We start from the raw sequence: 133772 nt of genomic DNA, 5'->3' as shown, positions 1-133772 counted from the left end.
TGTGTATTTACGTCATTATTCTTACATAGCTAAAAATTTACACTTCTTTTCATTCTTTCTCCAAATTTTGTTGACCCAGTTGGACCAAACTTACTATCTGAAAGTGAACACCTATGTCCTGTTTAAAATTGCAGTGTTACAGGAAGCATAGGACATGGTAAATGTCATCCAGGCTCCAATCCATGCTATGTATTATTGTTATTGAATACTCTGCTTAGAATTCCTGATGGCTCTATAGGCAAAACCAGAGGAACTCTTTCCAAAGCAAGGACATTCCTTACAGAAAAGAGTTTATGAAATTCAAATGTCTATTTAATGGAAAGAAGAAAGACATGCATTCAAATTCCATTTTCACCACAGATAATGCCTAAAAACATTAGTGTATGGTCTCAGTAAGTCACTGTAGTTCCTATCTCACTTCAAATCTGTATGATAAGAATATGGATAATTAAAAGGGCTGTGATGGTAATTTAATTAATATCCACAGGGTATGAAATCTCAGTGCCAAATGATACTACTATCAGCTTGATAACAGTAGAGGTGAATTTGTCTATCAATAATTCACTTAAAGCAGAATCCATCTGCCAAATATCCAGCAAATATATAGCTCAGCTTCCTAAGTTGGGGGATTTTCAGTGAACTGTGGTGACCTAGCTGGTGGAATTTCAGACTTCATTTAATCTGGTTTTTTTAGAATCTTAAAATCATTAAGGTTGGAAAAGACCTTTAAGATCATCTAGTCCAACCATCAGCCACAACTTGCATCACCCCAGATCATTATTCTTTTCTGACATAGCTGAACATAAGCTTCACTTTGTTAATGTCATTGCAGTCAGTCCTGACTCACATGATTGTAGGCTAACAGACACCTGCCTACCCTTTTCCTTTTTTGGTTTATTTTTGAGCCTTTAACACATCTAACTTCAGAATAACTGAAAAAAGTGAAAGGAAGTGTGAATTTGAGTTATAAGATTAATATATTCCACTTCCTGTTTCCATTCACAGAGAATGACGCTACTGAAAGCACTCTGGTAAGTCTGGTGACAGTCTTCAGCAGTGTCACTCTTGGGCCTCTTTCCATATTAATTACCAATTTCATCAATGTCACTATCAGTCGAGTTCTCTAAAGTGGTAAGGGACCAAACTATTTGTTTTCTCACACCTCCACACAGCACAGAGGGAGAACATGGGTGGGAGTATAAGGGGGCTTGGAACTGGCACAGCCTCAGAGGCAGAAAATCTGCTTGCACAGAGCAAGGCTGCAGAGAAGGAAAGTGAAGAAGGGCTTTGAGCTCAGCGGGAGCTGGGACAGCCTGTGTACCCATAGGCCAGTGCTGACAGTTGCCAGGGTTTTCCTTCTGCATGAGACAGCAGCTCCTGGTGGTCCCTGAGCCCTGCAAGATGTCAGCTTGCCCCTGCCCAAGGCCACCAACTCCTTTGCACCTACAGGGTCCCCAGTGCTGGTGATCCAAGGTAGTGTCTGATAAGTGATCCTCTGATAAGGGGAAAGAGAGTGAAACACATTGTACATATCATAAAAGTTTTTCTTTTTGACTGTGTTACTGTCAAATTGCTAGCCTAAGCTGACTCAGGGAAGTTTTGGCTGTTCAGCTATAATTAAAAGTAACAAAGTTAATTCACATGAATTCCATTCTGGACTGTGACTTTGGGGAAAAAAAACCAACAAACCAAACAAAAAAAAAACCCAAACCCAAAAAACAAAAACAAACAAAAACCAAAACAAACAAATAAAAAACCACAACAACAAAAGCCAAACAGAAAACACTAAGGAAAAAACTGTATCAAATGATATGTAAAAAGCCTGATCCAAGTGAATTACAAAGACATGGCATAAGATAGAGTCATATTCTCATCTATGCCAACCCAGAGGCATTGTCAGCAGTGTATCACCTACAGCCTCTATCCAGCTTGTGTACAGTAGAATGTGTATCCCATAGCATCTCTCACTGAACATCAAAGTGTACACATCATATCACTAATGTAGAATGGGAATGCTCAAACAGTGGGAGGTGCAAAAAAAAGTAGGAAAATAGGTCAATCCCTTTTTTGTTCTGTTTTCCAAATTAACTTTGAATATTTTGGTGGTGGAGTAGAGACTTACAGTTTCTTAAATGGAGTGTAAGAGAAATTGAAACAAAAAAATGTCTCACAGGAGCGGAGGTAGCTCTGAGGAGCTGTTACTTTAGTATTTTGAGAAATTATAATGCTATAGCAACTGCTTGGTTAAAAATTCAATACTGGGACTAAAGATTCTTTTCTTTTCTTTTCCGTTGTTTTATTTTCTTGGTAAAGTGAAGATCTGTTGCAGGATGAACAATGGAGGTGCTGACAGACTGTGTGAAAGCACACCCAGATACTGTACTAGTGTCCAATCATGTGTAACCTTTATGGGGTACTGGTGGATGAGAGGCTGGACATGAGCTGGCCATGTGTGCTCACAGCCCAGAAAGCCAGACGTGTCCTGGGCTGCTCAAAAGCAGCATGGGCAGCAGGTCGAGGGAGGGGATTCTGCCCCTCTACTCTGCTCTGGTGAGACCCCACCTGGAGTGCTGCATCCAGCTCTGGAATCCCCAGCATAGGAAGGACATGGACCTACTGGAGTCAGTGCAGAGGAAGGACACCAAGTTGATTAGAGGGATAGAGAACCTCTCCTATGAGGAAAGGCTGAGAGAGTTGGTTTTGTTCAGCTTGAAAAAGAGAAGGCTTCAGAGTGACTTAGTTGCATCCTCCAGTACCTGAAGAGAGCCTACAGGAAAGATGGAGAGGGACTTCCTACAAGGGCATGTGGTGACAGGACAAGGGACAAAGACTTCAAATGGAAAGAGAGTAGGTTTAGATTAGATATAGGGAAGAAATTCTTTATTGTGAGGATGGTGACGCACTGGAACAGGTTGCCCAAAGAAGCAGTGGATGCCCCATCTCTGAAAGTGTTCAAGGCCAGTTTGGATGGAGCTCTGAGCCTAATGGAAGATGTCCCTGCCCATGGCAGGGAGGTTGGAACTGGATGATCTCTAAGGGCCCTTCCAACCCAAGCCATTCAGTGATTCTATGATGATTCTTCAGATCATCTAGTTGTGGCTCATTGCCCTTCAGATGACATAGTGAAGTTTATTTAACATAAACAACAACTTTCACAAGCTTTTCTTGAGAGCTGGTCTTAATATCCCCAAATTTGTACTATATTCCATCTTAGCTGTAGGTATATTTTGATTTCTTGTAGAATCTTGGCCTTACCTTTAATTTCTCCCAGTTTAAAGTCTTCTTCCCTTTTAACAAGAGGGACAACATGGCTATTTTTCTAACCCCACGTGAAAAACTACACCCAGGAATAATTTTGTTTCAAATTTCTAGCATTTTAGCACAGAGTTTATTTGCTGCTCAATTCCAGTCATATCTTAGGGATATATTCAGCCATTGGAAAGATTGTCACCTCAGTTTCCTTCATCTCGTAGCTGTTATTTTAGCAGATGTCATGACAAGTTCTAAATCCAGAAAGCTACAGTCTAAAAGAGAGATCTGTACATTGTCTTCTGTTTCACATACTTATTATATGTGTGAGTAAACACTGTGAGCAAATGCAGTTGATCCTCTCAATGCAGTGTGGGCAGAATTCCTTAGGCTCACATCCCTAAATAAAACGAACTGCTGAGACTGAGGCATGACTGGGGAAGTTGCAGAGATTAGCAGATCCACTCCAGTGGGTGCAGAGGAAGAGGGAAAGGTTGTAAAAGGCAGCTACAATGAAAATACATCCTCCCCTTGTATTTCCTTGAACAACTGCTTCTAGATGCCAGATAGAAAACTCAGCCAAAGTGGTACAGCATTCACAACTGGTCACCCTCTTGGTTCCATAGCTCCTACAGTCTCTTCCATTTCAGCTTTCCACAGTCCATCCAGACACACAACAGATGGTTACTGGGTAGGAGAGTGGGCATCCAGTGGCTTCAGGACATAGCTCATCCCCACTGTTTTCCTCTCCTTCCCTCTAACTTGTTCCCTGTAACTCCTTTCCCCACTGTTCCTAATAGTATCCTAATTTGAGGCACCAACTCTCACATGTGATAATTCCTGTGTCTACCACAGTGGGCTTTTAACCTTAGGAGACCCAAGGACTCTTAAACAGGAAGGAAGGTAAAAAGCCCTAATTTTTAGAGGGTAAAAGGAACTATAACTGTGCCAACTATCTGTGAAGCAATTCCTGAGATTCATTGTATTCCCAGAATGAGAATATAAACACATGGCTTCACCATCTTCTTTGCTTATCCTCATGCAGTGCAACCCAATAGATAAGCCACAGTAAACCAGAGTTTCTGCTTGTCCTTGGAATGCATTGCAGCAGAAAAAAAGAAATCCAGAAAAGGTCAAACTATGACTATGACTGCTGATGTATTCTTGGTAACCCCATGCAGGCAGAAGTGAACTCTCCTTCCTGGCATACAGAAAATGAGCACATGTCACTATCTGGCAGCTCAGTGAGCATACATGAACATAGTACAGGTTCTGTGGAGCACCACCAACCTAAGAAAAAGCTTCATACTGAGGTGGTGCACAGGGAAACAATGCTGCATTCACATTTGTTACAGAGCTAGTGCTGGAAATGTGTGAAATACAAAATGTAATTTCTTGGACACCTGTTTTGATGTGATCAGTGGCAGTCTTCCTTCCACATCTGATGGCTGTTTGTTCAAAATGCAGTATCTCAGTCCTGTTCACATATCTTTGGGACCTCATAGCAGAAGGGATAAGATATTACAGTGTATTGTGAATGCCTTGCCAGTGACTCCACATTCAACCTCGCATTGAATTTTGCAGCCATGATAATCCCCCATGCTCTGTCTGAGTAGCACATTTCATCATTAAATCTAGTAATCACACTTAGAGGATGATTTATTTATGTGGAAAGCAGGAAATAAATGTAGGCAGTAGCATTTAGCAGTTTAAAATTAGCCCTGTTTGGAAAGGAAAAAAAATAAATCCTGAAGTTTTTTTGGATCCCTATGATATCGCTAGTAGATTCAAAATTTGGTTTTAAATAAGCCTGGCATGCACAGTTTCAAAAAGATCTAGAAATATTCATCAGCAGTAAGCACCACAACTGTATGTCGACCAAGGCAAGACAAGGAAAATAACTTTATCTGAGAAAAAAACCAACTGATACTTCCTGTTTCACTATTATTTTTACTCAAGATTTCTTCAGAATTCTTTTATGTGGTTATTTGAAAGTCACAGCTCTTGTATCTCGAGGTTCTTGTGTATTTTCCCTTACTTTTTCTTATGGTTTAGGTTCATAACTGCACAGAGTCTTTACAATGTAAATTTTAAAACACTAAATGTAGGATAGGAAAAAAAAGAATCTAAAATATAGTATATTTAACTTTAATTATTTTTAAAATAAAATCTTAACAGTTATTTACTATGCATTTTTTAAACCTTAATAGTCAGTTTATTTCTTCACTGTAACAGAAAGCAACTTACATAGGGTGTCAGGGTAGAAATAATAGAAAGCGGAAACTTGAAGAATTATTTGATAGCTATGAAGAAGTCTGCAGTTCCAAATGCCTGTTCAGCCACTCAGATCAAGCCAAAGGAACCTGCAAAATGGATTTAGCTGGAAGCCTTTTCAAAAACTTGCTAAAATGGTACATATTGGTTTATCTTTTCTTTGTTGTGCATTCACTTCAATTCACTATGGACATAGTTCAAGTGAAACGACTTCTGGATACTTCTTTGGGTTTTAGCCAATTATGTAGTTTGTTTATTTTTAGCAGTTCATTCAGAGAAACCAGGATCAAGAACTTGGAGACCTTTTGAAACATTATCCATGCAGGAGGCTTAACACACCCAATGCAGACAGTAAATCAGGCTCTTCACTCAAGATACCTGTAAATACACTCAGAAGACATTAAAGCAAGCACCTTAGTGATTGCAGTGAGAGGTGGTAGGAATCTCTATATTTGGATACATGTTATTTTATGGAAAATGCCTCTGTTCCTGTCACATTTTTCCTTAAATGCTTGATTTTTTTTTCCTGCAAAATGTTTATAGCATTTACACTCAAATTCAGTGGAATATTACAAATATTCAGTTGTATTTACAGACTTGTGTGAAATGAGTGAGCTGAGAGACTGTCCTCACTAGGTGGCGATTTTGATCTGTTTAGCCAGGCTTTATAGAAAAGCATAAAAAGATCCCTAGCAGGTATCTATACTGCTAAAAAAGCCTGATGAGCTACTCCTCCCCAAACTCATCCAACTCACAGTTTTCTTCTCGCGTATTAGCCTAACTCTGTTCTTGGGATGGGCACCTATTCCAGAGTATCACCAGTTCTCAGTCAGAGCTGCTGTAATGTTACCCTGTGCTTGCCAAAATACATTTGATATATTACACCTGCAGAGGTATGGCACATTTCATCAAGAGCTCAAACTCCTCAGCTCAGTCAGCTCCTCTCCTCTGACATTTATAGCTAATGAGTTTGCAAGGCTACAGATTTCTTACTATTAGTCCCCAAATACAGCAGAATATGCTTTGTACTGCTGAATAACTCCTCCAAAGAGATGTATGCTTTACCTTTTTATTTCATTGCAGACATTCACTTCTGTGAATTACTGTCATTTTCATCTGCATGTTTTCTCAATGATCAGACATTTCAGTTGTTGCACTGTAGTCTTGTTCTTTGACATCACTAGAAGTCAAAATATTCATTAATTAGCTAGCTTTTTGGACAATTTTGGTCTCCATGTCAAAGTGATTTATGTGTTCCAGGAAGCAATATGAAATTAATTAATTCTCAGCATTTATTAATTTTCCTTTCATGTGCTCAGATTTTATTCTAAGCTATATTATCCATACAAAAAAATGACAGTTCAATAATGTGATACTCTGAGATAATTCCAAATGTCTGCAAATAAAACAAGGAATTAAAGCTAATAAACCCTGCATTGAACTATATGTACTTCTTTTTTTGACACTGAAGTAGAAATAATGTCCTGTAGTACACCATCAACTCTCATTTTGCTGGTTCAATCATATATATTTAAATATTAACTTTAGCAAAGGAAAAAAAGTTCAGTGTTATATTGCACGGGTCCATTCAACAGGAAGCCTCAGGCTTCTCTTCCTCCTTTTCCTTCTGCCTCCATTTCACTAGTCCTTGACATTCATTCCCTTCTTTTTTCATTTTCCAAAGTTCATTCCTCTATATTGTTTCACCTTGCTCTCTTATATGTCCTGAAGAATATTTATTAAAAAATCCCTGTTCATCTCCTCACATCTTTATTGCCAAAATAAGGAATGCTGAGCCACAGCAGAGTACATGGAAGTATCATGTTTTGTGGGGAAGAGAAAAAAAAATGCTCACTAGGTACCAGTATTTTGGCTGGGTCAAAAGCAGGATTTGGGAATATTTTCTCAGAGCTTGAATGAACTTCAGGGCCAACCATCATGAAGTCTCATATACATGTGATGACAAAATAAACTGATGTCATGTAACCTAGATTCCTTTTTACTGCAACCTTCTGTGCTTTTCCTCCTTTTTTGTTTTTCCTGTTACTTAGTTTATTTTTCTTCTCTGAAGAACTCCTTCGTATGCAACTGAAGTAACTTAGAAAATGTAGGTTTAAAATTAAAAGTTGTTTATTGCAATAAACATCACATCTTTACTTTTACCTTAGAATACTATAACCATGATCTAAATTCACATTGACTTTCAAGAAATTACTACAGCCAGATAAATTAGCTTTTCTCAGAAAACTACAAGTGTAGTCATAATACTGATTTGACTGAGTGGTTTCTGAGAAACCTGTGATCCTTTCATGTTTGGGATGTCCCAAAGTCCTGGAGCCAAATTCACCTCTACTTATCTTCAGAAAGTCAGTGGGTTCAACTCTGTATTCCGGCAGTTCCAGTTAGTAGCAGTTTGGTTACAAGGATTCCAGTTTGGTCCATCTGCCTTTCCCCAAAACGTGGCAGGAGCACTTTGCACTTCTGGGCAGCTTGGTTCTTGCCTTTGTAAGCACACTAGCCATTATCAGCAGTGCCACTGTAGACATCCCACCACACTGTGCATGCCCAGAACTGCATACCAAGAAAAGATGCCCTTTTATCAACCTTCAAATCAAAATCATAATGCCAAAATCAACGACCAACTCTTGCTCCAGGTGGACATTCAGAGGACTACATATTTTTAAGATGTGGAGGCCCTGAGGCCATGATGGGCTGCAGAGGCATGTCCTTTGCACACAGGTCTTTCCTCTATTTCCTTGCATGTACCTAAGCCTCATACCTGGATGTCTCTGGGATAATATAAAATTTCAAATGATGGGCCAGTCTGAATTCACCAGTTGTTTGAAGCCCCCAACCTTCAGATAAAAGAGAAGTATTGTGGAGAATATCTTATAGCATAAATGCGCATATGGACAAAAAAAAAATCATTTAAACTGTCTAAAGTTCCTTGAGATGGGTTGTCTATACATACATAAATTCCTATTTTTGAGGCTTTCTTTTTTTGTTTTTGAGCGATATAACTGTTGGTGTTTCTTACATGTTTCCAGGACAAATAATTTTGAAGACAATTTTTGTAAAAATAGTACTGCTTTCTTTTGGCATTTTTCTAAAACAAGCATGACATTATTTGGAAGAGTGTTCTCTCTAGAATTTGCCCAATATTTTTGAGATGTTACCATTTTCAAACTCAAAACCAAAATGAAGCATTCCCATTTGAGACAAAACTTTAAAGCCAATTTTTTGCTTCTCTGTTTACCTAGAAGAAAAATTATTCAATTCATTTTTGTTGTCTGTCAGGAAACCCACCTAAAGCTCTCAATCTGCTTTTATATTTCAATTTAAATAAAGAAACTTGGGCATAAGGAGAAGATATTTTCAGTGGAGTGAGGCAGCTTTACATCTGTTAGGAAGCTAGCCTTTGGACAGTGAAGCCTCCTGTTGCTGCTGTGAGGAGCTCTGGCTCTTTCCATCAGCTCATGTCAGACTTTTATTTCAGGAAAGCTTCCAACTTGCAAATGCAAGGTGTCACTCAGCACTCTGCTTGGTGCACACTCACTGGAAAATTGGCATATGCATCCTCAGAGGGCCAGCAGGACAAATCCTTAACTTTTTAGCACCATACTGTTCTCCCACATACTGCTTTAGCTCTTGGTAGCTCACTGCTAGTTCATTTTGCTCTCATTTATGAAGGATAATGAGAAGAATCTTGCTGAGCTCTTACATCATATTAATAATTATATGTGAATAAACACAGAATAACTGTAGGGTGATGTATTGTGCAGGAATAAAAACTACCTATTTAAAACAGGATGCTTTTTCCTCTTGCAATGAAAGGCAGGGAAATTGCCAGAGAATGAGTTTGTGTTAGTTAAAATAAAAATCAATAAATTTCTTTGTCCTACACCATCTACTGGAGTTTTTTTGGGGGACTGAGAGTCTTCCACTAGTCCTGTTGACTCAGCAAAGACTGATACATAGTTCACAAGCTGTTTTTAGGAATGCCCTAATTGCAGTGAGAGTTAAGGTAAAAGACACTTAATAAAAAATAGGGTACCAAATTAAATGTTTTAGAAGTTCAGCCATGAATCATGCTGTGGGGATATCAGTGTAAGTTAGTTATGCATGAGCTAAATTCCCTGGTAAAAGAAATCATTAATTCATTAAAAACCTAATTAAGGAGTCAATAATGCTTTTCTAACATGTAAGTATGAAATCTACATCTAGAATCTTAAAAATAAAAGTAAATATCCACATATCCATATGACTCCACTTCTACTGCAGAATTGTTCCCTGCTGTCTTTTCATTAGTCTCATTTCAAAAGTCCTGTGTGAAGAAATTTCTATCAAGTTGGATAATGTGTAATCAGCTTTCATTGTTGAGAAATTTTCTCCATATTCTCAGATGTGAGTAGCAGTGAGAAAATATTAAATGTACTTATTTGCTTTGATATGTTTTTATAGATATGTAAGCATTGCAATGAGGTGCTCAAATAATTATATGAGCTATACACATTTAAAAATTCTCTGAGCTATTGACCATATTGATACAAGATAGATACACAAAAAGCCTTTCCAGGTCCCTCAGGAGCCAGCATGTCATTGCTTTCTTATCCTCTAAGTACAGCTTGCCAAGGAAGAACAGGTGCAAGGACATACAGGCTGCTGTGGGATGGACATGTGGACAGCACCGGACGCACAGCTGAAAACCTTCCCAGGGTGAGTAGTGAGGACATTCAGAGGAAGCTTTGGAAAGAGTTAGTAGCTGCCGTTTCTGAAGGTGCTTCATCTGTTGACTCATCAGTGATATCAGCCACTAACCTGTTCCACTTCCACACTGTGATTTCAGACATCGAGCCATGACCGAAGTTGTCCCTTGATGACGGAAGAGAACGCAGGTAGTGAAGATGAAAGAAGTGTTGGCTCTAGCTCTAAATCCTACTGCTAGTAATGTAGCCTACAGTTTTTGTCAAAGCATCATCAGAAACAGAAATAGTTTTCCAGAACTGGTTTGTATACACGTAGTCTGCTACTGGTCTTATCTAAAGCTTTCTTTAATTAAAGTTACCAAAGTCTTCTGAGGATAAAAACTTGGAACTCAGTATTTCCCCTAGCCAGTACAATAAACAAGAGAAAGAGGAGACAATAATCCAGTAATAATCGCTAGTTCAGAACCTCACACATTTGTGTGTCCAAAGACTGTTTTAATGTATCTGTTCCTTGTAGAGTTTTGTGCTTTCTGCAAAGTGTGCCATTGCTTTGAAAATACACACACTGTTTTGTTTTATTTTTTGTCATTCCTACCCACAGACTAAACCCATTTTCCCATTATCAAACAAAGTAAAGAAATTAAAGAATTAAAATAAGGAAATGGAGGCTTTTTGAGTACTTCTATTTATATTCCCTTTCAAGAATCTTGAAAAATGTCTTTCATCCTTCCCTTTTTCAATCTAGGAATAGTAATTGGGTGCAGAGCTGAATGCAGGGAGGATGCATGCTCTCACCTCAATCAGTATTGACTCTGGTCTGTAGTTGTCAACAATGCCAACAGTGCTTATCAGCAGCAAAAATAGAAGTAATCAATAATGTGTCAGGAGGACCAGTGCTATATTCAGATGCTGAGAATATAAATCCTTTTCAAGAAAACATGATTTCAGCTTCAGACTCTGTAACTACAAGAATCTTTGAAGTGTTGGAACCTGGCTTAGTTTTTAATCTCAGAACATATTTCAGTAATGCTCTTAATAACTCCCACCAACACAAGTATTATTATTACTTTTATTATCATAATTTCCCACTAACACAATCTTTTTTCGAGCATAAGAGGTTGTGTAATTTATCAAAGGAAAAACACATCCCAACAATTTTCATTCTATGGCATTCAAGACAGAACAAGAAAATACATGCTGGGAAGTTTTATCAACAAAGGAGGTATCTGTTTCCTTATGGAAACATAATCATATGAAACAGATACTAAAGGAACAGAGAGACCTGATCCTGTGTAGAGTGTCTGTTTATGGCTGTTGGGCTAGAGTCACTATGCCTGGGTGCTAAGATTGCTGGAAAATGGCTTTGCAGAGAATCATTGCAGCCAAGAAAATTCCCTTTCCTGAATTATGGTAAACCATGACAAGATGGATCCTGTATCACATGGTCACCCCTACCTAATCAGCATTATGTTATCTTAAACACAGGGCACCAGCACAGTCTCTATTTTCTAATGAATATAGAAGTATAGATTTTAATGGCCATTATTTTCCAAATACCCATTTTTCTTCTATATTCATTATTATCAAACTGCTGCTGCCAATAGCATTTGCATTACCAGTGACTATACCAGACAGTGAAAAAAGGTTATGGCTGAGCTGGTCAGTCACCACATCTGGATATAAACTTCCCAAAGCATAGATATAAATAAGATCACAGCTGAATACAGTGCAGCAAGTAGTCCAATTATATAGGTGTTATATATGTCATGCTCATATCAAGTATTAGAAAACTGGTGCCAAGCAGACAATACAGAAATCTAAAAATAACTTCTTTGTCCTGAGACAATTGTATTTCTTTCTTGCTGTCAGCCATTTGTATAAAAGTATTAAGTTTTATATGAGGTGCTAAACCACAAAGATTCTTATAAAAAGGATATTAAAGAAGTAATCATCTCAGTACAGAATGGGAGAACCCCATTGTCTTCAACATGCCTTTCATTTTTCTATCTATGGCACTGGAGAATTCACATAAAAGCTGCAGCTATTAGAAAATATGTGTACATAGTGACCTTTAACTATAGCGTGCACCAATTCAATAAATTAATTCAGCTAAGTGTAAAAATAAAATTGTGTTTCCCTTGGGTATTGCAACAGTGCTTGCCTTGCAGGGATTCATCTATCTGTAATAACATTGTTCAAAGCTTCATATGAATACACTATCTTAAAAAAAAAAAAACAAAACACAAAACCAGCACATTCTTATTCTAAAAAGACCCTAACTCCCTTGGTGATGCCTTCATCTTGTGAAAAAAAATACCAGAGTGCTTCATCAAGTCATAAATTATTGGATGAGAGGAAATTAATATTTTATTAGAAGTACAAGGCTTACTATGATGAACCTTGCAGACATGTGCCTTTCTGTTTACAGGTAAATCATTAGATTTCCTAAAATAGACAAGGCTGTTAGACAGCTGATTTCTTCAGCTCAGGGCAATTGGAATTGTAATATAGGCATAAAGGAAGAAGGTACAGAATGGGAAATGCAGCTATAAAAATCCTCCTGAAGGAGAGGGCAGAAGGCACAAAATGAGACTATACAAACAATGTGCATCTACCTTCTGCTTTTAGAGCGTCTCTTGAATCTCATACAACTTTTGGCAGTGTGCAAAGTTATTAAAAAGCCTATTTTACAAGGCTGTTTTTCATTATAAGCCAATTCTGAGTGGTTGTGAGCATCTGAGACTCCAGATGAAGTCCAGTAGCTGAGATTCTCAGAGCTCCTCAAAATCTTGTTAAGTCGTTAATTATGGCTTATCCAGAAGCTTTGAAGAGCAGGATCTGAGACAACATGGTGATAATGGGAAGAGAGGCTGCAGAGATCCCGACAGACACTTGAGACTTGGCAGAAGCTGTCACTTGCTACCTGCACTGAGGGGAGCAATTTGAGCTATTTCTGTGCACGTTATTGAGAGAGATGTCGAGCATGCACAACTCCATGCCAAACATGCCTCTTAAATCACAGTTTACCCTTGGGCCCCAACACAGGCTTCTGCGGACATCCTTTGGGCACAGGTATCTTTTTGGCATATTTCAAATACATTTCTCTCTTCCCTCAAGCTGTCTCTTTACGGACAGATATTGTGGTGAAGAAATAACCTCACAGTGCTCCAGAGGCTGTCAAAATGACCATTCATATACTTGTACTGCCAAACCTCACTATTGATTAAAATATACTTGATGAATCCTAATAGTTACCACCTGCAGATCAAAGGAAAGCAAAAACATGTAGTGCTCATTTGGAAGACTCAATTAAGTGGGCTTAATGAAAACTTACACTGTTATCCAGAACAGAATTTTGCCTGAAACCACCTGCAGAGGGTACATCGGGAATATTTCCTTCTCAAATACATACTTAGTGTAATTTGTGAATTGAACAGAAACCAAGTTAGAAAAGTGATTAATGACAGCTATGATGATGAGGTATATTGCTTATTTCTCTGTCTCAGCTTGTAATTTTTTTTTTTTATGGAGCAACTTCCTTCCCAAAATCAATATGTATACAAAAGGCATAATCTAGCTCCTATCAGACTATGAGGAAAGAGTCCTAGTGAGTTTGGTGAGATCTAGGCTACATCCTATTTCATAAAATGAATAGCACGTGTGGTATTAGAAATGGCAAGTTCAAATTTTAAATAGAAAATAGTATTTAGTCAGTGTGATTCACTTTTTCAAAGCAGTGTCATTGCTAAATGTTTCTTTTGGTTAGGCTGGGGTTTTTTGGAGTATCACAAGTATTAATATATTCTTTAAAAACACTGTATTGCAATCAAACTACAATCTCTAACATTTCCAAGAACTGCCTTCTTCATTCAAACTCTGGCATTCCTGTACTAATCACCGTTTCAGTAGATTATATGCTCCAGTACATTCTGCTGTCAATGTGCTTGTCATCTCACCGTCACTGACTAGTAATTGTGGGCATCTGGGAAGCTCTATCGGTCAGTCCAGAATAAACCTAGAAACCATCCACAGTCATACCTGAATGTGTTATGTGGTTTGTCACTCTGGCATACCATTCTGGAAGTAAAATATTCCACTTGGCTATTCCTGTGCAGCTGCACTGCCAGTGGTCGCGCTGGGATAAGTAGCACTGTGAGCATGCCTGCCTTCTCAGCTGAATTATTTTGATATTTGCTGGTGATGGCTACAAGTGCACATTGCAGGCTGTTCCTGCTGGCGAGAAATTAGCCTTAGTGCTCTGTCACGGTGTAAGCCAGCATGTGCGACATGAACCACACCCAGATCCATCTGCTTGGATCCATCTTTTTCCATCTGCTATCATGCTCTATATTTTCCATAGGACATTGCCTCAGAATTATGAATCATCCTCTCTAGGCTCTCAATATCCTACTGTAACAGATGGTATAACATATATTCCATAATAACCATTCTGGATATAGCTACCCTTTGTTATATTAATGAGCTAACAAGAAAAGAGCCAACTAGCTGGCATTACTAAATTACTGACCTTTCAGGTAAAAAAGGCTAAAGTCTGAGTCTGCATTAGTAACGCCAGAGAAGGCATACCTATGAAATAATGTATTTCCTCTTTGTTTGACTGGAAATCGATACGTGAGGTATAATCCAAATCTTTGTTAGTACCACTATATATGGCAGAGTAATTCCCAGAAAGAACAAGTCTTATGAATGACACTAAGGCTAAATAAATGAGATGTTCAACAGCTATGACATTTTGGCAATACCTCAGTGAACAAAGAAATTTAAATTTATTAGTAGTGAAGCACAGATGAGCCCACTCAGAAGTATGTCTCTGCTGCTTGTTTTTTATGACAAAATCTTAACTGTGTGTCAAGTTTTAAAAGATGTGAATTCCTTTCTGCTGCACAGTCTAAATTTCACAAAAAAATTATCCAGGGGCTAGAAAACCATATTGCATGTCACAAGGATTCAAGGTGTTTGTTTACCCAAGAAGAAAGCTGAGGAGCAATTTGATCACTTTCTTGTGTGTTTAGACAGTGAAGAGGTGTGTGTGAGAGGAGGCAACTTCTCTGCCTGGCTACCCAGGAAGGCAACACAGGTCAGAGCGCTTAGAAGGTGCAGTTTGACAGTCACATATGGAAAAGGTCAAGTTTCCTTGTGACAATGCCACTTAAACATCAGTAAGTTCCTGAGGCAGCAGCACTGTCACTTGGAGTCTCTAAAATGAGGCAAGATGGTTTCAGAAAATCTATAATCCATTTTTTCCAGTAAATATTCTACATACAAAGATGCAGACTAGACCATGCTGGCCTGTGAGTCAGTGAATCCTTGCCACTTATCCTGAATGCAAGTAGAGATTTTCTAGGGTGGCTGTTGGAGCTAAAGCTGCCCCTTCTGCACAGCTAGCACAGGAGTGTGTTTTATCTGCTCTATTCAACATGAAGGGGAGATGTTGGAGAAGTTTCATTCCTGATGTTCCCTTAATATCACAGCTACAACCACTACTGCTGAAATTCAGTAACTCAATACCAAGGACAGGGGGAAAAAAAGAACACGAGGCTCGGTACATGCACAGAGCTATGAGTATTTATAATAGAAGATAGCAGAAGAAACATTATTTTATGGCTACAGGGTCTTTTTGTAACACATTATAGGCTAATCTACAGGACAGCCGAGGCATTTCATAATCAAAGAACATGGGGGATCTCTAGGCCTCTCACTTATTCTCTGAGTTCCCATTTGCCCAGCAACAATAGCAGGGGCTGGTTCCTATTGGGCTTCCAGGTTTTCTCTTAGACTCAGTTTCCACCAGATATGAGGAGTGGGGTGTGTGGTGGTATCCAGATAGGTCACCTGAATATAGTAAATGGTTTCCAGTTCTGTTGAGGATGAACATTTCTTCAGTTATTTTGCTGATCTCTTCATTGGTAATGGAATTTTTCTCATCAACACCCCAAAACTTTCAAAGAAAATAGTTACTGTATACTTAATTCATGGTGTATATGACACTTTTGTGCTGAAAGTGGCAAAGCCAGGCTTCATTTTACATAAGCAAATTATTTTTGATGGCACTTGCCCATCTAACTTCATAGGATGTAGGACATTGCCAAATGTATAGCTTTCTTGGCTTATATATATTGATGGCATCTCCATAAAAATCTGCATTCCTAGGTCCTCGCTTCCACATAAATACAAAGCCAACTTTCTCTGAATATTGAAAACCAGAACTAAAATGTTCTTTTGTACTATGGCTGTGGTAAGACCTAAAGCCAATAAATTACTATTCTTGATAAGTGACAGAATTCATTTTCATAATTTAACAGATTTTATCTAAACCTTTTATTTTGTTTTTGGTAATCTCTTATTTGCTTTCAATTCCACAGTGGCTAATTAAGACTTATAAACAAATCCTGAAATGGGACAAATTCAGCAGAATTAACTGATATAACAATCATAATGTATATTATTATAATGCAGCTTTCTAGTTATGAATATCCCTTAGACTGTGTAATTCTAGGCTATAAAAAAGTCCTTGCCCTGCATTTGTTTAAGATTTGTACTAATGACTCTAAGCATGGTATCATCATTAATAACAATAATAATTAGATTCATAAATCATTAAAGGAGTTACTTCTGCAGCATTTCATGCTGTTCCTTCACCTGTAAAAATAATTTCTTCTCTTGCAGCGCTGAAGGGAGGGCTTGGAGTCTCCCCATGGTTTGCTACTGCTGGCAATTAGCAGTGTTTGCTGATTAAGCAAACCCAAGACACAGCTTTCAGCTGAGCCATCAGAGAAAGTCTACCCTGTATTAGGAACTAGCTTGTAAGAGACCTACTTTGCTTCGAGATTGCTCTTGGTGGCACATGGCACAGAGAAAGATCTACCTTTTGTAAAGATACTTTAACATCATATACAAAAGGGACATATGGTGGCAAGCCAACATCTCTCCTTGTATTCAAAGCACTTTCTCCTCTTAATTCCTCTCTTAGGACACATAATGAAGCAGCTGATTCCTATGACTGATATACTACAGCGGAAAAAACTATCTTTGCCACTATTTCCATTGCATGCAGTTGCCATTCGTTAGGTGCACTGCACTTGTGCAGGAGATAATTGATCTTTGTTTTGCTTCTAGGTAATAACTTTCTAAGTTTCTCTGGAAGCAGCACTATCATGATGAATTCATTTACTGATCAACTGTAAGACACCCAACATTTCAATTAAAAAAATTCCTCCCTCAATTCCTCCCTCAAAAATTCCTCCCTGCACTTCTCCATTCCTCTTGAAAAATGCAATTAAATACCTTTTGATAGAAATTGTATAGTTTCATACACATATACCTGTGTGCATACATCTATTCAACATTTGATTTAAGATCACCATTACTTAAAATATATTGGACATTAAAAAAATATAAGTGCCAGTTTCAGACTTGTTGTAATGAGATGTAAATCCAGATCCTGTTTTTAGTGATCTAAATTTGTCTTGAGTAGGTCAAGGTTTAGTACTGGCTTTTTGTAGGATTTATTTGGAGATAACCCACTAGTGGAAAAGTGTTTTAATGACTGTTATATCTCACTAAATTTAGGTTTATAGAAGGAAAAAATATAGTTGATATTACCCTTAAAATGTCGAAAAGGATAGAGTTGTTTAAAGTTGTGATCTGGAGGCCAGAGAAGTTTTAGCACAGTAGTGTGCAATTCTAACAGACCTGAGGATAAAGGCAACCTGACACCATGTGCAAAATTCAGCTGCAGTTTGAAGACAACTCTCACAGCAACAAACACTACAAGACATTGTTACGAGTTTAAAAAGGAAATTCAGTCTAATAAAAAATCATTACTATTTCCATACATCCACATTGACAGACATGAGCCAAGTTCAGCTTTTTTTGCCCAGACTCCAACATGAATGAATCAAAATGCTTTATGAAAAACAATTAAACACTTACCACACATTAAATCTTATGCACTATGGCCAGACAGATTAAGATTTCAGAAATTGAAAGATAGAACCAAAGTAATTTGGGATCCCTCATTCATTACCCATATTCAGAAATTTTATCCATGCCTCAGATAGATGGACTTGCCCTGATGCTCTCAGGCAATGGCAGAGAATGGAGACCACCCCATCCCCTCCCCAGGCTCGATGCTGCTGTAACCTCTTCAGTTGCACAGCTGTCTCCCTATATCCTTGAAGAGGCAATGAATTGGTAACATGGTTATGGGTCCATTGCAAAGTTTGTACAAAATCTGTAAATGAAATCAAAGCTGACTATTCTGAAAAGGAAATAATTGCCAGGTTGAATTGAAAAACAGATTGTCATAATTAATTCACTTGGATGACACTTTAGTCTCTATGAACATGTCACAATGACTCTTCATTCAGGAACACAGATGTGACTGTGTCTTTCAATTCTTTATCTATTCCACCATAATTGAGCATGAATAATGTGCACTAAAAGCCAAATGTCACCCAAACTAATGCCATTAAGAGTGAACGAACATCTATCTGTGTGGCTGAACTGTTGCTGAACCTGAAGACTTATGCGATTCTTGTCACTAAGCATACCATCAGCATTGTATAATGACATGTAAATGAGTAAGAATTGATCTGAATGAGAAATATTAGGCAAAAAAAAATGCTCTACATTCCAAAATATATATTTAAAAAGCTTTTCTATTTCTGATGAGGGTTCTCAACCATATCGTTATGCAATTCACATCAGGTACATATACCTCTATCCCTACTCCCTTCTTTTTCTCTTTAGGGAAGTAATTCCCATATGTAACTTAATAAAAAAGATATACTTAACTAATGTTTTAATAATTATTATATAATAATGCCTCTTAAGATGAACAAGACTAACTTAAATACACTGGAATTGGTCAAAACAAATCTTTACATTTTTATATCTACAGAAGAAAATAATAGAAGGTAGCAAGACTCCCTGTTCTGTCTGTCCCTCTTTGCCTGGAACATGTATTTAAAGACCTCAAAATACTCCACGGAATTAATTCATCATTTCCATTTTGACGAAGGAAAATCTGAAGACACACTATTCAATTCATATAAATTCATATGGTAAATCATATCTTTCAATTGTTTTGTTCAAGCATTATACACTTTTTAATTTTCAACTAAGCCCTGTACACAGCCCCATGGCTCACATTGCCTTTTAATCCACAGCGAATCTTGTACATATGCTGTTTTGTATTCACACACAAATGTATATTTATACTTCATTTTCTTTCTCTGCCACGTGTGCATACAGATAATATTCAGGATTGCTCAGGAAACTACTATTTTATCGTAGGAAATGTTTTGAACTTTCAAATATATAGACAGAAAATTATTCATAACCCTAAATGCTCCTGACCATTTTTGGTTATTGAAATGTAGAGTTACAGTAATGTCACTATATAACCTAGACAACAAAAATATTAGCTATGAATAATCCTTCCAAATCCTTTTAAACCTTTACTACTTATCCTCCTTATCAATAGGTGTTGATTATTAATTTTAACTACAGCAGTAAAAGGGAAAGTGCAGAGTCGAGACAGCTGGCTATCAGCCTCCTTACACTAATGGTTCAGAAGATACTGTTAGTATGCTGATACCCCTTTGCTGAAGAATCAAATTATTTCAGCTTTCATACAGACAGCATTCAAGTAAATTACAGGAGGTGCCCTTTGCCACTTAGTGCATCACCAATTACCAAATGCCATCACTTTCAAATACAATGAAATGTTTTGGTACCACAGGGTTAAAGAGAAAGCCTATTTGGAATGAATGAAAGGGCAGAAAATGTCACATACAGAAACAGAAAGACAGATTGAATAGTTACAGCAGAAGTCAGAGGTCCAAAGCATAGATGAGCTGGTTTCCCCAGCCAGACTGCTGGCTGTGAATGAAAAGGGATTCACCTGAGATTCAGGAGAATCTGCACAGTAAAGGATGTTGAAGCAGATGCTAAATGCTTTATGCAGGCTTCTGTGAAGGAGGCAAAAGGTTTGCACTTTTATGTGCAATTGTGTTTAAAACATGTCATAGAAAAATCTTTCACTTGAAAGAGATCTGCTGTGTCAGTTCAGTCTTTCCCTATTTCAATAATAGTCTTTAAATGTATGGATATTGTTGGGTTTGGGATTGTTCATTTGTTGTTTTTTTTTTTCTTTTTCTTTTTTTTTTTTATGAAACAACTGTGACAGATTTACACATTTACAGATTTATATTCTGTAGTGTCAATACTGCAGTCTGTAGGTAAGAATTACCTTCAAGAAGTCTGCCTTCTGTTGTGTCACATTTCCCTTTCACAGAAGGCATTTTGCAATCTAAACTGAAATCATTTCAGATTAAAAACAGTTAAAAAGCCTAGAATCCAGTTTCCATGAAAAAGAGTTTCAGCTTGAAGAAGAGATATAAGGCTGGAGCACACAACAATCAAATTGACTACAAAACAGCCACTATCTTCAAAACAATGAAATTATTAGATATATAGGAAGTACTGGTTTGATGTAGGTATACACATTGCCTATCAAATCCTAGAAACTTCATTGACATCAGAAGATAATTTCCAAATATGTTCTCCATGATCTGTCCACAATTGTGAGTAATCACTAGCAAAATAAAAGTAGCAAGCATGTAGGCAGAAATCAACTGTCCAAATTATTAAAAATAAGTAAGCCAGGATATTTTGTTTTTCTCCACCCACAAATCTGGCTCTGTAAAATAGCTATAGATTTTATGTTTTGTTGTTATGGTTGTCATTTTAAGCTGTACTAGTGTGTATTCCCCAGCACTGCCATCTATTTGTCATTTCATTTCCCTCCAGCTAGTGATTTATGCTTTCCCTTCTGGCTAATGGTGTCTCATTTCAATTACTTCACTTCCTAAGTCCGGTTGCTACAATGAATTGAAAATGGATGTTTTCTTTATTACCCTGGGCAGTTTATTTTAACACAGCATTCCCTGTATCATGGCATCTCAGAAAGCCTTGTACCTACTATCTAAAATTGTCTTATCTGTATATTTTACCATTCACATTCCCTTTTCTGTTTGTTTTCTCCCTCTCAGACTCTTTTGAAACCTCTTTAAATACTCTGCTTTCAAAAACAGCTTTCTATGGTACATTAACATGTGAAAACCTTTCCAGGTCAATTAAAAAGATACTGGGACAGTAGAAATTTAAGACCAGAAGAGATCTTATAACCTGCAAAAATTTGACTGTGCAGTGGTAGGCACAGCCATATCCATGGAGTATCTATCCCCTCTTACTCCTACACACCATAAAACATTTCTGCAAACTTCCCTAACAACCTTAAACATCTAATAAAATACACACAGGCACAACTCAAAAAAAAAAAAAAAAAAAACAAGATTGAGAGAGCAGGTGAACTCAAAGACATTGTTAATGCTCCAGGTTCTTTCCTTAGCAGAGAAATTGTATGACAAACAAGATCCAAGGCTGTGATCTCATCCCACACAGCCGTGCAGAAAACCAAGAAGACATGAAGCATAGACTGGCCACTCTGAGCAGGAGAAAGAAGTTCCCATCAAGCTCCAGCCACACAAAGGATTTGTTTAATTAGTTTCTTTTTCAAGTTCACGTTATACTTCCAATCGTGTGTATGAAATTTACTAATTAGAAAACTAGTTTATGCACTGTATCATATAAAGTCTAATTACCCTGCAGGTAGTGCTGGGCATTATTTATCCCTGTTGCTGAAGGTGTATTTTACTAACATACAGTTAAATAGGAGCCTTCCCTGGAAAAAAAAAAAAATAATCCCTTGGTATATATGTGGAAACCTGTGACACAGGCTAATTTAGTTGACTGAAGGAGTATATTCAAGCAATGCTGCAGTGCTACTTACCTACAGAGCAAACAGGACTACATTCAGAACTAGTCCAGCTGGCAGAGATGATGAAGGTAAGCTAACTTTGAAGTCCTTTCACTGTCCATACCCTGGATTCTCCTGAAAGATAGTTTTTCCACCAAGTAACACAACTGGCTATGGGAGAATATTTTAGCATGGAGAAGCAGATAGAAATATAGATATGGTAACTGAGGGATCTGCATGGGAGGCATTCAAAGAAGAATGATGAGAGGCCAGTGCAACTTTTCTGTCCAGTTAAACATGTAATGAGGCTATATCTTATCAAGTAAATCCTGCTTACCAATACATCACTTAAAACAGTAGCTAAGAGCTTATTTTTAAAACCTTACACCCATGACAGTGGCCCTCATAGCTGAAGAAGGAAGAAGTCAAGGAAGGTATTCAATGACATGAGTGATTCAAGGGGTGTAAAAAGATTAATATTGGAAAGATCTGGGATGGGTCTCAGTTTCAAACACACTAACAAGTCTGCTGTATGTGCCTTCCGAAAGCTGACTGACAGCTCTCTCAGTGGCCAGCCTGCCAAGCTGTGAAGAAACGGAAACAAAAGTACTGCCTTGTATAACACCATCAGATCTATAGCTAAAAAGGATTAAAACCAGGAATGAAAGGTTTCAAAAGCCCAATAATTTGTGTTCCTAATTCCTTTATGTGCTTTTGATAATCTTCCCCAAAAGACATTTCACATTTCTAGAAGTAGTATATGTATATGTCTAGGTTTCATCAAGCTTTTAAAAGTGTAGGGCAGCTAATAATTTGAAAACGTAACTGAAGCAAAATAAAATTAAAAAATAAAATTACTGACATCATCCTTTCCTTACTAGAAGGAAAAAGAAAGGTACTGCTGGAGAAGGCTGGGCTTCATCCCTCTTAAATAGAAGTCACTGCTTGCTGTGTTAAATATTTACATGCTAAAGAAAGGCTCTGTGTGATCAGGACTGAAGTCCAGAATCAAACATTAAATGAAGACTGCCAGTGAGATGCAGAGCTGTTGTTGTTAATGGCTCCTGAGCTGCCAACCATACCATCAAACCCCCTGCTGTCATTTCCAGCCACTCTTCTTTCCCCAGTGATGAAAATTGGGAATACTCTCCTAAAACCAAATAAACAGCAGGAAAGTGAATGCTAGAGTAATGACATGGCACATCAGGCCTGTCTTTCAAAGGGCTGTTCCAGAGAGACAGCAGCTCTGAACTGTAGCATGTAAGGTGAAAAAGAACAAAACCTTTAAAAAGAGTAGAGGGAACAAAGTAAACCACAGGCAAAGCGTATTTCTCTCTTTGTAAAATTACCAATTTTTTAAACTTGCTCTAATATGAAAAAGATCTTTTGAAGCTTGAATTAAAAAAATATATTAAAAACAGAGCGACAGTTTTTGCGCTTTTTTGCCAATTATTTGCTCCAACTTGATTTAAGCTTGTTTCACAGTGTTCTCTACAAAATAATCCAAAAGGATAGGAAAAGTACCTGTAACTGAATCCGAGCTTTGAACCAAAAACCAAAACCAGAAAGATATAACAGTTTCCTTATGCATACAGCAATCATTAAAGGAAAATGAGCATTTGATCACAGAAAGACAGCTAATTTTGGTTTTACAAAGAATTAATTTTTTCAAAGAATAAGAACCTGTCCTGTTTGCTAGATCAAAAGATACATCCTGATACATCAGGATAAAAAGATACATGCTAGATACATGCTATAATGCATCTTCTCTGTAACTATTCCAAACCTAAAATCCATTGGAGCCAGTGCATGTTTAAGAACTATATTCAGTCTGAGTCTTTTCTTTCCATACTCACTGCTGATATTGCTGGTCATTGTATATAGCAATCTTCTCTAACCCTTGCACAGTTTTTAAACAATTTCAGGAGTGTATCCCTGCCTCTGTTTTTAATGGGGAAAGACAGATCATCGTGGATCGGGAAACATCACTTTAAGTAACCAGGAGAAAATAACGCACCTAGCTAGCTTTTAGTTAATCAGTGGGAATATAATCTGTAATAGTTGCACAGAAATTCTAATAATTTCCCTTGTTTCTTTCTATCCTTTATGAGAATGGTAGCTGAACAATTTGACAAGCCCTGAGTATATTAACTGATACCCTTGGAAACTGAAGGGTGTAATGGCCAGGGTGCGGACAGCTGGAACCATTAGGCCTAATTTTTATACTGTATCACATAAACCTACAGCGGTCCTAGTGCTAGCTCACTTCATCTCCCTGTGCATTTATATATACATTAATTATGGGAGCAAAATGGGAGTAAAATATCTCATAAGGGTGCATTGAAACTTAATTCATTGGTGTTTATAGAACCATTTGAGACATGCAGATGACAGCTTATACATTAAGTGTATAAATAGTTATTATTTTCGTAACCACTTTAAAAGGCTGACTTCCCACTGCCTCTTCTATTACATTTGTATTTCAGCTGCTTTCCTAATGGTCCTCAGCAGATGCAGTCTCAACCTGGTTGCCAGGTTCCCATGTGTGCCAGGACAGACACTCAAACAGTGGGTATTTTTCCATGGCCACTATGTCCTTTTCTTGATGTATCATATTGCTGCCATAGAATTAGATGTTCTGTCAACCACAGATTGACAGCAACAAGGGTTGGGTTCAAATTTAAAGCAATCACTAGTAAAATACTAGCTGGAACATCTCAGAAACCTCTGGAAAACAAAACTCAATTTTCTACCTTGACTTTCTCTTAGGCAAGCAAATCAATTGACTTGACAATATTGTCTTATTACCTTAAAGGGAGGAAAGAAAGGGGTAAAAATAAAGGAGATAAGGAGAGCCATGCACAACATCTAATTCCTGAAGTACAACAGTATCAGGTAATATCAGGCAGTGCTTCCTGACAAGGCACCTGTTTGGCCAGTCTACAGCTTTCTTCCTGCAGCAACACTGCCACTCCAGCCATCTACATTCACAGCTCTTTTCTTTCTGTAGGTCTCAAAGTTTTGGAGAGCTCAAGGTGAAAGCATTTTTGGGTGCACACAGTAAGACTGTATTCTGTTCTGCCCACCTCCCAGGACAAGCACAGGCTAAGGGCAGCTTTAACTCACAACCTTCCTGCTAAAGTAGCTAATAAAACCACCTAAATCTATTTTTACTCAGTAAAACACTATCATTTGCAAAGTGGGGGGAAATCCTGGTGTATATTTATTTGATGGTGAGTTGCATGTCACCGAGCACATTAATGCATTCAGTTAAAGAATAGATGAGAGAAAATGATGGACAGAGATAGGTATACATAATCCTTCCTCATATTGTTTTATCTACTTTAGCTTAATTTTTAGCCTGTCCTGAGGTTGTTAGCTCTTTTCTCATTCTTCCACACATTCTCATGGAGTGCCACAATAGTCAAAATAATACAACTAAGCTTATTCCATAAGGTACCCCAAAAATTAGTTGAGCCTGATTTCTGGTCCATCATGGATCAATCTGCATTTGAACCAGAACTAATTTGAACCAGTGAACTGGCAGACAAAGACTTGTTTTCTAGGCATTACTAGTCTTTTGAGTCATCTGCCTCCTGGTTTATCATGGAAAATATTTATTCATTGTCACTATAATTTTTCTGATCCATAATCAAGGAAAAGCAATCCTGGCAGATGGTCTGGGACTGTCTAGGTACAGATAAACACCACACACAAGACTGTGAAACTCCCTGTGCTGTAACCTTTAGTATTATAAAAGGATTATTCAAAATTGTATAACAGTTCAATAAATAAGAAAATGGGACTCCCCTGCATGTTACCTGCTACCAAAAGAACATGTTAAAGATACTGAAGAGCTCAAACAATCTGAAGTTACTGAAAAATACTATGCCTTTCTGGACAAGTATTCTTCAGAGTAAAAAGGGTAAGAAATCATTTCTTAACACAGCAAAAGCTCATTGAGAAAAAAATAATGTTTGAACAAAGGTTATCTGGTGCCAGTAGAAGAATTTAGAGTTTAAAATTGTGTTTTGTGCACATGCTAACACTTTTTCAGGGTCTTCTTTCTAGAAAGTAGCCAGAACACATCTTGTCACACTCAACTACAGTCTTCCCTAAGATAGGTCTGAGACAGAAAATCACCAAGAAAAATTGCTGAAGACCAGGATCCTATCAAAAGAAAAATTTAATTCATGAGCTGTTGAAATTCTAGCCTGCTTTTTCAGTTCTTTACAAAGTGGCATTTTTGCTTAATATGCCTGGGTTTGGTTTGTGATTGATCTTTCAGCAGAAAAATTCTGATTTTCAGGAGTGTCCAGAACTCCAGCTGGGCTCCAACAGAGGTGCACTATTCATCCTTCTTAGAAAATAAGTGCTTATTTGAACCAATTGTGTGTCATTACTTCTTTCATTTCAGCATTCTGAACAACCTAACCTATGTGGTTAAACTCTGATGCCCTGAAGGTTGTACCAATATTTTACTGGAAAGGTAATTTACCCTGGATTAGGAAAAAAAAGGTCTCCTTTTTCTCCCGTGACCTTTCCACCACAACATCTTAGCCCTGGCTGTGCAGGGTAAGTTACTGTGTGGGGCTGGGGGCTGAGCAGGTGAATCGCAGCTGCTCCAGACCCCAGCCCATGCCAATGGGCAGCAACATGCCTGACTTTACATAAGCAAAGAAGCCTTGGCATATTAAATGTTTTAGCTTTCTCCCTGCCTTTGTGCTAAAAACTCATTTCCTAATTTTCTGTTTCTGTGGAAAAATTATAGAGTAGGCAGGGGAAACAGAAGGGAAATCAGATACCCTTTTAACACACTCCAGTGGAAACTCACAGGCTAGTGTTTCAGATTTGAATTGTGTAATGAAATTAAATGGTAATGACAAAATAGCAGCCTGAAACACAACAAAACACAAAGAAAATTATATTTATGTAGCCGTTTCTTTTCTCCACAATCACTGGTGCCTGACTTGGATTTAGATAATATGATCAAATATTGCAGTGAGGAACATGAGGGGAAATCCATAATAGATGGGGGAAAAATGGATTGCAGCGCTCCCAAAAAATGCACAGGCAACTCCTGCTTCAAGCAATAGAAGGTTTTATGGATAATGAGAGATGGATAAGGAGATTTCAGTCCATCTTCTAGAAGTCAAATATCCTCATGACAGAGCTCATGGCATCATTCAGAACTATTAGGACCAAACCGAAAGGACAAACTTTTTATTACTGCAAGTATTTCTTCTGCTTCAAGTGTAAGGCCAGTTGAAGAAAGCAGATGTCTGTGCTGTTCACCATCTTTACCTGTATGTGTCCTGCCTGTACTACAGGTAGCCAGGAGAACTAGTATTAGGTCTCAGGTCTGTTGACTTCCGTGTCACCTCCCAAGAAAAATATCTCTAAAGTTTTTCAGATACAAGTGGTCACACAGGTCTCCTAGCTCACTTCCCAAGGACTGAATACTTGCAGCTCTTACTGAAACCAAGCCTTCAACAGTCAAGTATTTCCATTTGGATTGATTTTAGCCTTAATCTAATTACATATCACTTCCTAGTTTTGCATCTCAAGGATGTGGCACTTTGCAAAATGGAGACCTTGAGGAATTTTCAACTCTTTTAAAAGGCACATACTTTGTCCTGCAAGAAATATAGAACTATTGAAATAATTTGAGCTACATTGATTTAATATAGCTCCTTAGGCCAAATAATAAATTTTACCCTTCACTTTCACCCAAGCCTATGGACTGTTTTTCAATAAACATGAAATTGATATTGTCTTGCTAAAACATTATGAAGTAAATTTCATCCAAAAGCTCCTTTCATGATGGATGTTTCACCCAGCTCTCCTTTCATAAAACCTATGCATAGCTAAAAAAGTATCTAAGGTGACCGAGGAAAGGGGTGGATTTTGTTCCTCTTAAAAATAGAGGTAGTGGGGTAAAAAACTTTTACAAAGTGTTGATACTTCTGCATTCAATCATTTTTGACAGGATCATTTTTATTGTTTCTTATCCTCAGTGGATTAAGTGACTTCCCATATTTCTTATATTTATTTTCAACTTACGCAATTTCTAAATAATGATGCTATGGTTACTAATAATGCCATGAAAACAATTACTATTTTGATAATCTATATAGGAACCTGAAAATCTAATTAGCAAATAAATGAAATTATTTAGCAAAGTCATCTGATAGGTTTTTCAGTTTTAGCTTAAAACCATGTCTTTTCCTCTCTGATAGGAGGAGAACTTTAAATATTTTTCCTCTTTTATTCTGAAGTGACATCTTCAAAAGGTACCTATATTGTATCATGTACCATTAAAGTCTTGATCTCATGCTTGTTAAAGTTCATACGTCTTACTACTGAATTCAATGAGATTTATCTCTATTAATCTATAATGGTTGTTACTAGCTTATTTTTTACCAGTTCATTTAATGTAATAAAGCATAGTGGAACATTGCTAAAAATATCATAAAATGCAAAAGTATTTGATTTTCCTATGAAACCCTCCCCTGTAAGCTAGCAGTCATGACAAACAAATCATTGATACATTCTTCTCTGTTTATCACATTCATTGCTTTTAAACAGGGAGACAGAGAGAAGAAATGACAGGGTGATGTCTATGATGATCTTTAGGCTTTCTGCAAAATCCCTGCTTCCAACACTTCAGTAACTGAGCTCTGTGCCCCAGACTTCATGAAAATCTACTGTTACAATCCATTGGACATTTTGCCGTGGATGTAAAACATCATCTGCAACTACAGAGCTGTAGGTGAGGATGCTGTTGTTCAATTGTCTTCAACTGCGTCCAGAGGAGCTGAAGTCACTGGGAAATTTGCTATCAAATTCAAGTGGGCAGCTTTGCCTCAATGGTTACACAGATTTCCTTGCAGAAGTAGGACCTATTACAGCTTAACAAGAGTAATTTACATGCAACTAATTTGCAATCATGTGACAATCTATCTTCTAGTCTATCAGACACTTCCTCCCCTAACAGGATTTTCTCCTCAATTTAAATAGAGGCAAATTGAATATTTCATTACTTTTTTTTTTTTTTTAATGATTGCTATTTTTAGGCAAAGAAAACTGAATTTTAGTCTCTGGTGCTCAGACAATTGAGTCATCTGACAATTTCAGGAGAAAAAACTGCTGAAATAATGTAATGCTGCAGATTATTCAGCTGACTGCTTATGCATTTGCAAGTGCCAGTACCACAGAACGTATTGTGCAGCATTCAGATCTAAGACCTATTCTTCTCTTTAGAACTTTACTATAAGAGGGTTGGTTGTCTGTTTACTACCAGGAATGTGTCTGTGAGTAGTGCCCATTTGCATCTTCCTTGAAACCTGTCTTGCTGGCTCATTGCACTGTCAGGAGACAAATATATTCAGAACTTGAATATAAGAAGGGGTAGAAAGAGAGCATTCACATCCATTCCCTGTGGATGGAATTTTCATAGGAGAAATAATTACTTTCATGTATCTACCAAAATATATTTCTGCTCTTGCTCACACTACTTAGTTCCTTGTCATCTGAGCTTTAAATTAAAAACATTTCAGCTTTGCCTGATGTATTTCACCATAAACAAACACTTGGTCACCATGACAACCATGTTACTTATTGCAAGGCTTTAACTTTCAGAGTTGGCCAGGAAAAGCTTCATTTGCATTCCAGAATTTATTTAATCCTTTTGTTATTCAGTTTTGCAGTGTACCAAATTTTTGAGGCCATTTCCATTTTATTCCAACTCCACTGCAACAACCCTGGTTCTACCAGAAATTATACTTTATCCTTTGTTTTCAATATGCAAAAACAAAGCAAAGATATTACAAAGCAGGAAACACACAGTAGATGCATTTAGCTACTATTAACATCTTTTGTTACTCTATATTAGTAGTCTGGATCCTCCAGCTTTAAGCAGTACCGTGGTGCCATGGCTGTGACTCAGACACAGCTCACACGGTGAGCAGCCTTGGGATGGGTCACTCTTTGATGGAGCTCCAAGAAACACCTACATGCTGCAGGAAATGGTGAGTCAGGTGTCAGTGGCTTCCTTCTAAAACACCACAAAACAAATACCTTAGTATGGTGCAAGGGTGATGGATTGAAAATTAAATTAAAGCTTGAGCTAGATCATTTCAGACCCCGTTGCAGCCCAAGGTGATAAGCTGCCTATGCTGTAGGCTGTTATACAGCACCTGGATCAGTAAGAAGTCACTTCTAGCCAGTGATGTCTCTAAAGCCCTTTGGCTGATGAAGTATTGTGGGGGTACAGTGTGCTTGGGTGTCTTGGTGTGAGTTACTAGGTAGTAGCCTGTGTGTCATCACCACATAGCACATGAGAGAAGCAAGAATTCAAGATTTTAAACCTGAGGTTTATGAAGCTCTGGTGATGGTGGGTATAAGATGATACTGAGGTATGAGGGCCTTGGTTTTGACCACAGATATTTTCACCTAGTATCTCCTGCATTTTTTGCACAAATGTAGGTGCACCCATGCACATGCCTGTCCATTCCATAAGCAGGAATAACAAGTTTGATGCCTGGAGCAAGCTCCCACTCTAATTCCTCAGATTTCCCCTTACAGTTGCAAACTCTTGTATCCTTGCTCACACCCTGCCAGGTGTTAGGCCATGTGTCTCTTCATCCTAATTCCAAAAAGTCTGAAAATGGGTCCAGAACGAGATTCAGTTGCAGAGGTTTGAGAGACCACGTTTCACAGCATCACCTGCCATTACAGACATGGAAGAACCATCAAGCTTGATTTCTGTCATGACCTTCACAGACTCCAAAAGTGAGGGTGGCAAGAAATGATACTCATTTATCTGAGAGATAAAGAGGCCCTGATTTCAAGGGTCTTTGACACTAAGGGTCTAGGAGTGTCTGGGCTCCATCCCTCACATGTTTCTGCTCACATACCCTCCACACTGCAGCTATGTTTACTGTATTGATTTTTTTTTTGATCTCTGAGACAGAACATTTCCCTGCTCTACTGTAGTTAGGATGAGAGAAAACAAGAGAAAAGACCACATTTAAGTATTTGTATCAAATAATCCAACTGTTTTAATCTGCTGGTTTAAGTATACTTACTATTACCTAGAGACTTTTTGGTGACAAACCCTCCTTTTAGCAGGCTGTGGTCTTGACCTGTAGTAGCATTTATAATGTGTGAAAAGATCACTGTTAGCCCAACTGTTCTCCAAGGATATACTTCATATATTGTTGCTTTTGCTTGCACTCTATGGCAAGATATACTATAAATCTCATGTTATGTATGTAAGGACAGAACATGACTCCCATACATCACCTCACTCACTCAGCTGCTTATTTATTGCATTACACATCAACTGCAGCCTTAGAATTATTCAGTAAGTAAATTCACAAATCTAATAGTTAACAGATCCAAAACTTTGCAATCTGTCAGTCAACAATTCAGGAAAAGTGGAAATCCTCAAATTACTATTCAGTGAAAATCCTGTTTCCTCCATTGCATACAGGAATGTTTTAGTGTCACACAGCTTGTATGGAATAGTAGCCACTTTTATTCCTTACACATGTACCCATTCCTTCTCATGTACCGATTCACTGTGTACCTGTGCAAGCCAGTCTCCAAATGACTGCAGGGAAAGTGTTTCCTCAATATCAATGTTTTGCTCTAAGACTGTGCAAAAATGATGTGGAGGTGACAGTGAGAGGGGTAGATTAGGGCTAATACTGAGGAAAACAACATGTAAAAAATATGCAAGTGCCTAATCTTTGTAAACAGGAATTATCCTAAGTAACTCTTTTTCCATTGGTCTCTTCTATCAAGAATAGATGTTTAAAAAAAAAAAATCTATAAACAAAAGTATCACCTAACCACTGGCTATGCTTTTTTTTTTCCTCTAGTGAGAACATGCACGAACAGTTTAATGTGTCTGTCACAGAATATTTGTGTTTAATGTACTGTTGAAACATATTGCAAGATTCATTCATAAAGTCAACGTATTCATGTGGACTGTCTTTTGGGTCTTTCATTACCTGAATTTGGTACATCTTGTCTAAACACAATGTTGTGTGACACTTCTGTTTAGAACTGCAGGTGAAACTCCCGATTGCTGTGCCAAACTCAACTTGAAATAAACATAGCTTTAAAATAAACGTAAATAAAGATAGCCTTAAAATAAACATAGCTTTCAGTTCACTTCCTTCTGACTTCAAGCATGTTTGCTTCATGATTTCAGGATACTGGAGTCTCAGTTTTGGTCTTGGTCTTTACGGAATGCCTGTCTATAACTGCTTGTGCAGTAGAAGCCAGTAAAGGGATTTCCTGCATGGTTACTGTTCTTTAATTAGCTTTAATTTTCTTTAAATTAATTTTCATCAGAATACCTCTCTGCCTCATGGACCATGCCATAAGGATTGCTCATCTTGACCATTCTGTCCGAAGTTCAATCTCTGAACACCAAGAGAGCACCAAATCTGCTAAGTCCTATACAAAAAGGGAGAAAGCCAAAAGCATCTAAAACTCTCATTAAGGAAAAAAATGAAATTATGGAAGCCAGAATTCAGGTTTGATTCCTTGAAGTGAGCAAGGGAAAAAGTGCTTTCTCAAGATATCCATTTGTAGATCTCAAAGACTCTCAGTTTCCCTTGGATTGATTCTCCAATTCTCCATTTGCCCATCACCCAGGAGGTTTTCAAGAGACTACTTTCAGTCTGGCAGAAGCAGGCATGTATGGGCTGTCTCCACAGCCATCTCCTATAAAATAAATTCTCACAATAATCTTCTTCTTACTCCAGATTTTGTTGTCTCAGAAGTCATGCAGAACCGTTGTCATTCCAGACACCAGACGGGTTACTGTTGACAGGGGATGTGAGTGGGAGGGATCAGGACAAAACAGCTAAAATAAAACAGAGTGAACTTTGTAAGCCAGCCATATTTGGTAACTGCACATTTGTGGTTTTAATATTTGTTAGGAACACAGTTCAGCCTTCTACTAAATGCTAGCAGTTTAGTATGTGGAGTCTCATAACAGCTTTAATCATGACCCAACTGCTTTAGTCATACAGGAAGTTTCAATCCATGACTTTTACTGCTCATTTTGCTTTCTTTTGAAAGCAACGTCAAGAAGACATACAGCTGCAAAGACATCCTTCTCCTCCCACTGCCTTTATGATTTCCTTTGTCTGGAAAGCCCAAGAACTGCTGTGATTCATCAGGTTTTGAGTACTTATTGTGTGTGTGCATCCTTCAAATCACTGTAACGTTTACACTTGACAGGGAATTAGGTGGTACAAGGTTGGCTATCAGTTAGAGGTCCTGTTAGGTTCCTGTCACAGAACCCTTGTCTGCTAAAATCCCTTTTGACCAACATCATTACCATAAGTAGTTCTTTTCCTCTGAACAATTTAAATAACTGTCCCTTGTCTGCCATATATTTTTGCACCCTAGGAAGCCATCAAAATGATTCCAATTTTCTCAGAGTAGAAGCAGGAAAACAGTTCAGATGGGCAATGGAAGCTGGACAAGCATTCCACTAAATCAAAAATGCTTCCACTACATGATGTTGAAAAGCAGAAACAGGTTAATTATGATTGTATTTTCCCTTAGTGAAGAAGAATTACGATAATTCACATAGACAATTTCAGGACAAAGCTTACTTTTATGTCCATAATTTAGAGAAGAGGAGGGAAGAAAAATAGAAAACTAAGACAAAAGCTTTGATCTTATATTATTGATTGAAAACAGATGAATAAGTGTCTCAGTATAAGGCTGGATATTGAAAAAAACAATTTATTCAAAACAAAAAACAAGTGCTTTGTGATAACAGTTCATGGAGTGATTATTCGATTCTATTAAAAAGGCATTAATCATAAGCACTTCAGATATCACACAGCCTTCACAGCACATAAAGTAGTAAAATAGTCACATAGTAAATTAAGAGGTAGCCTGATTTAATAGCCAAATAACAATGCAATACGTAATTGACAGTAAAGTCTGTGGACAAGATATACAATTGACTGTTTCTGAAAAAAGATGACCTTCCAGACTCAAGCTAGTCAACAAACGCCAATAAACTCAGAACTTCACGCTCCCTGTCTGGCAGGCCTACCATCATTTTCAGACTGAACACAGCTGTGGAAAGTGTGCTCAAAACAGTCAAGTGTTTTTTTGGAATTTGGTTGTCCCCCCTATCAATTGTTTTGGATTCCTTCTTTCTGTAGGAACCCACAATTGAGGCCACACACGAAAAATGCTGTATCTGCAGGGCAGATACCGGACATTGAGCATGACCTACCTCATCCAGACTTTTTCTGTCTGTGTCACTGGATGCTCAAGTGGAAAAGAGGGCCCTTTCAGTGGCTATTGACAGACTGTCTCCAAAATCAAAACTTTCTAGAGGAGAGACTGGACGCAGTCAAAGCTCAGGCAGCTACTGGCAGATGAAAGAAATTGCATCCAGTAGATGAAAGAAATTGCATCCCGGGAAGATATTTGCCCTACCTCCTGGAAGGAAAGGTGGGGTAGAAGTTGAGGAGCTGCTCCCCATGAGGCCTCCTGGTTCACACAGGCCCCTGAGATGGGCTTTACCATCTGTGTGAGAGGCTGTACCCACCTGTCAGTAGTGGCTGCAGTGCAGAGGGGACACGACCTAGAACTGACATGGTTGATAGCCTGTTTTATCAGGTCTGTTGGAGAGAGACAGACAGCAACCAGCTTCATTCAAAGCATGACCAAGTCTCAAAAAGGGCACGCTATTAGAAATGCAAGGTTCAGTGGAAAAGGCAGCACTAGAATGAATGGTGGATACAACGCTTGTGCACGGTTTGCAAATCCAAGTACAGGCACAGGCAGCAATTCCTAAGGCAGTGTAGATACAGCTTCCAGCATCATCTAGAGTTCAAAGAGTACCCAATCCAAATTATTTTTATTCTAAATAAATTTTATTCTATAGTGGCATTATAGTTTTTCAAAGCTGTAATTTTATGATTCATCTAAATAGACTGTTACAATAGCAATTTTTTTAATTAGTACAGTATATTTGCACTAAAGAAGTGGGAACCATCGTGTGAAGTAACTTACTAGCACAGTATGGCATTTTTCCTACATTCATGCCAATTCAAACAGATGTATCAATCCCATTAACATTTTAAGTGACAGAAGATATCATTTGCTGACATAGAGGGAATATATAATTAAACAGCTGGCTAGTAAAAGAAACAGCTCACTGAAGAACATATTGAAAATAAACTGCTAATAAATACATTTGGAAGCATACAGTAGTATATTAACTCATTTATATGATCCAGAGGGAACTCTGATTTGCCATAATGGCAAATAACCTTTTGGGAGTTTTTGTTTGTTTTAATTTACCTGCCACACTACTGCAATCAAATGGCATTAAGGAGGACTTCAGAATACAAATTCCTGACCAACTGAACAGTGTTTTAATCATGAACTTGACCACACATTTATTAAAGTTTCATCCCACCACTGCAAGCTGGCAAGGCAAAACTGTCTTCCCTCTTTTATGGTTTCTGTTGGGAGACTTTGAATATGATTATTAGGGATTGTGGGGAGGCATGAAATCCAGCAGTATATTATGAGCAGAGAAATGAAGATCATTCATCAAATATCTTGGAATAACTTCATGAAATAGCTGTTCCATTTGCAGTGTTTTCCATTAGAAAGTCAGTATTTCCCCTAAAATATTCCCCTGCACCTACAGGAGATGCTGACAGATATTGTAAGGGCATATCATATAGGTAAGAATAATTTACATTCTGGATAGCAGGGAAAAATTACTGTATTATTTAATTCTGCAAAATATTAAGAATGTATACTACATTTAGAATTTGTAAACATGTGAAAAGCCCTCTGTTCAGCAATGTACTAATTCTTAAGTACTGTTGAAAGTTGGTCTCCACTACACGAGTTCTCCAGCAATAGGCCAGGCCCCACCTTACAGAAAGAGCAAATATCCCCTGCCAATATAAACCAGCTTTGATACTGAAGAGGAAAGCCCTCAAGAGACAACAAAAATTAAACATTATTTCCTGCTACAAGTGCAGAATACTAATGGAAATCATGGCTGAGTATTGCTGCAATGCACAGCCCAGAGCAGAACAGCACTATATACCTGCAGTAGCCACTGAAACCTGAAACACTGTTTATTTCTCAATGATCTTTCAACCAAAACTATAGGAGTGAGTCTGTTGGAACGTCCCATTTTCCATCTTTATCTATCATGGAAGCACCTGTAATTTCCATTAAAGTTTTACTAATATGCTTTTCCTATGTTCAGTCTATGTTTAAGAATCTGTCTATATCAGCTGGTATTTCTAAATCTTAGTGATGCTTTCTAACAAGCAGTGTATTGGATTTCATAACCTGTTTCAACATGAAATATCACAAAAATATCCTTGTTCTTTTGTCTTTTTTCTGCTAGCTATAGATATTTAGGAATACTCTGCTGTCTTTTCTTCTGCTTGTCACAGAATTAAATCCTTCAAACAAAACCAGCATGACTTACACAACAATTATTATTATTCACAAGAAAATTGGCCCACACGGTATGTATTCATTTTGATGTGTAAATGGGGAGTTTTTGAGGTCTGAACATCACTGTAGAAAGACAGAATCCTAAGCATCTCTGAACTCAGTGTACTCAAAACTTCTGCAACTTGGCCCTTGCAGAAGTATTTGCATACATTCAAACCAACAGCAAACCTTTTAAATCTGGTTTGCCTGGTGGTCTCCAGGCAGAGCTTTGAAGGGTGAGGTAGTGAATAACCATGCTGTACATGTCTGCCACATCAACATTGTGGCCTGCTGAAATAGCCATCTTTGGATAGGGTTGGAACCAAGTGAGAAAAGGTGAAGCGTAGGAGAAAATGTCTGAAGCCTTCACTGAAAAACTAAATACACTGAAGATTGCAAATAAAAATGGCACTAATAAAAAGTGGGATTCAAATATGTCCAGCATCAGAGGACATTTGCAATCGCTGCTACACTATAAAATACATAGCTCAAGTTCACCTCACTTTGAAACATAGCTTCTCCTGAGCATCCAACCATTGCTGTAAATTTTATTCCTTATACAGGAGATTGTGCTGATCTGAAGAAACCAGAAAGTATCTTGGAATAAGTGGTCATAGCAAAAGAAATTTGCCACATGTAAGCAGACATCTAAAAAAGATTTTAAGGCATGTTTTCTCTTCTCCTTTCCTGTACAGTCTCAGCTAAAGTTACAACCATGACAAGAAAGTAAGGAGAAGAGTGAGCAGTATTTGTTTTCAGAAAAGGCTGTTGAATGCAAAGGTGTAATCCTTTGTTTGGAGAAAGAGAAAATTTAGGAACAATCTAGGCATCACTGCAGTGTTTATTATTAAACCATCCATCTGAAACATGGAGATATTATAAAGTAATGCAGAAAAATGGGGTTACTGCAGGAACAACAGTGGCCCAACTGTCACTGTTCAGTGATGGATGAGGGATGCCTCTCAAGAAGCTGATCAAGAGCTAGCTATTGCCATAGACAGATGAATTATTTTTCAAACAGAACTTAGGGCAAAAAGAAGCCTTGAAATACCTACTGCGCATTTGTTAAACTGTTGACTTTACCTAATTCTAGAATTGTTCTTATCAACAGAACAAACTATTTGTTAAGGATTGCAGCTGGAAGAACCTGGTAAAATATGTCTCCACAATCCACAGGCATCAGTGGTTAATAGGGCTGAGCAACTTCATTTTTCATCTGCTGCTTCTGGCTAGGAGAAAAGAAAAAATCAGTCAAGAAACCTCATAACCTTCATTTATATCAAACTTCCATTAAAGGCACTATTACCTGCCAGTAGATATGCAAGACTATTACACTGATATTTATCTTTAATGCTTTCCACATTTCTGACATTGTTCCAGTCCTGTATTTTTTTAGTTGTAGGCAGGTGCTCCTTCTCAGCTAGAACTTGAAGTTGAAAACTCTGACTACATATGCGAGCAACATCAGCTGAGAACATAGTTCTAAATAAATTCATATATCATTATGTGCATACAAATTATAAGACATGTCCATTTTAGGATTCACATATATCAGCACAAATAAGCAGACAACTAGGGAGAACTGCACTTTGGAGAGCAGAGGATCCTTTATTTCCAGTCTTAAGAGAGTGAGAATTCTTGGTTTCTGCTTCCAATCCAGATGAAAAAGGCAGTTCAAGAAGGCTGTTAAAAATTAGACCAACTGAATTGTTGGTCTGAACTTTGGGAAAATTTACCCTGAATTTACCTTTTAATTTCATTAGATTTTAAAATATTTGTTGTAAGACAGCAGCATTCCTTATTGATGCTTAAGGGGATTTTTTAACCTCTTTCAGTGTTGACTTAGATTCACTTGAAATAGTTTCTAAAGGTTAAAATTTAGCAAGGCTTGTTAAAGAGCCTCTGATTACTCAGATCTGTTTGAACAACCCTGACAACCTTGCCTGCTACACTTATGCTCCTTTTGGGACCTTGATGATTGAAAGCCAGCAACTACTGGTGGGTGGAGAAAGAAGATAAGCAACCTGCTCCTTTACCTGGAGAAGTGGCTGTGCTGGAAAGGCAATCCTTCCGTGTGGCTAAATGTAAAATTTCTTAGGGAAGGAAGCAACAGATCCTGTTCTCAAAAATAAAGCAATTTGTGACCCAAGCAAGTCAATACTAGCAGGGATTTCACTAGTCTCTGTGGTAGTTTTTCAGTTGGCTCCTTTTCTCTTCCTGTTCAGAGAGAAATATCTGTAGTTCTTGTAGTGCCCTTCTGAATCAATCTTTGTCAGCACACTGGTGGTCCAGAACTGAAATGGGATTAATCTCTTTTCTGCAACAATATCCCTCTGTTCCACAGGAGGAGAGGCACGAGCAATTTTTTGTCTGTGTTGTGAACAACTTAACATCATATAATGAGGAGAAAATAAGAGATTATATAAAGAGCAATGGGCTATGATCTATGCTTTTTTTGGGGAGGGGTTGGGGGAAGAAACTGTACAAGCAAAAAAGAACACACTTTTTGAAGGAGGGAGAAAGAATAAATAGGCATTCTACATCTAGAAACTTTCTTTCCAAAGATGAGCAAAATAGGCTTCATGGAGAAAAAAAAAGACATGTATCTATAAAAACTACACCCACTTCAGAGGCAGTTTTCAAGTTCTATGTAACATCCACTAATTAAGACAGAAACTCCTTTACCATATCACCTCAAAATATAAATTTAATATGATGCTTTTGATACCTCTAAAAAGCAGCGCATGACACAGAGGAGCATTAGCAAGGTCAGTTCCTGTTGGTTGAGTTAAACAAGCGTAACCTGTATTTGAGATCTTACATCATTCTAAAAATTACTATTTTCCCTAAGCTGGTAAATTTATGAAAATGTCAGCCACAACAACAAATCTGTGCTTTGCAGGTATGCCAGGAGCACGTGCTCATAACAGAACTTTCCAAATGAATCTTTGGAATGCAGTTCAGCTGGACTTGAGCTAAGGGTAGCATATTCCCACAGTCACTCATGTTGAACTAGGTTTCTCAAAGTAATTTAAATTTAAATTTTATATGACTACTGTTTAAGTACCATGGATCCACTTCCTGGGAATTAATTACCAGTTTAGATGAATGGACAAATCATTATCTCCACAAAATAATTAATTCCCCCCAAAAATCTTCTTTTCCTGGTCACGATTAAAAGCAGGATACATGCTCATCAAAGTAAATATAGCAATTAATCACCATTCAGGAAAGATTTGGGGACTGTGGTTTTTTGTTTGTTTTTTGACTGATCTTTCAAACCCTTGTTTCATAAGAGTTTGGTCAAAACTGCTGTTAGTTTTGCAATGTAATGGTCTTTTATGCAACCAGTTGATGAAATTGAGAGGGAAATTATACCAAGGCCTTATTTTGGACATTCCTACACACACATTAAAGAAAAAAAATCATAAATTGGTTTTAATGTAATTTATTAGGCACATAAGAAACATTAGTTCTGCGTATATATCTAATCTTGTTGGCAGCCTAACGCTTCTTTGGGTCTGAGGAATAGCTTGGAAAAAGGATGGGGAGAAATAGACTGCTTCCATCATGGAAATCCATTAAGGAAATATATTTCTGCGCACTTCTCTCAGGGCTCCTCAGTTCTGATTTGTATGTCAGTTTTTCCAAGAGCACAGGACTAGGAATCATACCCAGACTGAGGCCCTCTTAGGCTACTATGTGCTACATACAAATCTACTTGGAGTCAAGGGAAAGTCTACGACATATTTCACTGAACAGCACAAGCCATTTCCCAACACCTTCAACAAAATTAAAATCTCTGGTAAAGACCAAAAAATTCACAGCTATGACGTACCATAGGAAATGGTAAGGAGACATCAATATGACAGCTGATGCCCCAGGTCTCCAAATTAAATTTTTGCTATTATAAATCAAGCTGTATTTTAAAGACCCCAAGAATCAAGAGGCAAAAAACACACATATAGTTCTCAGGTCAGAAACATTAGTGCTCTAAGAGAAGTTCACACAAAGAAACTGACTCTAAAAAATAACTCCTCTCACATATTTTTCCCCCATCAGATTTATCATCTGTGTCACAACTAAAATGCTTCTCTTGCTTTAAATATTATTCTTCTTCCATCAACTCGTCTTGTCCCTGAAATACCTTTACAACAACTCATTCTAGCCCTCTCTCTGGCTAATTAGGCTAAATAAAATGGGCTATCCTTCAAATACAAAGTTCCCCAAATCACCCTAGTGGACTTATCTGCATCTATTCTAATTTAAATCCATTTTTCACATAGTATGCAGCATTCCAAGTCAAAGCTTACTGCACAGTAAAAGCAGGTACATATCAGCTAAAATTCCTTTTCAGAGATGAACCAGCTGAACAATTCTTAATCTTACCACAGAATCACAGAATATGCTGAGCTGGAAGGAACACACAAGGATCATCACGTCCAACCCTTAGCCCTGCACAGGACAATCCCCAAGAGTCACACCATGTTCTTGAGAGTATCATCCAAATGTTTCTTCAACTCTGTCAGCCTTGGTGCCACGACCTGAGGAGCCTGTTCCAGTACCCAACCACCCTCTGGGTGGTTTTAATGGTTCCCTCTTCCTATAAAGCAAGAGTTTATTACGTTTCCACAATTCTCTTGGGAGAAATATGGAAGTTTTTTTCTTTTATAATACAGCTGTACCTTCTTCTAATAACTTGCAAAACAGCTAAACTCTATCTACATCGGAGTCACATGAGTTTTCTCAGATTGCGTCATTACTCTCCTGGGAGAGTCAGGTGGGTGTATCCAAAATAATTATTGTTTACAATGAGTTTCTACATTTCATAAAAAATAAAATCTTATTTTCTGTTTATGCAAAAAGTTTCAGTTACATGAAAAAGGTGGAGATAAACAGTGTTTAGGAATAACAGGATTAACTGGTTTCCTCAAAAGCATCTGCATCCTTAAATGTTTTTTGAAAAATAAAAAAGATGATGGGACTATTGTCTCCCAAATCCTTCATCTTCATATTCTCATCTTTTGAAAAGTCCCTGAATTATATATTGTGAGGTTTTGCATTTCAGCCATCAGCCCTGTCTAGACTCCAGTTGTAATATTATCTCCCTTTTTGAAATAGGTTCTCATATTTTTCCTCCATCACCTCCGTGGAGGATGAACATGATAGTATTTACCATTCCAAAGTGATCACCCTTTTATCTCTGCTCACAGCATTGGAAAGTGAATTGCTCATAGCTTCTAGCCTCTTGTGCACAGGGCAGGGCAGAAGACAGTTATGAAATCACCATCCACTCTGAAAAAAACACTCCACCAAAAACACCCACACCCTACATATAGTCTGACTACTTTGTACAGTAGTACCTTCTCAGATGTCACCTTTTCCATCAGACAAGGTATAGCTGTCTTGCAGCCTTACCAGCATTGTCCTTCCTTGCTCATCTGAGATGCCACATTAACTGACTCCTGGGTGCCTTTCCCTCCTTCCTGCCACTGCCGCCAGCTCGTGGCTCTGATTTCCCCACGACCATATGCTCTTTCTACTCTGCACCACCCACACACAAGAAACATTTGAGAACTGCCATAAAGAGCTCCTGAATGTTTTCAGGAGAAAATAAAAACAAAAATGGAGAGAGAGAGCAGGGAAAGACATGTCTTCAACTCACACCAGGGGAGCAAAGAACTGCCCTTGACTTCTTGCCTTCCCCCGGACCGGCAGGCAGCCCCGTGCACCGTCGCAGGGGAGGGAAGGACGTCAGCCAGCGCTGTCAGAGCTATAAGTGCAGGAGGTCTCTCCCCGTCCGCCCCAGGGGCAGCGCCAGCACCGGGGGATGAGTGGGCTGCAGCCACGCTGCCTCTGCAGCCCTGCCCTTGCCAGCCCGTAAGTGCAGACAGGCAGCTCACCGAGGCAAAGCAGCCCTGTCTCACTTCTCCCTTTGCACGTGTGAGCACCCCTGGTTTTGGAGAGCACATGGGGAGCTGCCTGGTGTGAAAGTTCACCGCAGCTGGTGAGAGAGGCTGCCTGCCGAGCCAGCCTTGATGGTATGTGATGCCTCAGCCAGCAGGTCCCCATCGAGACACCTACCTTTAGTTGTCTGCTGAAGCACTAAATATGCTATGGCCATTGGATACCCAGCACACACAAGCAACGGAGTAGTTTATATCACCAAGACCTAAGCAAACACTCAGAGCCCCTGGAGCATGAAACACGATCTGTGTGTCTAAACTCTTACCTAATGAAGGGTTCTAAACACTGCTGTCCCAAACTTAAAATGAATCCCCCATCTCACTTCCCTACCTTTCAGCCATCTAATGCTCTTACAGTGCCCCTTACCTCTTAGCATCTTGCTATTCATAACACTCCAAGGGATGTCAGAGGCATGAAAAAGTAAAGCAAAGTTGTGGCAAGGCACAAAATTGCACACAGATTTACCCAGTGGCATGGTCAACGCACGGCTCCAAGGACTATTGGGCCACTGCAGGCTTTCCAGGCTGGACTATTAGCAGAGCAGACAGCTCCTTCAGAGTCTGGGCAAGACCTAACATAAAGAATAAAATCAGAATGTTTAGATATTTATGACAGTCCAGATTGATGGAGGCTGATATTTCAGGTGCATTTTATGTTTTTCATAATATCTGGCTTCAGATGGGATCATCACAAGCAGAGACAACTTCCCACATGGAAGACAATTTCCACAGAGCAGCATATTTATCTGTTCTCATAATTTTTTTCCCTTCCCAAGGAACCAGATGCATCTATCTGTAATAAAATTTTGGCTGAGGAAAAAGAAAAATGTGTATTAAAATTGATTCCATATGTCATTATAATAAAGGATAAGGGAATGTATCTTTATAACAAGCTTGTGCAAGACACATGGAGACTTAGGCCTGCCTGAAAATGTCCACACACACGACTATAGGTGCATGGCAGCAGAAATATGTGTCCCGCTGCTCTCACCTTGCAGCACAGGTAAGAGCAGGCATCAAGGACAGTGCAGACACATGCACTCCCACACAGCTTTGCAAGCCAAGCAGAGTGCAGAATTCCAGAGTTGGAGTTGTTTTCCTTGGCACCAGTTAGCTGATGTATACATTGAAGTCTTCTGTAACAGAGCCCTCACCTTCATTTTCTAGGTCTGCTCCTATTTACTTGTGCTAGCTATTATGAAGCTGCTACAGGGATGCCTAGCTCTTTTGGAATTGCTTCTGCTATATTGTTTTAGTAATAAAGTTGCACTATCACTGTGTTATCTTCCAAAGTTCCAGCTCCTGCTACTTGCGGTATTAGAATAAAAATGCTTCTTTGTTAAATCTAGCAAGGAACTAATTTGTTTTAAATTCTTTAACATTGTATTTTACACTCCTGCCCTGAGCCATCTGGATGATAAGCAATAATATAGATGATTGCTTCAAGTATTAACAGTGGTGACCTTTGCTAAAACGCAGCACAGAGTAGAAAATTATAGTCAGGCTGCTTTGCTAATAGTAATAATCAGCCAGGAGGTCTCAGTGGGAAAGGGAAAACGTGAAGCTATATTGTCTAGTTGTTTGAAGAGGGAGGCAGGAGAGAAGCAGAAAGCAGGAGGAGGATTTGATGCATGTTTCACTTCTACCTCTGTATCCTGTGGTACTGTCATGTAAAATGTTACAGTGAGTTTAGTGAGACATTATGCCACAAGAGAGACACTTGGTCTGGCCCAGCACAACAATATTCTTACTTGGTATGGAGAGCTAAAGCACATTTCTAAAATGCTCTAAATGCTATAAATCCCAAATTGACAACTAGCTTCTGCAGTATTTATTTTCCTTGAATTGAACCTCTGAGGACTACACACCTTTACAAACCACTGGAGTGAAGATTATTTCAAGGGTTTGGATTTATGACAATGCTCAGCCAAGGGACTGAATAGTTAAATGATCTTCTCCCTCCGGGAATGATGGCCTTGGTTTGTGCAATGCGCAGTGTTCCCTCTTTTCTTCTTCTGATTTTAAACTCCATGCTGAGTGGTAGGTGGGGGAGATAATGCAAAGGAGAGAACAGCAGGTTTCCCTCCCATATCCAGCTACATTCACTCCACTTTGGGGTGAATGCTGTAACTCTATCTTAATCTCAGTCAGAGAACAGCCTGAAAAACACCAGAGAGTGAAGATTAATAAAATAGGAGCCCAATATGGCAGGCTGCTCAGGCAGAGTAGCTGCTCGGCTCCTTAGAGAACTTTGTAATTTACCATCTGGTTGTTCTCCAGTTCTCAGTCAGTTTCAAACACATGATTTCCCCAAGGAATATCACAGCAATTAATGGTGATTTTCTCAAGTGTGGATATTGCTACAGTGTTATCACTCATGGGTGAAGTCCTGAGTGCTAGCTGGAGCAGCAGTGACTTGGCTGAGCTCTATGCACTGGCCCTAAGCAGTAGGGTGAAAGCACAGCTTTGCTTCCCTGTGCATGGAGCCGTGGTAGCTCAAACACAGAATAATGTGAGACTACTTGGATTTTCAAACTATCTCCAGTGAATATTCTGGTGAAATACAGTAAAGAGGTAGATTAGGGGTTTTTTACTGAATTGTGAAAAAATCTCTCTTCTCCTGTTGAGAAGCTTTGGTTTTGTTGCTACCAGAGACATCATTGCTATAAATAGCTGTGCTAGAAACAGTGCCCAGGGCACTTGAGCCTCTTACCACTCGCAGCTAGAGCCATCTCACATTCTCGGTTTCTTCCCCTGGCTCATCCAATTCCCTGGCACACAGCTCTTCCTAACCCAGGAGATGGGGAGATTCTCCTCATGGCCATTCTCCTCTTCCACTCTAAACTGAAGGAGAAGCACCCCAATGACTAGTATGGAGTGTATCAGGTGGACCATCCAAGCTGATCCAAGCACAGCAACTTTGGGGAGAGCAAATATAACAGCACACTCAGCTGGTATGGATGCTCTGTGCTGCTGCAGTGGCTCTGAGGTACTTGGTAGCAGTGGAATCTCCTCAGCTGAACATTGTGGGTTGGATTTCCCAGATAAGAGTTTTTATTAATTCAGTCTTCCTAGTTTTTAGCAGGCAAAACATGAGACTTGATTTGAAGTGCTAATCCTGCTCTCCCCAGTATTAGTTTTCTTCTTTGATGGGATAGCTTAAACTGCACTTAGGGCCTTTGAGACTGGGGCAAATAAGTTGTGCTGGGCTCTAGCAAGAATTCACATGAACAGAGAAGGAATTTCATCTCTATCTCATCTGAGAAAACAAACAGTAAAGGGTGGTAATAAGAAGTTCCCAGTGGCTTCTTTTAAAATAATTTTATCATGAACAACATGAAATAACATCAAAAACTTGTTAGAAAAACCCACACAATCAACCTACATGTGCATTGACTAGAGACTTTCCTCTGATAACACAACAGTGGAAAAGCTATATTAGAAGGAATTAAGTACTCTAAAAGGTAAGATCCAAGGAAAAATTACTTCATTGCTATGCTTCTAATGAGTTCAGACAATGACTGTGGTTTTCCCCACATTGAAAAATGAGGCATTTTTCAAATGACTGGAAGAGCATCTGCTATCCTCTCCCTCCTCATTGTTGGAGTCATGAGGACACAGCATGGGAAGTGCAGGTGAGGATGAGCTGCAGTGCGGAGGAGCAGCCACCCCAAGGAGGGTCAGGGGAGAGACACCAAGCAGCCACACAGGATCACCCTCGCCAAGGTTGGCAATAAAGCCCAGAACCACCCCAGTACCTGCAAGGGCATATTCATGCAAAAATTGTCATTGAATCTTGGTGAGTAGATTCTGCTTTCCTTCCATCTGTTTGTTCTGTATTTACTGTACGGTGATGACTGAAATGTATTAGAATAAGTAAACAAACGACCAAGCCATATGGGTCCTTTGAATTATCTACAGGCTCATCAGGAATCACTCAACCATCTAGCTGAACACTGAGACCTCAAGGAGCCAGTGACACTTCTGCAGAGACAATTCCATCTCTCTCCCTCTCTCCTTTGGTTGCCCAGAGCCTAGAAGGAAGCCAGTTTATTTCTTTGGTGTTGGGGAATCTCATGCATCAGAGCCACAACTAATCACCACTGCAGAGCGGAGGGGGTACCAGACAGGCATGTACAGCACTAAGCAATGGAGAGCAGAACAGCTTTCTCATCTCCTTGTTTGCATAAAACCACTTTACCACAAAGCATCTGGCATGGCACAGAGGACAGCATGTCCCAGGTGATATGCCAGGTTCATGGTCAAATGGAGAGCTCATCCCCTCTCCTGCTTTTTACTGCCTTCAGACCTCACTTTCTGGACACTTTGGTCCTCATGACAGACAGTCAACACCTGCCAGGCACAGTGACAGTAAAACCCTCTGGATGAAACAGAACAAGCCCTTTTTGAAGTTAATCTTCAGTAAAAATGTATGAAATCCCAAGAGGGGGAGGGAGACAGGCAGCCTCCTGGGTCTGGTTGAAAGAGGCAGATGTGAACACCTCTAAGTGACATATTTGAATTTGGTTCCTTTCATTAACCAAAGCTCTTTGTTGCCTTTATACCTGCTTAGGAGACAACAGAAAGGAAGCATTGTTGTCAAGCCATTCTGTGCAGCAGGAATCCACATTAATCACTCCATACTGGCTGCGGACAATCTCAGACAAAAAGGGCACACCCCACTTTGAACTAGCATAATGGTTAGAAACCACTTGTTAATTAGCACAGATAACCTCAGATGACTGTGGCTGGCTAACACAAATTCGGTGAGTCCAAAAATGAAAAAATAAAAGAAAAATGTAATAAACAATTCAGAAGATTTCCTGAATGAGATATGATGCAGTGAATTCCAAACCCTCAACTCTCATCTATTCTCTTTCTGCTTACAGCTCACTGAAGCAAGTTAAACATTTTTTGCTCTCTTTGATGCATATGTAAACAGCTACACTCATTGAAGTGGCATGACATGATGACATGTATTGATGATGCTGGACATGCACAGCCCTATTTTATTTATCTATTACCATTATCAAGTGTCCTCAGAGACATACTGCCATATTGTAATGAAGTCCCCATCCTATCCAAGACACAACACTGTATATTTATACTGGTATGTAAATTCAGCATCGTAATCTTAGATTTACATACTTAAGAGTACGCTAACTACTCTTTACACAGTACTCCAGGACCTCACTTCTTTGAATAGAAGATTTGTTTCAAATATTTCATTTTATAAATTGTAGAGGTTATCGACTGTTTTGCTCTTCCCTCAGTCCTTATCCATTAATCCCACAGAAATATTTTTGGAAATGTGATCAAAAATCCGTATTTAATTTTCTCATTTTGAAATGTTTCCCTGTCACCATTCCTACTTCTAAACTCTTCAGTGGAATGGGTATATTACTGTTACCAGAAGGAATAAGACCTGAGAACACTGGGCCTTGGAGAGAGGCACCTAGTCAGTAGGATTTTTCCCCAGTGCCTGCAGGGCCTGTTCTAGCTCAAGCTATGGGAGAATATGCCCTCTTCCCAATTTAAATTAATCTGACTCCCAACATAACCCTGCAGGTAAGCTAAGCAAAGCTGTGGTTTTCGTTCAGCCTCAATACCTGTCTTCATCTCTGCGTGTTCCAGTTCATTGATAATAAAAGGTGTTGAGTCAAAAGACACTGCAGCTAGAGTCCTACTAAAAGCAGCAAAGAGAAAATGCACAGGTACTAGTTGCCCAAACTTCACTGCCAAATCCCTGAAGTTTTGGTGAATCATTAGTCACACCAGAGACAAGGAAGCATCTGAAAAATCCTGTCTCTTCAGATGTTTAGTTCTCCTGCTTTAGGTTCCAGAGAGAACTCACTGCATTAGGGGGGGAAAGTAGAGATGAAGATTCCTCTGGAAATAGATGTCTCTGCCATCTATTTTTTCTCCACAAAACACAAGGAGGATGGATGTATACTCAGAACTTCACTGCTTACCTTGAATCCATACATATATATAGCCCATAGTTAATGTCAGCTGTGTGATATAACTGGAAGGAATTTTATCCCTCATCCCTGCCCCTCTTCCATTCCCAAAACCCAAATACCCTGGCCACTCAATTTTCTAGAATAGGGTTCTTTCAATTGCTTTTTTTGTATAGCACAAATTAAGTATTGTCTGGGTCAGAAAATGGATGCCTAACTCTTTGGTCTTAATATAAGGCCCACATGAGGCAGCAAGGAGAGATAGGTCCTGACCAGACCCCATTCCTGACAAGTGTCACATTGGCTCTGCCATGCTCAGTCATCAGCTAAACATGAAAATGCAATGCACAAAGAGGTCTTTGAAAATGCTGCTTCAATGTCTTTGGAATTTATGGCTGTAAATCAGAATATTTCCTGATGGGACTGAAGGGTGAATTTCCCTATCTCCATTCCTTTTTACTCACTGAGGTCCACAATTGTTTACATTAAACTTAAACAACTTATATAAGAAGTAAAATTCCAAAGAGATGTACTCCCTTGCTTCCTCCATGTTGTTCATAAAGGATTGAAATGTCCTTTGGTAATACTATGTCCAAGTCATTTCCTCGATTTGAAATTGAACCAAACATTTACTGTATAGAAATTTATGGAACATAAATCAGAACTCTTTGAAAAGCTTTCTCTTCCATGATTAATAGACTCCTGAATTCAGAAATAAAGGTTTTTAAAACGCAGTCTGTTGGAGCTTGGCAAGAAGGCAATTACTTTTTTATTTCAAATCCTTTAACTTACAATATTTGTAATAGACCTTTGAAAGTTACAGGATGAGCCTTGAATTTTTCTCCCTGCGATTTTACAGGTGATACATGACATGTTCTACCCTCTTCATTTTAGAGAATATTTTTGCCCTAGAAAGGACTAAATTGATGCATAAGTGACTCAATCTCTGCTATATAAAACTGGTAATTTAACTTGTTCACTTTGTGGTGTATATTCCAAGCCATAGCAAAGCAGTGCTAAAACTAAATAACTTCTGCTTCTTATTCCTGTTCTCCCAACACAATTACTGCAGCCCAGTGAGGGGAAACTGGACTCAGGCTTTTTTGTATTTTACTTGAACCTCACTGAAATCGGTAGAGTGGCTCAGCCATCACTGGAGTTTCAGCTGGAAGAGGTAACAGCCTCTTAAGGCTGATAGACATCTAATAAGCAGACCTTCACTAGGCTATTGAAATAAAGAAATTACTCTGTGTGATGCTCCAGATCAATGACTTCAAGATCCCACTCTGAAAGAGCCATAAAAAAAGCAGAATTTTCTACAGAGCTGCCAAAGGATGAACTGGGGCATTTTTTATGGCAATTTAAAACCAACAAACAAACAACAAAAGAATAAGCAATCACAGATCATAGAAAAGGAGATGCACTAAAGAAAAAAACATAGCTTGCCACTATAGATTATATAATGCTTTAGAAAGAATTACGTATGAATAGAATGAAATACAATGAAATATAAACAAGGCCAAGCAATAGATTTCCAGTTTCAAAGCAAAATGCTGCTACACTACTTAAAGTCTTTATTGCAGATTACGGAAGTGCAAACTAAATCCAGTTCTCACCAAGAACTGTGATGGGAATTGATTTGGGAAAGAAAGATACTTTCCCTGAGACTTTAATGCAATTTTTTTCTTCTTTTGTAGAATGAAACAGCAGAAATGTTATTGGGTTAAGTCCATCTGAGCTTATAAATAACTACAATAAAATGGGGAAAAGAGAAGGAGACTGCTACTCAATGTAAAGCTGTTGCCATAAGGGTATATACTCATAAAGGACTTCTCTGGGAAGGACAAAGAAGGGTATGGATAGATCTAGTTGATAGGAGGGGCTTTCAGGAGGGATTTGAGTATCAAGCTTTGAGGAAAGTGTACTACACAGAAAGCTCTAAACTGTGTATAGAAGGACAGCATGAGAGACGAATATGAGGGTCTCCGCTTCCTGCAGGATTGTTCCATAAGCAGCAGAAGAGGCACTGGGGTGCACTGAAGAGCCCAGTCCCTACCTTGAGTGATGGGCCTGACTGACGCGGGAGGGCACTTCTGTTCATCATCCTTTCTTCCGCCAGAAGCTTGTGTTCTTTTCCAATTAACAGGACCACTGACTATGTAAAATCAAGGTCTTATATCAAAGTCAATACATCCCTCATCTTCTAAGGGTCAGTTTCATCAGATAGCACAGTTGAAAGGAATACTTTCACTCTGCATTGGTAACATCTGATACTTACAAAGATTTGGGGAAGGGGTGACGAAAGGGTACTTCAAAAAATATTGCTCTTGGCAGGACAAAAGAGGAAAAGTGTTCGAAGAGACTGGACACTTGTATAGTAGAATTCTCTGGAGAAGTGCCCCGTTTCAGGATCTCTCTTGCTAACTACTCACTTGCTTCTCAGTTACTACCTTTGCAGGTCACAGAGATGTACTCATGAAAAGATGGAAGCGGTAACAGAATGTTAAGAAATGAGGGCTCAGTGTATTGACTGTGTGGGAGTTCAACAGGCAGTTCCAAAATTGAGTCATTGTTTCCACCTTTGATAAAAGAGTAACTCAAAATCCATGAGCAACTTGTGAAACATTTCTGGGGGGAAAAAAACCCCGAAACATAGTGCCTTGAAGTTGCAAAGACAAAAAGAAAATTCTACTTGAAGAGAGAGGAGTTCACTCTCATTCCAGCGAAATATTTCCATTATGCTACTATTTTTCAAGCAAGAGAGTGAAGCAATTTTTGTAAGCCCTCTACACTGTATTTCTTTCTTACAGATGGATTAGGATCTTTGGCATCTAAAAGGTTGGTGCTATAATATCAAACAATTTTTATGCCTTACCTAAAACTAGGAAGGAAAGAGTAAGTCTTGAATGTCATTCCTCAAGCATTTTGCTCGGAATCTCATGAAAACACTGGTGCCCTTTTCAGGATGTGATATGGAGATCTTTCTCCTTCTTTGAATATGAAAAGTGCCTCAATTTAAGGAACAGAAGAAAGCTTGCTCTTTAAAGCAGGGAAAGACTTTATTTGAAGTATCGGCCCTCACTCTTAAAGAAGAAAGGGAGGCACTATAAGGAGACAGAGGACTTGAGAAAATTAGAAATGGAAGAGAAAGGCACATGGCACAGTCTTCTCCAAAGTTTCTACTGCAATGAATCTTATTTGGGCCACACAATAGTCCTAGGGATGAGTAAACACCATAGAGTAAAGAGGAATATTGTCTTCAAAATCTCTGATGCAGCAGCTACAAGAGGCCTCTTGGTTTAAGAAATTAAATGCCATGATAGAAAACTGTATCTTTCTTTTGTCTCTTCTTGGAAATGCTGAACAAATCACATAACCAGTATTTTCTAAGGTGATCAGAATTTGTTTCATCCTCATTTCCTGGGCACTTACCCCTGGGGCTGTTATATCCCAAGGTCTGAAGTGTTACGTGGTACTACAGTAAAATCTCAGGTTCCCAGCTCCTCAGACTGAACACAGTGTGTTAATGGAAAGACGCTTTTTGTACTTCATCCTCCCCTCTGTTCAAGTGGAGGAATACCGTCTTACCTCCCTGTAGCACCACAAAAGAGCAGTCAATACTTATGAATCATTCCTGATACACTAGTGAATCATACTACCAATAAGCCCATGAGAAAACATCAATCTGCAGAGCATGGGTGGAAGAGCTTTCAGTAAATAAGGCCAGGGTTTATACAATAAACAAGAAGGAAAAGATAAAATACTCAATAACTGAGCTCAGTGCAGAACACACAGCATGAGACAGAAACCCCATTAGAAGTATGTGATGATACAAACCAAAGATTGTCTCATAAATCAGACATGAGAGGAATTAAGGTGCATAAACAATCTTAATTCTGACATCTCCTAGTTTTGTGAGTGCCTACCATTTAGCAATGAATTAAAAAACAAAACAAAACACCTCACAAAAATAGTACTATTGAAGTTTAATCTAGCAGTTTATTTAAAGGGAAAGCTGTGCCAGAGGTATGGTATAGTCAAGAAAGGCTGGCTGGCCATCCTTCAAAGAGTCACAGTTAAAACTCTGGCTCAGGCATAGGTTTCTGTGTAACCTGAATTATCTAATTCATTTCCTAGTAGGAATAATGATATTTCCTCTGTATTTTTATTTTTATAATTTATAATTTATAATTAATTTTACTTCCTGGTACATGAGATCTGATAAGGAAGTGTTCCATTGGGAAAAAAAACACACAAAATGTAAATAAATAGTACTCATCACATCACTAACAACACTACAGTTTGTTTCGCACTTCTCATTTTCCTCTCTTACTGCTTCATGAAATTCTGTGACTACAAAAATATAACCCAGTACAGTAATGTAAAGCTAAAACAAGTACCTCAAGGAAGAAAACATCCTCTGCCTAAAGTTAAAGTTAATAATCAGGTAGAATTTACTATGCTACCAAAATAATTTAGATTATCAAGATTTCATACATGCCCTAATCTTAGCATTTGCTGTTCACATGAAGATTGGCTCATTAGATAAAACTCCTAATGAGAAAAGACTACATTTCCAAAACACTAGCTTGTTTTTCCTAGTGATTTTGTTCAATGAATACTGAGCTTCAGAGCTGCTCAGAGATTTAGTGTACAGCAGGAAAGAACCAGCCTGCTCCTATTTGAACCATATATGCCTCCTGCTGGCTCAACTGTCCAGCTCTTCTCATTTGGGTTGACAAACCAAATTCAGTTGGATAATATGCTGATTTTTTTGGAGGAAAAAAATTTGTGGGCCAAATTTTTTTTCATTTGAAGTAATAGATGGTTCCTTTAACTTTCAGGGGAAAAGTACATTTTAAATGGAAATATAACTCTTTTTCAGATTGAAAAGATATTTAATGCCAACTGAATTTGACTGGAGTTTTTTTACTGCTTTTGTGTTTTGCTGAGAAGACAATACTTCATTTTGGTTTGACCCACAAATTGCTTTTATTTTTGTCTTCCAGAGTTTGTCTTTGAACTGAAAGATCAGTAATTCTGACCTGCAGTTTTACCAAGATTTCATCTCTTTTCCAGTCTGTCCTTAGCCCAGGTTTTCCCATAGCATCTTGCTAACCCTGTGCAATTTCACACCTAATGTTTGACCCCTGTTTACAGTCTGACCCAAATACAGCATCCCCTAATCCAATCCATTCTCATTTTACTTTCCTAAAATTAAAAAAAAAATAATTAAAAAAAAAAAATTAAAAAATCTTATTTAGCGGAGTTTGCTTCTCTGGAAAAATATTCCCAGTACTTGTCAAGATATAACAGAATTTTTGTTACAATTTAAAAAAAAGGTAAGAGTTTTGTTTTTATGGTCATTAAAATACTCAGAAACAAAGTGAGTATTTCTGCCTTCTAAGTGGACCAGAGATGCCAAAGAAGGGCTCCCAATACAGTAGAAGAAACCCTGCTTCTGCCTACTCTGCACTAGTTCTCATTTAATGTTGGCACTGTAGTGTCCTGACCTCCACCTGTGTCATGGCTGATACCACGTTCAGACCTTTGCCTGGCCGAGGGACACTGACGTATCCAAATTTACTGCTTGACAGGTTGACATTTCAACCAATGTTTTCTGACCTTCTGCACTCCAGATACATATTGACTGTGACACAAGTGATTAATGACTACATTAATGGACATGAAAACCTCCTCCAAAGAGTCTGCGTATTCTCTCTACAAGCCTTTTTTCCTGTCCAGACCGCACAGTATTCTTAAACAAACCCTTTTCTGGGTCCATAAGCACCTGTAGGTCTCCTTTTAATTCTTTGTACAAACTGACCAGCAAGCTGACTGAATAACTAAGCAAACACAGAGAGGAACAGATTTAACTATTTCCTCTTTTTGAGCTACAATTTTTGACATATAACACTTTATTTCTTTGAAACTTTTTCAGCACCTGAGAGCATCCCCAATGTACTCATTTCCCCATCATCCAAATGCTCAATGGGAATTTACTACCCATATTAATAACAGGTAAGATCCACACAGTGTAGAGATCCACACAGCAGACAAGATGGTCATTGCTTAAAATAAACAGCCTTGGGACCACAAATATGATGCTCACTATCATATTGATAGAAAGTACCTTAGCTTTCTTGGCCTTCATATCTTGACCTTACACATGAAAAAACATACATCAGGAACTACCTTGCAGACAGCTTACATTAAATTTAGGTGGGCCCCTTGCTAGGGGTGTTAATGAGGAGCAGACAAGCAGGAATCGGAAACCCAGGAAGAAATGCGTGAGTGATGATGGGCAAGAGAAATTGCCAAGCACAGCCTGAACCTCTTTTGCTGTTGCATTAAATTGGCTTGTTTGGAAACTGCCAAGTAAGATCTAATGAGATCAGATTGCTTCATGTAGTATTGGAAATGTGCATGGCTAGTTTATTAATGCTCAGCCTGAGGGAGGGAGGTCCAGTCTACAGAGAGGAAGCCACCTGTTTTCATAGATTAGAGCAGGCTTAGCAAGGCAGGAAACTTAAGCAATCAAAAGCAGAAATTAAATTATTTAAAACTCTTGTTAAGCTGTGAAAGATAAAATAAGATCCTGCTAAAAAGGAATTCACAGTTGCATGGTGAGGTAGTAAAAGTTTTATTTTCTAATTTGTTTTAAGACAAGCCTAGATTTTGGGGGGATTGAGATTCCTCCTCTTTTCCTTCCCATGAGAAATCCAGTCATACACATTTCTTCAAACAGCAATCTTGCTGTTTGTTATAAATCATTCTCAGCAGACAACTGTGCAGAAGGATTCCAAGGGGAAAAAAGTGACAACTGCAGCCTGTAAAAGGGTATTTATTGCTATTTTGTGGGTTTTTTTTGTTTTGACAAAGTACACTTAGTTTGTCAAATTGAGCTCCATCAGAATGAGAAATGGAAATGATATAATTGGCTTCACAGCACAACATGCATTCCCCACAAGATGGACTCTAGGAAAGAGTCTGGGCTAAAACCTTGACCAGGCTGTTGTCTTTGAGACCCCCCCCAGTTGGAGGGTTAAAGATTTCTGTGCAAATCTGACAGCACAACTTGTATCTTTCTGCACCTAAGGCACACCAGAAATCTTGTTGTTACTCAGATAATGCACATTTCCCTTGTTACAAAACATGCAGTCATCATAAGATATTAAACTCTTAGAGAGCATCCAAAGGAGGGCAACAAAGATGGTGAAGGGCCTTGAGGGGAATCCGTATGGGGAGCAGCTGAGGGCACTTAGTTTGTTCAGCCTGGAGGAGATTAATGTGAGATCTCATTGCAGTTACAACTTCCTTGTGAGGGGAAGAGGAGGTGCAGGCACTGATCTCTTCTCTGTGGTGACCAGTGACAAAACCCAAGAGAGTGGCCTGAAGCTGTGTCAGGGATGGTTTAAGTTGGATATTAGAAAAAGGTTTTTCCCCCATAGGGTCTTTGGGCACTGGAACAGGCTCCCCTGGGAAGCGGTCACAGCACCAAGCCTGAGAGAGCTGAAGAAGCCTTTCGATACTCTCAGGCACATGGTGTGACTCTTGGGAGTATTCCTGTGCAGGTCAGGAGTTGGACTTGTTGATCCTTGTGAGTTCCTTCCAACTTGACATATTCAATGATTCATTTGTGCTTAATCTCTCAAAAACCTGCTGCACACCGACTCCAGCCTCTCAATGCACTTCAGCAGATGTGACAGTGATTGCAAGGGCTCATGTTTTTTCCTGCTGCAACATCTTAAAGTCATTCCCAGGTCTGTAATACAACATCATAAATATGAGGTTCCTGTCTGTCTTTAATGACTCTTTGCAAAACAGCCTCAGTTTATGTGCTGTTTTGTTTCTTTTTCAATCATTGCATTCCCAGCTTGCGCCCTGGAACATGCTGGGTATTTCTTTCTCACAAACCCTTGCAGGAAGAAGAGATCTGCAGGCCAAACTCTTGTCATTTGTAGAATTTTCTGTCTCTTCTTCAGCCCAGATATTCATGAAAGGGGAAGCTATTAACTTGCAACTGTTAGATCTGTGCTTAGTATATACAAAGGATTAACAGCCAGGTGACTTTCTCCTTGCTGGATTAGCTCTGAAAGGTTAACAAGAGCAAAATGCAGCCTGCATGTATTAATCTTCATTGATGCCACCCGCAAAAGCATGAAATGCATAGAAGACCAGATATGTTCAGTGAGATACTTGCATAGGGAGAAGATTTTGCTCTAGGTTTGTTCTTGTTAGTTGTTGATTGTTGGAGGGAGTGTTTTGTTTTGTTTTGTTTTGTTTTGTGGTGGTTTTTTGGTGGTTTTTTTCCCCCCAGGAATTACAATAGTCATATTTTGCCTTGACTTTTGGTTGCACATGAAAGTCAGTTGTTCACCTCAAGAAATATTCATATTTCTACCAAAAGTTAGGACTACGTTGCTCATTTTACAGTCTTCTTTTTTTTTAAAGTTATTCTCATGGTTCTAAATCTGAGAGGACTGCAGTTTTTGATTCCCACCAATCAACTTATTTATCACATTGTGGTTTAGTGTAATGGAGTGGATAACATAAACAAGTTCCTCATGTGCACAACTAAGATTCACAGTCACAACATGCTCTGAAGTGTAATACAAGATTAATTTACTGCTTTATTCTTCTTAGTCTTATAATAATACGTAGAAGGAAATAGCGGCACAGGTCAATTTAGTTAACTGCTTTGAGTCAAACCTATGATGTCGATCCATCCTGTTTAAATTGGGTTCAGTAATGACATTTACATTGCACTGCCTCAGAAATGGCACTGCCAAAAGATGTTCAGGAAAAACATCAGCACCTTGTGCCCGAATAAAAAGAAGGGATGATCCAGAGACAGCTCCTACACTGGGGAAGGTCCCCTGTAGAAATGATCTAAAGCTTTGCTGGAAAGCAGTGAGACCTGCCAGGCTAAACAATGTGTTGTGAAATCTCTGTGAGATACTCCTTCCTGCACTATTCACTTTTAGTATGTTAGTTTATTATTATATAATAATTTATTATTTTTAAAGCAACTTTAATAATTTTTTTACCATATAACAATTTGTTTCAAAAATAGTTGATGTTATTCAAAACAGCAGTCTGTACTGAGAAAATGATGCTTCAGCAAGAATTTTGGTGCAACCCTCAGCGTCCTGCATACAAATTCTGGAGCACAAAAAGTATTTCACAACTTTTCACACATCCACCCTTTTGCTTTTTGTTGTTTTGTCAGGGGTTTTTTCTTATTTTCATTGTCTTTCTCAATCACCTCTAGGAACAATGACTTGGGTCAGCTAGCTAAATAGGTCAACTTGCTGGAGGACCCTAGAAACTACAAAGCTGTCTGTATATCCCAGGCAATAGGTCACAAAGTCAGAGCAAACAGCTGTAGCTTGATAAAAATCTGGCCCTGGAAATGAAAATCAAGTGAACAAGCAGAATGAGGATGTGCATAAACCCAAAAATGCAAATAACCAATTTTGCACAAAAAACCAAGAGGGATACAGAATAGCTAAAGAAGGTCCAATTAAAAGACTCATGCTCCTGAGGGAAAAGAAATAATTTTGGAAATGGAGGTGGACTTTGGAGAAATATGTCTTGACTTACACAGTTAATACAGAGTAAGTAGCAAGAACCAGTATGGAGCATGTAGTATAAACAGCATATAAAAATACCACATAAACAGGAGGTTTTTTGCTCAATCCAAAGAAGGCTTTTTTCTTATTTTTTCTTTTTTCCCCAAAGTCAAGTGAAGGCTCAGTTACAAGGGGTCTCTATACAAACTATACAGACATATGAACCATGCTTGCTGGAATTTTTATCACCCCCATCTGCTGACAAAGAAACCATACTTCAAGAGTTTGCACCCTCTGAGTACACTGGCCTGTGTTGCAGTTTCCCAAGGCGATGGAAAAATAATGAAGCAAGGAAAACTGAGGCCTGACATAGAAGGTAGTCAACATGAAGGCATCAAAAAAGCTGCAAAAAGACAAAAGATTTCATATTAAAAGAGAACCCCAAGCTTGCTTGTGCTTCCCAAGGTCAAAAAGCTTCACCTCCTCACTCCTCTCTGCATGAATAACTTATTCCACTCATCCAGGCAAATAATTTCCATGGGAAGAAACTAGGAACAAGAGACAGAGCCTCCTCGAAATTCTGTTTCTTGCTTCCCTACTGACTGGTCACTAAATGCAGAAATGGCTCAGTATGAGTAGCGGTATGGCTGGAAGTTTGTGCCTCTCTTGAAACCAGCCCAGCACCATGGCTTCCCAAATCAGACACCCAGAAAATAAGGCAAACTAGATTGTCAACTAAGGAGAAAAACAGAAGTTTAATTACAGTTCTTTTACCCTTTTGGATGGTAGGGCAACAGAGAAAAAAAAAAAAAAACAAGAAAAGCGAGTTTATCCAGACAGTCTTTGTTGCAATTTTTTTTTTCAATCTTTGTAAAACATTACATCATAAAATAAAGACAATAGCAGCAAAACTTTTCAAGATGGTACAAGCACATTCTGCTCTGTACCGTGGTAATGACATTTAGGAAATTGTACTTTTTCTGAGAATTCCTTTCTAAAGCACCATTAAATCTTACAGAGAGAGTGAAAGAGGGACAGAGACAAGAAAGTAGATAGAACATCCTTGCAATTGGATTTGCTGATTGCTTATAGTATCATTTGATCAGGAAGAATAGTTGAACAGCATCCCAAGAAAATGTTTCCCTAAATTTTGAGAAAGTTCTTATTCAAACACAAAGCTGAAAATTACTAATAATGGCTTGTCAGTCCTATCGAAGGTCCAAATCAAATTCTATTAGAACTTGGAAAAAAATCAGTCTAAAACTACATTGAAACACTGTCCTGAATAAATTTAAATTGTTGGGAAGCTGAGATCTAGACATAACCCCTGCCTTTTTCTAATTATAGCTAATACATGACTCCAGGATCTGAGAAACTGCTAAATGGTAGGCTGAAAGCTGTTATGTTTGGCTTACATCTCACAGTAGATATCATAAGCCCTACTCTTTAAGCACCCAGCTCTCACAGGAAAAAAAGACTGTGAAGGTAGAATATATTTGGGAGACAAAAGTATTCTCTCTCACATGCCAAGTATCACCTGCCTGTGGTTTGCTCTCAAGATCAGCCACAGAAAGCAGATCCTATTTGCCTCAAAAAGCCACATGCTATAGAAATGTCCACTTTCCCCCAAAAGCAGCAGCACTGGTATTTCCTGGTGATAAGACTTAGCTCCTATGTGACCTGTAACCAGAGACGAGGGAGCACAACGAGTTCACATCTACCTGAACGGAGCAGGGAGGCATCACCAGTAAATCTGTGTGCAGGATCCAGTTACTTGTGCCCTGCGAACGCTGGGCATGCGCACGTTTGCACGGGACCTTTCTTCAGCTGATTCCTGAACTCAGCAGCGTTGTGGATAAGTCCTGCCTTCTGAGTGACCTTCCCAACCCACCATGATCCAGCTCACAGATCACGTGCTGGTTACATCAGGACACCCCAAATTAGCTCTCACAACTGCAGCAATGGTATTAAAGAGAGTAACTGCTACTGGTAGTAAAGGAGATGGGGACCTTGGGAAAACTTTGGCAACCTAAAGGAATTTTCAGATCTACACTTTTTTGCTGATATATTTCAGGCAACCAGTTTCATACATTAATCTACAAGCCTTTACTTGAGTTCCACAGATTTGTGTTGATTTACCTTTTGTTTTCATTGATATTTAAATGCCTAGGGAACTGTTTCTGAAGCTGAGCTAATTTGTATTTAGCATTGATATAATGCCATTCCAGTAAGTATAAATGGCAATGTAGAGATGAGTTAAAACAGCAGGACTTTGCTATAAAAAGCTTAAAAATAACAAGCCACCTCCACTTTACTGCACAGACTTGATGGGAGCAGATTTTGGCCTTAGATAGACAAACATAGTTCAGAACAAGCAAATGTACAGGGAGGACTGAAGCAGTTCCCAGTTAGCTTTAATTTATATCTGTTTAGTAGAAGACTTCTTGTTCTACGTTAGTACACAACATAACAGTTGGTCTTTGCCTGTAATTTACTTCTAGTGGACGATGGAAAAAGTGAGAGTAGCAGACATCATGCAATCTGACAACACAAATAAACCCCTGAGAAAATGAAAGCTGGCAAACAAACAGCCCATGTACAGCATAAACACAAATTCTTCAGGAAAATGCAGGGTTTTTTAAGGACAGAGGTTTTAACAGTCTGAACTCACAGACATAGACTTTCATTTATTATGGGTTAGAGAATCTTGTAGAAAGTCTCTGGCATAGTCCATTAATGCTTTGGAAGAAGCAGACTTGTACTAGAGACATCATAAAGCCAAACAGCAGAAGCTCAGATGATTTATAATGTCAAAGCAACAACCAAAATCAGATTTTATGAATATAAATCACTGGTGTTTTTTAAATTTTATTTGCTATTACTTCTAATAAGATTTATTAGAAATAATGTTCCCTATTAAAGGGTAATGTAATTCACAGACTGCCACATGGATGAAGTTACACGTCTTTTCGAAACCACTCATGCAATATCTGCACAAGTTCAGTGATGGTTAATGGTTCAGGAGGATCACCAAAGTGGCTTAGCAGAATTCTCCTGCACAAGGCAGTGGACAGTGGGACTGTAGAGCTGAAAGCTGCAGGAAAACAGAAGCTGAGTTGTCCTCTGTGTGTGAGGGCTGTGGCTACAGAAAAACACGTTTCCTTTGTTCTTTCAGGTTTCTTTCAGTTCCCATGTCAAGTCATGTTGTGCTCAGGGCACGATCTGAGTGCTAAAGTTGGTACCCACACTTTTGTTTGACTTCTTATTTTGAGGCTGCTTTGAAAAGCCCTAATTTAGAGCAAGGAGTTTTGGATATGGTTCAGACTACTTTTGCTAAAACTTTCTATAATGGTGGAACAGCCTCACTAGAAATAGCAAATAAGTTTTTTATAGGTATTACTAAATGCCAGAAGATGAGAATTTTAGCCATAAAATTCTTGATGTCTGAGCTGAGATTCTCTCCCCAAATGTTGCATATAATTAAAACAAAGGGATTTCCTTTACCAGGGGAAAAGCAATTTAGCTCATTAAAATGTCATTTTAGGTGTCAGACATTTCTGTCTGGCCCCCCATGCAATACACCATTTGCACTTCCCATATTATATTAAAAATTATGCATATTGAGGTATTTAATAGGCAATCATATTATAGAAGAAAGTATTTACTCTGGTAGCAGCCTGGCAGCTTTCTCAGCAAGTTTCAGAAATTGAGATGAATGAAAGAGAGCATTTTGCTTTCATACAAAAGGTCATCAAATGCTCTGCTCAGTATCTCACTGAGAGTTTATTCAGTATCACCCTTTGTCCCTGAACTATTATATCCCAAACCAGGAGGTGCTGAAGCTGATAAAATGTCAGCCAGGGGCTCCTGCATGGCATGACAAGCAGACAGTAGAATGAGACACACATGCACCATCAGCTAGAATCTGGACAGGAAACAGGCTGAGAACTCAGAAAATTTAGATTAAAACTATGACAAGATTTCATTGACCTTCTATCCCACCAGAGCAAACAGTTCTGATTTTGCCCACCAAACTTTGCCTCCTCAATCATTTGTCCACACTGACTTGTTTTCCATGATTTGCCCGCTGTCCAACTCCCTGCTCACAGAGACAAGTCCTACAAGACAGGGTTCACTTTCCCTGATCCTAACCAGCAGAAATGCCCTGGCTATGACTAAGTCCTATACTTCACATATAGAAAATGCATCTCCATATCATTACATCTGTCTGTGTGACTATGCAGAACTTTTCCATTGCAGGCAAGCATTTCTCATGAGAAGAACTCAGTTGAAGGAACAGGTAACACTGCGTGCATGATATTGGTCTTGGCATTTGGTAACCAAGGAGAACTGTTAGCACTGTTGCATGCTTTCAGAATCAGATGGGATGCTTTTGGGTGCCTGATCCTTCATAGATACAAAGCACAGGATGGTGTAACGAGGTGATACTTTAATTCTCAGAACCCAAATCACATGTCTGAGCACTTCTGAATCTTTTCTGGAATTAAAAGCCAAACCTAAACTCTAGATTTCAATCCTAACCTCCCACCACCACAATAAAACCCCAGATCTGAACATAAAACCTTAGTGCATCCAGGTATTCTTTATTCATCCTGGCACTACAGAATTAGCAAATGATGCTCTGTGCTTCTACATGAGACTTCAGAACATTTGCTCATATTTGACACTCAGGGCCTGCCCAAAACCAGGAGCAATAGGAAGGCTGAAGAACTGTGATGCTTGAACAGACCTGCATCTTGATGGTATCTGCCTGTGGCTTGAGGAGGATGGGATCTGAGGGTGGCCACAAGTTGCCATTTGCATGTTTATGAAGCTGAGCACAGGGCTGCCTGGCATAAAAGTCTCCAGAAGCCATGGCAGCTCTTGAGTCTGATGAAAGCTCCCCTGGAGACTGGGCTTACTGCCCTCCCCCTGGTAAGATAAAGCCAGGGCACAGCCCTGCACCTTAAGAGATTCATTGGGGAACTAACCAGAATTCAATTTCTGTTGGATCTGACTGAGTTAGAGCAATCCCGAACTTTTCAAACATTGCTTTTTCATCCTTAATTTTCAAACAGATAATGAAATTAGAAAGACAATTTGACATTTCAAGAGAAGTGAACCAGCAGACAGAACATACTACGAACTTTCCTCCTCTGCACTAGTGGCATTCAGCTTACTCCTGCAAATCTTGCAGTCATTAAATATGCAAATAGGCATAATCAAAATTTGCATTTGTATAGCCATGCTTCCATTCATAGCCATGGCAATCATGTATTGTGGTGACCAGTTTGATTTTGAGTTGGCTCATTGTGCATAAAGTCTCAGAAACTATCACAGAATGACACATGCATTTTGGGGGGCATGCAATTCCAAAAATCCATGTCTGTATGATCTGCAAGTGTCCGCATGTTTGACTAGCTTGCAAGAGTCAGTATGTCTCTGAGATCAATATCCATGCTCACCTTACCTATAAGCCTACAGTTTGAATTGTAGGAATATTTAGGATTTTGTGAAAGCACAGAGAAAGCATTGCTGGCACAATCATGTGTATCTCATTTCCAGCATGCAAAATCTTCTATCTGAAATGGCACACACAGTAGCCCACAGGCTGAGGCTATAAAAAATTTAGTATGTTTTGCAATTCCCATTAATTATTTTGCAGCCTTTTCTTTGAATATTTACTGTGAAGTCTAGAGACAATTCTGTTTCTTATATCCATATGTCCAGACAGCACAAAAGATTTTTAAAAAATGCCCACAGTTTGGATATATTTCACTTTACTCTAGAAATGCAGAGAGCTCATATTTAGTTTTTATCAGGAAAAGAGATAGCAACTGTCAAACAAAGAGAGTACCTGAAAGGAAATAAAACAAATAATTCAAAGTACTTGTTTAAAAAGTTACAAAATATGATAGCATTAATGGCACTTAAAGCTATAAGCACTTAAAAGTTTACCACCATATATTTCTTAACTTCTTTTCCTAAATTTCCTTTTTCTTTTCTTTTTTTTTTTTTTCTGAGATTATGACAGCAGCTTATGTCTACACCCAAACCCAGAAAAAGGGGCAGAGAACCCTGAGATTCTATGGTAGCCCTGGCCCTCATTTGATTTGTGTATATGCTCTTATGCCTAAAATTCAGGTTCAGCTACAGAGAACAGCAGTTTGCCAACACACAAAAGCTGTAGCTTCCCTTCTGTATTCATAGTCTTACAGCATTAAAATTGAAGGGTTTTTTTCAGTGGTAGAAAGTGTGACTGAGGAATTCTTTAAAAAAACCACTTGGCCCACTGTTTTATACACTTAGCCAAATATTAAATTGATGTTTCTCTTCTTTTAAACAATATAGTATGAGATGTTGCATTTTCTTCATATGCACTTCCTTGTGAGAAAAAAATCCATTTTTCTTTTTTTTTTTTTGTCACTGCTTAAGATAAATACCCATGGAGTTTTTTCTTTTCTTTTCTTTTCTTTTTTTTTTTTTAATGAAAAGAGTAATCCAACCCTTACATACACCTGTGTTGATTTTTCAAACCAGCACCCAGCTGGTGGTTGTGTCCATAGACATTCTTTTGGAGTTTAGAAAGGTAATGCATCTGACTCAAAAAAAAAGGAAAAAGAAACTAGCTTGGATCACGTGCCAAAACGTAAACTAAGCCTTACTGAAAGTTTTTAGTTCACTTCAATCATTTCTCCTTTTTTTAATCACCAGGGGAAGGCTTTATGGATGCATAATCCCCTACAGAGATACACTCTTTTTCATCCGTTTCACAGGCTTTTCTTACATAGCTGCCCTTTGTCTAATATGCCACGGCAGGAGCACTCTGGTGATATTGCCATGGTTCAATTCCTTCCCTTGTATCTTGCCCTGGTAATCTTATACAGGCTGAAATTTCCATGTGCGTAGCTTTCTGTTGCCATTCTGCAGTGCTGTGTTCCTGGTTTGTTTTGGCAGAGCAAGCTTGAGTCTTTATGGCACAGTGAAATATTCCTCGATGCTATATAATTGAGATTGAATAAGGAGTCTGTATAAGGCACGTGTCTCAATATATATATACATATAAAACCACTAACATTGTTAATTCAAGTCAAGCATCTTTTATATTTAATTTTTGTCTTCAAGTAACGCTTTGTTTTCTTGTTCCCTTTCTTTGGTTTCATTGGGAATCATTCCATTTTCCAGGTCTGAGTGCTGCTGGATACAGTTGGTCAGGACTGCAGTGCTAGAAGAGATCTCAGAATTACACATCTTCTCTGTCTCCTCTTCCTTTTTTTCTTCATCCAAAGAACAGTTTCTGAAGGTCTCATAAATTTTACGCACATCCTCAGGGATGGTCTTTTTGAGGTCTTTGTTTTTCCTTTTGGTCATCTTAGCGGATGATCCAAACTTGTTAATGATGTTGTCCTCGGATGCCCCCTGCCCGTGCTTGTTAAGCTGATCTGGCCCTTTAAGGCGCAGGTTGTTAGGCCTGTTGTTGATGCTTTCCTGAGAGGAGGCCTTGAAGCGCCCTGTTTCCAAGGTAGCAAAGACAGAACGCTTCTCTGGAGAGAGCATGTCTAAGGAGTGGGCTCGCTGGTCCAGGCCAAGGCGTCTGCGCTCCATGCTCCGGATGGTGGCTGCCCGTTGAAGTTTGTCATGGATCTCCACACTGAGCCTCCTCCGTGTCTCTCTGAACTCAGCCGTCACATTTGCTTTCCACTCCGCTGCGTGGGCTTTTATTTCTCCAACCTTTACAGAAGAAGAAAGAGAAATTAATTTTTAAAAATTAAAAAAAAAAAAAAGAAAAAGCAAAATGAAGCTACAGTCTTTCCTTTAGAATAGCAGCATAAACACTTTTTTCTCTGGCACAAAATCAGAGAGTGGTCCCATATCCACTGCATCCATCTCTAAACACACCATCTCCATCCATCTCTAAACACACCAATTAGTGACTAGCTGATGGCTTATGGGGCATATAACTTGTCTGCCCGTGTCACACTTTGCCACCCCATGCGTTTTATAGCTGTGTTACATGATGAGAGTTGTTCATGCTAATCCCTCCTTGGTAAAGAACAAAATTCCTGATTCGTAAGGTCAGCAGTAGATGGTCTGGAGTGGGCAAAATTAATCACATATAATTAAACCAATATGCTTCGGAACAGCACAACAACCAATGCAGCAGTACAGTAATGTATCTTCCCATATTGATTATGGATGGAGCTGTCCAGTCCCACCGAAGGTCCTGTTCAGGGCCACAGAGTCACAGAGCACTTATTGTTGGAAATGCCCATTAGATAATTTCAACTGGCCCTCTGACTGAGCCAGTCTAGAGTTCTCAGGGGCAAATGTAGCTGTCTTTAATGGAGGTTTCCATTGCACAACTGTCCAAATACCACTCAAGTCACCTGGAGGAGTTTTCAAAACACATTCTGAGAAATTACTAATCATTACCTCTTCTTGTGTCTTCTTGGACAGGACTCTTAACCAGTCTCCAATCATACTCAGGACAGCAGCAAAGTAAGCAAGGCCGACAAGAATCCAGAACCACACTAAGGGTTTGTACCACTCTCGGTAATGTATGTCAGCATTTCCTCCTGAAATAAGCATATACTTATGCTTAGGAATCATAAGATGCCAAAATTATGACAAAATATCTGCAATTCTGAGAAATGCCTGAAAGTATTTAACTCTTGACAACATCACTGTAGTTCTGATAATAGACAAGAAGCCTGTCAGATGGGAGGAACACAGTCTGTTCTTAATTTAAAACTCTTCAAAATTACCTATTTTTCTACTTCAATGTGACCTACCAGAGCATCTAGTAAACACTTTTCTTTATACTACTCATACTCTGAAGCAAGTCTGAAATTCCCGCTTTGATAGTACTTGCAACAGCACAAACACACATCCAAGAAAAAGGTTATATACAGCTAATCTTCCTTATACTGAAGTGCCTGCAGCCTGGTAGTTGAGAAACATTACAGATCAACCCCTTTAGGTTATAGAATTTCTAGACTTTTTGGTTTTAGCTACAGGATTAAGAGACCTATGTGCAGAAGAAAGATATGTAGCTTTGTCTTCCCTTTTGTCTACCCTTCCAAATCAGGATATCTGACTGAAAGCCAACCATGCATCAGCCCTGAAAATAAGGATATACAGTATACAGTCTGCTTGGGTATCATTTAGAGGGGTGCATTCTCTGGCCAGTGAATTGAGAGGAGATATGGATCAAAGCAAGCAACAAAGATCCTGTATGTTCTTCATGCAAGTCTCAGGATGAGCTGGCAAAACAAGAATGAGACATTTGGCAAATTTAATGGACTACAAAGAGCCTAAAATAAGTGCAGTAGCAGCCAAACTGCTGCCTACCACAGAATAAAATAAACTTTTCCAAAAGACCACCACAGCCTCACTTTTGAGACTCTCAGTCCTATCACAGTGCTATGTGCACTGCAAGAATGAGAGTCAGTGATAGCAGGCACAGCCTTGAGTGGAAGAGAGTCAGCAGCAAAGAGTCTGCACGGCCCCATGGGCACCACTGTATTCCTCAGTGCAGGTGAACAAACACCACCTTGGTGGTACTTGTGTAAATCTCTGCCTGCACAGCCAGCCTACCAGGAGACTCAGGCAGAGGACTGCATATTTCCTGGACTCCAGGCCTGCTTAGACAACAGCTAGATACCTACTGATACCTCTGCATGACTGCAGAGAGATTCTAGGATTTTCCCCTGTTAAAATCACCATACAACACAGTTTGGCATTTTACCCTTTCCTTTTTGCAATCTGAGACATTTCCATGACTCTTTAATTTTATCAAAACTCAATATAAATGTAGGTATGGTGTTTGAACATCCCCATGGAAGGTCAGACATTTGAGAATTGGCAGGGACCCAAATATTGGTTTTGATGTTAATCTCTCTCCATATACTGCCTGAATCACACTCTTTTCTTCCAGTCTTTAAGAGTGTGAAACAATGGGAGGCGGTAACTGCTGTTGCCATGGTACAAGCCTCTTCTGATCATACGTGTCCCTGAGGAAGCTTACTAGGAAACAGATTGTCTAGGTCTATCTTAGAGTAATGAGGTGACCGAGAAAGCATGAGACCACTTTTTTCAGCCTATCAGATATTCTGTTTTTTTCAGGCTTCATCTACAATTATATTTCTGATAGTAGTACAAAAACTTACTATTTTACCAAGAGCTGGGAAATGTTCTAGGTGGAATAAACCGGCATAGCTCCATTGATGTTATTTTACCCATTACAATGTAGTATTTTTGATTTGATGTTGAAGGGACAGAGATACTGAGAGATTAAAGTGACAGAAAATAAAAGGGACAGAAAATCTCTCTCAAAGCCAACAATAAAACCCAAATCTCCTGGTGATCACCTGCCTTAAACTCTTATCATGAAATCACCTCTGAAGTTTTCTTATCCAGGGTCTTCCATTTGATTTTTGAAAAACTGTGCTTGTTAGTAGCCACCCAGCTGTGGATTATATTCTCCTAATCATGTTGCATATAGAACAATTTACTATTCAGAACTTTTTTACTATTATATTATTAAAGAAAACAATACTGAAGTGTGATATGATTAAGAAAAATATGGTGAATTATTTTTATTTCACAGCATGATACCACAAAGACAGAATTTCAGTGAGCTTCTCTACACATTTAAGTGGTTAAAATGAACCAAGCTTATACGATCACTTCTGTAACTGAATGCTCATTAAACATTTTTTTCTTCACATCTGAGTCTTTCTTTGTTCTGTGCCTTTTCTTTTCCTCAATAATTCATGTCTTCTATACCACTATGTCATAAAAAGAGGAGGATTAGTCTTCTCTACAAACAGACTTGTCTGCAGTTCTTCAGCAAAGAAAACTTTATATATCCCTGTAGTTTTATTTGATGTTTTTAACTCATTCATGCTTTGTTGATTCATAGAAAGTAAGAAAGCAGTCACATATTATGACTGTTTGTAACATAAATATCTTAATGCCTTTAATTAGGACTGCTAACAGGAATGAAGAGTAGAGGTCATGCACTGATGGGAAAAAAATCCACTTATTTTAACTACCTTTTTGTTAGCAAAGCAGTTGAGTGAAAAGAAAATATCTCCCGTCTCTCTAGCCGACTATCTTGACTCCCTCTTTGGAAACTGATAAGGGTGGATATTTACAGTTCCTGCTGGTACTGTATTAATCTTGGAGAGTATCCTCCAAGCACTAAAATGCATACCCCATTAGTCCTTCTCTTCCACATAAGCTTTCCTTAACAATTTTTGCCAAAGTTAGAGAACAAAATGCAGTTTTTGAAATGCTGCAGCTCCTGTAGTAGCGACCCACCACTGAGACCTGGGGCTCAGCACTACTTTGTAAAACCTTCCTCCATTCATCATTTGAGCTACTTGCTTCTGTAGTCAGCCTCAGATTGAGCCCTAATGGACTAATACAAATCTTGAACTCAATGGGAAAGTAATTTGACTTGTGCATAATTCATTGCACAATAAAGGATAATCAGGATTTCCCAGGCTCCTGTTATCTACACTGCTGAAGGCTTGTAATCTGCAGATGGCAAGGCACCTGGATCTTAAATCAGCCTGGTGTCCTACTGCACAGTAATCCCAACAAAAACAACTGGCATCATTTCACTGGAATATAACACATTGTGAAAAGCCTGCTCTCTACACCAGAAAACAAATTCTGAGAGCCACAGCCTTCCTGCACAGCATCTGGGCTTGAAGCTGCTCACCTGCTACAAAGTCACCAAAGCCAATGGTAGTCAGAGTAACAACCACAAAGTAGATGGACTCCAGCGCTGTCCATCCCTCGATGTGTTTGAAGATGAATGCAGGAATTGTCACAAAGACAATGCAGCCTGCCAGGATGAAGAGGATAGTAGAGATCACCCGGATCTTTGTTTGACTCACTTGCTTTTTCTAGAAAAAGGAAATAACAGAACAAGAATTTTGAGTGGATTTTTGGTCTCTATACCTTGTGAATGGCAGACTGATCATGCTGGTGTCACCTGGTAGGTCTTTTTCTGTCTTTTGTGAGTTTGTTAGGTGGAATACAACACGCTCTCCCTGTTAGTCAGAATCCTGCCCAGGTAATACTGAACATCTATGTCTGGACCCAGAATATCATGATTCTTATTTTCCATGCACTAGGCAGTGACTAACCTACCAGAAACACCACCTGGAAAAACATTTCTGAGCTTCAGAAAGGTTCCAGTACACTCCAGTTCAGGTTCAGTGTTTAAGAAAAAGTGCACATTCCCACCTCCATACATGTATGTGTACACCCCCATGGGCTCACCAGCACCAATCATTCAACAAGCAAGACCAAGATTAAAATGAAAATAAACCCTTTCCCCCTCTCTAAAAGGCTGAGATTTTATGTAGAAATAATTTGTGGTTTGGGTTTTCTAAACTCGGGATTTCCAGTTTTCATTCACAAATATGAAGGTTAAATCTCCTTTTCAAAAATAGAAAGCCGTATTATTGGCTTACTCCAGAAATGAAGGATTTATGTCAAATACCAAACAGCGTGAGATAAAATTACCTATGTAAATCCACATTGGTAAGCTCTTGAACAAAGAGTATGGGTGTTACTGGCTGCTATAAACTGAATAAAAATTTAAGCAGTGTAATTGCAATATTTTACACTCCTAAATCATATAAACTCCCAATGTATTTAATATAAACTTAGATTTTGTTGCCATTAATATTGATGAAAGTCTGGATTAATAGAATTGACTCTGGCAGATTTATTTCAGATTTTCTCTGCTATAAATAAACTCAACATTCAATAAAGTTTCATGAAAAACCTGGAAATTACTAGAAATCTTAGTGTGGACTAATTACAGTGGCAGTGCAAATTGTCTATCTATCCTGGAAAAGCAATGTGGAGTTCACTGTAAGTCACATATATCGAAATTAGTTTTCCAAATCAAGCACCTCCCTTAACCCAGAAATGAGATCTCATTTCAGATTAGGGCATTGCCTAGACAGGAAATAAGATCTCAGAAGTTATCTTTTCAATATACAGAAGGGATATTGCCTGAACTGGTTAATATCTAACCAGCTTGGACTGTGCTTCCACTAAAACTTGAGCATTTCTGTTAGAGGCGCAATGTCAGACCATCATTAGGCACTTCTCTGATCTAGGATGCGTTTAAAACCAGGTAGCAGCATAAATATGCTGTGTTTCATAGATACTTTTAGTTCTGAAACTATTTAAGATGATCTTTACATTTATTTTTTTTATTTTTGTGTCTATGTATTGTTTTCTGTGTCTGGATGAACACAAATAGCTAAACAGGATTTGTAATATAACACCATAAATAAGAATAATCAAATACAAGGCATGGAAAAAACTGCCACTGAAGTATCAAGGGGAAAAACAACGCAAGAATATAAAACTTGACTTAACTTCTAATTTCCTCTTTTTATGAAGAGTCATTCTGAGCAATTTCCTAAAATACTAACAGATGATTTAGCTTCTTTACCAGGTATGGACATGCATTGACAATGGCAGGATTTCAGACTTACTCTGTGTGTGGTGAAGGGAAAACAACTGATCACACAAATGTTACATGGTATTACAGACTGGCACCCTTGCTTTTTGTCATTGTGGATGACAATTTAACCAAATTGTTGTTTATTTATTACTTTGGCCGAGGTGACTTGTCTACTTCTCCTAAATGCTTCAGTCTCCTGATATATAAAAATGAATTGTCAGACAGCTTGCTACAGTGGAAGTTAGGAGGCAAGTGTCACTTGGGAATCCTTGGACAAAAAGTATTTTGTAGCTGCCTAGCACTACTAGTAGAACAAAGTTATGCATAATAATCCTTCCTCCATCCTCCATATAGTAACATTAAAATGCATTTCAGTGTGTGTCAGGATTGTCTTGCCTCATGAGAGAAACAGAAACAGAAAGAATGGCCTGCAAATCCATACCAAATGTTCAGGACATCCCCTTGTTCATGAGTTATAAATTCAGCCAAAGGTTGTTGGGTTTTTTAAGTAAAAATGGTAATGATGTTAATGAGAGGATCTGTAAAAAGGCCTGACTCACGGTTATTGTGCACCTCTGTCACTCACACAAAAGCAGAGCAGCTGAGGGTCTTTTTTTTATTATTCTTTCACTGGTAAAATTGAAGTTAGAAAGTAATGGTGAATCAGGCACAGCATTTTTAGAGCTACTGAAAAGAGCAAAAAAGCAGGACTCAGAAGAAGAATTACTTAATGGACAATAACATGAAATGCAGGACACGACTGAAAAGAGGGGTCTTTCTACAGTTAGACATGCATTCAGAGGACATTCACAGTAGTGTCTAACTGCTACAGATTAAAAAAATGCTAAGGCATAAATGTAATTACTCACAGAATATGTACATTGTAATAATGACACATTACAAAAATGTAAGCCGCTGCAGTGTTACAGGAAGTCATTATTTAAATAAATAAATCAGTATATATAACACTAAAGGCTGAGAAGTCTGAATAGGTTCATACAAATCTCTCTTTTAAATAGTATTTTCAGTCTGGACCCAAACACTGACAAATAGCTTAGCAACTTCTGCCATGCTAACACATCCTCTGAACCCATTTTGTGGGGTAAATACAGAATTTTCTATAGATGTCAAAAAGAAATAGTATTTTTCTCCAGAAAAAGTAGTTAATCTTACAGCTTCTTAAGTAAAATGAAAACATTTTTAAAAGAGATGTCTTCTACCTTTTTTTTTAAAGTTTGTTTACCAATAAGTTCTCTCCACATTGATGAAGCAGATTATTTATAAGACATTCATCAAATATAAATAAATTAGTGCCTGCTAATTACAGCAATTTAAATTCATCTACAGCTAATCTGGAAAATATTAAAGAAGGAATCAAGAACTAAAACTAAGAGTTTTCTGTGATATAACCACCTATCAGAGGTCACTTCCATTTTTCAATGAAGGTGCTGATTTTACTCTTAAGGTGACTAAGTGCTAAAGTGACAACATCACTGATATCATGTTGCTCATGTTAATTCAAACAACCTACTGTCAACCTGCTCTAGTGCCAACAGAGGTGAGGACAGGCATTCTCATGAAAACACCTTTATCAGTGGAATTTAGTTCTTATGCATCTTTCCCATTAATAAGTGTGACGCCACTTTCTCCTTATTTTCTATTGCATATTGGGTTTGGTCTTACCCAATAATTTCAGAAGTTAAAATAAATCTCTTTTTTCTTTCTTTCTTTCTTTCTTTTCTCTCTCTGGTCCAATAGATCAAAGCTAATGTACTAGATTATTTTATGTCTCCTGCCCTTTTCAGGTGAATAAACTCAGGTACAATTTTTCAGACCTGATGGTTGACCATAGAATAGAAGGACCAAATGACACTTTTAAGTTCACAAAATGAGACCACAAGGATGATACATATTCCTCTGAAAAGGGAAAAGGAGACGTTAAGTATGGAATCAAAAGATGCTACAGTCATTTATTAGACTAGACTAAATGCTAAATACGTGGAATATATATTTCCATGAACAGCATATTTCAAACATGCTTATTCCAAGATTCTGTAGTGTCACCTCTCATTTCACGGAAACTCCCCCAGTATACTGTACTACTTAACCAAAAATAGCATCAGAACATTTGCTGCTTCACAGTGAGCTCAGATGGTTTCTCCATCTTCCAAACGTTTTCTTTTCTGAATTCCTGACAAATATCCCCAAGACTCTAGGAAAGTTGGTTACCTTTTTGGCTAGATGACCAATGGCATATTTTTAGAGAAAGTATAATGTGGCTGCAATGGAGCATGCTGTCCTCATCTCTCCACAAGTCCCTGCATTTTGGAGCAGAGAAAACACATTTCAAAGAAAACACATTTCTTTAATATTTCTTTTGTTCCTTTCACCTACTCTTAACTTTATGCCCTTTCCCCTGCTGCCAGTCATTCTTGGAACAGATTGTCTCTGCTCATGCACTAATTAAACAGTTTGTCTTCTAAATCACCTTCTCCAGATCAAAATGTTTTAACAGGAAACACAACCATTGTACTCAAACCATAAACCAGAATATCACATATATTGGTTCAAAAATGTTAGATATGTCTGTTAGATATGTCCTTAGTCAAAATGTTTGCTGAGCTAGTGTAGATGGTGCAGATAGTCATAGGCTCACACTGCTTGTCTTTCAGCCCAGCCAAATGCAAGCCAGTCCTGGTCCAGAGCCTGGCATGTACCTCAGTAAGGTGTGCTGCCCTTCTCAACAGGCTCTATGGAAAGACTGGCACAGCATCAGGCTCACAGAGCTCCTGGTGATCAGCCGTATGGTCACATCAACCTCCTTGCTGCCTATACCAATCACTGTGGATTTCATCCTAGGTCCTTCACATTCACAGTCAGACTGAAACTAAATATATTTTAAATATCACTGACTTGGAGATAATGTCTAAGAACAATATAACAATCTTTTGTTCTTCTCCATTCTCTGAACACTGCTGGTTCCACCCACCACAGAGCACTGTTGAGCCACTCAGGTGAGATGGTGGTAACTCCAGGAAAGTATATCTAAGAAAGGGCAGAAATGCTGGACAGGCAGAGGATGAAGGAATAGAAGAGAGAATGAGGGAATAACAAGGTCAGGGGAGTGGGAGCTGCTCCATGGCAGCGCAGGAGGAAGAGCGAAGGACCAGAGGAAAAGGACACTACTATGTCCTGACCCCAGCCCCTGTGCCACTCGCTGCTGCACTGGAGGGACTGAGCATGACCCACAACTACAGCATGGGAGGAGGAGAGGAGTCTGGAGTGAAGTAAGCCTAGGAGTGGAGCTAAGCCTGAAAAATGGGGAGGAAAGGCATTTTGAATTTTTGTGAGCTTTTTCATTTCCAAATACTCAACTCAGTAATTAAATATTTATGCTAATTGTCAATAAACTAAGTTAAATTCCACAAGTCAAGTCTTTTTTTGCCTATGACAGTACTTTGTAAGTGATTTCTCTGTTATTATTTTGACCCATGAGTTTTCTCACTATTGTCCTTCCCATGTTCTCCCCATCCCACTGTGGTAGGAGAGTGAGCGAGTGGTTGTGTGGGTGCTTGCTGCCAGCCAGGGCCTACTCAACTTTCACTCACATTAGTGAAGAATACAACACCCTTTGAAAGCACAGCAGCAGAATTATAATATATTTTAAAATATAGATGACATTTCAGACACCTCCAGGAGTTATGAACAGTGGTTTGAACCATTCCACTAGAGATGGGCTTCCCCTATGCTCTAACCAGCTCCCTTGGTACCTCAGTGTTATTTCAGTTCTCACGTTTTGTAAAGAATGCTGCTATTGTTACACAAAAAGGTTCAGAATCCATCCTGTTTCTTAACTGTAGTCAGCAGTAGAGACAGATATAAAAAGCTGTAAGCACTCACATTTGTTACTAAGCTTGGCAGAGACAATCCTGAACTCATACAGGGCACAGGTCAGAGTAAAGAAGGATTTTTTTATTTTTTCTTACATTGCTATTTTTCCCCATAAACCACACTTCTGCAGGATGTTTGTCTAGACCCAGATGGAATATGTAATAAGCTTCTCACAGAGCAGCATCTAACTCTAATGTCATTTTTGTAAATCTCTAGGCATGGATCTTGTTGCAGTCATAATGTGAGCAAGCACAGTGTCATGAAAATACAGAAACACTGGCTCAGAAATTTTCTAGGATTGATATACCACTTTCCAATCTTCTTCCCTCTACAAAGCACACAGGGCTTTCTGATTTGCACCACCTAATTTCTGCATGTTGCTTATTATGCTACCAGAGAAATGAAAATAACACTGTTATGGCTGAGCTGTATTCAGCTCAAGGCAAAAAAAGAGAAAGAGTTGAATAAGAGGAATCCATGTAAATATACGCTTTTCACAGACATTGGGGCAGACAAAAGACAACAGAGATTCATGGTAGAGACTTAAGCAATTTTCCAGAGGCTGACTTTGTAATGTGCTGCTCCTTCCTTCCCTCCTCAACTCCCTTGTGACTTATACCTATATTCCCTGCTCCCAGGGAGTGCAAGAATGGGTTAAAAATAATTGTTCCACGTCACCTCCCTGTACCCGAATGGATTTTACCTTGCCATTCCTGGTAACCGTGATTTTGATCAGTGTTGAGTCAATGCTTTCATCTTGTTCATAAGTGAAATTCAGAATAAAAAATAAAATGCAGTTATGACTGTGCAAAGTGCTATATATCAGCAAACCTAGATTCATGAGTATATGCTGAGCATCTAATTAAGAAATGCACTGAGACAGAGAAAGAAAATTAGTGTAGCTTGATCAATGAGAGATCTAGTTATCTCTAACATGATATGGCTGTTTTCAAAGACTTAGCAAGTAGAAGAAAACTGAATCTCATGTTAGAAAAAATTCCTCTTAGCAGAGTGGAGAAATTCGACATCCATTTTTTTAGCTCTGTTTGGGCTTTCATTTTTTGTTTTGTTTGGGTTTTGGTTTCCTTTCTTCCTTTGTAGTGGAATAAATTCAGATTCCTTCATACTGTAGAGTTTTCAGAACATTTCCCTGTTGATTAGCAATGTAACATCAGCATTCATAAGGCTGGAGTGGATACTTTTTTGGACTAGATACTGAAAGGTTAAACAGTGGCCTTTTAAAACAGGAAGTAGATCTTCAACCTAGAAGACTTGTTTCTAAACTGCAGCTTTCAGTTTCTGCTTAGCTTGGAATAACTGGCTAAGTAGCCTTCCCTTGCCCTTCTCAGGTATAACTGTACACATCACTTTCTGCAAGAAATTCTCACAAAAGCCTACAAAGCACATTTTGCACTTACCATGATATTTCTTACAGCTATTAACAATAAAAACATTGCAATATTGCAGGCTTTCTAGATAAGAACACTATTTGTAACTAGCCAAGTAACCAAAGGGCATTCTCTCAAGTAACTAGCCCACCAGGAGTGAGTTTTACTGAGGGTGGGATACAGATCCCAGAAGAGTGGAAGGAAAGTAAGAGGAGGAAGGCAGAACAGCTCCCACTGGGCAAAAACATGGAAAGAGTGGAAAATGTCTCACCCCTGAAGTGTCCACCCATGTCACAACTCTCCCCCTGCTCCTCCCTGCCACTGCTTATCTGCAAAGGGTAAAAGGAGGGCAGGGAGCACCTTCAAAAGCAAAGGGTGCATCAAATACTCACATGGCTCAAAATTATTCTTATTGTCACAATGACACAAGTATGTGCCAAGGGAAAATACGAATATGTCAATTACATTACAGTAGTTTGGTGGTTCATAAGGTAGCCTCACAATCCTAAAAGGTGAAGGTTGAATATGTAAGGCAACATAACACTTAAATTTACCACCTTCATGCTACATGTTCATAACACCAAAGCAGCATCTCTTAAATGAAAGGTAGCACAGTCCTCCTGCCTAGGATGAGGCACCATGTACTGTTACCCTTGTGAATTGTTATCTATTACCTTTCAAGATCTATCACTTGCCTCACGCACAGTCTCTGATGCTTCGCCCAGGGCTGTCCACAGGAGTTCTGGAGGATATTCTGAACAACATTAACTAGAATGGCTCTAGGGGAGATGAACAATCACTGATTTTTGTGTTGCAGTTGCATTTCTGTCTTGCTTTTTCTTGATTCCCTACATTGCAATCTTGAATTTTTCAGACATGGCAACACTTTCATCAAAAACCTCGCACACGTGATTTGGTACTTCAGCACTGCACTGTCAGGAACACAGAGAAATTTCCACAGCAATATGACCAAAACTTTAGGCAATAAGAAAAGAGGTTATTCACTACCAATGCTTAGAAGAGACTTTAAATTTCAGGCTGCTGCTTGGAAAGTTCACGTATTCTTTGGCATTAATCAGCAACTTCCATTGGAGTATCTTATTTGCTAAGCTTCATACAGAGTATGTAAGAAACCCTAGCTGCTCAGTAAACCCTTAATTATGCTTTCATCTCCTGTTTGTCTGGTGTTTCATGAGAAAGAATTGCTTCAGACTCACAGGGTTTATTTCCAGTGCACTTCACTGCAACTAAAAGTTATGTTATGACTAACACTAATTATAGCAGGAGGCAAGCAGGTATAGTTTCACTTTCTAGAATAGTGGTTCCTGAACATTTCAAAACACAAACACCATTGAACTCACTTCCCTAATTAGAAGGCTCTGCATGGAAATGCAACTCCTTACCACTGCTTATACTCAAATCATTCTGAATACTAACTTGGTTTCAAGCCGAGAAGTGACAAAGATTGGCCTTTGATATAGAGAAAGAAATAGTACTCATCTTTGTTCACCACAAAAAACCAGAAAATAAACAGACAGAGGGAGCAATAGCTAGCAAAAAGACAGAGATCATATTCCAGAAATTATCCCTGATGTACATAAAAAAAATAGCCTGAGTACATTAACAGTGGAAGAAAACTCCTTCCTGAACACCTAATTCCTCATTATTCTATTACTTTTATGTTCTTAAGGATGATAAATTAAACCATCATCTCCAGATCAATCCATCACCCATAGAAGGGTTTGAAAACCCTTTTTCTCAGTGTCAATTGCCAAATACTCTCTTACTCTGCTCTTAACTTTTTAACCACTAATTGCCTGCTACACCTGCCTTTGGTTTATTCATTATTTCTTCGTAAACAGTCAAACAGGTACTAAAATATTAGACACCCTAAAAAGAAAAAAAGGACTAAAGCAGATGAAGAAAAAACCCGAAGATAACAGAGGATCTTGTGTTTATATACTATACTATCTGCTACCTATCCACAATCAGAAAGCAATACAATGAAAATTGCATCCCAAAAGAAAAATGAACTATTACAATTGACTGCAATAGGCAGATATCTGAACAGTGATAAAGCCTTTGTATTAATCGTGGATTCTTGACCATTTTCTGTGTAATATTCTGTTTCTAAGAGCTGCAAAATGTTATGAACACTGCAACTCAGTGACAAAAGCTGAGTGCCTGCATCTGTACTGAACTGCAAGATGAGGGAAGATCGTTCAGGTTATGCTAATCTCATCTACTTGTGGTGAGAATCTAAATACTCATTCAAAGTTTGAATAAAGACTATCTGAATTTAGCCTATATTTAACACATGATAATGACAGCTGCTGTGTTCTGTAACAGTGTGCTCTGCCTATGGAGTGCTTTCCTTTCTATCTTTAGATGGTTGCAGTCCCTGTGTGTACACAGCAAGCCTAAAGAATGGAGCTCGTTGTACTGTATTATAGACACATTCACAGGTTGTTCATAAGATCCCTCATATATGTAAGACAAAAATACTACTTTTATGGTTTTATGTCACCTTGAAATGCATATTTCATTTCTGTTGTGTCTGGAAAGCTTCACCAGGTGAAAAACTATTTATAGAAATTGCCACTTCTTAAATTAGATTTTAAGTGTGTACTTGCTTTTCCCAGATGTGCTGGGAGAACTGATTCATCACTGGACCTAGAAATTGAATGCTTGTGATCACTGTATATAGTGAATCTCATGGCCCTGTACATATCCATTTTCTGGAGAATCAGACTTGTATGCATGTAAGACCAGACTAGGAGCCAGGTTCTCCCCCAGATTACTGAAGATGGGTCATACAGGAATAATCAGTAGCTGAGAAGATAGGGCTTGTGTGGGGGAAGCTTTAGTTTACATCTCTGACCAGGTTGATATTTATTTACTTGTACCAAACATAATTACTCCAGTAGGACAGATGGCATAGACTAATCAATGCATGGTGTTCAGGATACCTCCTTATATCCCACACAGCATCACTCTGCCAGTGCTTCCCTTTCCTAAATGGTACATAACAAGTTCCAGTTTTCACAAAGCATTACTTTGCAATTAAATACTTCCAGCCCTACCTAGTCACAAATGAATAGTTGTTTCCCTGGTTGGTTACACACTGAAATTAGTGGCAACATTTTGGATTTCAAGATGAGTGGTGGCATGTGTCCAGTTCCTCTGGTGAAATATTCTGTCAATACTGTGAGGGTACTATGTATTTGATAAGAGCAGGTCTCTTTCTAACTTCATGGAGTTCAAATTGTTCTTCAAATTCTCACAGAATGCGTGGGCTGATCACTGCAACAGCTAAATGTGGATTCTAAGGCCCTCATTTGTGCTGCTAATTAAGGTAGGTTTGGTGGGGCTCTGCACAGGGTCATTTCAGAGGCAGCAGAAGTGCACTAGCACAACTCTTCTGGGAGGAATCCTCCTTTGATCTTTCCAGCTATGGTGGGGGATGCCAGAGGCAAACTGTCCCTTGTGTGGCATGGGCTCCATGCTCATGTTGGATAGCACAAGAGACTTGTTAAGGAAATGCTTTGGGTGAAAAGACTGCTGTGCCAACAGAGAAATCTTCCTCTGCTCCCCACCTGCCAGTGTATGCACACTGCCTCTTACCTAGCTTCAAAAATATCCTAACCTCAATGAAAGATCAAGTTGCCTTCAAATCCCATCTACCTCTACGGACAATGATAAAGTTGCAAGGATTTCAGGAACTCTTGGCTGCCCTGACACCAGCCACGCAGTAGGAGTGAATGGGATAAACAGAGTCAACTGGATACAGGCAGAAGCAAAGTGCTGAGGCATATGAACATGGAAACTTGATGCAGTATACACATGCAGTTTCTTCCCATTCTTTCTACAAGAAATAGGACTGTCCCAAATTGACCTTGAGGACAAATAATACAGGTAGCTAGTGAATTCCATGTTAGAGACTCCACTAAAAGGCCCGTGGGGGAGACCTAGCACTGATTTCCATTTCTGTTAACTGCTTTTCAAAACAACATGCCTTTTATGAGAAACTTGTCACAGGCTTTTTGAAAATTCAGTTTGAGATATCATTAGATCATTGATACACCCTCAGTGACCACTGAGCTAGCTCCAGAAGATTTGTCAGGCACACCACACGACATTATATTATGCTTTTTAGTATCTTTTAAGCCTATGTCTGTTTCTTTTAGTTTCTTGCTAACTATTCTCTTAATTTTTATGTTCCTTCTTTAAAGGTTGGAGCAGGTTGTTTTACGCCCACAAACATGCTGAATTTGAATGCATTAAGGAGACAATTACGAAGCAAGACATAGGAGTTACATGTTGAATTAAATTTTGTTCGTGCTCAGAATTAAATCAAGAACTGTTACTCCACTTGTGGGTTCACCTGATCAGATCCAAATATTTATGAAGCCTAAACATGTAAACACAATGTGATAATAAATTATACAATTACTAGCATTATAATGATTATTATATCCTGCATATGTAAAATGTTATGTAAATAATAATTTAAAGTGAAGCTACTGGTATTTAGTTACTAAGATGTATGTAAATTGTAAACTCTATCAGGAATATTTCAAATAGCTGAAACCTATTACTAAGAATAATGAAGGAAATTATGTATAACCGTGTCCACCAAATCACAAAAGAATAGATGTAATGGATTTATGAGAATCAAAATCAAAGGAATAAACATACATCTTTGCTAAACAAGAAGACCACAGATCTCTAAATTCCTCTGGAAGCTGACAAAGTATCAAGGAGAAAAACAAATAGTTTAGATGGCTATAAACAGCAAGCAACTGCATTAACTCAAGAAAAGGAAGGAATACTTGGAACACCAAGAGAACTCACATTATTTGCCAAAGGGCTATATTCTGTATGAAATATTAGTATCAGCGTTCATCTGTGAATCTTAAAATACTTTGAGTATGTATTATGCTTTAGCAGGGAGGTCCCTTCCAGCCCCAACCATGCTGTGATTATCTGATTAATCATTAACTATCATGCTGACGCTTTACTGGTCTTTCCATGTCACTAGGAAAGTCACTCAGCAGACAATTAATCAAAGTTTTTTGACTCTCCATTCATATCATGACTTCAGGATAGTTGTTTTTCTTGGGCAGAAGCAGGCTGGAAGGTTCAGAGACTCCACTGAAGAGAAGCAAGTATAATAAAATGGTAGGCAAAACAGAAACTAGGGATCTTGCTACTTCTGTTTTTGCAGAACTAACCTGAGACACTTTTCAATAACCTTATTTTCATTTAATGAAAATACAGGCCCTTTTCAAGTGCTCCCCAGACAGGCATGTAGATGCTTACTCACCCATAATCACTAGTCACCTTTTTCCACATTTAATCTGAGAGATACTACTTATGGCTGGTCTGGGACACTCCACTGTCATTTAATCAAAATGGAAATTGCTCATACTCCAGTCTAATACTTAATTACTTCCTTTCAAAGATATTTACAACTAATTTGCTCTCATCTGTGGGAATGTTTTAGAAATAGATGCCTATTAAACTAACCAGCTTGGACAGCTTCTCATCCACTCAGTCCCTGGAAATTCTTATCTTCTGTTATGTCACCTCCAAGGGAAGCATCATGCAGGTCACTTCTATACCTTCTGCCTCAAAGAGAGAATCCCTGAAGTGAACCATTGGCACTGCTTGTGAATAAACTGCTTACAATGATACAGACTCAAAACCAGAGGGTACTGGTAATGAAAAAGGGAAATTACATATGAGAAAGTCTATACAAAAATTTAGAGTAGGCACAGAGGTACATACCATAAAGATGATTTCAGTTATTGGCATTACAGCAGTTTTTTGTCATAGAGCTGCAGATGTACTCCAACACATTCGTCTGCTTGCACTGAAGACACATCACTCAGCCATCTCTCTTCCCAAGTTCACATTCACAGCAGCAACCCTACTTTCCAAGTCTTTTAGGCTTTATTAATAATACAGTCAGGACCTACTCTGCGTTCCTGTTCCTCCAGAAGTTACACTACCACTACCTTCTCTCTGTTTTCATTAAACTGACATATATGTCCAAAGCAACCTGTGGTGTTTTGAAGGCTATTTTACAACCATTCCTTGTGAAGAACATAGCTTAGGAGACACATTCCCCAGAGATACCCTCAGTAAGGAATTTCAGAGCAAGACCTATAACCCCTGCATCACCATCTAGAGAAGTCTGTTTCTCTCCACTGGCTACAGAGGCCCTTAAAGACATTAACCATAATCTCAACTAGACATGTAAATATTTCATGGTGCCCAACATGTAAAAAGGGCTGCAGGGCTAATAGCAACAGAATTAAGAGCTATACAACAGCAGCAAAAAACTGACAGTGAACTTACTCTGAAAACTTTTTCCACCCGTGCAATACCCTTCCCAAAGATGGTTCCAAGTTGGTCTCCAATCCCAGCCAGCAAGAAGCCAAACAGTGGAATCCCAAAAATGGCATACAGGATGCAGAAAACCTTGCCTCCAACAGTGCTTGGGGCCATCTTCCCATACCCTGAGGAGAAAAACAATTGTCAGACTCTCATAACTTATGCACAGCTTTTTAGAAAAAAACTAATAGGATTTAAAAAACTGCTCTTCCTGCAGGCATATCTGTAATTCCTATTTACAGACTTTCCATGGCATGATGTCATTTCCCAGGCAAGCTACTCCCTGCTATTCCATTCTTCTTTTAGCCTCAGTTACCCAGATTTTCTATAGATTCAGCCTATCTAAAACTGTTGTTTAATTAATTAATCTAGCTTGACATCACGGCACAAAAATCCCTCCATGCTGGCCTAGTGCCTGCATGCTGCTGCTCCTCTTGGTGTGTGCCAATGGTTTCCTGATGGGAGCGTGATTCACCTGGAAAGAATCATTTTCAGTGGTTAGTTCATAATTTCCTAAGCCCCTCATCATACTGACCACTTACACTGCAGCCTCCCACACTATCTGCCCTTGAACTCTTTATTCAGTAGAGCATTATGACTCCAGTAGCCATAGTATTTCTGTTAAAATGTTACAGAGAAAAAAACCAAGAATTGTGACAGTAATATTTGCAACTTTTTATTTAAGATCAGGTATCTTTATTGAAATGTAATAGATATTTGAATTCTAACTACACATAAGTACTAGAGTATTAAAGATTATCACACAGTCACAAATCACTGATAAAACAAAGCATCCAGAGAAGTGGAGATCTAAGAGAGTGTCTGGTCTTCATCCTGTTAGGTTAGTGACACTGGCACTGGATATATCTCTCTGTCATGGGATGGTGAAAGAACTATGCTGACATACAACACTGTGTGTCCCATAACTTACTGTCCTTTTCATGATCCCAGATTTCTCCTAATAGTCCCAAAAAATCCAGGCTCCACAGGTCACTGGACTGCAGTTGACCAGCTAGTCTGCTGATTTTCTGCCTAAGAGGAGCCCTAATGGGCCTCTCTGGTGGATAAACTAAAGTCATTTTTATGCCCTGACAAAATACACAGACTTTATGCAGCCTATAAAAGTCTCATTCATGAAGAATTTAAAACAAATATGGGCAAAAGTCCAAGGTCTTTTCAATATGTTATCTAAATAGCAAATGTCAATGAATATACCTAAATAAACTATGCCTACACAGGGCATTTATTTTAATGAGTATTTTAAAAGCTTGTCATTTGGTTCTATTGAATAGACAAATATTAAGAAAGAGTTTTCTTACATTTGAATCAGAAATGTTTCCTCTCTTGCCACCCGCTGGTTTTATGCTACCATTAAAAATACATAGTAATGTAGCTTAATATATAGAGTCTTTATACAATCACTCTTTCCCCCTCACTCTGACAACAAAGAAAAGGCAGAGCCAAAGGCACAGACTCTAGTTTGAGATGATCACCACAGCAAGTATTCTCATTGCCACAGGATTTTTTTGTTACATTACCTGCATAAAAAACCTGCAGAATTTAGTCAGATTCTCACACTTCAATGAAGGGTTATGTGATTGTCAGGTTATTTGTCTGTACAATCACCAGTGCATGCATCACACCTTTAATATGGAGAATCACTTTATCCACTATTTAAAGGAGAATAATACTTAAAGGCAATGCAAACAAAGAGCAACAATTTGTCAGTTGTTTCCAAATAATCAGATCTCTTGCTCGCTAACTATGACAGCACTGAGATCAAGCTTAAAATTGTAAAACTACTCTATAATTATTAGGGGATTAACTTTATCATCAATGTTATTGTTTTATTTTCTTCTTCCTTCAGACTATTCTCTGAAATCCCAGCTGGCTGAACACTCTTCAAGAGATGAACTGGCTTACAGAGGAGAGAAGCCTTAGGATATCTAAGGCTAACATTCAGAGATCAAGAGACTTATTACATGGGACACAATGCATGGAGAGACAGATGATAAGGGCATGAATTATCTTAGTAAAATTAGTGGTTCAAGAAAAGTGAATAGAGCAGTTCAATATACCCCTTCTTTTAATACAGAAAAATGCCTCAATAATTCAAGGCCATGAATTCTAAAATAAAAAAAAGGTGAATTTTTTTACACAATGTATAATTTGTGGAACTCCTTCCAATTATTAATATGAAAGCAAGTAAGGATTTTAAAAAGGATGTAATACTTATGGGAATATATTTCCAGTTACAGGGAGTAGGATATGAGAAGAATTGCTGATATTAAACTTCAGAGCAGAAGCCAAAATTAGCTGATGTACTTAGGAAGAAAGTTACCCTTATGGGCAAATTCATCTATAACATTAAAATCCAAATTCCCAACAGCCACAGAATTTCACTGGGTACTGCTTCTTCATCTTTTTAGTGAAAATTGAGACTGTGTGCATGTACATCAAGAACAGGGTTATAAAGCCTGCATCAGTATTACCTGTTCTCAGCTCAGCACTCCTGTTCTATCCTACTTGTGTAAACTGCTTCTGACACTTCCCTAGAGACCCAATGCCCTTGGCACATACCAGAGGCATGCCTTCTGCAAACTGAGAGGAATACGGTTCAGCTACTTTATTTCTTTGTGGTCTACCTTCCTCAAATTTATTTCATTATTCAGGTCTCAGTGTGACTATGTATTTTAAAAAATAAACATACCTATAGTTGTGATGACTGTTCCAGCAAAGAAAAAGGCACCTCCAAGGTCCCAATGACTGCTGGTGTTAGAAGAAGGTCCTACAGGACTGACTCCTGCATTATCAGCATCAACAGCATGCTGCAAAGAGACAACAAATCAGCCTTATGCATGTCTCACTGTATCCTATGCAAGCTGGTATAGGCTACAAAGGGAAATTTCTAGGACCATGGAAACAGCTTAGGTTTAAGCTTTTCAATATGTGCTCAAAGTATAGTAGCATCTTCTGTATGCAGAAGTTGAATATATGACTGCACTGAATAGCCATTAAGGTGGAAGAAAGATACAATGCATTAAAAAATTACAAAAGATACAAAGAAGTTGAGAAGTAGAGGACTGACACCACAAATTGATTCATAAATACCATTCTTGAAGCAAGTACTGCCAAAGGAAAAATTCCCCAAGGGGAACAGCTGATGTTAGAAGCAGCTAGAAGGGTGGTAAATACAAATAACATTTGTGAAGTCAACTGAAGCTAGTCAGCCAAGAATTTTAATTTCCAGACAATTAATAATTGATTAATTTATATTTTATGCTAACTAAAGAAAAAATATGGGGTGTGTATATATATATTCATCTGAATTGCTCTAAGTTCACTTTTGAGATTCCCTTTGGCACATATTCTCTAGTTGCTTGTAGATTTCATGCAAGTTACTGTCCATCATAGAGAAAGTCAGATCTTACCTTGGAAGAACAGCTAAAATTACTGCCTTTATCCTTCACAAATGTTCCTAACTAAGTTTAATTTCCACAAAACCACTGCAAAGGAACTAAGCTTTTCTCTTTCTGCCTCTTAACATTTCCAGCTCTTTATCTTTCTCCCATTCTGCTCCAATCTCACTTCATGTTGCTGTTATCACACTACTCACACTACTGCCAGATCTTTTCCTCTTCTATCACTCTAGTATTTGCTCCTCCTTCTAAATATTGCCACCAGTCTTTAGCCTTGGTAGTTTTGGTGAACTTCTTACTGGACTCAACAGGAGAAGCAAAGTGCTACCTCTTACATCTGTCTTTGTCCACACAGAATTCCCACCTATCAATACAGGTTTGTTTTCACTTTTTCCATTTTTTAACCACTTCTTTTTTCCCCTCTGACTTATGATCTGTAAATCGTCACTGTGATTTTATATTTCACCTTTTCCTATACAGTCCATGTGCAAAGCAAGGGTAACCATTTTATTTTACCATTGTCCCACTTCTCACCTGTTCATGTCTATGATTTCTCTCCTGATCTTCTCTATAACCTCACATTTGCTTGGGTTTTAGCACTGACTTTTAAATACATCGATCTAACACCACTTCTCTCCCTAGCCTTCATGATTCACTTTTCATTAATCTCTTCCCTCCAATGGCTTATTTACCATACTTTTTTCTTTTCTTCCTCTTCCATTTTGCACTTTTTCTCACTCATTTTTTGCCTATATTTCCAACTGACTTCATGCTCATAAATATTCCTCTACTGCTTTTTTAGCTTGGGCTAGTTTCAGCTAATCTACTTCCAGTTTTTAGTTATTCATCACACTGCCCCACAAAAAGGGAAAGGAGTTAGAGAAGAGGCACATGGGCAAGAACAGAGACAGCTATATCTAAAGAGATCGGTACGGGGCAGCCTTTTTCAAAAGCAGAGTGGTTACATGCCAGGCTAACCTGATTGTGAAACTACAGCACAAGCAAGCTTCAGGGTGGACTGGTTGCATTTCACATGGGCAGAAAGCCAGGGTTCCTCAGGCACCTGTCCATACCTCAAGAAACAAGGATATAGAGAAAGGAAGTGTTTAGGACCAAACCCTTTGACAGGGCTTCTGTACCAGTTGCTGACATATTGCAGGTGGTGTTAAAGCAGAGATCATTTGTTGGTTTATGCAGAAGAGCATAAATCACCATAACAGACAGGTTGCCTGTTTAAATAGGCCATGACACACTGTCAGCTACCCTGGCATGTTTCCTCTGCCAAGGAATGCTGCTTGCCTTCCCTTTCAGTGAGTGAATGTCAGCAAGCTAATTACACTTAAATTGTGTTTGAGTTTACACAGTTTAGCAAGTCTATTAGGGCCAAACACTAACCCCTGAAGTGAAGGAGTGTCTCGGTACCTTAGACAGCTTTGAGATTCTCAGGCTCCCTTCTCATCCTGAATATATTCATTTTTTCTTTAAAGCTTGACTGACATCATTCATTTATAAATATCCAACTATTCCAATGCTATATTTTAATACATAGCATTTTGCATACAGTGATGACAGGACAGAAAGCAAACAGCAAGACAATCAGTCTACAGTTAACAGCCCTTAGTTTCAGGTCATGCAAAAAGTAAAGGATGCCTTACTACTACCGCCACAAGTCCACCTACACAGAAGTATCCTACTAGATGAAAACTGACACAAAACTCAAACAGGAACACTGTCACTGGCAAGACTCTCCCAGTTCACACAGACCATAAAATTTTACAACAGTTTCCAATCTGTGAAACTTTAGATAGGCTTTCCAGAGTTCTAACCACTCTGTTGACAAACCTTACATATTTAAGATATTTTAAACTAGTAGTTTCAGCTATTTTTATAGCTGAAGTATCATTGAAAGTAACAGGTCATCAAAGTACCCAAAGCTGTTTCACACTTACTCCTCTCCTGATCCCTTCTTCCTTCTCAAAAGGAGCTACAAGCACAGTACACAAGTACACAATATTTTTTCAGTATACTTTATTAATTGAAAGAGCAATCTTCTTTAATGAATAACTACCAACCTAGGGTAATTCTTCTTTTGAAATTCAAGGAAGGCAATAACTTGAAATACTTCAAAGGGGTGAAATTGTCTTCCTTGCTGTTCAAGTAATGAATGTATGCTAAAGTCAACAGGTAGGTTGGAGTGAAGGAAATTAAAAACTATCAATGCAAATGCAAGCACTCAATGTTATTTGTTTTTAAAACCATGTATTTCTGATCACAATTTTCGGTTTGGTTCACTGTCGTTGTACAGATGTGTATTTTATGCTCGGCCCCTTTGGTATCAGCATACTACAGTCTCTCTGTAACCAAAAAGACGTGGTCTGGTGACATGGTCTGCATGGGACTGAAGGCAAATCTGCCAGCAAAAGCCCAGCATTTGTGATGATACTAGGACAACTGAATCCTGTATTCCCAAAGAGAGTGTAATCCAACTCCATACCAGTGTGGAATAGGCTTTATCAATTCCACTTGTTGATATTCAGGCAGCAATATTTAAATACTTTTAAACGAGGGATGGCTCCATACTGGGCTGCTTAGTTGTTAATATATAGGACTCAAAGGCCAGAGAAAAGTACAGCGAACACTAATCTGTATCATCAGGTGTCAAGAGTTCTCCTCCACAACATAAGGACACAATAGTATCTCTTCTCAATGGATATTAGAACAATGATATTCTCCTTATACCAAACAGAAACTACTGGGGTTTCACTGTCCCTGCCCCACAGCACTATACAAGTGTTGGACTCCAGCTTGCTGCAGATCTGCCCTGCCCAGCCACAGGCTCCATCAAGCTGGTGTCCTGGCCCAGCCTCAGCTTGTCCCCATCCCAGGGGAGGCATCTCATAGTCTGGACTCAGGGATGTCCCTGACTGCTCATAGCCAGCCATCCTCCCTGGTGGAGGTTGGGGTGGGGTCCACAACTGCCAGCTCCCTGTCACCTGGGGTGTAGGTTGTCCTCACTGTACCCAAATCCTCCTTGGTGTGTGAGTAAGTACATGCCAGCTTTCACTAATATATTAGGCACATTCTTACATACTTATTTAGATCACTAAATAAGATGGATGTATCCAGAAACAGTCTAGAGTTATGCCCATAGTCAACAAGATAGATGTGAGCTAGTGCAGCTGATGAGGAGACAGAAACCTCTGGGAAGAAAGGCCTCGTTCATTTGTTCATGTTTCCATAATTCCTCTAGTAAGATCCCAAGTACGAAGAAGACAAATCTTTTCCAAGGACAAGTACAGTAGCCTTCTTGAGTGCTGAGCCACTCAAAGGATGTACCTACCCTATGTGTAATCAAGGATAGGAATTTAATAAGAAAAGAAGATTCTTGAAATTTTTTTACTACTTCTCTTAATTTCTCTCCACAGATCATGCTAATCTAATAATGATTATCTCCTTCTACAATTCTTTTCCAAGTAGATTCCTATCAGGCATACAAAAAGTTGTTTCAATTGCCTTTCATGCTCAGATGTTTCTCTATTAGGATTATTAGGATGCTTCTCATTAGCAAGAAGCTTTTAATAACTAATTCCTTAATAACTTTTCTCTATATGCCCTACCTCTCTATTTATTCTCATCAGTGATTAATCTCTCAAACAGTGATTAAGGGCGTCTCATTATAAATTCCCATTTATTCACTTTTCCCCAACAGCATTTTTGAAGGACCAAGGCCAGTAATTTTTGTTCAGGCATAATCAAAAGTAATAAGCTTTGAAAGCCTATTCCTTAAATACTTTTGCCTACTCCTTAAAGGTCTTTAAGTGGCAATCAGCCAGAGTGACCTCCTTGCACCTACAGTGATTTGATTGTCATGCATGCACTGTGTTTGAGGGCAGACCTACAGCATTCAACAAGCAATATGCACATAGATCTAAGTCCAAAGGGTTTAGCTCCCTGCAAACTTCTCAGCTAAGTTTTGGAAGCAGCATAGATACAGGACAGCTGCAGACTTGTGCAGCATCCTAGGTTCCGTCTGTCTCCTCTACAACTGGAGTAGCTCTGGACTGAAGTTAAAAACTAGGGTGCCTGCACCAACTAGGACAGGATCCAAGAGATTTGAACTTTTTTTTCACATCCTCTAAGGTGGAACAAGCTAAAATAAAGACAAGGGAAGAAGAGAAGCTGCGATAAGACAACCTTCAGAGGCACAGCAAAAGACTCAATAATCAGATATTTACCACTTTTTTTTTCACGGTGCAAATAGTCTTTTCCTGTCTTCAGCAACCGGAAACTCTTTCCCACAGTTAATTCAAAGTATTTTTTTTCACTGCTCTATTTAGAGCTTTCTTCTAGCACATGAAAGTTCTTTTCATTTTACATGGAAACACCCTTAAAAGAGAAGCTGGCTTATGACACTAGAAACCAAGCAAGCAGCTGCAAACCGAAACATCTTTACAGGATGTTCCCTTTCTTGCTTACCTTCAGGGCAAAACTAGTTCAGAACACCAATTGAAAGTGCCTATGCAAAATACGAACTCTTACTAACATAATTAGCCAATAAAGCCTGACTAGCTTATCTTCAGCTCTGCTTCTTTTCAGCTTACAGTCTAGCTCTATTGAGTTGCTGTAGTCATTAGTGGACATTGATAATGTGACTTAGTTCTCAGGTGGGTAATATTTTTTATATATATCCTATTATCACTCACACTCCTAAACTAAACCCTGATGGACAAGGAAAAAGAAAGCAGCCCACCAGTAACGTCACTTCTTACAGTAGCAAGCCACTCCATCTTGCATCATTTTGCCAGACTCATTATGAAAGCAGGGCTCATTATGGAAGGTTTTACTCATACACAGTGCACACGATACATAGAAACAGAACATGAATACCCTTATCAGGTCCATAGGAATTACTTTGCCAAAACACCATGATAGTCTTCCTGCTTCTCTTAATGATGGATAAAATTAGAAGCTTCAAGAGGCATAATACACACTGTGTGCATTATTGCAAAGGCAAGATGAGTTGGTTTTGACCTCGGCTACTAATAAGCTTCCGTTACAACATACAAGAACAAAAGAAGGGGTTTAGTATGTTAGCAAATGTACCTACCAATGTTATTTTTCTTTTCAACTCTGTCTAGTCACCTGAGTCCTGCTATCTTCTGCTATTTGATCTAAGAGGTGCAGTACAGCTAAATGTACTTAAAGCACCTGAAGTTTTATTGTCTTTTATCATATTCTAGGTTTTAGTTCTCCCCAACTCAAAAGTGTTGATATAGAACGTAGGGTTTTTTAATTTTCTTAATCTGATATTCACTATTTTCCAAGCTGTAGATCACATAAGGCATTAAATAGTGCACTTGCTTCACTGCAACAAATTATGTTCAGATGCAGAAATGTGCATTAAAAATGTGCACTTAAGAACTTCCACTTCAGGAGAGTTTGGATTGCACTGTGAGGAATTTGGAGGAAGAATTAATAACGCTTTTTGAAAATTTACAGAGATAATAGGCAAATGTCTTGCAAATTTGTCACCTCTCACAAAAATTTCTTCCAGATACTAAGTTCTGCTTTTCTTTGCACACATCTTTCTTTATTCTAGTGAATACAAGCACCGATCTCTCCACTTATATGAACAGCGACAGGACTCAAGCAAATGGCATGAAACTGAGTTGGGAGAGGTTGAGGTTGGGTATCAGGAAAATGTTTTTCACCCAGAGGGTGGCTGAGCACTGGAACAGACTCCCCAGGGAAGCGATCACAGCACCAAGCCTGACAAAGTTGGAGAAGTGTTTGGACAAGGTTTTCAAGCACATGGTGTTATTCTCAGGATGTTCTGCATAGGGCCAGGAGTTGGACTCCATGATCCTGATGGCTCCCTTCCAATTCAGCTCATTCTATGATCCTATATTTACAATGTTTTAGAGACATAATTTCTGTTTCTTGACTTTAAAATGACTGGGAAAGAGTCTGCCCATTCCAAGGGCTCTGTGAACAATTTTGTTGCCCACCAACTCAGCTGACCAATGAACCACCAAGCTGTTCATCCTAACTTCCAAGAAATACTGTCTTCTTCATGTCGCCTACCTGAATCAGTGTCTCCAGCTCTATCTCATTTACACACGTGTGCTCCCGAAGAAAGTCAGCCTTCTCTAGCGCAATTGTGTTCTTCTGCATACTTTCGAAGGGCTGCTCCAGGGAATGGAAGACAAGTCCTCCCGTCACCAGGTAAACTAACACCACAACAAAGACGACCATCACTGTTTTCCAACTCATGACTGTCTGCAGACCTTGAGAAGGGGCTTCCATGGCAGCAAAAATAGTGGCTAGTGAGGAAACAGTGAATTCCGAAGATGGATGATGCCCGTTAGTTTTGGGCTCGGGCTCACAAGCTGGCACCGCCGAAGGAACAGCCACTGAAACACAAAGCAAAAAAATCTTATTCAAAATCAAATTCCTTAGGGTATGACATTGATCTTCACATACAATTTTCCTCAACACCACTTTCAAGACTCTCACATAACCATGGTCTTCACATAAATATAATTCACAGATTCTTCTCATCTGGAAGGTTCAATGTCTGCTTTGTTCATCCATACACCAGCTACCTCAAGGGGCTGCTTCACCCATTACCTCTAGATCTGGACAGTCCAATTATATGTGCAAAAATTTCAGAAATATGCCCAAACCCATTTATTAGAAAAGAACATGAAAATTTTTACTAGTTAGGATACATATTACACATGGTGGTGTTTGGTGAGGGAACCTGGCAGTGATTTATGTCCTTAAATCATATTACTAATAGTATTAATAGTGCTAAAAAATTGAACTGTTAATGATCAGTGATCACTACCTGACCTGGTATTGACAGAAACAGAAAATGCTTTACAAACCACTATGCTGTTTGGCTGGCTAACATAAATAGGCTCATATTATTTACACGGATTCACAAAACCATCACTTCTAAAAATGTTCTTAAAGCCTGGAAGCCTCAAAAATTTTAGCATAAATCATGTGTCAGCCAAAGCATACTAGACATCTGAGGTCAAAGTTACATGCCAAGCACAAATATGGGCCTCTCAGCTTGGGACTGAGACGCTGTACAGCCCAGATGACCTCAGCAGTACATCAGAGCTAATAAGCCCTGACCTCCAATCAGACTTAATAGCCTGACTGCTGTGTCAAGCTACCAAGGCATCCAAATCAAAGCTGGGTCACCCCCAAATAATTCAGGTGTCTCAGCATCACACCTCCCCACTCTCTGTTGCTAGTGTTAGCAATGGCAGGATGAGACCAGGTTCCTCAGCATCCACCAGTTTAATGGCACCACATGTAGGTTTTGAAGATGCTGGATTCATTTTAAAACTAAGTCCTGTGTAATCTTACCATGTTGCAGCTGTCACTGGCCTGTAATTTCTTTGAAACTGGATTAATTTATTGCATATTAGACCTAAATCAGATTACAGTTAAAATACAGTGACTTTAGGTGCATTTTTTGAACTTATTCACAATGTATCTTGCTGTTTTGCTTAGAAATTAAAGCAGAAAAATATACAACAACATCCCATCACAGTGGCATCATACACCAATCCTATATAATTTGAACATAAAACGTGATTACACCTTGAGTCTGAAGTGAGCTACAACTCTTCTCAATATAAACCATTTTACAGTACTGAGAAATTTAAGAACTCAGCTGTTTAATACAGGCATGTTTTCATAGAAGCAATACATCTCTGAAGCATTGCATGGCGTACAGAGCTTCCAGTTTACTTGATAACCAACAAAACACATAAATCTATAATTGCTTTACTATTAATATTTCATTTCATATGTGACTTGAAGGCTCCAGATACCAAACAGAAAGAATCCAGGATCAGAGGAAAACCTTCTGTGGTTGATTTCTTTTTTGTGTATCTCAATTTTCCAACACTCCGTGGCACAGCTGCTCAGTTTATCCATCAAAAGTCATTATGGTTCCCAACACTTATCAGCCAGGATGGAGTAATATCAAACTTAAAAGGGTATTTTCCCTTATCTCCAGATACATTTCATGTAAGTTTTAATAACTTGGAGTGACAACAGGGAGAAGAGTGACCATGCTAGAAAGAAGTCATATTTTTTGTAAGATATCAATATATTTATTCTCTAAATCTCCTTAACGTATTATTGTAATAGATACATTGAGTTTCAGCAGGATATACCAGGACAGTATTCAGAAGAAACATAAAGTAGTGAGGTTGTGTGAAGCAGTCAGAACCTCTCTTCCCCTGCAGGCAAACATCTTAAATCTAAGTTGCAACATCTCCTTGCTGAACTACATAAACCTGAGTACTCACCAAAGTGGCTCAGCTGATGTAACTGTGTAACATAGCTTCCATGGATTCCATGGAATTCAATCAATTTGCATTAGTTAGAGCCAGTAACTACCATGTCTATTGTGAATCAACACAAAATCTTCAAGCCTGAGGGCTGATTTTGCACACTTGAGATTACTCAGCAAAATAGACTCAAGATTCAAGGCTCACACGGCAAGAAGAGTGCAGAATTCACGTGAGAGAAAGAGCATGCTATGATTTTTTTAAATAGCTATCCACCTTACCACAACTGGTATAGTCCAGTGTAGGCTGGGTGAGCCTTTCAGGGGAAAGAGATGCCTGCCTTTGATATCTCACAAATGTAAGTCAAGAGGATGAAATTCAAGAGCTGGTAGCAGGAAAACAGCTTTTGTGAGTTTTTTTTTCCTCTCTGGTAGTATAAATGTTGTTTCTTATTCAAATCATGTTTCTGGCAAAGTGTTAATAAAAGCTTTACAGTAAAATCATGGCCTGTTTGATTCTGTCTTCTTAGGAAAATGTGTTGTACTGATTTAAGAACCAGATGGACAGTTCAGGTTAGAAAATGTAAAATGTTCTTATAAATATTTTCTCACTTAAACAGCTCAGTGGATTACTGCGCTCAGCTTGCTTATCTCTAAAATAAAACTCTTTTCTGAAGAACTGTGTTTGTTTTTCATTTTCTATTAGTAATAGCTATCCTAAGTGAATGTAGAACTGTTGATTCTGAAGTATTTTATATTATATAAACAAATACGCAGGATGACTCTACTAAAGCAGCGAGTTAAGCAACTGATGTATAACAGAAATGGTCTTCTTACAAAGCTGATGCACAAGGGACAACTACAGTCAATACTCAGAGATTTTAAGCAGCAGCAGTTAGGTGTTGAAAAAACAGTGCAGATACTCCATCTAGCAGTTCTCTCACCCTCTACAACAGGACAGTGGGGTCAGTGACTTAAGCACATGGTAAAAAGTCAGAAATCCTGATTTCTAATCGGAGCATTGCCTCTGTGAAACTGTGCTCTCACAAAAGAGCTGCCATTTGTCTTTAAACCATGGTTTCATCAGCTGCAAAGAGATAAAATAGTGCTTACTTTTCTAGCAAAAATGTCCTGGAAGAGTCCATGTCTGAATGTAAAACATAAACTTCCAGAAGTTTAACAAGTAGTTTTACTGAAATCAAAGAATGGACTACAGTGGCAATTCAACAATGTGCAGAGGTATGTAAATAGTTTAAAAAATAACGACATACAAAAATTCTTGGATTTGTAGAACTGGTTTAGACATGTTTACAATAAATGCAGAACAATTCCTACTTTATTTGTTCATGTTTTTTCAAAACAAGCTGGTGTCAGAACAGCCTTTTCCCAGACCAGAGTCTCATCCATATGTGTTTGTTAAATCATATCAAAGAAGGCTTAATCTGCCTCAGTGAAAGTGATGATGAATCTCTACTCACATGCATGCACTATATTAGCAGACAGGTAATCTCAAAGAAACAGGAACCCTCAAATTAACACACCAGTGTTTCCAAACAGGCCTTATCCCAGTAAAAGGATGACAGAGGGGAAAGAAAGGTGAGTTGCTGATTATTTGGATAAGCTTCAAAATAAAGCAACTGAAGACATTAATGTTAGAAGTGAAATTGCAATGTTAGGATCTGTACAGTTGTTCACATCCAAGATCACCACGCTACCTGCACTTACACAGGCTAACGGCAAAGCCAGGACTCCCACTGATATGTGAGGACCTTAAATACCTGAGAATACTGCTAATATTGATGAGAATTAAGGAAGCAAGACTTTCACTCACTGTCAAGATGACACGGGCAAAGGTTAACTCGTTATAGTTGTAGGTGTTTCCCTTGTAAGATGAACAGAAGGCCCAATATGTTGACCAGGCCCAGACCATAGGGGTGTCTGGTGTCTCCTGGAGCCTGGGTTACAGACGTCTCCAGGACACTTTTCAGCTTGGTACAGCCCTCAGACTACTGCCCGTTCCTGATCTTCCACGTAGGGGTCGAGGAAGTCGCCACACATGGTCCGAGGGTAATCAAAAAGGACTTCTGGGCCTTCAGACGTTTGGCCAGGGAATCTGGAGCATGAGTTATAGCCTCCTCTGTAATTACAGTTGAAGGTAGCAACATGGGAAGAAACGGACAGACTGAGTCTATGGCTCCACGGCTGGTGTCACCAAAACCAAATTTTTGGGGGTTTTGACCATGAAATGGCCTCCGCAGCACCAGGCATGTTGGCATCAGACAGGACTCACTTCTATCAGCAAGAGAGGGAGGAGCGTCTTTGCTCGGGAACTAGCAAGGCTCACAGGGAGAGCTTTAAACTAGATGAAAAGGGGGAAGGAGCCAGTATCAGGCTCGACCCTGGCAAGCTGTGGGATGATATGCAACTAGACAGAGAGACAGGGTGCTGGTGAGGGCACTTTGCCAGTCACTCCAAACTGTGCTAGGCACACTGGAGCACACTAGAAGCCTTAGGGAGATAAGCCAGTCAGTCCTGAGGTAACAGAAGCCACAAGAAAACACCAGAGAAATATCTCAAAGGAATAATGGGGTGTTTGGCTAGGAAGGCAACACACACAGCAGCCCAGCAATCCCCAGGAGCAAGATGTTGGGCAAGGAAGGCAAGAGTCTGGCATAGCTGAAGTTGAGTAAGGAAATGCTGGTCAAACTAAAGGTAAAGAAGCAAACGCACAGACAGTGGAGACAAGGACTGGTTAGCTGGGAAGAGTATAGAGATGAAGGTCAGTTGTGTAGTGATGGGGTGAGGAAGGCCAAGGCAATGGTGGAACTGAACCTCACAAGGCATGCAAATAATAACAAGAGTTTCTACTGGTATGTTAACAAGAAAAGGAAGGTCAAACAAGGTGTAGCCCCTCATAGAAACAATGGTGGTAAACTGTTAACAATGCGTGAGAAGGCTCAAGTACTCAATGACTTTTTTGCTACTGTCTTCAGTGACAATCTCTCTACTCATACCTCTCAATTAAGCATAATGGTGACTGGGAGAGAGCAAAGTGCTTTTGTTTCTTTAGCAAGTGCTAAAGATCAGGTTCCTGAATGTACAGAAGTCTATGGGACCCAGCGAGATACATCCCAGAGTCCTGAGGGAATTGGCTGACATAGTTGTCAAGCTACTCTCCATGATACTTGAAAAGTCATGGCAGTCAAGTGAAGTCCCAGGTGACTGGAAAAGGGGGAACATTGAACCCATCTTTAAAAGGGTAGAAAGGAGGACCCTGGGAACTACCAACCTGTCAGCCCCATCTCTGTGCCTGGGAAGATCACAGAACAGATCCTCCTACAAGCTATGCTATGGCACATGGAGGACAGGGAGGTGACTTGAGACAGTCAGCACAGGTTCATCAAGGGAAAGTCCTGTCTGGCAAACCTAGTGACCTTCTATGATGGAGTGACTACATCAGTGGCCAAGGGAAGGGCTACAGATGTTATTTATCTGCACTTTGACACACAATATCCTTCTCTCTAGATTGGAGAGACATGGATTCCATGTTAGATGGATAAGAAACTGGTTGGGCAGTCACATCCAGGGGGTAGTGGTCAGCTTAGAGTCTCAATCAGTATCAGTAACAGGTGGTGTCCTGCAGGGGTCCATACTGGACCAGTGTTAATTAATATCTGATTTCATGACACAGACAAAGGGATCAAGTGCACCCTCAGGCAAATTTACAGATGACACCAAGCTGAGTGGTGCGGTTGACACACCTGAAGGACAGGATCCATCAGAGGGACCTGGACAAGCTTGAGAAGTGGGCCCTAACTCCAGCCTTCCAGCACCTGAAGGGAGCCTACAAGAAAGATGGAGCAACTTTTTACAGGGCCATGTAGTGACAGACAAGGGGGAATGGCTTCAAATTAAGTGTAGATTTAGATTACATATTAGGAAGAAATCCTGTACTGTAAGGGTGGTGAGGCACAGGAACAGGCTACCCAAAGAAGAGGTGGATGTCCCATCCCTGGAAATGTTCAAGGCCAGTTTGCATGGGGCTCTGAATAACCTGGTCTAGGGGAAGGTGTCCTTGCCAATGGCAGGGGGGGTGGAACTAGATGAACATTAAGGTCCCTCCTAGCCCAAGCCATTCCATGATTTTATAAGGATTAACGCAACTGAAGCAGTTCACAGTTGGACTAGATGACTGTTGTAGGTTCCTTCCAACTGAAATATTCTACTCTAAAGCAAAACTATGCAGTAAAACACTGGAGCTATTGAAGTAATGCACCATAAGACATTGCTTCAGGCCAAACATTGTCCTTTACTACTGCAGGTATGCTTTTCTTCAGGAAAACAATGTTTCTAAGAACAGGTTAGACTTATTTCTGCTGGAAATATCTAGGTATAGTTGGCCCTGCTTTACAGCAGCAGGGTGAGCTACATAACCTGTTAAGACTGGAAAGTAGTTCTAATTTAAAAAGAAAATCTCCAGACAGCTTCAAAGAACAGACACCTCAGAACAGCTTCAAATAAGAACCAAAATCCTGAGACGAAATTCCAACTGGCTTTTGACTACGAAAACATTAAAACATGGCTTTGCCACACTGATCTATATCCTGGCAACTATCTTACCCAAATATGCCAAGAACACAGATACCAAAGAAACCTGGTTTTAGAGGAGAGTTTCTCAAATGGTTTAAACCAAACACAATTTTTTAAAATAAACATTTCCTCCTCTGGACGACATAATTTCTCTCTGCTGTCACAATTTCTATCTGCAAAAAATGTAAGTCAGGTTTAACAGTGTGTTATTTAGTAATTCATTTTCTTCCATAGCCCTGTGTTAGATGGGCATCCAGGAATGTATGTACATTTTAATGAGCGTATAGTAGAGTGTTCTTGACACATCTAATAAAAATGTTGCTTTCACAGGATTCAGCACAGAATTAGACAAAGGCCACATATACTTATGCATTTATAAACTCAGCAGCTGGCTTTAAGTTTGAAATATGAGGTGATCAAGAATGAAACTGGACATTTGATCCCCCATTTTAGTGGCTCCATTCAAGGAAGACAACAAGGTACTTTTGGCTAAAGTAAAAAGGCTCGTTGATGTGCATCTGAAGGTAAGTAACAATATGTTTCCCCGAAATCCTAATAATATAATGGGAGGTTTTTTTAAAAGAAAGGAAATTATGCATTCTTGAAATGTTTAAATAGTCGAGTATCCAAAATTTCCCATGTCTTATGTTTGAATTAAAACTAGAAATTTAGTTAGAATTATAAAGTAATCTTATCATACAGTCCAGTTTCACTGAGAAAATTCATGAGCAAACCATCCTCCCTACAGCTTTCACAAGATCCTACACTGGGTTATCAACACTTCTACATCCTTCCTATAGCACTACTTAATAAGCCAAAATTTCTTCCTGAACTAATTTAGAAATATGACATTTTGTCAAGTGTATGATGTTTCAGAACAGAACTCTGGAGCACCAAGTCTCAGAAATGTCTGTAAGGTGCTAGCAAAGTTCACTAAACCTTCCCTGAACTGACCACTAAAAGGAGGTGAATCCACCTTCTTTATAACGGGTCATAAAAGATTGGGGGATGAAGGGACTCCACTGGCCATAACTGTTTTAGAGTCCTAGCAGAAGCCTCATTTATTTCAGTTTAACTGGATAGAGTATTCTAGGCTTTTGTTTCCCACCCCAATCACCCTTCGGTTAACACACTGAAGTTAAGATCAAAAGGCTTCCTGACTGAACAGTGTGGAAAGGCAGGAAGATAAGCAGCCCATCAGTGGATAACATAACATATAATCTTGCAGTCACTTCAAGGCTCTAGCTCATCTCCAAACAGAAGTTCCTGGAGGATGTGGGTATCTAGCATTTGCTTCCGATCTCAAAATCTTCCCACAGACTCCCCAAAGTGATTTCAGATACCAGCTACTTGGATTAAGAAAGCAGGGCTGTGCCTGAAGTTAAAGCAAGGACAAGAGGAATGTTAGAGGGACAGCAGAAGCAATCAGTGTATAAAGGGATCAGCTATATAAACTTCTCAGGAATATGTCACGAAGAGAAAATGCATGCAAGTTTACGGATGAAGGAAATTGGACTGTCCAACAGGAAGCGGGTGGTTGCTATACGCATAATGGAAGCAATGAAACATGGAAGTTTCTGTCCATGTGTAACCAAAAAATCATTAAACCATCAAAATTTTGCATTATGAGGACATAGCAAATCATTTCCACTACTTGATTTGCTTGTTATTCCAGCCTGCTCCCCACCCCCATTCTTCATCTCTGTCTGTTGTGGGTTTTGGAGAGAGCATCCATTTAACCAGAGCAATGAATGCTGGATTTTTATAACTGGGCATTCAAAAATCTGATGCTGGTTTAGAAAGTCTGGCTTTTAGAGCAAAAATCCCAGTAGACAATGATTGTGTCTGACTTCATGTTTGTGCAGCATCTTTGCATGATGTGGGCTAATTAACAGGTGACATTACAGCTGTGATCAAGAAATGGGAGAAAAATCCTGCCTGCAGGCTACGATTACATATGGGACAGAACACTGGTATCCCTGTGGCGGTTGTTCTGGTTTGAGGCACAGGAATAATAAGCATTGCTCTCTGGGGGTCACGGGATCCATACAGTCATGAATCAAGAAAAACTGCTATCAGTGCTGACATGTTTTACACCAGTTTGGCCCTAGTCCCTTTGCATAGCCCCAGTGCACACAAATTGAGCAGAGAAAGTCATCGCGAGCTTGCCACACAAGGGGAATTTCGCCCTACTGTTTGTACAGGATTTTGCTGCAAACTGCCACTGAATTACTATTGCATCTACTGTTTGTGAAAGCAAAGCTCGACATGTTGTTTGTTTGGGAAACACAGAGTGCCTCTGAGAACAGAGCTTTTCAATGCACTGGCACCCCATGGGTTAAATCTAACACTATTTTCCCTGAAGTGGATTCCCTAATGCAGCATTAGCGCTGCTGACTTCAGCAACATCTCAGCCCTCTGCTGTAAATGCAGTCATCAGCAGGAAAGCATTCGATGGAGTATGAAAGACAGACAGGTAAAGGCACAAAGGGCAATATACAATAAACAAAATAGATTGAACATGCTGTTGGAACAAATGTAGCACTGATTTGTCCCAATTGCTCCTTTCCCTGAGTGGGACAGGGAGAAGGGCAGTATGTCAGGTTACAAAACTGCATAAAGAATAAAGTCACTGTTTGCTTCCTATTGTAGGGTAATGCTAGTGAAATAAAAGTTCATATATTGAGTTCTCTCTGTTGGTTGGCAGAGAAATGTCAGCATGTATCAAGAGGGAGTTATATCTGACCATTGCTTTGCCATCCCTGGCAGCAGATTTGGGAAATATGTCATATCAAAAGGGTTCTACAATTTCTGTACCATTTGTCATATATTCCCATCTAGTGCTCGAAATGATGATTCTCAGTAAGTTTCCGCAAAAATTTACATAATTCTGCTGCAACAGTTATAATTGAAACATACTAATTAATATTTCTTGGAATACCCCACTACTTTAATTAATCTGGAACACAGCTGTAATGAGAAAACAAAACACCACTGTTTTATAATGTGGCTTTCATTCTTCTTCATTAGAAAACTATAGTATGGGCAAAAATAAAAAAATCTTAAACAGTCTAAATTGGAACATGGTAGAAATTAAGAAATCAGTGTGGTCTGAGTTAAGGCATCTATGGAAAAAGATCTTCCCAACTATGGCAGTCTTCACACAGTGGTGATGCTGGTGGCCCTGTAGATCAGCAGAACTAAGGGAAACTCAAGCCTCTTCTTTCTTCCCAGAGAGCTTCTTTAGTGGCAGACAAGAACATTAGCTACGCAGTAAGAAGAATGAATTTTCTCTTCTACTGAAGGACACTATCACTCCTACCTGATACCATGTTTTTTCCAAAGAACAAATCTTTTGAGAATCTTCTCCAGTTTCTACCATCCATGCTACCAGAATACTGCTGTTCCCATTTAGCTGTGCAGCAAGTGCCTGACAGAAACAAGTACCTGGCTATCTGGTCTCTGTGACAGTGCATTTCATTTAAGTGGCAAGGTGAGGGTAGCAGGGTGGCTACAGTAGTGATCTTTGTGGAAGGCCTGGGGCTGCCCCATTCTGGACACAGTTCCTGCTGACTTAACAGACCCACCACAGGACATAGCTGAGTCCATCAGTGAAGCTGACAGCATCTCTGTGAAAGCATACTTTAGAAAAATAATGTGCAGACAGTAAGGAATGAGGAAAAAAGTATGAGAAACAATCCTGAAGACATCAAGATCAGTGAAGGAGAAAGAAATGGTCCAGGAGCTAGGAGATATTCTCCTCCAGCCAGTGAGTTATAGAAGAGACCATGGTGGAGTAAGTATTTCCCTGGAGCTCATGGAGAGGACCACACCAGAGCAGATATTCACACTGGAGGGCCCCAGTCCAGGGCAGGTTGATATTTCCTGAAGTACTGCTGCCTGTGGAGAGACCATGCTGGAGCAGGTTTATCCTAAAGGACTGCAGCCCATAGTACGGACCCATGTCAGAACAAGGAAAAAGTATAAGGAGAAAGGTGCAGTCTAGAGCAGCTAGGCCCACCATAAACCCCTATTCCCCATCCCCTCTGCACCATGTGGGGTCGGGAGGAGGAAGAAGAGTCAGGAATGAAGCAGTGAAGTTGGGTTTGGAAAAGCAAAGGAGGGGAAAGGTATTTTAACTTCCACCTTTGTTTCTCGTCACTCAAATCTATTTTAATTGACAATAAATTAAATTAATTTTCCTCAAGTCAAGTCTCATTTGCCTGTGATGGCAATTTCTAACTCATCTCCCTGGCTTTATCTCAATGCACAAACTTTTCCAATGCTATTTTCTCCCCCTCTCCTGTTGAGGAGGAGGAGTGAGAGAGGACCTGGTTGGGTATCTGGTAGCCAGCTTAGGTCAACTCACCACAGACGGTTTGCACAGAGGCAATAAACATAAGGACACAATTCAGACTATATTGTTCAGCATTGTTTTTTCTCTGAGTCTCCCCAGCTACCTGCACATGGATTTTGGTGAAAAAGTCATCAGTCCATTACAATCACGCCCTAAGAATATCGATGTATAGATCAGGACTTAAACTACAATGATGAACATGAGTTAGCTACAGAGAGAGCAAACATCCTTCCAACAATAATGCTTTTTGTCACTTTCTACTGGAGTTGGGTCACTTGGGAACAAAACCATTCATTTTTCTTGTTGAGTGGATTTGATTTTTTTCACTTTTTATCACCTTTCATTCTAATTTTCTCTTCTCATCCAGAAGCATTTTATTTCATGCACTTTCTACACATATTGAAGAAAATGGATGTCAGCAGCACACACCTTGGAATAAAGCTAAATGTCAAATTGATTAAATATTTCATGCTGGCAGAAAGTGCATATACACTTAACCAATGAAGGAAAAGAAGTAATACAATATGATATCTCTGACAATTTTTAAAAAGTATAAGAAAATCACGATCTTCTTGTAGATGCTAAATGGCTTGAAATTGGGTGCTGCGTAAACCTGACTGGTTGGATTACTTATTAATCTAGCTGTAATCAGTTTAAAAAATGTGTAAAAGATTAAAAACTCTATGCAATTACCATTCCCCTGAGCTATGCCATGTCCCTTTGCTTTGTGAGGCTGTTGAAAGACTCTCTGCTATTCTGTAATTTCACTTTAGGAGTTCTGAACCTAGTCTCCCTAAAGAGATAGAAAAATAGTATGTACCAGCTAATTTAATTTTAGTCAAGAAAGTATAGTGAGAAAGAGAGGAGGATCTCAATACCATTTTGATACTTACTGTATTTCTGAAAGACTGCCATTTCTAATTGTACATGCTTTAAAGGAAACAAGAATGGCAGTTCAAGCATCCATCTCACAGGAGCTTTCAAAGCAGGGAACAGAAAAACTGACAGTGGCTGCCTAGGAAAATAAAAAGTCTGCAGGGCTAAAATCTCAGTGCTCTTAAACACATAAACCTCAGAAAATCTCACTACACCAATGAATTCAATCCTAAATCAGTTTTTGTATATTTCTTTTTAATAGTCACGTATTATAATTATTTACTTCATAGGGTATAAACTCTTCTGGACAGGGGTCCTAGCATTACCAATGTTTAGAGAAGGAGTATCACTCCTCTGAATATACTGCAAATAGCAATAATTGCCATATATCACTGTCTTTTAAATAATTCTGGAAAAATTGGATGCCGGACAACAATTTAAAAATATTTTGGTCTCCTTGTAGATTGATACAACTTTCATTAAGATTTGCAAAGAAACCGGGTTCAAGCCAAGAAAAGCTGAGTAGCTTTGCTAACATAGTGCTGAGCTTCTGTTTATAGGCCTAGTCACTTAGCAGGATATATTTGACTTAAAACAGTGCTGTACCAGATAGGCAGAAGTTCACAATTTCCTTGGGCTAGCCTAGCTCAGACAGCAGTGTTCAATTCTTGCCTAATACAACCATGTAGGTATAGTCTAGACAAAAAACGAAATTGCTTAACCAAAATCATACAACAAATGACAAGGCTGGACTAGAAATCTGTCTCCCGCTCCCAGACATATGTGCTCTAAGACCTATTCAAAAAGAGCCACTCCTATTTTGGACATCCGTACTTTATTTCATTAGTTTTATGTCCATCCTTGGCTTCTGCACAACCTTTCATACAACTGCATATAGTCAGCAACTAGTGACAATGAAAACATGTTTTTCTTTTCTTTAGACTAAAAGGAAGCAAACTCTGAATGGCACCACAAAGGCTGCTGTAGTCAATATCTTTCCCTGCCTCACTTATCACCAAAATACTGAACAGTGACTAAATATTGACATGTTTCATTGTAACTGAGGAATATAGAAGTAGAGAATGAGTTAGAAAACTACTGCAGGCAGATACTGGATCTGTATTTAAAGAATACTCAAAATATCAGTCTTCCTTCAATCAGTTTTGACTGATCTCTTATCCTGGTTTGAACTACAGTAAATCAAACTTCATCACATATTCAAATGTCATTTGTCCATGACACAAAATGATTGTCAACATAGTCATCTTTTCAACATCCTACATCAATTTTCATTGCAGTTTTCCAAAGTATTCTTAATATAAATGAACATGCTGTTTAGATGAAGTGCAGTCTCACAAATGAAAATAAGACACCGAGTAACTAAAGACAGTCATGAATTCTTCCCTAGATCCCTCAAGAACAGGGCAAGAATAACTGATTAATTTATACCAAAGAAGAAGGGGATTATATATTAGAAAAAAGTCTAGCTAGAAGGATAGCTAGGCATGGGAACAGCCATCAATATATTGAAATGTCCACTACTGGAAGCATCTAAGAAGAGAGCATAAAATCATCTGCCAGAAATTATTTGTCAGTGTTTTCCATATGTCCTGCACACTCCTATGAACTTGAGAAGAAAAACTACCAGTGAAGGTAACAGAGAAAGACAGTCTAATGTTGTATTCAGCATCCAGAATGTGTAAAAAAAATGGTGGAATACTAAGGGTTTATTAAAAAAAATATTCAAAATCATTCATTCACCAGTTCCAATTCCCAGCAGGAAAATGCTCTTGAAATCCTTTCCCTCCCCTTCTGTGTAAGATAGTCAATCACACCTCAACATTCCTTTTTGCATCAGTTGTGCCAAGTCTGTAATAATCTTTCGTGATTATCTAAATATCTCAAAGCATTTCACAAATAACAGATAAACGCCTGTGACACTGAGGATCCTAACAATACTGTATGTGTTCACAGTTTCCCTCATGTAAACACTGCCAAGAGATCTTAGGAAATTAATAAATTCAAGAGTAATTTCAAAACCTGATTAAACAAGGTCTTTGTCATACATGCATCAAGCAGGTACAATGATTTGTCATCAATGTATTAGCAGATTTTCAAGTTCTTTTAGGGGACATGCTCTTTTCCACTATACATTACAAAATGCCGGTCCATCTGTTACAAGATTAATAGACAGCCATAAATCAGACTCCTTTCTTTTCTTGGTTTTAAAGGAAAAATATGATAACCATATGTAAGATGCTCTTGATGATTATTTACAAGAACTTCCAGATTCTGACCCAGTTTCTCTGCTGTCAGCACTGCAGTCTGAGTGTGCCCATGAACCTAAAATGGACTGCCCAAGAGTTACTCTCTTGCAAACACAGCTTTAGAGCTCCTGTTACTGAGGTTATACAAATGGCAGGGAAACAACAGGAAGCCCAAGGCCAGCTGGAGCAGGTATCCGCCAGAACTTACCCACTGACATTAAAAAAATCTCTGCAAAAGTCACGGCCATGGGATGCTGGGATACTTTCCCCTCCCTCCTCCCTCTCCCAGGCACTGTACTTTTCTAATGCATATGTGACAGCTCACTGGTCAAAAGAATGGATGTGCTAAGGCAGGACATGAACTCCAGGAATAGCTGAAAGCATCAGGCTTTTTTCTAGTTTGGCTTCAGGACAGCAGTCCTTAGGGGAGTTCCTAGCTAACACTTACTGGCATTAGCATGAAGATGCACTGCTGCTGACACCATTTGTAGCACTACTTACAGAGCTGCCAAGTCCAGACGAATACTTGAGGGAGGTTTGTCTTGTGCTGGAGTGAGATTGTACACTCTGCTGGAGGGCAGTTCGAATTTTGTTTCCCTTCCTTTGCCTTCTCTCTCTCCCGACCTCTCTTCCACCTTGCCCTCCTCCAAATCCATCCATCTGCTCTTGTCCCTCACTTCTCTCCAACTGTGCTGGCAGCGTGGGAGGTAGCATACCCGTAACTCCCTGTTCAGCTCCTCTTCTTGGCACTACCCTTCCTGTTGCCTCTGATACTTGAGCCCATATTCATGTGTGACAGGACTCATCAATGAACTTCAGGTATGGGAAAATGAAAAATAGAATAGAAGAGTATTACAGTGAGAAACAGGAGGAGTTGAGGGGAGAATAGAAGTGATTGACAGGGGCAAGTCCCAAATATGGAACCCTCCTGCTTCAAGACTGGTGACTAAGTTTGTTCCAATACACTCACTGGCTGCAGTGCTATCATCAGCTTTATGGAGCTATTTATAGAGACACTGAATACAGAGAAACCCATGAAAAATTCTCACCTTTCTCTTTCTGAAATAAGACTAAAACCAATAGATCACTGCTAAAACCTGTTTCCCTAGCAATAGATTGGTATTTCTTGCTCTTGATGAAATTGGGAGTTCCAGTTTGTGCAGGTCTCTGCTCTGTCAAGAGCCAAATAGGAAGCAAATGCTTTTGACTCAGGATCTTGGGGTATAGAGATGACTTTATGAAAAGAGTTCCTGTAAGAAGAAATGAACATATATATGTTTCCTCAGGTAATATACAGAATAACTGTTTTTTTGTCAGTATAGTACAAGCACCAAGGAATAAACAACTGGTCTCTGGTTTTCTGCAGATTTCACCCTTCAATGAACAACAGGCATGCTGAACAGTGATACTGCTGCTTATCCACAACCTTCTTCTTAAAGACTAAAACAAAATTTTTCATTGCACCATGACATGCTCTGGATGAAACAAGATGATTACTTTTCCTCACTAGGAAGTGTCCCGGGGTTCCAGTAACATTTAGGAAGAGTCTGAATCTCCCACCACGGGATTTCAATGTGTTCGGCTTCCAAGTACTCACAGGACGATGTAGGGTCAGAGTTTTTGCTGTAATCTTCCAAATATCCTATCTCAAGAATTCAGAAAAGAAATTCAGTCATTGGTCTCATGGGCAGACCAACTAGTGAAGGAAACCTAAGTCCTGCAATTTAGTGTAAGAAGGCCTGTGTACAAAGAGAAGAACATTCTTAGTGAAGGAAACCTAGTGGTAAAACTAGCCAAGTGGAGGAGACAACAAAGCAAAGATTCACGCTGGCTTTCAGGAAGTTATCTAATCTACATTTGAAATGTGATTGATGCTGGCTGTCTGCCAGGGGTACAGCCTAACAGTGGACTGGAGGAATTTCTTGATTCACCTCAGTCATGCAAAGGGGAACTTAGAAGCACCACTGACTATGGTATAGACTGGAATTGTGAGATGCTCAGCTGGGGCTGTACAATATCTCCTGCAGGACTCTGTTTGGTTACTAGCCAAGGTCACATATGAGTAAGGCCAGAAAAACACACACAATATAATCTACAATCCCAAAATAACAATTGTGTAAGTACTTATTGTTCCCCTCCAAAGATGTCTTGTGGCATCCTCATGGATGTATCTGCACATTACTGACCATACCTAAGGAGCTCATACTGATGATCATCTGCAAAAACAAGAAGTAAGAATTTCTGCATCAGTCTAGTGGTGTCTTCCCCAATCTGACTAATGATTAGGATGTACTGAAAAACATTTTGAATTCAAGTAAATCTCATTAATGATGTTCCATTTCAGTTAGGTGATAATTGCTCAACTTTTTTGTGCAACAGCAATAAAAGTGGATCGTTCATCATGTGATAATGGTCTGAAATCTTGTAAGAAGCACATCATAGAATCATAGAATCAACTAGGTTGGAAAAGACCTCCAAGATCACCAAGTCCAACCCTTGATCCAACACTGCTGTGGTTACTAGATCATGGCACTAAGTGCCACATTCAGTCTCATCTTAAAAACCTCCAGAGATGGTGAATCCACCACCTCCCTGAGCAGCCCATTCCAATGCCTGATTACTCTCTCCATAAAAAATTTCTTCCTAATATCCAACCTAAACCTCCCCTGGTACAGCTTAAGACCATGCCCTCTTGTCCTACTGCTGGTTGCCTGGGAGAAGAGACCAACCCCCACCTGGCTACAACCTCCTTTCAGGGAGTTGTAGAGAGTGATGAGGTCTCCCCTGAACCTCCTCTTCTCCAGGCTAAACAACCCCAGCTCCCTCAGCCTCTCCTCACAGGACTTGTGTTCGACTCCCTTCACCAGCCTCATTGCTCTTCTCTGGACCTGCTCCAGCACCTCAATATCCTTCCTGAACTGAGGGGCCCAGAACTGGACACAGTACTCGAGGTGTGGCCTCACCAGCACTGAGTCCAGGGGAAGAATCACTTCCCTGCTCTTACTGGTCACACTGTTCCTGATAGAGGTCAGAGTATTTTTTAGTTCAGTGGAGCTATACTATTTGCATAACCTGAGGATTTAATCTATTTAGCCGTCTTAAGTTCCCACTGTCTCAGTTTGAAGAGAATGGAATGTTTGCTAAAGAGGATGAGTTATGAGACAAACCAAACTCCTCTCTCTCAGCAATTGTAAATTCAAAATTAAGGGGTTTTAATCGAGGAAGTGTGGAAAAGAAGAAGAAATAACAACCCCTTATTAAAAGATATTTGTATGTTGGCAAGAACAGTAACAGAACACAAAAAAAACCCCGAGACAATAGACCTGTACCCAAAAGTCCCCTTCAAACAAAAGGAAAAAAAAAGTCTGAATACTTCTCTGTCCTTTAGCACAGTTCTAATCATGGCCGGCAGGGGGCACTGTTGGATCACTGGAGGTGCAGAGCCTGCAGTTCTCTGGGTTGGCCAGCAGGGGGTGCTGTTGGGCTCTGGCGGTCACCACACAGGGAGGGGTCTGGGGGTTGGTCTCGGGTCACGGGAGAAGCCGAAAAGAAAATGGGGACCCCTCCCCCAATGGAAGAAGGGGGAAAGGAAAACAGTTCACCCCCACGGAACTCATCACTGTCCCCAGATGACGGTGCCCCAAGGCTCCTCTTTTTTTCTCCTCCCAGTGAGCACAAAAACCCTCCAATAAAAACGCAGCAGGTCTGGGCTGGAGACAACAGACAGCTTGTAGGCAAGTTGAGGCCAGCAGTCAGGGCTGACCAGGATGAGAAGCCAGAAAGACAGGCCCCCAGGCTTTTTCTCCACATGCACCCATGCAGACCCCCATCTCCATCCCAGAGAGAAAACCCAGCAAAAACTGCCCCCCCCCAAAACTCCTCCCCTCTCCCATTCCAGCCTTCGTTGGGCCATTAGCTAGGAATTCGGCTTTGCCAGTCAGACCTTTTCTAAAGCTAATTGACTCCCTTCCCCCTTCAAACTCCATTTTTCTTACAGTGGAGGCATGGGGAAAGGAAAAATTCCCTCATTGGAGTTATAGCCTATAACACCCATACACATTAACACTCAGAATGAAAGTTTTCCAATACTCTAAAAACCTAATCTGGAATGAGGTGAAGCAAGACGGCTACTACAAAATTACTCCATGCAAAAATGATGTTTTACAAGGAAGAGGAGGTTGCTGTTTGAATGCTCTTGTTCAGCGTAGCCACTTTTATTTTCTCTTATTCTGAATGCCTTATAGCATACACATTTTTCTTTTACACTTTGTGTGTAAGTTTCACCAGTAAAGCTGCCACAGTCAGAAATTATTTACCTGTTGAGTCTGCATGTATGACAATTACTAGAAATTGACTGTAAGTCAAAGAGGGATCAGTTAAGCAAAAGGAATTAGGTTAAAGAGACATCAGACCCATTATGCTGCTCAAGACATCATCACTAGGAGGCTGGTTGGGTACATGGGGCTCCAGGTCACTGCCAGGCTGCACAAAGTTGGCTTGGAGTTTGCTATATAGTATATAATTTAGGGTACCTTAGATGATAAGGAGTCTGATACAACACCTGAATTACATAAGAATGTTCAGCTTCTATTCAGATAATAGTGTAAAAATACAGTTGTAATTTGAAATATAATAAAACTCGATAGCTATATAATGATACCATCTGCTGATATGGTATGGCTTCTAACATGTCACAGTACTTCACAGTGTTGCCATACTGCATCACTGAAATGTGGCTACATGCATTCACAGATCAGACTTAACAAAGAGACAGTAAAGGAAACCTAAGGCCCCACAATCAATTTTGTCCATAATTAAACTCTACCTAAGCAAAAACTTGCCTGCACAGTGTACAGCAGGTGAACATGAACTCATTTTCCTGCAGTCAGAGCTGGGGAATACAAATGAAGTCACTGCTAACAATGCAAAGCTCAGATTAGCATTTTATAACTTTCAGCAGAGCTGCACTAACCATGGAGTGTAACTCCATGTAACATCAAAGCAACTACTGAGAATTAAGCCAACAGGAAGAAGTGGTGTACACCTGCCTTAAATCCTCCTAACAAGAGGATTAACCCAAAGCCATTTTAGCTGAAGAGTAAAATTCAAGCAGAAACAACCTTTGTCTCATTTCTTTCCTTTGTTATAACTTGGAATACATCTCATTAGCATCAATACAAACGTAGTCAAATTTGGTCAGTGCAGCCCAGAGAGTGATTTTGCTGACCCTAAACAAGACATTTGCTGAGAATTCTCCAGGCTTCCTGAACCATACTTGACTGTGTTTCCCCTAACCATAACAGGTCCTTAGAAACTTAGAAAACCTCAGGATTTCAGACACCTACCTATATTTAGCTGTTTTATTCTCCAACTAAGTCACACTCAAAAAGTGTAATTCAATTGTCCATCCATATTATGTACCATGCAAGAGATTATGGCATACCCTAATTGGTTGTTGCTCCAGAAGGGCAGAGGTCTCCCTTAGGTCCATTATCATATATACCAGACCTATACAAATATCTCAGCTACCTTAAAGTCTCTTAAATGTCAGCAGATGCCTATTTTTAGAAAACCGAATCAACAAAAAATGTCTGGTAGCAATAAGAAATTCAGGTCATAAGGTTACATGTCAGTATATCATTGTAACCTAATAATGGGCTCTGCTTCTTATAAAGGCAAATTAGGATGGTGGCTGTAGCATCATAAAGAAGTAGTGCTGCTGCTGTTTCCGTAGCTGTCATGATTGCTGGTACTCAAGGCCTGTGTCCAGTGCTTTCCTGTGCAATCCAAACTTAGCAGTCTCAACATGTAAGTAATCAGTGATGGATCTGAGTTATCCTAGAAGAATGCCTCTGAGATGTGTGCTTCCTTCATTTCAACTGTGAGCTTCTGCAGTACTGTTTCTTTCATAATTCTTTCATCATGAGGTTTTTCACACATAGTAGCTAGTGACTGCCTTTTGTTTCTTGAAAATGAAAACCTGAAACTCGAGAGGATAAAAGCCCTGTACAAGCTGCCAGTATGGATTTTCTGTTTTCAAATCATGCTGGTATTATTATATTACAGTATTAAGTAAGAGAGAAATAATCCAAGAAACCCTTCAACAACGTATTACTGAATTTTCAGAAACTCAGTGGCACAAGTTTAAGGTGCCAAAATCCAAAATCCTCATCCAGTAGAGTCAGTAGCATGTTGTTTTTTAATTCCTAGGGAAGAAAAGATGAGTCAGTCCTGCTGAGATATGGACATATGGCTCTAACAAAACTCAAAGCCTGATGCTTAAAGCACTGTGATGATCCTGTAGGATAGTGCTACCAAAATAACTTATATTGCTTTCTAAGAAGATTTTTTAGGGTGTTATCTTTTGTTACCCCCTACTAGTTAAACAGTCTTTGGTAAAAAAATAGTCACTCAGTCATAAATAATCCACAGATTATCAGAAAAAGAAATAAAGCAATTTAAAGATCTATTGAATGCATCTGTGTGGGGACAGAATTGAGGAACAAAATGGAAGAGTCATAAGACTGTTTCTCTAATGAGAGATTAGCAAAATAAACAAATCATCATCTATGAAAGATACTTACTTCATGAGATAAAAATATTCTGTAATATGTCCATGAGATTATCTATACTGCGATTTAGTTTTGCTCACAGAGAAAGACCCTGATACGTGCCTGAGGAACCCACAGAGGACATAAAGATACTTCAGGGACTTTATAAATTTGACCTCGGTTATACACTTACTTCTAAAAGGTAGAAAGAACATCATGTGCTTGAAAACAGTGAATTTTAGTTGAAGGCTGCCAAACTTATTTTCATGTCCACACTTTCTTTTTTCAGAGCATTTTCAGCCTTACTACAGGTACACCCTGTTCATTCTGCATTTTCTGCACTTCTGGCAGCAGATCTGATCCTGTCACACTTGGGACTCACTCTTTTGTAATCCACATTTCCTGAAGCAGCTTTGCTTTGTCTCTCCTTGTTAGGTCTTTATTTCTTTTTAAACGTCAAATTTCAAATAGCAAACTCAAACGAAACACTAGACCTAACTATGCCAGGATTAAAAAAAGAAAAAAATTGAACCCACATCCAGACTTTGCAACTGATCGGTAGTGCTATTCAGGACTCCAGATGCACTCCTAAGTGTAACAAGTTTCACTCCCTTTCATATAAGTTATATTTCATGCCCCTTGTCACAACTCTAGCTCTGAGCAGGATGGTGCCTTTGATTTTAAAAACAGGAAATTAAAATTAAGCTAAGCTTCTTTGTTCTCTTCTACCTCTTTTTTCTTCTCATACAGATTTTGATAACAGATTCTATCACCCTACTGGCCTTCATTTCAATTTCCAATACCAGGATACACCCACTGAAATTTCTGCCTCAACCTCAAAATCATACCAGTGTTCTCCTATGCTTATATTTTAGGACAACTGTATAACACATAATAACGCATGCATTTGGGACACTTTGACAATAGTAAGACTTGTAATAGCTTAAGAATTTTATTAGCAATTAAAGAAAAAGATGAAATCTGAATTCTTGGTCTCAGCATTCCCAGACCAACGACACAGCCTCTAAATTCTGTGATTCATTAACATGATAAGAGATTCATAGTTCATATATGAAATATAATTTTGTTTAAATAATCTTAGTTGATGTTTGATTGTGTGAAAAGCAGCCCAGAAGGTATGTTTGGAGAATAATAATGGTCCACGGACTAAAAAGGATTGGCACTACCACTCTGAAGTACAAGAGTATAGGATACGCACTGTTCTCACCTGTTGTTTTACCTCATTGGGGTAACCAGTGAGAACTGCATGGGACATTATTTATGAAAGTCAGCAGGTTCATCTTAGAGCACATTTTCCATTATCGATAAAATGTTTTCCTATACATGCTTTATAGACAAACAATAAAAGTTTAACCAATGGCTCAGGAACTGGAATATAAGCAGCCTCTGTATGACTAAGGTAGGTGCCAGGATGTTTTCATCCTTACAGAAAACAAAGACCAGAGACATTCCTATAAAAAAGGGTATTAGAAAAATTAGTATTTAGCCTTTTGCTGAATGTCACTTCTTTTACATAAAACTTCCCTAAAAAAAAGAGACCACTGTTCAGCATTCATATTTTCTCCTTCAGCTTTTGCCGTTACACTGAGATTATTACAAAATAAAGGTTAGGCATTCCCATGACACTGAATTCTGTAATACTCTACCTGTTCAATACTAGTCTGTTGGTTACCCCTTTCTTATCCTGACCTCCTCATTTTTCCCTCCCTATTTCACTCCAGGTGCTTACCCTATTTTGAGCACAAAATCTAGGGCCTCTGTTTTCCCAGTGATTCCAGGCACTCTCTTACTTTTAACTCAGTAAAGCCTGCGGCAACAACACAGTTCTTTTAAAATGAAGAATTCATGTTGCTCGCACCAAAGTGAGTGGTAAAATTCCCAGCTCTGGATTAAATCAAGAGAGTATGAATTAAAGTGTATCACCATTAATACGCACTTCTGTCTGAAGCTGATACAGTCCACATAGTAACTACATAAATCCACATAAACGCCAAAAGCTGAACTAAAGCCTACCCAATTACAACTGGTATCATATATCTTTATCCCAAAAGCAAACTCCATCACTTCAGTAGCATCAGTTTTCAAGAGCTGCCCAAGGGACTTTTCTGTCCAAAAGCCATTAACAGATTACTCTTGTACATGTGGCAAAAAAGAGCATTGGTATTCTTCACTGAAATAATAATTCTGTCCTAACCTCTCGTACTGCTGACAGTTCTATTGCTCTTCCTATCTTAGACTTACGGCTTCATATTGCCTTTGATTTTTTCATTCTCCTTTTCTCACAGTACAGATGACATCTTAATGATACCCTACCCTTCATCTTTCTTACCTTAACTAGAGTTCAGTCTTTCTCCACTATTACTAACAAAGCTGCTGCCCAGTCCTTTGCTCTGCCACCTTCTTACTACTAATTTTACATTTCTGAGTCCTTAGTGTTATCATTTCCAGGGCATCCTAAAGACAACATTAACGAAACTAATAGCTCTCTGCTGTCTTTCTTCCTCTCCTCCTAATTTAATTGTATCTTTCTATCTCTTACCACATTAGGGTCCCCGGTACTTATCTGTCTCCCCTGCAGGCTCCACATAGTTCTGATTTTTTCATTCTTTTCTATTTGTTTTCCAAACTCTTCAATTTTTTCACCTTACCGTATTTGGCACTATTGTGCCTACACCACGCACTTCCAGGACTGACTTCCTGTTTACTCAACTTCTATTGGGTAATTTTTCCCATGCTTACTAGGCACAGCAGAGTCCCAGTCTATCAGATGGGTGGGCCAGTAGCCAGTATGATTTTGTGACACAACTAGCACAGGGACATTGACCATGCCCATGGGTCATTTGGTGGCATCAGAGCTACTTTTTTACACATTATAGCTTCGCAGAACAGTCTTCATATACTGAGCTACTAAGAACTGACTTTCCAATGCAGAAAGACAGTCTAGCTCACCTTTATTCTGCTCATCTACATCTTTATAATTAAGTTTGCCTTCTGCATTGGTGTCTTTGAATAAAACAACAGAAAAAGCAAGTACTGCAGCAATTTGTAAACTCCACCAGCAGCATCAGTTTAATCTGTACTGAGTAGCTGATGCTGAAGATTTTTCAAACAGTCTTCAAGGGATGATCCAATCCTGATATCTGCATGAAGGCACTTGAGACTCAGTTCACTGTCCCACACATCCCACATATAGGTGTCTAGTACTGCTTGAGGTGCCTCAGGCGAAGTGAGAAATCCCATGGCAGGTAACAAAGGACCTATGGAAGACTTCAGCCCCTCTGGAGCAGCAGCCTGGGAATACCAAAGGTGTTTGGATACTTCTAACGGGAAACTCAATTGAATCTTCAGTGTCTGTAAAGAAGAGTAAATGATACTAGTTTCCTCTAGTTGTAAATTGCAGAGACTACCTTATTTCTTAATTGATGTGATCTGTGTATGATGACAGGCTGTTTTGCTCCCTCCTAATTGTTTTAGCATTTGATTGCAATACATATGCTCTTCTTTCAATAGCAGATCTTAGATTGCTCTAAACAAGTTAATTATATTCCACAACACCCTTGTGCATTAGGAAAGTATTAATATTCTTGTTTTGCAGTCAAGGAAAAGGAAGGAAAAGAAAGGGTAAGTAGCTTGCTTAAGGTTAAACAGTAAGTCAGTAGCAAAATTTGAAGAGGAACTCCAGACTCTCAACCATGGTTTGAATTCCCCACAGACCACTAACTCCCACACTAAATATAAGGACAGTAATAAAGGCATGGTTTCAGAACTCCAAAGTGTAGAAAGCTATCCTATAAAAACAAAATATTTGTGAAAGGATGCAGGAACTGGTATCAAAACTTTAAAGTTCCAAAACATCAGTGTAGAGATAAACATTGATCTGGAAATTCAAAAGGCTTTGACAATCTGTATCACTGCAATGACAGCAAAAAACTGCAGGCACAAAGGATGGAACAAAACTGAACTCCACTTGCTGCCTGCTAAGAGCATCAGTAAGGCAGACATACTTCCCTTGGAAAAGACATCTCACCATCACCCTGCTAGACAGTCTCACTTGGAGTCATTTTTGATCTTATTGGAAACAGTCTCATCTACCTTTCTTTTCTACAAAGAAACATCAATTTTAAGCAGGTAATTTTTAGGAAAAAAGTTGATATTGTTGTAACATCCAGATGTCTCAGACAGGATGAGGAACATTTTGTGGTTTAGGTACTGTATAAAAATATATGTGCAAAGACATAATAAGCCAATTAAAGCATGGACAACAGGTGGGTGTAACAAACAGCAAGAGGAATACAAGAAAGGGGAGAGATACGAACAACAATTATGAGAATTAATGTCTTCATATGCTGCTATAAATCCACTTTTATACTCTGAAAATCTATAGATGAGAAGTTGTATGAGGTATGAAACTAAGAATCTGGTCTTTCACTAATTTCAGTTATTGCTTTACCTGAATTGTATCAAATGCGACAAGCAAAAATCAGAGATAGGCAGATCAAATGTTTTCTGATTGTGTATATACAGGTTGATTCCACCAGTAAAACAAATGGCAAGCTTGTTTTTTAAAATGTAAGGCCAGGTAGTGTGACATCCTGTAGCCCTACTCTATGGGTCCCATGCTCCCTAAAACATTCTTGAAGTGCCTTCTTGGTTTTCTTACTCATTTCTTACGCTATTCATTCACTGTATACAAATTGTGTGGTTTTTAGTCAATACATATGGGATTCTAGGGCATATTTCACACTGGATTGTAAGGGACAAGTCCCAGTTACTTTTGGAATTGAGTTTGATCTGTTTGTTAATGGATTTACATAGTTTCATTGCCTGGGATAACAGTGGACTTCACTGTAGGAATCTGGACCCTATACAATTCCAGAATGTATATTTTGTTTATCTAGAAAACTCACTCATCATTTACACAGAACATGCAGGTATACTTTATACCAGAGACATAAGATAACATACAAAATGATAATATCACAGTTCAGTTTCCAAGCCCTGTTTGACCCAGTTTAATGGCCAAGAAATCAGTCTCCCATTAGCCATCTGTCAGACACCATCTTTCATGACAATTCTATTCTTTTGCACCTCTTCTCTCCACAAAGTCTTTCTATGGTATATTGATCTTTGCTAATCTGAACTGAGAATATCAGTTTTATATCAGATGAAAATTACCAGCAGTCTCTAATCTATTTATCTATGTAAACATTTATATTCAGTCAGTATTATGGAATTGAGCACTAATTCATTTCAATGACTATCATTCTGACCTGGGTTCAAACCAGCAGCATCATCAATTCCAAGTCAGCCATACCTCCACAACAAGGGCCCTGGCCTTTAGAAATGTGTATAATTTCTAGAAAATATTGCCTGGAATAATCAAATCTAAACAAACTTTGAGATACCATAACTCTCACTTTTGTCCTTGGGCTGCTAGCTTGCTTGCCAGGAGCATCAGTTGATATCCTTCGAGTATGGTTAGCACAAGTTAGCACAATTTCTACTAGACAAAACTATGGAAACTGTGTGTTCTCTGTCTGATGACCAGAACAGGGCACAATCATACAATACAACCCGAAATGAGCCTGGTATTGGAGTGTGAACACTAACTGGAGATGAGCTGTGCTTTTAATATTCAGGACTCTTTGCATCCTTGCACCACCAACTTTTTACATGTTGATCTTTGTATCTAAGAAAAGCTACTTCAGTCCTTAACTCCAAAGATACCACATAGGATGCAAAACATATCATTCTTCACATCTACATGCAGAGAACAGACTACATATGTAATCGTAAATTAAATTCATTTTAGAGCTTTTAGCTTTTTTGTGTAGATCGCTAGTAACATTTATATCTACATAAATATATTTTTGTTTCAAAAGTAATAGAACTCTGATCTACCTTGTCTTCTACACACACAACTAATTTTTCAGTGGGAGTATGCGAGTACAGTGTCACTGCACTGTTCCTCTACTGATTAAAGGATTGGGCCTTAGACAGTTTTTCCTTGCCCATTTGCCTTTTTTCCCTTTGACCAAATTTTATCTATTTCCCGAGTCTCATAGAGAATTAGAAAATAACATTCCTTGGCTATACATTAGCATCCATTCTGCCTGCCAAACAAAGTCAATACACTGAGGAGAAATAACTAATAGGATTCTGCAGTTTTTAGCAGGCATTCAGCTTGGCAGAGAGGAAACCTGCTGGGTTTGTGATCTGTTAACTGCTACAGCATTCTATAGTTCTGTCACATCAGTAAATTGTGGCAAACCACCTGTTGGAACCATACGCTTTAAAGCTGATTGCCAAGCAAAGGAGCTCCACACCAAATGTCATCAGTTCATCTTTCTGTATGCCTTGTCAGAGGAAAGAAGAGCTTTTTGCAATAAAAGGCATTTTGCAATACATAAAATGAATAAAAATGAAGCTGCAGCAAACACATACCCAGAAAAGCATCTGGGAAGGGCAAGTTTTCACAGAATTTTGACCACAGGATAAGGGATATATTGTTATTATAATAATCAAATCTGTGTTAGCACGACTATCCACGTGTTCTTTGGGAAGCTGAGGGCGGAGAAGGCTGATGTGTCGTTTTCAGCCTTCACCTAATTAGAGATGTAGTAAGGCTTAAACTAAAGCTTAATTGTGTATACTGTTTAAACAGCACATCAGATCTGCTCAGAGGATTGTTCTGCTGTATCCCTTCTACACCAGGAGAAACTGTTTCTAATGTTTCATTTTGTGAATGTGAGGGCATGGAGATGACAAGCAAATTGACCACTAAAACCAAACCAGCGGAATAAAGACGAATAATCAAAGCCTATGCTATCACTTCATACTTCCTGCAAGCACTGCTGTACAGTGACTGGCTGCCAGCAGTTCTGCTGCAAACCTGAGCATACAGCTTCAAGTAGTTTTGCTTCTCTAATGATGCACAGAAATATGACACACCAGTATACAAATTACCAGTAGGGTTTTTTCAGTCACTTCTGTAGGATGCAGATGAACTTCCTCCTCATGCCAGGAAAGGAGAGGATTTGATTATGATTTTCAAACACCACTTGGATCATTTTATTGAAAACCACTGCACTGGCGTAAATCTCCTTCCACCATCACATGAACACACTCCCCAAGTCTGACTCCAAACCTACCTATATAGTTAATCAAACTATCCACTTGGGCCAGTCAGTTGTTAACAACACAGAGTAAAGAGTGTAAAAGTCCCTCGGGGCTCTATTATTTAATGTGTCTTTTTATACCGTCCACACTAAGGGTTATATTGCAGCAGCATTTTGCTCCTGCCAAAAAACATGTGCCATCGAGGAGCCCTGAGCAAGCAGTCACATCTGTGTCCACTCCTGTACCACCCATTTAGCAGAGACAATGATCACTAGAAACAACAAAGGAGCTACTGATAAAACAAACAATGCTGCGAGCCAGAGATCACTGCCATCCCAGGCAAGTTTACCATGAAAATACTCAAGAAAAAGGGAGAAGAGGGGAGGGAAAAGATATATCAAATATAGAACTGTAAAACTTACACCTTGAAGAGGTTTTACCCACGCAGCCACCCAACCCCACATCTGAGTAGCATTTTGTAATGCACTGCTAGGACTGAGCAAGAAAGACTGAACAGCGCACATGGGAAGCAGCCAAGCATCCAACGCCTCCTCCCATTTGGAGTCACATATTCTCCTACGAGTCAACAGACACAAGAAATAATAATAATTGTTATTACTACAGTAATGATAGTAATAGAGAATCACCAACCTTGAGGATCCCAGTTCACCTGTTTTCTTGGAGTCTCGATTGGAAATTTCATTGCTTCCTTTTTGCAAAGGGAGTAAAAAGAATTAAATAAATTCCCAACCTTCCTGTCTCGATGCTGCAGTCAAACAAATTAATTTCAAATTATAGGGAGCCTGCGCTGTTTGACTGAGGGAAACTGGTGGTTGCCAAGGAAAAAAATACACAAATAAATCGAAGAGGTTGGGGAGGGGCGGGCAGGGGAGTGGAGGCGTTGGTGCCGACGAGGTGAGGAGGAGTGCAGACACCCCAGCAGAGAGAGGGGTAGAAGGGATAGACTGAGGACCGGAGAGAATTTGGGGGAGCAGGAACAGAGCAGACTGAGATGGCCAGCGGGTCCAGGGTGCTGCTGGCTCCAGGAGAGGCTCCCGCTGCTGTCTCGCTCCATCCACCTGCAGATGTCAGGATGGCGGGGTCCCCGCTGCAGCGTGGCCCCTCTGCTGCGCCCACTCGAGGGGCCACCCGGGCTGGCGAGCAAGCAGGCTTGCCGGGATCGGGGAGTCGGCCAGCCCCCCACACCCCCAGGGACACCTCCCACACACGCACACGCTCTCTAGCATCAGACACCACCCGAAAATGCGCCCACCTCAGTTCAGCCCCGGGCACTAGAGGGGTAACAAGTCAGCCATGGGGCGTGAGCCGCAGCAGCATGGCTAGGGCGAGGCAGGGGCGAGGCTGGGGACCACCCCGACTGAATGCAGCAGCAGCCTGGCTCGCCCAGGAGAGCCGGAGCAGGAAGGGGAGGAGGAGGAGGAGGAGGAGGGAGCCACCCTATAGCTTTGGAGGGAATTCACGGACCCCCTCTCTGCACTGGCTTAAAAAGAGGGTGGAGAGAGGCTGTGAGTCCCTTTGTAAGAGGTGGTGGCGGGGTTCCTAGGGAGGGGGCAGGCTCCGGCTAGTACTCAGTGGGTATCTTTCCCGAGAGGGGTATGCAGGCTTGTTTGGCAGAGTTTGCAGCCGGAGACACGCTCGACTAAGCTACGAGCAGCAGGAGCGGCGGCGGCAGCACATGGCAGGAGTACGGCAGCATCCAGAGCCTCTGCAGCACAGGGGGAGGGGAAGGGCAGGGGTCCTCCGAGCCCCCGCGGGCTCTGGGGACCGGAACCGGATACCTCGAAAGCCAGGGAACCCCTGCTCCCCATTCTGTCCCCAGTCCGCACGGTGGGCAGGGTTAGACACTTCGCGTCAAGGCAAAGGGCTGTAAGTTGTGGCCAAGCTGCGGGGAGGGGGCAGGAGGCTGAAGGCCTCTTGGAGCCCCCTAAGGTCTCAGGAGGCTTCGGGGAAATGGAGGACACGTGTGCAATTACCAAGCACTTGCTGCTTTCCAAGTCTGCATTCTTCCCTCCTCTCCGTCCTCTCCAGGCTTTCCCTCAAACCTAAACCAGGCTGGTAACACCAGAAAGGTCTCCAGTTCCAGTTACAATACATGCCCCAGCTCCCCTCCCTTACCCAGGAAAACAAAACCCCAGCCCCTCTGGGGGCCTGAAGGAAAACTGTAAGAGGTTAACCCTGTCCTGCCTATTCTCTTCCACAGGGGAAATCAACTCTTTGTGTGAAGGGGAGCATTCCCGGGGGATGGTTTATTGGAGAGATCCACAAATTTCCGTGGGTCATGGTCAGACACACATGCCAGAATCAATCCAGAGGTCCATAGATGATCTGAATTTTCAGGAAACATGGTTGTGATTTAAACCTGGTGCCTGAGATCATTTGTTCCCTGCTTTTTGCCCTGTACTTCGTTTTGCTCAACTGCCCTTTTTCTGTCTTGCTTTCCTATCTGTTGCTCAGATGTTAGCTAACCTTGTAAGACCAAAGAGAGAAATCTGCCCTGGTGAGGAGAAAAAAATCCCCCAAACCAAAGCAGCCTGTAATGTGTGGCTCTCCTCAGGAAACTCTGTGGAAATTGGCACACTCTTTTCACATCCACATTCTGAAGCTAAATCTGTGCTTGTTCCCAGTCTTTGTTCAATCCTAAGCAGGAAGAGGAAATCAATATTTGTGAATCCACACTTCCATTTGGTGGTGGTGTACAAGGTCCTGTAAAGCAGTATGTAGTTCGAAGAAACTACATGGAAGTAATGCAGCAAGTTTTCCTGGGGGGAGGTGCTGGGTGTCTCTTTTTTCCCTAATCCAAGCACCCTGTGGCTCTTGTTTTGTGCTGTACAGGAGGAGGCGGGAGAGGCTGTTCTAAGGGAGGACATGGTGAGAATGATAATGAGCCTGCTCAGTCAGACCTGAATTTGAGATGATTGCAATGATGACATCAGGAGCACAAGGTATTTCCTTTTCAAGCAAACCACGATGCATTCTGAACAGGCTTCGGGATTTCTGTTGACATTACTTCTGCAAACTGAATGGAAACAAAAGTGAGGGTAGGCTTTGCTAATTGTGCTTGTAATCACTTGAATCATGTTTACAGTAACCCTAAAGATTTCAAAGAAGCCTTCTGAATGCCTAACAAGATCACTTATCAAATATGTATCAATAAAGAGCTATTCATGTATTTATACACACACATATATAATATATATCCATGTAAATAATTTTTCCTTAGCATTCAAAAGTTTCCAGTTCGTTGGCATCTACCTTGTACATTACTGGGAAAAACTACAATATAGATACATACTACTCAGTTGTCACCCTAACTCAAGCACTACCTTGACTTTGTGCTGTAACTACCAGCAGTTAACTGATGACGTGTATTGTACCACAGACACCTGTCCACGGAGAACTCACCTAAGATAATCAAAATGAAACAGTCCCCTGAAAGGCCAATGGCATTAAATTCCTGCTAAGATATGCAGGAAGTCTATAGTCTAGAGATGAATTCTTCAGGTAGTTCATTACCAGAAAATCATCCTGATTTTTACAGTCTAAAGAAGAGGAATTTTCATGTGGACATATGAATCCTTTATTATTAAAATGACAAAATAGAGACATCTCATATTTGTTTGACTTACTGTAACACTAAATAGATAATAATGACACAATGACATATTCATGTTTCTTGTATCCCCTTAATGTTCACATATTCACACAAAGTGTAAGTTCTACATAAATGTTTGCCCTCGCTATATAACTTAAAAACCTTGTGGCAAATCAATTGTGATTGATCTGCCAGGTACATAAATGTAATGGTACATAAATGTCAGGTACATCATGTAATTGTTTTGCAATTTTTTTTAGTATGTTATGAGCATGAAAAACTTGCTCAATTATTTCAGAGCCTCAGACCTGCAGTTTTATCCAGTGGGCCAATTTATTCCCAAAGTAACTCATTTAAAATCAATGGGTTTACTCCAGAGATAGATTTGGCACAATGAGTGCATCTTTCACTTGACAGCACAGCTGTTGCATAGAAACGTAACTATTATCTTATGCAAATAAAAGGCCTTTCACCCCTCAGTGATGTCAAATTCTTATGATAGGGAGAACTGGTGCCTTGAAGCTATAGTGTTTCAAGCTGTTACTCTGTCAACTTTTATAAGCTAAGTGGATTCAGTAATGTTTAATATTTAAATGAAAGCTCACTGAGAAAAAAAAAATAAATGTAGCATGATCAATCTGTTTTAGTACCTGCAAAAGAATTTTCAGGACTTGACTTTATATCAGTAGTTTATCACACTGGTTCCGAATCATGGGTCATCTACCGCCACCACCTGCGTCTCCTAGAACGCTTCCATCAACGCTGCCTCCGTACAATCCTTAACATCCGCTGGTCAGATTATGTGACCAATACATCTGTACTAGAGCAAGCAGCAGTCACAACTATTGAGGCCATGTTACTGAGAACGCAGCTGCGATGGGCAGGACACGTCTCAAGGATGAAGGACCACCGCCTCCCTAAGATCCTGCTCTATGGTGAACTTGCCACTGGCTGCTGCATGAGAGGAGCCCCGAAGAGAAGATACAAGGACTCCCTGAAACAACATCTCAGCCTTGGCCATATTGATCACCATAACTGGTCTACTCTGGCCTCAAATCGGGAGGCCTGGAGACACACCATCTATAACGCAGCTGTCTCCTTCGAGAACACACGCAGGATCACTCTCGAGGAAAAAAGGCAACGCAGAAAGAACCGTGCCTTGCAGAATACACCATCTAAGGAGTCTTTCTGCTGTGCCTTTTGCAATCGGATATGTCTGTCACGTATTGGCCTCATAAGCCACCAACGTGCCTGTAGCAAATGTGGATAGTGCCTTCCCAAATCTTCGTTCGCGAAGCCTAGCCATGATCACACTGGTCTTCCTAAATTCTTCCTTCTCATTTAGGGTTTATTGCTCAGCCTTAAATGTCCTCAGAGTTGGTGTTAGTTGAGAATCAGTTTCTTACAGAACAGGGCCTGTGACAATCACAACACAATAGAAAATAGGCTTTCTATTACAAGCAATCTCATTGAAAGAAAAATAAAATGCTAAGTGCCCTTTTGCAGTTCATTAATAATATGGCAAGAATTATTTAGAAGCTATTCTGATGTAACTCAAAGAAAGCCATAGAAAAACAAATGAATAAATAGTTCTTATACCTACCTAAATCCAGTGAGCAGGAGTGGAAACATGCCTTGATCCTTGATAGTAGGTAGAAATCATCTGTAAGTTGTATGTTCCACTTCTTGGTTGCACTAAAGAAATGAAACATGGTTAGATGGAAGTCATTACTTTACAATGTACTCATTTGTATATATAACTATTTAGTTTATGGTTAACTAAATATTTGTTTGAAATCTGCTATTTCTAATTGTGAAGATAATTCTGTTTATTGCCACGGGAGTTCTGTTATTTACAGAGACCAAGAGAGCCAGAGAATAACCCAAATGAAGTGCACCCTGTTCTTTATATTCTATTGATCCATTCTGCAGTAGTATTAATTTGGGCACAATACAGTGCAGAATCCTTTTCTAAATTCTTTAGGAAGCTTTCTCTCAAGGAGAAAATTTAAAGCTTTCTCTCCAGGATAACCTGAAGACCTTTTATTCAAATAGTTTTCAGAAAGTTTAGTGTCGTTAGGAATCAGGAAGTTAACTAAGAATCAGGACTGTGCAAGGAAAAGCAACCTACTATTTTTATTGTCTTCTATTGCATTCAGTTTCTTAAAACTTTTTAAGCCATAGCATACAGTGCTGTGGGTTTATTATTTTATGGATTAATCCACAGAATAGAAAATTTATCAATTGGTAGAAATGGTTTCAGTGAAAACAGTGAGTCTACCTAAGGAAACTACACCTCCCTATAACCTTTGCCAGGATGGTACCACAGCCTGTGTACAGGTTCCTTTGGCCAGTGACACTAAACAGAATACACTATGGATTCTGCCTCTCATATCCTAACATATCAATCATCTAAATGCCAGAACAGGAGAGGGAATACCTGCTTCACAGTTTGTAATCATCTTCATCATTCTTCCTTCTTTTCTGATACCCATTCCTCATCAGCGAGACTCCAGCTTTCAGCCACCTGTTATATCAGTCCCTCTGTATAGCCAACAAGGACAGAAGTGGAGTAGTTACCCCACTTTTTTATTCTATCTGAAAAAGTACATGCACATTATTAGTGTATTAGTATGTTGTAGAATTTTTTCCAGTAAAAGATAATGCCATGTAAAAACGTATTAACTAAAGCTGCACAGTACTGAGTCTGTCTGAACCCACTTACATTTCTTTCACATTATTTTAATTTGACTTCAGTACAATTACTCCTGAATCGTAGTCATGAGAGAATTACAATCTGGCTTCCAGTTTTTCCATGATGTCCCTGAATAATCGTCATAAGATCAAAGGCTGATATCTGACAAAAATAGCAAGCCTGATTAATAAAAACAAGCCACCAAATTCATTTTATAGAATTCCCTCATGTAATTTTTCTAAGATTTCTTACTTGATAGATACATGACGGTTTATTTTAGCCAGCTGATAACTTTCTTCTATATTAAACAGGAAATTTGGGAGTTAGCTTTCGGCGATCCCAACATTTCTTTGCCATTCACACCAGCAGAAGAGCCACAAACGGAAGGATACAGGCAGGACCCAGCCCAGCTTGCTGACAGCTTTCAGGACCATGGACAGGGACACCCTGTGCTTCCCGGCTGTCTGTCACCCACCGGTCCCACCACACCGGGGGCTGGGTGGGGGAAACAGGGGTGTGAGCCCCGCTGGGGCATGAGCGTCCTGGCCCCGTGTGAGAATCTGGCCTGCCAAGGCAGTGCAATGCCAGTGCAATGGCAATTCAGACTTTGTAAAAGAAAGTAGCAGAAGGCACAGGGGAAGAATAGCACACAAAATATCCGAAAAGTAAGAGGCAGTGGATGAAGGGCCATCAGTATCAGAAGCATAGTGACAGAAGTATGGGCAACGATGCTAGTGACAACGTCAAAAGGGAACAGGAAAACTCCAATGCCCATGATACAAACGAAAGATTGGAGAATAGAAGGCTTAGACATGAGAAGGGTAAGGATAAATGGGTGGGACAGACTCCTTATTTTGAAGGCAGAATGAGGGATAAATGAGTGGATGGGTTTAATGCTCTACAGAAATATATTAAACCACACTTGCAAATGCAGGAGTCATTTAAGGAATAGTATAAAATTGTACTGCTTGAATAGATTGAGGAAAACAGAGCCAAAGAACACAGTTTTATATATATGCTTGTTCTTCTAATGCTTTTTTGTTTAAAGCCTCCAGATGTAAGAAATAAACTTAAGAAGCTTTGTACTTAGAACACACAGGGATCTTGGGCAAGAGTTCAGGTTATTTTCTGTGTTGCTGCATAGCCTGCATGTTTTCTTCTTAATTAGAAGGACTAGTAGAACTAATACAGCTACATGGAAGAATGCTTGTCCTGTGCTCTGACCTTAGCTCCCACAAACATGACATCAGCCTTATCAGCCAGCAGGGCAGGGTCAGGGGTCATACACACCAAAGACATTAATGCTGGTCTCAGAAGCATTGTCTTACCATCCATTTATGAAAACTTTCATATTTCTTAGAATCAACTACGCCACTAACTGCAGCTGTTCATTTCAGTGTTTTTCAATGCAGTATATTGTATAAACAGCCTATGAAATGTGAGGATTAATGCAACTCTAAAACAGTTAAAGTAGAGAGGAACAGCCTGCACAAACACCATTCACAGTGACCAGGCCTATTATAGTTGTGCCTATTTCTTTTCTACTCTGAACAGCAAGGGAAGAAAGAAGCTATACTGAGCATTTGAAGGGCTGACTACAACTCTTGCATTAATCATCATCACTTTTACAGTACTCAGAAGAGCTTTACTACTTTCTAAATTAGGTAACACATTTCTCACATGGCTCGTGTGTAAGAAGCTGTTCCAAAAATGTGAAAGCAATGGAATTGGAGCTGTGGGATAAGGAACGAGATGGGGCTTCCTATTGAGTTTAACTCCCAGCACTGTCCCGCACTTTCCCTCAGCCTTGTAGCCCAGGACATGCATCTTCTCAGCCACAAAGATGTAGAAATTTTTCAGTCACTAGTTCAGCCATTGTTTGGAAGGCTAACACTCTGAATTGCCTGTGTCTCTGTATCTGCGCACCACTGGCATCTTCAGTGCTGGAACTCTCAGGAGAAAATTACTTTGAAATAGGATGATATTTCAAGTAAAATAGAATCAATAAATTATTATTCTGTTGTAGGAAGAGTGGGGGCTGTGTTCTGAGTATAAATTAAAAATCATTAATATTAATTGTAGGAACAGTGTGTCAGGCAGTATAACAATCAGGAAAACAGCTCATGACTGATTGTCTTAATATACTAGCAAGGAAAAAGCTATTGCTGCATTTCTGAAGATATGCAGCCCAAGAGTAGGTGCATCCCAGTTTGAGTTTCTACGCAAACTGTACACGCACATCCATATAGAGTCACAGAAAAGAAATAACAATACAAACCCACAAGTGGAATCTAATGGATTTGGTAGAAAGAATGCACTGAAAAGACAAGATTCATCCTAATATATAACATCGTCTTATACAACAAGTACCGTTCTTGATTTCATTAACTGTTTTATAGTATTTTGTGGGAGAAGATGAAGTGGAATTACAACAGTTCTGACGCAATATTGCAAGAGAATGCAGTGTTATTTACACATGGCATTTTCTCAGCAAAGTGAGAAGCTCACTGTGAATCAACCCATAGCCAGTGACTTCTCATACTCAGCAGATCTGCTACAGCCTACAGACCAACAGGTCATTCAGCTACCCATTAAAAGAAATATGTCACCATATATAATTATAATAAGGTTCTAGACTATTTATACTCTGGTAATACAAAGACAATAAAGAGGTTATATGAGTTGGGAATTATACTGAGATAACATCTCTTCATGTTGGAGAATGGAAAAATGTAATGTACATTAACCTCCTAAGCTAACAGTTGCAGGTTTTCTGCAGGCAGCCTCCTTTATACATTTACATTTTAATACACACTTGCTTTAAGCCCTTTGTGGAGTAATTCAGGAATGCATCCTTACAGCTGTAAAACAGCTGTAGTTACTTCTGTATGTAATGCATAGGAAAGCCTTGAGATCTTCCATTTAAAAGGAACAATAGAAACCACTGTATTTTTACATCTTTACATTGTGTGTGTCTATAAAAATTCAGTTTAGTAATTCTGATCTGCTTTCTTACTATACTAAATAATGTGATGCAGGTAATCTCTAGATCCCAGAGATTTATTGTGGAACAGTCAGATCAAAAGTACTTGTATTACAAAAGGCGTGTACAACTCAGATTAGCAGTCTGAAAGCACTCTGGATTTTTTTTTTCTTTTTTCATTGTCTCAAAGAAGTTGTTTCACAAGTTCCCAAAGATATTTGGGCAAGCAACTCTGAGTCAATAACAGCCACCTAAGTATCTTGTGGTTCTCTTAAGCACACATCACCAAATCTATCCATCAGTATTGTAACCATGCTAATGGAATTAAAGAAGGAAAGAATTTAGCACAGAACTACATTGGCCAGCATTTTGAGTAAAGAAAGGTGATGGAATGAATGAAGACTCTGCCACCATCATAATTAGCTTCTGCAAAAAGTTTTTATAGTAGACTCCATCGTAGAGTTCAGAAGTAGCACAAAAGTGTACATTTATGGTACATATTTTCTGAATGCCAGGTTGGAATTCAGAGCAGCTATGACTATAAAAACATTGACAGGAATTTGACTCAACTAACATTAGATGTTGCTAAACATATAAACAAGCATGAAAGTTTGCTATTACAGGTCCTTGCTAGATAGATCAATAATTTGCTTGTGCCAATGCACGTTATACTGAAAAATATTGATATTAAAGAAATAACATAAGAATCAAGACATACACATAACTGTAATTATCCTTTTGCTTCATAATAGCATACCTCTTATCCTGGCAGTTTATTCTATACAAAATCTTTGCATAAAACCACCCTCCCCCTCAACTACCACAAACGTCTATAAATTATACTTACTGGCAGTTTCGTATTACTTTGGCAGATAGGACTCGGTTTGGTTCTGCTTCACTCTGACTTGGGATGGATAAGTTTACAGCTGTTTGTCATGAAGTTTTCCAGAATGAAAAATATTTCAGTTTTGGTTTTAGGAATGATGTCATTAAAACAAACATACATTTTTGGCCTACTTTATCCTCTGCCATGACATCCACTATTCATTGATCAGGGGTTAGCAATAAAAGGCAACTTCCTTTTGTTTGTAGTTGTTTCTGATTCACACATAGTGGTAGGAGGAAATCCAGCTGTTTCAAATATTGGATGCATAACAGTCTGACAGCCAATACCATCTTTAGAGCTGCCATGGGAACTGACAACAGTCAACGAATATAGCCATACATTTTATTGTTTTGGAGAAACGAGTTTTACAATCAGCAACATTGCAGCAGTCACAACACAGCAAACATGAGTTAGTTAGCAGTAATGTATTCCTCAAAATCTACTGAGATTCAAAACAAATGGCCAGTGAAATCTTCAAATGAAAATTATCAGCCCAAAAGAGGCAGTCTCACTCTACTTTCATCAAATTAAATGACATTTTTTTACACACAGTGAAAAAGCAGCAGAATTGATGTGGCTGAACTGCCACCATCTCCATTTGTACATTGTATACCAAACATTTTTGCTACTGTCTTGATCTTTACTAGAAGAACCAGTTTTTTCTTCAGTCATTTCCAAAGCAACAGGGAAAATATCTCTATAAATGCAAATCTAAAGACTTACAGGGAGTCTTACATTCACCTCCTTTTTATTTTGATCATGAGTGGTTTGTTTTACGTCATCTTCTTTCTTGGATTTTTTATTCCATCTTAAAAATTGCTAATATCACGAAGACCAAGAATGACTAAGGTTGTTTAAAAATTACATTAAATTTTACTCAGTTAAGCAACTTGTGTCTTCAATTGCTATCTCCTCACTCCCTAGACTTACAAGATGTGGTTAACATACACCAATTAAGAACCAATTTACTACACTTCCAGTAAAGTGAATAGAAATTCTTTTCACATTACTTGTGTTGAGGTGGAAAGAACCTCCTAATATTTTCTAACCCACAGTATCAATGTACAGTTCACTGGGTACATACTGAAAAGCGTATTGCCTTATGATTGTAGGTGTCTTAGCCTTTCGAAAATGAAGGTGAGGACATTGGCTCTTATCTATCAGACACAACAAGATTATGAAGTTTCTCCAGAAATCCTTCCATAGCTCTACAAAACTGAAAAAAGGAAAAGAAAACTGTATGAGAGAGAGGGACATGATTAGCCCTAACCAAGCTACCAAGCTCAAGGTGATACTAAATAACTGGAAAACTGTGAATATAGTATAATCTAGAAAGGAAGAAAATTATCCAGGTAGTGACAGGCCTGCTGGTTTGACCTCAACACTCTTCAAGGATATGTTTTAAAGAAAGCAGTAACAAAGGACTTATGGAAGTAATCAGTAAATGCAAAAAAACCTAATAGGGTTATTAACCAAATAGAACCTGAGGGGTTTTGAGATACACTTAGCTAAAAGGCAGACAAAACAGATTTTCTGGATAGATAAACTACAAGGATTGAAGTTATTGGTGATGATGCTGGAAGACCAATATTGAAAAACTTTTGATACTTTCACAGTACATTTTGTAAAATGGCTAATTGTGCATATTTACAACCTATGGGATGTGGGAATGACAGAAACTGAAAGGTATTGCCAATACATATTATAATTTGAAAAGTATTTATTAATACTGCAAATTAGAACACAATTGGTATTAGCAGCACCAAGTGCAAAGGCATTCCTTGGAGAACAAAGAATTGTTGTTATGAAAAGCAGATAACACAGGAAGAATGAGACATGGGAATATTAAATGAACATGGAATGTCTTGGAAAATAAAATTCATATGAACCAGGTAAATGTTTCTGGCACAGATCTTACTAGAACATATGAAGAAAAACACAAACTGGGGGAATGGGAATCCTAACTTCTGAAAAGTTAATAGAATAGCATGAGACTAATACTGGCACAACATTAACTGAGTATATACAATGATCATGAATGTAAGGTTTTGTATTCCTCCTAGGAATAGAATTTTTGAGCAAACTTAAGAGAGCTGCATGCAACTTTTAAGACAGAGATTTAACAGCTGATGGAAGAGATTTATAAAATGTTGTTGTCTTTCATTAAATAAACCATTAGAACACATAAGACTTCCTACCCTAGTCATATTTTTCTTTCTTTCTGCATTGTATAACAAACTGATTTGCTTACTCAGAGTAAATTCAATTCCTTCTAGTCTTGTGTGGAATTGCTATACTCCATTACAGATATTCATGTTTAATATTAAAAATCACAGGCCCTATTGGCTTCTATGACATTACATTAGGGATAAATATTCTAAGTTTAGGTCTCATCCATATAATGTAATCTGCATTTCTGATATTTATTATGTTATTTCTCCTTCTATTGATGATAAGCATAGTGCAAAAAGATTCATCCCAAAAATGCAGACAAATGCACTAACTTTAAATGTCTCCATTTTTACTACCAACTGTGCATTAAGGTGATTCAGACTGCAGCCTACCGAGGCACCAGAATTGCTGTACTCAATGTCACACATGGCACTGACAAAGCTATAAACACACCCTGAGCATCCTGACCCTTGGGCCTGTGAAACATCCATCAAACTGAAGGTCCTTTCTTTTCTGATACATGTAACATGTTCATGGAGGAGGGGAGAAAAAGGTTTCATATCAAATTTTAAAACAGTAAATTTCAGGTTCTGTCTAAATCTGAATGTTGGCTATTCCTGAAGTCTTAT

General features: G+C 39.2%; 1 protein-coding gene across 4 annotated transcripts; it reads right to left on the bottom strand.

The window, feature by feature from the left end:
• Positions 1-57536: 57536 nt before the first annotated feature.
• On the bottom strand, positions 57537-122143 carry KCNK10 (potassium two pore domain channel subfamily K member 10). Of its 4 annotated transcripts, XM_027638143.1 has the most exons (8): positions 122068-122143; positions 121446-121503; positions 92781-93109; positions 85988-86105; positions 83242-83402; positions 69830-70016; positions 66532-66674; positions 57537-65829 (listed from the first exon to the last, which is right to left on the bottom strand). In XM_027638143.1, the coding sequence occupies exons 2-8, from the start codon at positions 121495-121497 to the stop codon at positions 65206-65208; spliced, it is 1614 nt and encodes a 537-aa protein (XP_027493944.1). In that variant the 5' UTR covers positions 121498-121503; positions 122068-122143; the 3' UTR covers positions 57537-65205. The 4 variants fall into 4 exon arrangements, with proteins under 4 accessions (XP_027493944.1, XP_027493946.1, XP_027493947.1 ...); XM_027638145.1 differs by lacking the exons at positions 121446-121503; positions 122068-122143 and adding an exon at positions 97304-97322; XM_027638146.1 differs by lacking the exons at positions 121446-121503; positions 122068-122143 and adding an exon at positions 96792-97206.
• Positions 122144-133772: the final 11629 nt, after the last annotated feature.

Source organism: Corapipo altera, unplaced genomic scaffold (assembly GCF_003945725.1).
Source record: "Corapipo altera isolate COAL_440 unplaced genomic scaffold, ASM394572v1 23, whole genome shotgun sequence".
Lineage (NCBI taxonomy): Eukaryota > Metazoa > Chordata > Aves > Passeriformes > Pipridae > Corapipo > Corapipo altera.
The sequence above is the reverse complement of the archived record's forward strand: the minus strand, read 5'-3'. Positions and strand labels throughout refer to the sequence as shown.

Bases quoted from the DNA above. Each gene is read 5' to 3' on its own strand.
- KCNK10 (XM_027638143.1), bottom strand. From the start codon at position 121,497: ATGAAATTTCCAATCGAGACTCCAAGAAAACAGGTGAACTGGGATCCT. The intron at 86,106-92,780 runs GTAGGCGACATG...GTCTCTTTGCAG, and splicing joins AGCTGGAGACACTGATTCAG to CATGCTGTTGATGCTGATAA. The intron at 83,403-85,987 runs GTATGTTTATTT...TTTTCTCCTCAG, and splicing joins AACAGTCATCACAACTATAG to GGTATGGGAAGATGGCCCCA.